The sequence below is a fragment of the Rhinopithecus roxellana genome, chromosome 7 (genome assembly GCF_007565055.1).
Source record: "Rhinopithecus roxellana isolate Shanxi Qingling chromosome 7, ASM756505v1, whole genome shotgun sequence".
Lineage (NCBI taxonomy): Eukaryota > Metazoa > Chordata > Mammalia > Primates > Cercopithecidae > Rhinopithecus > Rhinopithecus roxellana.
In genome coordinates, this window is record NC_044555.1 from 130,247,586 (window position 1) to 130,384,882 (window position 137,297).

Genomic DNA, 137,297 nt, shown 5'->3' on the forward strand with positions numbered 1-137,297 from the left:
CTCCACATGGATATTTTACTTTTGTCAAATTTTAATTCTCAAGTAGCAGCACTGTCTGTAACATATAATGTATAGCAGCTGTCGCATCAATCAAAAAGCACAATCAAAAGCTACTTGGATCTAGGAATTACTTTTTCTTTGTTACATATGAGACCTTGAGCATTCTTTTTTGAAAAATGTAATCCTGGGTTTTATAATCTGTAAGGTGATGATAACAACATCTAAAATTACAGATATATTATAAGATGAATAATATGATAGAATGCTAAAACAATAATTCTACAAAGGTAAGAGATTACTAAAATCTCTCTTACTCTTTCCACATATATTTATGATTTAAATGTGTTGTCTTAAAATTTTAAGGAATATTTTACGAAGATTTTATTTTAATTATATCTTAAATGATTTTCTTACATCTAAATAACCACTAGTACCTAAAAGCAGAATCACATTCTGCACTCTTTCATATTTAACATAACTTTTAAATAAACACATTTTTGAATGCTATAATAGAGAATATTGAGATTTGCATATTTTTAACATATACTGTGGATAATTCATTCATGTGCTACAGTTCCATGCAGCTAATACTCTGTTTTACAGAAACAATTGTATAGTTGTACAACAATATGTACATATTTTAAGGTGATAATAAATGGGAATCATTTTGCCACAGCAGTGTTAAAACCTGTGGCCTTCAGTAATGACAGTAAATGAACACGTGATTGAATAACCATTCTTCTTTCTACACAACATGGTGTATAGAAGAATATTTAGCATCAGTCAAATGTCAAGAGAAATCTGTCTTGTCCTCTTAAAAATAATAACCTGGATATAAGTTGTAAAAAATTGTTAAAAACAATCAACAGAATGAAACAACAGCCTACAGACTGGGAATGAGCTGGAAGAGAATAAAATCTAATATTTCAGCCTATTGGTATAGTAATAGAAAAATGTATCACTGCTGAGCAGTATTCAGGAGCAACACTGTAACTTAAATGTAAAACTAAAAAGAAAAAACCAATCTGGAGAATATATTTAAGCTATATACACACAATGTTGCAAACAAATAAGAAATGATATGTATTGAAAATCACATGGACCTTAAATATATTTAAGCTATATACACACAATGTTGCAAACAAATAAGAAATGATATGTATTGAAAATCACATGGACCTTAAATGCTGCTTCATTTTTATGGTAACTCAGAGAGGCGAAATCAAGCGAAAAAGCACTTAGTCTCCACAGTTGCTTGTGCTCATCCAGTAAAGCTGTGGATCCTACTTCAGAAGACTGTGCTTTCAGCAATAAAACCCCCTTTCCATAACAAAAAGTTCGATCATTTGATCTTTTATAATTATGACATAAAATATTACTGTATATACTACAGGTTTAATATGAAATTAGCAATTCCATTCAGAAGAATTGTTTCATAATAACATGAAAACATGTTGAAAGAACAATTAGGTGAAATTTGGAAAACTAGAGAGATTTTTAGGAAGCATAACTGTGTGACATGTGATAGGATCTCTTCTTGTCTCCCCCAAATTTTAGTTAATATCTCTATTTCTCTTCAAAGTTTGATTTAAAAAGTTTATGTTGTCATACATTTTCATACACTGCCACATGTAAATTCACAAAGTCCAGAAAAGAATCTACCAAAGGCAATGCAAAATTAGTCATACAACATAATAATCATCTAAATGTTTCAATCTGAGGAATTACTATTTAGTAGCATTTATTAAATAAATTGCAAACATCCAGTAGTTGTAAATTTTCTAATAACATTTTCATCCATTTCAGGTAACTTAAAGATTAATGGTGACATAATAGCATATTATTTAAGAACACAGACTTCATTTTATTTCTTTTTTATTAACATATAATAATTATATTTATTTATGGGATATATATGATATTTTGATACATGCATACAATGTTTAATGATCAAATTAGATGATATAGTTTGGATGTGTTTCCCCACTCAAATCTCAAGTAAAATTGTATCGTTAATGTTAGAGATGCGGCTGGTGGGAGGTGATGGGATCATGGGGTGGATTTCTCATGAGTGGTTTAGTACTCTCCCCTTGGTACTGTCCTCATGATTGTGAGTGAGTTCTTGTGAGACCTGGTCATTTAAATTTTAAATTTATTTGTAGTTTGTCTTTCAACAATAGGGAATATAAGATGCTTATATAAGAATTGTACTTTCTAATATTGTATATCTACTCCCCTCCCCTTATTCAACAATATCTTGAATACTACTTTGCTAAAACCTGATAAGTACTTGGTGAATATAAAAAAGAGCACATTGTTTGGAGATTTCCAGTCCAATTGAGACTAAATACATGATAGGACTGAAACCCTCACAAATTTGTTTATTTTAAACATATAGGTGGGCAACGGCCAAGCCCTGCCTGGCCTGCATAATCCTTATGTGGAAAATTAATAACAGAATTATATATATTCTATTAATAAAAGTATATATTAATATGTTTATATATGTATATATATCAGGCAAGAGAAATCAAGGCAAGAGAAATCAGGCAAGAGAAAGAAATGTATATATACATATATACACATTATGCCATCTATACATAATGCCATCTATACACAATATTTTGGATGACTATTCCACTGGTTGTATAGATGGCATTGTTTTGAAATGGGGTCTTGCTAGGCTCTCTAGGCTCCTCTCAAATTCCTCAAATTCCTGGGTTCAAAATTCCTGGGCTCAAGCAATCCTTCTGCCTCAGACTCCCAAGTATGCAGCATGTCATTTTAAAATATGTCACTTACAGAAGTATAACACTGAATTAACATTATGAGGTTATGAAGGAGTTAGAAGAAACAAATATGACAGACAGGATTAAGGAAACATAGCAAACCACCAGCTTCAGTCAAGGGTTACAGAGGTTACAACTGTAACAGGTTAGAGAAGGAAGAAACATCATGGAAGAAGAGGAATAACATAGTAGAGGAAGCTGGTTTATACAGTATGCTATTTAAAAGATTGATTCTGCCACATCTTGTCATATCATTTATGTTTTAAGACAAGTATTCAGCCACTGCCTTAAAGGAAATAAATACACTATTGTAATCTATTTAATCCATGATTAATCCACTCGGTTTGTGTGGAGTGAATTTTTTTTGTCTTTATAGCTTTGTGTCTGTGCATGACTTCTAGACTTTTCGTTCAATTAAAACTAAGATTAAATTTTTCTATATACAATTATTACAAATTAGGGGACAGAATACCCCACCAATTTTATTTCTTTCTTTTGTAAAGGAATAGACAACAGAATGTATTCAGAGATGATTTCCTATTTATGTATTATAACCCTTCTTTCCTAGCTCTTACAGATAAATGAATTATTTTTATTCCACAATAATGGCATATTCATGTTTACTTCATTTAAAAAGACTGCGCACACTTCCTTTTACAAAAAGCAGGCAGTAGACTGGGTTTGGCCCATATGCTCTAATTTGCGGATGACTGGTTTAAGCCACACTGCAGGTTTAGCCAATTGCCCTCAAGGGCATTTGACTTTACAGGACTTATCAATGCCCATTCCATTCAGATGCCCCTTCCTTCAGAGGGACTACTGTAAGGGTTTCAGCTATATTTATATCTGATTAACAACAAATATTTTTAGTAATTTGCATTAGAATGAATTTTTGTGGGTGAAATTATTAGTTTCTTTATCATAACACATGTTAGAAATCAATAATGAGTTTCAACTGGTGGTATTTGGGGTCAGATGTTACACATTTGGGGGTACTGTTCATCCCAAAATGACCACACGGTCCAAAGCAAAATACAGATACAAAATAACAATGCCATTTTTTCACAGATACAGAAAAATCAATCCTAAAATTTTCATATGGAACATTAAAAAGCCAGAATATCCAAAACAATCCTGAGCAGAAAGAACAAAGCTGGAGGAATCACACTACCTGACCTCAAAATATATTACAAGGCAATAGCAACCAAGACAGCATGGTATTAATATGAAAATAGACACATACGGGAGGCTGAGGCGAGAGAATGGCGTAAACCCGGGAGGCGGAGCTTGCAGTGAGCTGAGATCCGGCCACTGCACTCCAGCCCGGGCGACAGAGCAAGACTCCGTCTCAAAAAAAAAAAAAAAAAGAAAATAGACACATAGGCCAATGGAACAGAATAGAGAGCCCAGAAAGCCAACTTATTTTCAGCAAAGGACCCAAGAACACACACCGAGGAAAGGACACCCTCTTCAATAAATGGTGCTGGGAAAACTGTCTATGCATGTATAGAAGAAAAAAACTAGACCCCTATCTCTCACTGTATAAAAAACCAACTTGAGATGGATGAAAGACTTAAAGCTAAAACCCAAAACTATAAAACTACTAGAAGAAAACACAGATAAAATACTTCAGGACATTGGTCTAGACAAAGATTTTATGGCTAAGGACTCAAAAGCACAGACAACTAAAACAAAAAAGAGACAAATGAGACTATGTTACACTAAAAACTTCTGTACAGCAAAGGAAACGAATGAGTGAAGAGACAGCCTGTTTTGTGGGGGAAAATATGCGCAAACTATTCATTTGATAAGGAACTAATATTCAGAATATGTAAGGAAATCAAACTAATCAAGAATAAAAAAGTAACCCCATTAAAAAGTGGTCAAAGGACGTGAGTGGCCAATTCTGAAAAGAATACATACAAGTGGCCAACAGGCACGTGAAAAAATGCTCAACATCACTGATCATCAGGGAAATGCAAATAAAAACCACAATGAGAAACCATCTTACTCCGGGTCGAATGGCTATTACTAAAAAGACAAAAAAACCACAGATGCTGGCAAGGAAGTGGACGAATAGAACCTCTCCCACATTTTTGGTGGAAATGTAAACAAATGCAATGACTATGGAAAACAGTATGAAGATTTCTCAAAAAACTATAAATGGAACTACCATACAATCCTGCAATCCCACTGTATTCAAAAGAAAAGAAATTAGTATATCAAAGCGATACCCACACTCACTTACTTATTACAGCACTATTAACAATAGCAAAGATATGGAATCAAACTAAGTGTCCATCAATGGATGAATGGATAAAGAAAATATGGCACATTGGCATATAATTCAGTCATAAAAGCAAATGAAGCAGTTTCATTTGCAAAAACATGGATGAACATGGAGGTCATTATGTTATGTAAAATAAGCTAGCACGGAGAAACAAATATTGCATATACTCACTTATATGTGGGAGCTATAAAAGTTGATCTCATAGAGGTTAAGAATAGCATGATAGATAATGGAGCCTGGGAACAGTGTTTGGCTGGGAAGAGGGGATAAAAAGAGGTTGGTTAACAGGGTACAACATAGAGGTAGATAAAAGGAATACATTCTAATGTTCTATGGCAAAATAGGGTGACCTATTGTTAACAACAATGTACCGTGTGTTTCAAAATAGCCAGGACAGAGGACTTGATATGTTCCCAACAGATACAAATGATAAACACTCTAGGTGACAGACACCCCAGATACCCTGAGTTGATCATTACATAGTCCATGCATGCAATAAAATATCACATGTATCCCATAAACATGTACAAAATTATATATCAATAAAAAATCAAGCCATGTCCTGAATGGACAGGGAGGACATTCTGCTAAGTGAAATGAGCCAGACACAGAAAGGCAAATACCATGCGATCTCACTTCTATGTACAGTCTAAAAAAGTTTAACTCATAGAAGCAGAGAAGAGTATGGTGGTTACCAGGGCTTGGAGTAGGAAGAGGGTTGGGGAGATGTTTGTCAAAGGATACAAAATTTCAGTTAGGCAGGAGGAATAAGTTCAAGATCTCTATTATTTAACTTGGTAACTACAGCTGGTAACTACATTGTATTCTTGAAAATTGCTAGGAGGGTAGACTTTAAGTGTTCTCATCACACACACACAAATGGTAAGTATGTGAGGTAATGAGTATGTTAATTAGCTTGATTTAGCCATTTCACAAGGTATACACATTTCAAAACCTAATGTTGTATATGATATAGAAAATCTTTATTTGTCAATGAAAAATGAATTAAGATATCAGGCTATTTTCCACCATGTCTGAGAGTCTATCCCTAACTCTCCTTCTTTCTGACTGCACTGGGATTATATATAATCCCAAAGCACTGGGATTATAGGCATGAGCCACCGTGCCTGGCCCTGCCTTACTGCTGTCAATTGCTGAGTGCACCCTCACAGTCTCAGTCTTCTTCACCATACTTTGCTGGCTTATTCCTCTTCTCAGTTCATTCACTCTCCTTGGCGATTTCGTCTGCTGCTGTGTATCGCAAGGCCTGAAATTCCATGTGTTGCCTTGACATCATTGAGCTCCACAGGGCCCCAAAGGCCTAGCCAGGAATTCCCCTGCTGTCATCAGATATGCTCCTTACACATTGGGAAAGTCTCCTCATTCAGCTTGTTCCCACGTCAGCCAGATCAGCTGCACTTCCTCTGGTCCTCAACCAAATGAGATTCAGTTCTTTGCCAGACTGAAGCGATTAAAAACAAAACAAAACAACAACAAGAAAACAATTACATCTTTCCGTAGGAACAAGAAGGTAGGCATGCCATCACCAGGTGACTAAAAAGTGTACCTCCCATAGGACTTGCTGGTTCACTTTGCTCCTAAGTACAACCCAGTTGTGGTCTTGTGTGTTGTGCCATGTCCTCCTCCCAGGGTGGTGAGTATATGAGACCAACAAACTGCTGCCAATCTGATCTCTCCAGTGATGGGTAGCATGTGTTCAGCCATCTGAAGTTATCTAGAGTACGGAATCCTTCTTTCAACAATGGGGTGAATAGGAGGTGATCAGAACATGCTGTGACTCCCATTTTGTCTTTTGTGCAAGGATGCTGAGATCATTATATCCAACATTCATCTTTGCAGAGTCACTAGCTTTGCAAGACGTTAATAGAAGTCACTTCTGGTTCAGGAGACTAGGAAGAGAGGGCATTGGCTTACTTTCACTCATTTCTAGAAATCTGCAAATGAGAGGCACTATTTTAATACCTCCTTAATATTTATCAAACACCCATTATGTGTCTAGCATGCATTCATCATGAATGGCTTTTTAAATTTCCCACAAAAGAGTACACATACATTCACGACATAGATTTGCCTTCATGCATATTAGTCATGCTATGAGAGCGACAATTCTCGGGCTTACGAACAAGCTCCCTAATACCATTGTTTCTTTAAAACATCACTTTTGTCCAGTAACTGTTTTTATGGCAACTGAAGATGGTTCATGAGCTCAGGTCTGTGAAATCTACCAGTCTTACCATCACCCAGAAACACCTGGCCTCATACAGTGCTAGAGCGGCCTGGTGAAAACTCAGTTGTAGCATTACAGAGGAAACAGAAGCCTGCAATGTTGGAGGGTTGCTCTATAAGATATAACTCAAGTTCTATACTCACAAGAAACCTATGGTGCCATTCTGCAAAGCCAGGATGGGATAGAGAGTGACCCCTCCCACTCTTATACCCAAAAAATGATTCACAGATTTTCTCTATTCCTTCTCCCCAAAATAGGAATTGGATGGTCTGGAGGTTAAAATATTTGAGGCCAGATGCCTCTCCCATGGAACATATTCACAGTTCCATTATCTTGGAAACCGACACTTACTCCTTGTCCCCTGCCCATTTTCAGGTCTTTGGGTAACAAGAGTGGGAGTTGAGAAGGATTGTTTGTGATTGCCTTCTTTACCAGGCCTCCATTGTTAGGCAACTCTTTGCAAGATGGGAAATAGTTGGTACCAGTTGTTTTGGGGGCATTAGCCAAGTCGGAAACTGGACAGAGTTCCACTTGAATGTGCTGCTGCTCTAGTTTGGGTAACTTTACTGTCTATGTATATATCCAAGTACTGCTTGGCACAGTTGAGTTTCTCTTTGGTATATAATTCTGTGTTACTTGTTTTCTCACTCAGTATGATGGTGAAATTGATCCACTTGTAACTCTGTATCCCAAATTCTGTCTCTTCTGTTATGTGGCCATGGAGTGTAGGAGGTTGGCTGCTGTCGGCCTCTGCTCCTGTGGGTTTCGCTCCTTCTTGCCCTACCTGCTGTTCTTTCAGCCTCCATTCCCCACCTATTCTCCACCTCACAGCCACTGTATGATGCTGGACTGCAGGTAAATAGTCACCGACATAGCAGTGTCCAGGCAGCGTTCCTCCCAACAGTGCACCCAGGAAGCCCCTCTACCTGGCAGCCTCTAACCTCTCCTCTCCATCCTACAGCCAGCTGCATCCTCTGAGGAGAGGCTGGTGGCTCCTTTTTGGCAATGCTGCATCAGTGCAGGGACAGAGAAGGTGACAGAGACAAAGAGGATGGTGAAAAGGATATAGAGCAGTTTAATTTTCTACCATATAAAAAATCTGGAAGAGACCTGGCTAAGGGGAGAGAGAGTAACAGCCCCTTAGACGTGGTGGGGGAGGGGACACAGGAAGGGGCTGTGGGGAATGCTGGACAGATTGTGAGAACACAGGGAATTAGGGAGGAGAGAAAGAGGGGACAGAGGACTGCTTGCAGGCTTATTTTGCATCTCATGTGAAAGGACTAGAGAAATGCCTGGAATTTGTGATGGCTTTAATGGTTCAACTTATGGAAATTTCATCTTACTCCTCACTTAGGCTTGCCCATGTTCACCATGGCTCTGACCTCTTTGCTCTCCCTGTCCCCTCTTCAGCTTTTTTTTTTTTTTTTTTTTTTTTTTTTTTTTTTTTTTTTTTGAGACGGAGTCTTGCTCTGTCACCCAGGCTGGAGTGCAGTGGCCGGATCTCAGCTCACTGCAAGCTCCGCCTCCCGGGTTCACGCCATTCTCCTGCCTCAGCCTCCCGAGTAGCTGGGACTACACCCTCTTCAGCTTTAACTCTCACTTGTCAGTGACCAATTGCCCACATAGTTCCCATTTCAGGTTTCTCAGAATGAGTATATGACTTGCTCAGCACATTGCTTGGGGACACAGCTTCTTCAACGGAAGCCATCTCATGTGTGTTGTTGTCCTATGGTGGCTTCACTTCAGTCAAATGAATTCTATTTGGCTGTAGCCTGAGAAGGTTTGTTTGACATGCCACAAAAAAAGCGACCAGAGCATTCTATACTTTCCTGGGGAGAAAGAGCAGAGCGGTTGCCTCTGGAAGACTCTGTGGATATGATATTGGCAGTATTAAAACATATCCCAAAGCCCCAGCCCAACTCTTGGTCTGCTCTTAAACAATGTCTTTTCACTAGGGCAAGCATTGGGTTTTAGAGGGCAACACCAAGCCTGTCTCTCCAAAATGGCTAGGGATTAGAGTCTTTGGTCCTTGAGTGCCAAGTACTACATCACTACGACTTTGCAGTGTTTTTCAGATGGATGGTGGGAGAGATCTGGTGTGCAGCATGATCTCACCCTCTCTCCTGTGTCTGAGCACCTCTGCACAGCGTGTTAGGATTAAGAGAAGCCCCTTCCAGTGTAACCCAAGAACACCCTGTCAGCAAACACACACCCAACCTAAAGGAGTGAAATGACAGACTCTGTTTTAATGGCTCAAACATGGGAGGAGAGTTTATTGTTATAATTATATTTAATTTCTCAAAATTCTGGGCAGGCCTCAGCACATAAGCCACATGACCTTTTGTCCAAGGCCATGTCCACCTTGGAGTTGCTTTATGACAGCATCCACAGCCACCTTGACAGGTCGATGTCACTTCTGTGCCTGCCCAGTTGTCTGTTGATTAAAAAGACCAGCACATTTTTGGTGGGCTTCTTGTGTTTGAAGGATTTGTCTGATTTCTTGATGTTCAGTGTGGTCTCTCTGGGGCTCCCTTTGGGGAGTTCTTTATCCATGACTAGTTGACTCCACACAACCTCAGTAAAACAGCACAACCGAGGAAGCCTGAAAAAAATGATGCATTCTAGGTAATCAAGTGGACCCGACAACCTCTTCCTCACTGGCACAAAACCACACACACACACACACAGCTACCAGCAGTAGTCATGGGAAGCACCAACCATATTGTTTCTTCAATCTGTCTTATACATGGGTTTGTGCATCAGCCTGATGGGACCCAGGACATTAAGGGCACACTGTTGCATCACTCTGATCATTCCCTGTCACACACAGGCTTGTTAGATTGTACACCAAACACTACCTTATAGCTCAAATGTCATTGTAATTCTTATATCCACACTAATGTTAACTGGATTTTATGTTGCTTTTTTTCAGAGCTGTCTTCTTCTCACTTCTGAGTTTTCCCTGTACCTGGAATATGGGCTTTCTTCTGAACTACATTATTCATGTTGTACAGAGTAATTCTCTTTAGTAAATCTATCCATAACAGAGTTCAGTGCTTTACATTTGCATTTCTTCATTCTACAACTTGCAGGCTGCTATAATTTGTTTCATCATTCCAAATCTCTTTACGTGACTTTAGGCAAATAGGATTTGCCTCCTTTGAAAATCACTGGTGAAGCAGGTATGAATCTTACTCCAAACCCTGTGTAGGAAATACACTGGACATTCTCAAGTGCTACCTAGTTTCTGTTTCTAAGGTCCATCCTGCTAATTTTCCATCCTGGGAACGTAATCACAGTGGCTTAAAGATTGTACTCACCTCTGATGCCTGGCCCTGACTCATCCCCCAAAACCCTGTTCTGCATTTCATTTGAATCTAGCACAGATTCAAAAGAGTGTTCTCTATTTTGACCTCTCAAGAGAGATTAAAAACCTTGCCCAAGTGACAGAGAGGTGAGACTGGAACTGAGAAAGCCTGTATCTGAAGCCTCTACTTTTACCCACTGCTCTATAGTGTCTCTGTATCAATTTGAACAAATGACTCTCTAATAAACTCCCCCCATTACCAAACAGGGTTGGGGTTTATCAGGTAGGTTAGTTAGTTAATGGCACAAAAGGATGCTCTATGATCTTGGTATATCAGGATATTTTACCTGTGAGACCACTCAGGTTTTTCTTTTGAAGAAAAGATCTGGACCAGAGGGTAAACAGCAAGAGCTTGGCACTCTCTCTCTTTCCTTGAGTCCCAGGGCCTGATTGGTTCAGTACCAAGTGAAGTCATAGTTACTGTGGTGACTCACAATTGCCCTCAGAACCTAGTGCAGATTCAAACACTGGCCATCATCCCTGGCTTTCTTCTGGTTCAAGCCTGAATAAGGTGAGTGGAAGTTGCTGGGAGAGGAGGTGAGTATATCCTGTGGCTGGGTGCCATCGGCATGTCTCCTTCCTAGACAGAACTTGCCTCAACTATCCTGGCCTCAGAGCTTGTCCCTGGCTTGTATAAAATCCATTAAAATTTCTCATTTGTGTAAATAAACAGCACCCATTGCATCTTGCCTTGTCCCCTGGGTAGTGATCAGCAACTTTGTCCGCCATGTTCCAATCCAGGAATTAGTTCCAGGTCAAATTTCCTACTTGCTTCTCAATCTTGCATCCATCCTTGGTCATGACTCTGCAAGTACTCCTTCTATAATACGCAATTTATGTAAATGGAATGTTTAGTTGCAGAAATTGAACACTTCAGTTAAACATTGCTGTGTCTCCCACACTTATCTAAACCCTCTCAAAGCTCAGTGCAGTGGAGCTTCACACCTTTATTCTGTGGATCTGGGATGCAGGCGGGCTTTTAATGCTTTGGAAAATCTTATTCTAAAACTGGACCAGTTCCTTGAGACATATTCCCTTCCAAGTCTCTGATCTAGAATAACTACATTGTTACCATTAAAGTGTGACCCACGTGGGTATTGTCTAGATGCAGGACATGGATTTTCCAGGCTGTCAGAGGGATAACGGTGAGGACAGCGCTTTGTGTTTTTTGCAGTGTGGTTCCCATGAGGAACTAAAATGACTATTATGAGATATGGCTTGCCTCCTCACTGGCTGCCCAGTCAGTCTTATGTAAGAACTAAGGAAATTGATGTTACTGTAAAGTGACCCAGGTCACACACTCCCTTCCTTGAGTGGCAGGGAAGGAAGGCTCACTCCTCCAGGTTTTCTCCCAGCCCCCATAGAGCCATGTAAAGACCCTGAGGCCATGTTCAGTGTTCTAAACAATTTGGAGAGGGAAGATAACTTATTGGTGTAGTTTATTAACAAAGAAAGTGGAAAACTCTTTCTTTTAAGGAACTGACATCCTAGAAATCCAAGTCAATCACCTAGGAAATAGACCAGGAGAGGCTGATTGACAGAACTTAAATGCATAAAAACTTTGCATACTAGGTCAGGCACAGTGGCTCTCACCTGTAATCCCAGCACTTTGGAAGGCTGAGGGGAGTGGATTGCATGAGCCCAGGAGTTCAAGACCTTCAGTTGGCCTTGGGTCATATCCAGCACGCTCCAACTGTAAGACAAAAAGCCCCTAAGGCAGACAGTCATGGCGATTGCCATAAGCAGCCCTGTAGATGCAAAGATGAGATGTAGCTCTGCAGGGCCAGAGTCTAAACATGTAAGTCAATGTCAGAATCTTTTTGGCACTGTCTGTTCCTTAAATAGGTCAATACTCACCGTTTATGAAAATTTTCATCGAACTGGAGCTACATTTCTTTTCTATAGATAGCATATTTTTAATTTTTGTTTTTAAAGCGACCCAGGTCACACACACCCTTTCTTGAGTGGCAGGTAAGGCAGGCTCGGTCCTCCAGGTTTTCTCCTGGCCACATAGAACCATGTAAAGACCCTGAGGCCATATTCATTGTCTTGAACAATTTGGAGAGGGAAGATAACTTATTGGCATATTTTATTAACAAAGAAAGTGGAAAACTATCTTTCTCTTAAGGAACTTTGACATCCTAAAAATCTAAGGCAATCACCTAGGAAATAGGCAAGGAGAGGCTGATTGATAGAAGTTAAATGCATAAACACTTTGCACACTAGGTCAGACACAGTGGCTCTTGCCTTTATAGGCACTTTGGAAGGCTGAGGGGAGTGGAGTGCTTGAGCCCAGGAGTTCAAGACCAGCCTGGGCTACATAAGGAGACCCTATCTCTACAATAAAAATAAATGAATACATAAATATGTTAAAAATTTGCAGTCTTCCAATAAATAGGGAATATCATAGATTTAAGCTATCCTATTTACATTGGTTGCAAATATTATTAAATACCTGGAAAAATAATGAAATATAAGGAAAACACACTTGCCACTTTTTATGAGCCTTCAGTTTGAATATACACATAATATTTTAAAATACTACATTTTTCTTAAGAAGAAGATCAATTTTTGCAATGGCATCAATTCGCCTCTAATAAAATCAATATATCCAGTACAATCCTAATCATAGTTTGTAGCAGAATTTTGAGTGTGTATGTAACTGGAAGATCAGATGAAATTATATTGCAAAAAAATGTGAAGGATTATGCAACAGGGGTAGCTTGTCATTCTGGACTCAAAACTTACTCTGTAGTACTAGTGAATGAAGCAGGCATTGGTAGACATGTCCATGGACCAACAAAGAGATTCTAGAAATATACTCATGCATATGTGGAACTCAAAGAAATTATATACCTGGCATTTAAAAATCACAAGTTGCCACAAAGCTGACTTTTATGATCGTGTGTGTTAGAGAGGAGAAGTGCAGAGAGGCTTTGGGGGCTACTTGATGCTTCTCCTTCAGGTAATTCTAGATTCCATCAACTTTCACAGGTCTCTCTTCTGTGCTATCTTCCTGAAGCCATCTGTGGAGTCAAGCAGTCATGGCTCAGGCACATTCTGAAGTTGGTCCCAGCACATCTGCACAGAGCATCAGGAGAAAGGCGGACGAATACTTGAGACCCAGCCTGGCCTCTAAATCTGTGCTGAGCGTTTTACTCAGTAGACAGCTTGGGAATCATAGAAACGATGTGGATCTGACAGAGTGGCTGTGGACACTGACACAAACCACACCAGGGTGGACCTGGCCTTTGCCAACACGCCATACAATCAACCCACCTTTGCACCCTGGGGAGGATGGAAAATCCAAGAAAATGGTGTGGATCAATAAATCCTTCCCCTGATGCAACCATTACAAATGGATGTTGTGTTCTCGCTGCTTTTGGCTGTATATGGTCTTTGATCACCTAGTTTCTTGACTTCTGACCAGTCTCTGTGTTACCCGAGGCCACAGCAGATGAACTTTACCTACTGCCCCCTGAGAAGGTGTTTACTAACGTTGTAGACTCTGGGGGTGTTGGAGCCACGAGGGGCCCTGTTTCGAGAAGGTGGAAGGGCAGCTGAGTGGACACGTGGAGAGGCCCTGCAACCCTAAATTTCTAGGGGGAGGGGCCTTTAAGGAGCCCGCTTGGAAGTCTTGGTTTGTCTCCCTTGAAGTTTGGGGGAGAGCGTGGGTAAAAATTGAAATCAAATAAATTTAAAATGAGAGTGGCTTGCAGAGTGGGGAGAGAATTCTCGCAAGAGATATCCTTCTTAAATTGAGAAAAAAAGAAAGGGAGCTAAAGAGGCAATCAAAAATGCTCAGGAAATAAAGAATGGTCTTTCAAGTGTTGATGCAAAATAACTTTGAACCTACAATTCTACTTCTAGCCAGACATTCAAGTGTGAGGATAAATTAGCATACAAGGTGTTCAAGTGTGTGTTCCCTGGAAATAGACCCTGAGGCACACTTGTGAGTAGAAAGCACCAACTTTGGAGAGAGTCCCAGACAGCACAGGTAAGGGTGCAGGGAGGTGAGACATACAAGGAATGCAGCCAATTTAAATGGGAGGAATAAGCTAACAGGTTTCCACTGTGGGCAATTGGAGCTAATTCCCGGGGGAGCCTTATGGGAGACTTTGTAGAACACACATCTCACATTCATCCCAAGTGCTGGATGAGATGGCTTGGGGGTATTTAGCCACCAAAGTCGCAACCATACTTATTAAAGTACTTCCCCCATGGGAGATATAAATCCCTGTCACCTTCAGTAGGCCTTGGGTCATATCCAGCATGCTCTAAGGGTGAGACAAAAAGCCCCTAAGGCAGACAGTCATGGCGATTGCCATAAGCAGCCCTATAGATGGAAAGGTGAGAGCTAGCTCTGCAGGGCCAGTGTCTAAATACATAAGTCAGTGTCAGAATCTTTTTGGCACTGTCTGTTCCTTAAATAGGTCAATACTCACCGTTTGTGAAAATTTTCATTGAACTGGAGCTACATTTCCTCTCTATAGATAGCATTTTTTTTTTTAATTATCAAATACCTTTATTCTCTTAAATAACAAGAAGTCTGGAGCAGGTGTGTTGGGGTTGGTTTATGGCTCAACCTTGAAATTTTTCTTTTTTCTTTTTTTTTTTATTATACTTTAAGTTCTAGGGTGCATGTGTATAACGTGCAGGTTTGTTACATATGTATACTTGTGCCATGTTGGTGTGCTGCACCCATCAACTCGTCAGCACCCATCAACTCGTCAGCACCCATCAACTCATCATTTACATCAGGTATAACTCCCAATGCAATCCCTCCCCCCTCCCCCCTCCCCGTGATAGGCCCCGGTGTGTGATGTTCCCCTTCCCAAGTCCAAGTGATCTCATTGTTCAGTTCCCACCTATGAGTGAGAACATGCAGTGTTTGGTTTTCTGTTCTTGCGATAGTTTGCTGAGAATGATGGTTTCATGTTTTAAATGTTTTGTCAATTATCAATTTTAATTGGAAACTGATTGCAGGACCTCTGTCCCAGAGAGTTGCGAGATACGTGTTTAGCCATCGAACGAGCATTGTAGACATCAAAATATTCCCCCTGGGGAAAAGAAAGCAAGATTTTTGTAGTGTGTCCTGCCTGCAGATGTGCCATGCTGGGTGTTAGGCACAGGTCTCTCCCTGGGATTTCATGGAGATCTTGGGCTGGCTGCTTTATCAGAAACTCTATTCTTGCAATTCAGCCTAGGGGAATCCAAGCTGCAGTGTCTCACCTCTTGCTGAGGGGTTCCTCAGCATGTGGAATTCAAAGAACCTCCTTCTCTCCAGGTCTCCCATAGTAGCTGGAACTTTATTCATGTCCCTATCATTACTTTCTCTATGGAACGGGATGAGTTGCTGGTTAGCTTGCTCCCACCCACCTATGCCCATCCAGGGCCACGCTCAGTACACTGTCCCCATACTGGGTGCCCCTATTCCCAGGGATTCTTGGAAATGCTGTTCTGGATGGTGACTCCATTTCAGCACTGACATAGCCACCAGCAGCCACAGATGGCCTTCTCAAGCTTGTGTTGGGAGTCTAGTAATGAGTCCTTTTTGTCACAGTTCAGATGGAACTCGCAATGCCCAGCTCCACTGGTGTTGCTTTTCACCTTTCTTCTGTCTCCAATACTCTTCCCTTTCTTTGCAAGCCTCTCAATACTTCGCCATTTTGTTCCAGTGTCACTGCATACAGTTATGCATACAGGTGTGTGTGTGTCTGTCTGGGTAGAAGCTTCTGGAAGAGCCCAGTGGTTGATTTGGGATGGTTATGGGAGCTACAGACACCAGGCGCTCTGGGGCTGGCCAGGGGCTTGGGTGGGGAAGTGCAGTTATGGGAGTGAGGCTGGGGTCAAGCAGGTGTAAAACCCTGCAAAGCAGCTCTTGGTGAGTCTGTCAGGGGAATGGGATAGGCATCTAGAGGGAAGGAGTGGGATGAGAGTAAGGGCAGCATCTATAGTGCTGAACTTTCCAGGAAGAAAGAATGAAATTCTCTATGCATGCAAAATATTTCAAAATTTAAAAGTTGAAGGGTAACTTAAAAATAAAAATAAAAGCCCAGGATTAGGCCAAAGTCAAAACATTGTGATGAGGCTTGTAAGTTCTCCTGGGAGTCTATAGATGAACATTTCTAAGATTGCTTGAACGGGTCCTGGGTTAGACAAATAAGTTAATGGATGTGTGATGGTAGAAGCCACATTTCTCACTCTTGCTGAGGAAAGTTAGTTGAGTAAATGAGACAGCTACAATGACTCATGTGATAAGAGATTAGAGTTGGAGAGATTGGTATGAACTCATGCTTACGTTAATATAGATAAAGAAGGGTAGATGTAGAAATGTTTATAGGTATGTGTGTACACAAGATGTATTAGTGTCCTATTGCTGCTGTAACAAATTTCCACAAATGTAGTGGCTTTAAACAAACAAAAATTTCTTTTAGAGTCTGGAGGTCAGAGGTCTAACATCCGGTTGCTGGTTAGGGCTATGTTCCTTCTGGAGACTTCAGGGCAGAGTTCAATTCCTTGCTTTTTTCAGCTTCTAGGACCGGCCTGGCTTCCTTGTTTCATTATTCCTTCCTGGTATCACTCCAACTTCTTTCCATAGTAATGTCTCCTACTATGCACTCTGATCCCTCTGCCTCCCTCTTAAAAGTCTCTGTGGTTCATGTATTTGGGGATCGAAGAAGGAAGAGAAGGGACCGTGAAAGACAGTGGTACAGAAGCTATACTGGGACCGTGCTTGGACAGGGTTGTATGACAGGCAAAGTCTCTGCAAGACACCTTCCAGGGACAGCAGCATGGGGCCACCACCCAGAATAGTATGAGGGCAAGGGAATTTCTGAGAAAGAGGAGGAAACCAGAGAAGGGGCTTACATGAGTAGGTGATGTCATCAGCAGCAAGGTGGGGAGTTCTCTGGGTCACAGAGCTTTGAAGGGTAGCAGTGGTTTGGGGGTCTTTTATAGCTATTGAGTTTGTCTTCTCTATGGTTAGTGGATATGGGGAGCAGTTTTGTGAGAAATGGAAAATAGGTACGTTCTAAAGGACTTAAAAATACGTTTTCAGATTATATTTAAAGAGACTGAATATATGAGAATGTGAGTTTGGGACCAGTGGGCTTTGAGGCAATAGTCCTAGCTTGCTGTGAAGAAGTAAACAACATGGGGATCATTTTAGGCCAATAGACAGGGTGCATTTCTGGCTCATTTGTAGAACATGACTCTTGTGATTATATGAGGCCCACTCCCATAATCTGGGATAATCTCCTCATGTCACGATCTTTAACTTAATCATATTTGAAACGTTCCTTTTTCGTGTAAGGTAACATATTCACAGGTTATGGGGATTGTGAAGTAGACATCATTGGGGGATCACTATTTACCTACCACACATGAGTCAACTTGCACACACATGATTTCTTCCTCTGTCGGCTGAGAGAGCCAAGAAGCAATGACAACCAAGTAGTAATGAGCACACCTAGAGCCCAAACCTTGGTTTCTAATGTCATCCAACAATAAAAGGAACCAGGACTCTTTGGCTAAATGACTGATTCCAAGGCTGAGCCTGGGATTGTACAACATGAGCCTGGAGAATCTTGTAATGTCAGTAAGCACACACACAAACACACACACAATGATGGGAGTATGGCAAAGAGACACAGGAGCCTGCTGAAAGTGCTCCCAATTGCTAAAGCTGGAGCAAGCTGAGCAACAGAACAGATACAGTGCTTTTGGATTATAACTTGAAATATAAAGTAAATATCCATGAGTCCATACTGATATAAATAAATAGGGAGAAGAGACAAATCTCCTTTGCAGAATAATTCCAATTTTTTACAGATATTTTACCCAAGATAAGGTAGAAAAGAACTCTCCCCTCCTTAATCATATGCTGTCCATAGTAACCTCCCTCCAAAGAGTAGAATATGGTAAGGCAGAAAAACATACCTTTACTGCTGAGAAAGCTGATACACTCTACCTCAGCCAGGTGACCAAAGTTGAACTTAACTGTCATGTCATGTGGATTGTATGCTCTCTTAATAAGGGGTGATGAGAATGGTACTTTCTTTTTTTTTTTTTTTTGAGACAGAGTCTCGCTCTGTCGCCCAGGCTGGAGTGCAGTGGCCGGATCTCAGCTCACTGCAAGCTCCGCCTCCCGCGTTTACGTCATTCTCCTGCCTCAGCCTCCCGAGTAGCTGGGACTACAGGTGCCCGCCACCTCGCCCGGCTAGATTTTTTTTGTATTTTTTAGTAGAGACGGGGTTTCACCATGTTAGCCAGGATGGTCTCGATCTCCTGACCTCGTGATCCACCCGTCTCGGCCTCCCAAAGTGCTGGGATTACTGGCTTGAGCCACCGCGCCGGGCTGAGAAAGATACTTTCTTTCTTGGTCTTCCTCTCAAAAACCTGTAACCCCAGTGTCATCATGAGAAAATCACCTGGCAAATCCCAGTTGAAAGATATTCTACAAAATACCTGGCCAGTAGTCCTCAAAGTTGTCAAGAGTCATCAGAAACAAGGGAAGTCTGAGAAACTATCACAACCAAGAGCACCCTAAGATGGCATGATTATTAAATATAATGTAGCATCCTGGATGTGAAGTTGAAACAGAAAAAGGACATTTGATTAAAATGGTGGAAATGTGAATAAAGTGAGGACTTTGGGTCATAATAATGTATTAGGATCGGTTAACTAACTAACAAATGTACCACTTTAGTGCAAGATGCATAGGGGAAACTGGGTGAGGGATATGAGGGACCTCTCTGTACTATCTTCATAACTTTTGTATAAATATAAATCTCTTTTAAGGTAAAATGTCTAGATAAAACAAGCAACAGCAACAAGGCCACTGCCAAATCTAGTCTGAAGACAACAAAACAAGAACATTACCCAAGTCACAAAAGGCACCAAACACCTGCCATCCTGGCTGATGTGAGTGACTGCTCCTTCTGTGCCAACAATAGCTTTTTTCAAATCTTCATTTCTCTAGGATAAGGTTTACAAATATACCCAGTCACAAAATTACCCCCCACTTCCTGACAGCATCCAATCCAGAGCCAAACCCTACTTTAGGAAACCCTCCTCTAAATCACCTAGCTGAAGCCCAGATCTTATGTTTCTTCTAATACTCTCTTCCTGAGAGTCCCCAGGGTTCCCTCACGTCTTGCAGTCTCCTTTTGTTCTTTGAGTAATGAACTCAACTTGTTCATCAAGCAATAAACTGCACTCAGAAAGTTGAGCTTGTTTAACTACAGGTGTGTTCCTGGTGACCTTTGACTGCAGAGAGGTGACAAGATTAAGAAAATGCTTCTAGGGTGGTTTCAAGATGGCCAAATAGGAACAGCTCCAGTCTACAGCCCCCAATGTGAGCAATGCAGAAGACAGGTGATTTCTTCATTTCCAACTGAGGTACTGGGTTCATCTCACTGGGGCATGTCAGACAGTGGGTGCAGGACAGTGGGAGCAGCCCAGTGAGCGAGAGCCAAAGCAGGGTGAGGCATCGCCTCACACAGGAAGTACAAGGGGTCAGGGAATTCCCTTTCTTGGCCAAGAGAAGCTGTGACAGACAGCACCTGGAAAATCGGTCACTCCCACCCCAATACTGCACTTTTCCAAGGGTCTTAGCAAATGGCATACCAGGAGATTATATCCCATGCCTGGCTCCAAGGGTCGCATGCCCACGGAGCCTTGCTCATTGCTAGCACAGCAGTCTGAGATCGAATTGCAGGGCGGCAGCAAGGCTTGGGGAGGGGTGCCCTCCATTGCTGAGGCTTGAGTAGGTAAACAAAGTGGCCGGGAAGCTCGAACTGGGTGGAGCCCACCACAGCTCAAAGAGGCTTGCCTACCTCTGTAGACTCCACCTCTGGGGGCAGGGCATAGCCAAACAAATGGCAGCAGAAACCTCTGCAGATGTAAATGTCCCTGTCTGACAGCTTTGAAGAGAGTAGTGGTTCTCCCAGCACGGAGTTTGAGATCTGAGAACGGACAGACTGCCTGCTCAAGTGGGTCCCTGACCCCTGAGTAGTCTAACTGGGAGGCACACCCCAGTAGGGCAGACTGACACCTCACACAGCCGGGTACCCCTCTGAGACGAAGCTTCCAGAGGAATGATCAGGCAGCAACATTTGCTGTTCAGCAATATTTGCTGTTCTGCAGTCTCTGCTGCTGATACCCAGGCAAACAGGGTCTGGTGTAGACCTCCAGCAAACTCCAGCAGACCTGCAGCTGAGGGTCCTGACTGTTAGAAAGAAAACTAACAAATACTATCCACACCAAAACCCCATCTGTATGTCACCATCATCAAAGACCAAAGGTAGATTAAAACCACAAAGATGGGGAAACAACAGAGCAGAAAAGCTGAAAATTCTAAAAATCAGAGCGCCTCAAAATTCTAAAATTCAGAGTGCCTCTCCCCCTCCAAACAAACGCAGCTCCTTGCCAGCAGTGGAACAAAGCTGGATGGAGAATGACTTTGACGAGTTGAGAGAAGAAGGCTTCAGACGATCAAACTTCTCTGAGCTAAAGGAGGAAGTTTGAACCCATTGCAAAGAAGCTAAAAACCTTGAAAAATGATTAGATGAATGGTTAACTAGAATAACCAGTGTAGAGAGGTCCTTAAATGACCTGATGGAGCTGAAAATCATAGCATGAGAACTACGTGACGAATGCCAACTGGAAGAAAGGGTGGCAGTGACCCAAGATCAAATGAATGAAATGAAGCAAGAAGAAAAGAAGTTTAGAGAAAAAAGAGCAAAAAGAAATGAACAAAGTCTCCAAGAAATATGGGACTATGTGAAAAGACCAAATCTACATCTGATTGGTGTACCTGAAAGTGACAGGGAGAATGGAACTAAGTTGGAAAACACTCTTCAGGATATTATTCAGGAGAATTTCCCCAACCTAGCAAGGCAGGCCAACATTCAAATTCATGAAATACAGAGAATGCCACAAAGATACTCCTCGAGAAGAGCAACTCCAAGACACATAACTGTCAGATTCACCAAAGTTGAAATGAAGGAAAGAATCTTAAGGGCAGCCAGAGAGAAAGGTCGGGTTACCCACAAAGGGAAGCCCATCAGACTAACAGCAGATCTCTCGGCAGAAACTCTACAAGCCAGAAGAGAGTGGGGGCCAATATTCGACATTCTTAAAGAAAAGAATTTTTAACCCAGAATTTCATATCCAGCCAAACTAAGCTTCATAAGTGAAGGATAAATAAAATCCTTTACAGATAAGCAAATGCTGAGAGATTTTATCACCACCAGGCCTGCCCTACAAGAGCTTCTGAAGGAAGCACTAAACATGGAAAGGAACAACCGGTACCAGTCACTGCAAAAACATGCCAAAATGTAAAGGCCATCGATGTTAGGAAGAAACTGTGTCAACTAACAAGCAAAATAACCAGCTAACATCATAATGACAGGATCAAATTCACACATAACAATATTAACCTTAAATATAAATGGGCTAAATGCTCCAATTAAAAGACACAGACTGGCAAATTGGATAAAGAGTCAAGACCCATCAGTTTGCTGTATCCAGGAGACCCATCTCACATGCAGAGACACACATAGGCTCAAAATAAAGGGATGGAGGAAGATCTACCAAGCAAATGGAAAACAAAAAGAGGGAGGGGTTGCAATCCTAGTCCCTGATAAAACAGACTTTAAACCAACAAAGATCAAAAGAGACAAAGAAGGCCATTACATAATGGTAAAGGGATCAATTCAACAGGAAGAGCTAGCTATCCTAAATATATATGCACCCAATACAGGAGCACCCAGATTCATAAAGCAAATCCTTAGAGACTTACAAAGAGACTTAGAATCCCATACAATAATAATGGGAGACTTTAACATCCCACTGTCAACATTAGACAGATCAACGAGACAGAAAGTTAACAAGGATATTCAGGAATTGAACTCAGCTTTGCACCAAGGGGACCTAATAGACATCTACAGCACTCTCCACCCCAAATCAACAGAATATACATTCTTCTCAGTGCCACATCACACTTATTCCAAAATTGATCACATAGTTGGAAGTAAAGCATGCCTCAGCAAATGTAAAATAACATAAATTATAACAAACTGTCTCTCAGACCACAGTGCAATCAAACTAGAACTCAGGACCAAGAAACTCACTCAAACAGCTCAACTACAAGGAAACTCAACAACCTGCTCCTGAATGACTACTGGGTAAATAACAAAATGAAGGCAGAAATAAAGAAGTTCTTTGAAATCAATGAGAACAAAGACACAATATACCAGAATCTCTGGGACACATTTAAAGCATTGTGTAGAGGGGAATTTATAGCACTAAATGCCCACAAGAGAAAGCAGGAAAGATCTAAAATTGACACCCTAACATCACAGAAGAACTAGAGAAGCAAGAGCAAACACATTCAAAAGCTAGCAGAAGGCAAGAAATAACTAAGATCAGAGCAGATCTGAAGGAGATAGAGACACAAAAAACCCTTCAAAAAATCCCAGGTCGAGTTCAGACTGCTGTGCTGGCAGCGAGAATTTCAAGCCAGTGGGCCATAGCTTGCTGGGCTCCATGGAGTTGGGATCCACTGAGCTAGACCACTTGGCTCCCTGGCTTCAGCCCACTTTCCAGGGGAGTGAATGGTTCTGTCTCATTGGCTTTCCAGGTGCCACTGGGATATGAAAAAAAAAAATCCCACTGCTAGCTTGGTGTCTGCCCAAAATGGCAGCCCAGTTGTGTGCTTGAAACCCAGGGCCCTCGTGGTGAAGGCACCTGAGTGAATCTCCTGGTCTGTGGGTTGCAAAGACCATGGGAAAAGCGTAATATCTGGGCCAGAATGCACTATCCCTTAGGGCACAGTCCCTCAGGGCTTCCCTTGGCTGGGAGAGGGAGTTGCCCGACCCCTTGTGCTTCCCAGGTGAGGCGACACCCCACCCTGCTCCCGCTTGCCCTCCATGGGCTGCACCTACTGTCTAAGCAGTCCCAATGAGATGAGTTGGGTACCTCAGTTGGAAATGCAGAAATCACCTGCCTTCTGTGTTGACCTTACTGGGAGTTGCAGACCAGAGCTGTTCCTATTCACCCATCTTTCCAGCCACCAGAAATACAAATTTTAATATTATCCTCCAGCTTGGCCATTTCTGCCACTATTTCTGACAAATAGTCCGAGGTCCCCTATTTATAAACCTTCATGGCCTTGAGGGAAAACCTAGGAAAATTCTTTGATGACCCCATCAATGGCTTCCAAAAATTGATATTTGCATTTAGATAAACTTGGAAGGATATAATTATCCTCATGGGACAAGCCCTATCACAAGAGGAAAGACAAACCATCTATGAGGCAGCATTCCACTGAGAGGATGACTACACCTGACAGATGTCAACTACCCTGTAGGAGTTACAGCTGTTCCCTAGCAGGATCCCAAGTGGTACTACAATACCCAGGCAGGAATATGGGCCAGGAACCATATGCTCCTGTGTCTAATGGAGGGAGTGAAAAGGAATAAGATCAAGCCTATAAACTATAATAAACTAGCCACCATAGACCAGGGGCCAAATGAAAATCCCATAGACTCTCTCAAAAGGCTCCAAAAAAATCAGTATTAAGCACACTAACTTAGACCTGGGATCCCCAGAGGGACAACTAGTCCTAAAGGACCATCCCTTTGTCCAAGTTGCCCCAGACATTAGAAAAAAAAAATTACAAAAGTCAGCCTTAGGACACAGTGCCCCTTTGCTAGACATCCTCAAATTAGCCTCCTCAGTCTTTTATAACCAAGAGCAAAATGAGAAGGACAGGGCTAAGAAGAGGGAGAAATGCAGGGGCAAGAGGCAGACTGAACTATTGGCTGCTTTGCAAGTCTGCCAGTCCCCTCCAGGTTGCCCTGACAACGCTCTTCCAAGTAACTGCCGTCACTGCAGGAAGCCAGGACACCGGAAGGCAAAATTCCCTGATGGGCCAAATTAGAGGAAGCCCCTCACAGCCTGTCCCCTCTATCACAATCTCAGCCACTGGAAAAGGGCCTGTCCCAAGAGCCAAAAGTCCCCTGGCCCAGATCCCAATGCAGTAATGGCTTTGAGCTGAAAGGGCCCTCTGCTGTGTCTGGCTCACATATCTGACATCATCATTGAAGAGAGCGAGTCAATGGAAAGTCTGGAAGTGGCAGGTAAGAAAATAAATTTCCCTTTTGGATTCAAGAGCCACCTACTTCATGCTAACCTCCTTCTCCAGGCAACTGTGTTCCCAATTCTGTTGAGTGATGGGGGCAAATGGTACACTTTCCCTCAAAAGATTCACACCCCCTTTATATTGCTTATGGGACCAATTACTCTTCTCCCTTCACTCCCTGGTAATGTCTAAATGCCCCATACCCATTTTGAGTAGGATTATATTTTCCAAGATGGGTACCTGCTTAATGTTTACCCTACTTTCAGATTCATATTTTCCCCTAATAGCACTATTTCTTCTGGGAAGGTCACCTAAATCTTTAACCAATGACTTCAACCTGGACAGTCCTACCCCAGAGTTTTACAAACGACCCACACTTGTTCAGACAAGCTGTAGCAAGAAATTTAACCAAGCAATCTCTTGAAAGGTAGAACTTCTACAGTATATAAATAACCTATGTATTTGCTCGCCCTTCACAGAACTCACACAACAACATGCAGTACAAACCTTAACTTCCTAACAAAAGGAAAGTAATTTTTGTCTAATCCAAAGGTTATTTAAAGGTTACATATAAAACAAAGTAAAAGGAACCAGAAAATAAGAGACATCTAAAGAAGGTTATAAATGTAAAGAGATATTTTTGGTAAGAAAAGCTAAACAAAAGACAATTTTGCATGAGAAAGAATCTTGTGGGGTCCGAGCTCTGTGCTGGTACATGTGAGGATGCATGTGGCAGCACCACAAGCTTCCTTGATCACACTTGTACTGTTGGCTACTAACAGCAATCCATGAGTGGGACTTCTACAACAAATTGTTATCAGAAGACCATAACTATTCTACAAAATCTGAGAAACAGAAACAACTAATAAGCTTGATAAAAACAAGAATGCAGATAGCTCAGGAGGACTCAACAGTGGATCTTCTAAATCACATTTTCTGTAAAGAAATGGTGTCATCAGACTGAGCAGGAAAATACTCAGTCATATAGTTTAGTCTAGAGCTCCAAAATTGGCAGGACAAAACCGTGATCGACTCTGCTAGGTTGAGGTGAAAAGTATGAAACCAAGTAGCTATGGTCAGGGAACTCAGTCAACAGCAAACACAAAGGTGTGTATGCAGTGGGCAGTTCTCAGAGAAATGATGCCAGCTGGATGGACCAATCAGTGTCCGACCCCTGCTTTTACCCTGAAGGATACAAATACAGCACACTGACATTTTGACATGTCCAGTAAGTAAAACTCAAAAATTAGTTCTTTAAGTAGAAATGCACATGTAACACACAATGAAGACAACTGAAAGACAAAGACACACCCAAAGTCACAGCATTCCCAAAGGTAAACCCTGTCAAAACCATGAAGAGCTAATGTCATGGGACCACGCTTTGATTCAGAGTCCTCCAGGTGAATTTTCCCACTGCTGTAGGACTGCTGTAATATGTTGAGAGTCAGAAAACTACGGGCTAATGTTTGCATGTTAAGACTGCCATTGCAAAATATTACATGCAATTTTAAGAATTGAGGAAAAGCAATTACCAGGCATACCTCTGACCTGTTGCATTTTTGGGTCTTCACCACTGCAATAAAGCAGGCCACACAAATATTTTGGTTTACCGTGCATATAAAAGTTTCATTTACCCTATAAAGAAACCTATTTAGTCAGCGATAGCATTATGTCTACAAAACAATATGCAAACTTGTTAATTAAAAAATACTTGATTGCTAAAAATGGCTAATGATGGTCAGAGCACCCAGCAAGTCATCATCTTCTTGCTGGTGGAGGGTCTGGTCTTGATGTTGATGGCTGCTGGCTGAGCAGCGTGGTGGTTGCTGGAGGGTGGGGTGGCTTTGGAAATTCCTTAAGAGAAGACAATGATGAAGCTGGTCACAATCATCGACTCTTCCTTTCATGAAAGATTTCTCTGTGGCATGCAATGCTGTTTGATAGCATTTTACCCAGAGTAAAACTTGCTTTAATATTGGATCCAATCCTCTCTCAACACACACACACCCCTGCTTTGTCAACTGCATTAATGTAATATTTTAAATCCTATGTTGTCATTCTAACAACATTCACATCTTCTGCACCGGGAGTCTATTCCATCTGAAGAGAACACTTTCTTTATTCATCCATAAGAAGCAACTCATCCATTCGAGTTTTATCAATTCACTCACATCTTGAGGCTCCACTTCTAATTCCAATTCTCTTTGTATTTCCAATACATCTGCAGTAACTTTTTCCACTCAAGTCTTTCATCATCAGTGTCAGCCAGAGGGTTGGAATCAACATCTTCCACACTCTTGTTGACATTCATGTTTTGACCTCCTCCCACGAACCATGAATGTTCCTAATGGAATCTAGAATGGTGAATCTTTTCCAGAAAGTTTTCCATTTACTTTGTCCAGCTCCATCAGAGGAATCACACCCTATGGCAACCTATGGTAGCCTTATCAATTGTATTTCTTAAATAAGACTTGACAGTCAGTCAAAATTACTGCTTGATCTATGGGCTACAGAATGGATGCTGTGTTAGCAGGCATGGAAACAACATTCATCTTCTTGTAGATTTCCATCAGAGCTCCTGGGTGACCACTGCATTGTCAATGAGCAATAATATTTTGAGAGGAATCTTTCTTTCTTTTTTCTTCCTGAGCAGTAGGTCTCAACAGTGGGCTTAAAATACTCAGCAAACCATGTTGTAAACAGGTGTGCTGTCGTCCAGGCTTTGTTGCTCCATTTATAGAGCATGGGTAGAGCTGATTTAGCATAGTGCTTCAGGGCCTTAGCATATTTGGAATGATAAATGAGCATTGGCTTCAACTGAAAATCATTAGATGAATTAGCCCCTAACATGAAAGTCAGCCTGTCTTTTGAAGGTTTGAAGGCAGGGATTGACTTCCCCTCCCTAGCTATGAAAATCCTACATAGCATCTTCTTCCAATAGAAGATAGTCTAATTCACACTGAAAATCTGTTGTTCAGTGTAGCCACCCTCATCATCTTTTTAAGCTAGATCTTCTGGATAACTTGCTGCAGCCTCAACTTCTGCATTTGATGCTTCATCTTGCACTTTGAAAATATTTTCTTTTCAATTTTTTAGAGGCAGCATCTCACTCTTTTACCCAGGCCAGAGTACAGTGGCATGATCACAGCTCACTGAAGCCTCGAACTCCTGGACTCAAGTGATCCCCCACCCACCATAGCCTCCTGAGTAGCTGAGACTACAGGTGTGCACCACCACCCTGGCTTATTTTAATTTTTTTTGTAGAGAGAGAGTCTCACTATGTTGCCCAGGCTGATCTCAAACTCTCAGCCTCATGCAATCTTCCCAACTTGGCCTCTCAAACTGTTAGGATTACAGGCGTGAGCCACCCTGCCTGGCTGCGTATTGCACTTTTATGTTATGGAAACGGTTTAATCTGCTAGCTTACTTTTGCAGTTTCATTACCTCTTGTAGTCTTCACAGAACTGAAGAGAGTTAGGCCTTGTTCTGGATTAGGTTTTGGCTCAAGGGAATGTTGGGGCTGGATTGACCTTCTCTCCGGACCACTAAAATTCTTCACACTGCTATCAGATTGGTTCTCTCTTTCTTATCATTGGTGTGCTCACTGGAGTAGCACTTTTGATTTCCCTCAAGAACTTTTCCTCTTTGCATTCACAACTTGGGTGATTGGTACAAGGGACCTAGCTTTCAGCGTATCTTGGCTTTTGACATGCCTTCTTCATGAACCTTAATCATTTCTAGCTTTTGATTTAAAGTGAGAGACTTGTGAGTCTTCCTGTCACTTGAACATTTAGAGGCTATTCTGGGGTTATTGCTTGGCCTAATTTCCATATTGTTGTGTCTCAGGGAATAAGATATCCTGAGGAGAAGGAGCGAGATGGGGAACAGCTTATCGGTGGAGTCATCAGAACACACACAACATTCGTTTAGTTCGCTGTTGTCTGATATGGGTGTGGTTTGTGGTGCCCCAACAGAATGACAATAGTAACATCAGAGATCACTGATCACAGATTACCATAACAGCTATCACGGGAATGAAAAAGTTGGAAATAAGAGTTACCGAAATGTGACACAGGAACACAAAGTGAGCACATGCTGTTGGATAAATGGCACCAATAGACTTGCTTGACATAGGGTTTCCACAAACCTTCAGTTTCTAAGAAACACAATAGCTGCAAAGTGCAATGAAGAGAAGCACAGTAAGATGAGGTATACCTGAACATAGAAGCCGTAAATGGCACCATTACTAATTTTCCCTGCTAGGAGAATTCTCCCCATTGGATCTACAATCTAAAAATGTTGAGGGGAGGGGCACACACCTGTAATCATGACAGATTCCATGCTCATGTCTAAATGCAAGTTCCCAGAGCAGCGTTTTCTGGGCTACAGAGGAGAGGTAAAGATGTCTCGCTTCTGATATAAAGTGCATTCCACGTGTGTCGGCTCGGCACTCTAACAGAAAAACTTGTAGACACCAAGTTGACACTAGAATGGAGTCTACAGCAGACCTTTCCAGAATTCTGTAGGACAGGCTGTGTCTGACGGATGGGGAGACTGAGAAAGTCATAGCAATTCACTAGACACAGCCCACTGCTGTTCTTGGCCAAGTGGATCAGAAGCAGTACAGCAGGTCTGCATACGAATAAGAAGAGGTGAGGGGAGCTCAGAACACCAATCCAAATCCACAACATTAGGAGGCCAGCTAGGATGGCAGTCAGTCTTCCTTATTTTGGGATATCATAGTAAGTACAACAGGCTGAGAGGGCAAATGCCAGTGCATAGAAACATAGGGGAGATTATCAAAATTACACGTGTGTGTGTGTGTGTGTTTATTCTCTGGACATATTTTGAGAGCCTTGCCTATTAAAATATCTCCAATGCAGAATCTGGTCCTTACTTGGCGCCAACTATTCTTTCAGCTTCTGTGTATCAAAAGTACTAAAGATCAGGCATAACTCCCTGTGAAGACATGGTTTTGAATAAAGCATAAGAAGGGGAGAGGTGTGAGCAAATTACTCATCATTCCTGCTTGTGCCTTCAGGTCTCATTTGCACAAGATGCACTCGATGGAGTTGTCTGAAAATGCGTCGCTTTGCCCAGGACTCTGGAATATACAGTTGTGGATGGCAATTGGTGATATGACATCATTGTGAGATGTTCCCAACGATTCTGTGCTCACCTCCAAACTCAAGTTCCAAGACCAGTCTTTTCTGGACTATGGAGAAGTACAGACATTTACTTTCTGGTGTCAATCCAAGTGAAGTTAATGAAAAGGAGAAGGGAGCATGGTCTCTCTCTAGAACACCACTGTACGTTGGCAAGAACCTCCTCTTGTGGCTTGTCGTGATCTACATAACATGCCTTGATATGCTGCATAAACACCCTCATGCACTGCCCCTTACTGCCTGCTACGGTTGCTTGCAGCTCAGCCTGAATCCCCTGGAGAGATTTCTTCCCCTGTTTTAATTTAGGATATTTAAGGTAAAGAGCACCCCTCCAATGATTAGCAGAGACACAAGATGGAAATAGGCATTTTATCACTTGCAGATCCTGGAGGTTACATGGCACACCTGGAGGGCATACATGTGGGGCAGGGAGCCCAGGCAGGGAGACAGAAAGGGACCCATGGGCCAATAACTTTATGCGCGTCCCAGGGGTTATCCAAACAGGTTTCCTGTGGGGAATTTTAATTGGTGGGCTTAAAGCAGGCAGACATATGTTTCAGGAGGTCACACTATGACTGGGCAGTGGTCATTGTGGCCTATCTGCGCAGACTGTGCAGGGTATCAGGGTCAGTGGGGCTGGCCAAGTAGGCTGTATGTACATCTTCATATGTACAGACATGAAACATCTCATGATGTTTCTTAAAAAGAGGAGGTGGCTTACATGGAACACAAATGATCATAGGTTGATAATGAAGACACATAATATACATGTATGTATGTGTGTGTATATGCATGTATGTACATATTAACATATATGTTATATACACACACAACTTCTCCTGTTTCATTTACGTTTCCAACATAAACTCTTAGGAGTGGAATTTCCTGTTCAAAGCTTTCTGATGAAGATTCAATCCATTGAGATTTTTTGTTTTTGTTTTTGTTTTTGAGACAGAGTCTCACTCTGTGGCCCAGGCTGGAGTGCAGTGGCGTGATCTTGGCTCACTGCAAGCTCCACCTCCCGGGTTTACACCATTCTCCTGCCTCAGCCTCCTGAGTAGCTGGGACTACAGGCGCCTGCCACCACACCTGGCTAATTTTTTGTATTTTTAGTAGAGACAGGGTTTCACTGTGGTCTCGATCTCCTGACCTTGTGATCCGCCCGCCTCGGCCTCCCAAAGTGCTGGGATTACAGGCGTGAGCCACCGCACCCAGCCCTGAAGATTCAATCCATTGAGTTTTAAATCACTTTTCATGTTTCTTATTTGAATAGCCTAGTTCATAGCCCATACCACTTCACAATTAGTGTCTTTACAACCGTCCATACCAATGTTGTGGTATTTACCCTGCATTTGCTTTCACTGAGGTCTTGTGCACCAAGCTGTTGTGTCTCTCTATACCACTACTTGTGTCACTCTTCTAGTGGATGACCCATAAGACACTCCGGCCTCTCTGCTCCCCGACTCTGCTCATCCTCACAGTCAAACCTCAGGCTTCCCCTCAAGTTTCATTTCCCATCCCCAACCCTCCCTTCTCTGCTTCTTCTCCCTTGCAAACACCATCACCTGTCAAACTTCATTCACTTTGTCATTCTCCGCTGGCAAAACTAGAGTCTAGTAAGGCCCAGCTATCCAACTATTCTCCCACACTCAACTAACAGAACTCTGTTGCATAAATTATGGCACCAGATGCAGCTATATAGACCCATACCAAAATAGGGACACACATTTCACAGGGGCCACTCGATACTACCCAATGATCCTACTGTATTACCCCCAGTAAGTATGATTTTCCACAATCTAAGGTTATCTACACCTCTAAATGTAACACAACTGTGTTAATTTCCCAGGGAGGCCAAAACACATTACCGCAACTGGGTGGCTTAAAATGACAGAAATTTATTCTCTGGCAGTTCTGCAGGCTACCAGTCTGAAATCAAGGTGTCAGCGAGGTTGGTTCCTTCTGGCAAGCTCTGGGGAAGAGTCTATTACAAGTTTCTGCAGGTTGCCAGTAGTCATTGATGGCTTTTGTTAGGTTGTAGATATATCACTCCAATCACTTCCTCCTTCATCCGATGGTACTCTTACTGTGTGTCCGATATTCCTCTTCTTATAATGACACCATTCACTGGATTAGTGGTGTATGACTAATCCTAATGCTGTGGGACCTCATCTTAACCTGACTTTTTGTTTTTTATTTTATGTTTTTGCAAAGACCCTATTTCCAAATAAAGTCACATTCACAGGTACTGGGGCTCAGAACTTGAGCATATCTTTAGGGGCGAAACTGAACCCACAACAACTGCTCTTGTACATTTTGATTACTCCAATATTCTACAATTTTCAATGAAAAATTAGGACACACAGATAAGCAGACATGTCCTCTTATTTCTCTGAGAAAACAAAGGCCATAGCTGGGCGCCATGGCTCTCACTTGTAATCCCAGCACTTTGGGAGGCTGAGGCAGGTGGATCACCTGAGGTCAGGAGTTCGAAACCGGTCTGACCAACATGGTGAAACCCTGTCTCTACTAAAAATACAAAAATTTAGCTGGGCACGGTGTGTGCCTGTAATCCCAGCTACTCAGGAAGCTGAGGCAGGAGAATTGCTAGAACCCAGGAGGCAGAGGTTGCAGTGAGCGAAGATCGCACCATTGCACTCCAGCCTGGGGGACAGAGCGAGACTCCAATTCAAATAATAATTTTAAAAATGTAAAAAAAGAAAACAAGGGCAGTGAGACAGGAGCTTCTCTGCGAACCACCTGACACCCATTCCGGTTTTCTCTTCCTTCTCTCTTGTAACAGTGAAAGGACATATCAGCCCCTTCCCAGGGCTGACCCTCCACTGAGCAGATGGAACCATTCTCTTGAAACATTTTCTCTGAGGATGTTGCTTCCACTGCTGTTGCCTCTCTTCATCCTGCATTGACAACCATTTTTTTAAAAAAAATCTTTACTTCTAATGGAATAACATACAAACATGCACAAGAATTACCCATCTGAAAAACGTCACAGACAAGGAACTCCCATCTTAAAAAATGTACATAGACAAATAAGCTTCCTTGGCCTCATTTCCCCTTCAGTCCCATTCTTGTGCATCCTGCCCCCACAGCAAATGCTATTTCAAGAATCACCTCTGCTCACTTCCTGAGCTCCCATTCCCTCCTTATTCCTCTGGCATCAGGCTTTTATCCCCAGCATGCCCCTAATTTGCTCTTAAAATGACAGGAAACCTCCACGTCACCAAATCCAGTGATCAATATGCTAAGCTCTTATCACTCAACCTCTTAGTGTTTGACGCAGCTGAGGACTCCCCATTTCTTGCAATAAGGTCTTCGGTCTTCTGTGTGACCACCCTCTCCTAGAAAGGCTCCTTCTTGGCTTCTTTTGTGAGATCTTCTTCCTATCAGGATCCCACAAGAGTGCTCCAGGGCCCAGGCCCTGAATGGCTTCTCTATCCATATTCCAGCCCCATGGCATCTACATTCAGGTAACTCCCAATCCCATATATATACTGAGACACACACAGGGTTGTCCCATAGACATCTCAAGGGTAAAGTGTCCAAAATTTCACATGTCCTGAGCTTCCTTCAACCCCTGCACTTCCTTAAATCTTCTCCATCTCAGACGATGCCAGCTCAGTTCACACAGTGTGTTGACATCATGTCCCCACCATAACCGTTAGTTCTAATAGTGGGTTAACATCATATCCCTTCCAAAACCCTTAGTTTTCTCCATTTTCTTTACACACTCCATGCCATCCATCAGCAAAAACTATCAATCCTTTGAAAGCATACCTGGAGTCCCACCACCTCTAAAGAATGATTGAAAAAAAATCACTGGGTCAAATTTGTTAGGTTCCATCATGGCACAGAAAAAAGTAGAAAGAACCAAAGACACAGCAGCCATTCAGACATATGAAAACATGCCCAAAATCCTTCCATGTGTCCCTGCTGGCACAAATAGAGCTAATAATGGATGCTGCAGCAAGAGATTGGTGCTAAGAAATAGCCTTAGAAAAAGGTAAGAAATAGCCTTCTCTGGCAAACTTCACTAAGTAAGACTCAGCCTCCTCTGCAGGGGTGAAACTCTGCTGGCAGAGAAGCTACAGGTAGATTCCAGCACCAGGAAGACAGGTCCCTGCTGAGAGAATACTGCAGAACAAAGAAGGGGCTCTTCTCTACCACCCTGCTGCAAACATTGTGAATGATCTCTTGTGGTGGGAGGTGGCTCCAGAGGCTGGGAACACATCAGATAAGAAATGGCTGCTGGGCCTGAATGTCAGGGGATGAATTCCACTGGGCCACAGAGCAGCTGTGTGCCCTCTCTTTCCTGTTTGCGTCCATGACTTGGCTATAGAATGGACACAACGCTACTAGGACTTCTTTCATAAGATTCTTTGTGAGGATTAAATGACGTGTGTGTCCCAAGGCCCTTAGTCCAGTGCTTGGCATATACAAGGGCTGGACACAAAGTAGATTAACAGCAATTCTGAACAAGGATGCCATGCACCCCATTAAACCCTCTCACGTTTTAACTTCTCCCATGAGCAAAATGCACACCTTCACAAGTATCCATGAAGCAAGCATTCAGTGCCAGATTCCAGCAAAGATATAATCATGTGATTTGCCTTCTTGGCTTCTAATGACCTGCATGTTTCACCCTCAAATCAGGGAGACTGAGTCCGACTGAAAATATTGAAAACAATCTGTCCGTGGTTATGGCCATCAAAAACCTCTTATCACAAACACATGCTTACTTTTCTTTATGTCACTAATTGCTAGACAGAAATTCTTACTTATTCATATGCTTATCAGAGTGTTGTCTGTCTCTTCACCCTTGTATGTCAGCTTCATGACCAGAGCTTTTGTTCGTTGTCACTTTTTTGTCTGCTGGGCCCTCAGCATCTAGAACAGTGCTGGGCACATGGTAGGTTCTCAATAAATACCCCAGCAATTAATTGAATCAGAAAAGGGTAACATCCTGAACTGTTCCAGGCAACCTGAGAAAGGATCTGGTTTTAAGGCAATTCACACCTAATCTGAATACTTCGCTTTCCTATGTGCATCTGTCTAAACAGTATTTGGCCTCATTCAGGATAATGTTACAGCCAGCTGTAAACATAAGAACTGTAGCTCTGAAGACACTAGATCTCAGCTCAACTCAGCTTTTTCCTGGTTTTGCAACCTGTCCCCAGGAGTCTGACCACAGCAGAAACTTATAATGATTATAGACTAATATGTTGGGTTCTCTTGCATATCAATGACTCAGTCTCCCTTGTGTACATGAGCTGTGCCATGGAGTAAAATGTTACTCCTTCCATTACAAAAGCTACACTGGAAATAAGTATGGACTAGTGTTTAGACAAATATTTCTATAAAAATAAAGTGACAAGGTTTAGATGACATGTACCAATATCTATGTTATTCATTATGATTTAATGGATGGGGACAATTCTCATCCATGGGAATTTTGGGATCCTCATGGGATGGGAGTTTTCCTAATCCATACCTTTGTTTTTCAAAGCACAATAAGTGTATGGATTGCTTTTATTTGTTACAGAATGTCAATATCTGCTCTCTGTTGTCTTAGCTTGGTCTGCTATTACACAGTACCACGGACATTTATATTGCACAGTTCTGGAGAATGGGAGGTCCAAGAAGAAAGTGCTGATTGATTGGGTTCTGGGCAAGGGCTCTCTTTCTGGCTCGAAGATTGTCAACTTCTGGCTGTTTCCTCCCGTGGAGGAGTGGGAGCAAATGCTGGCTTCTCTTCCTCTTCTTCTAAGGATACTAATCCCATTATGGGGCTCTACTTTCATGACCCTATCTAAGCCTAATAGCCTCCCAAAGGCCCCACTTCCATCTACGATCACATTGGGGATTACAGCTTCAACCAAGGAATTTTTGGGAAACACGGATGTTCAGTCCCCCTAACCACTGTGAGGTATGTTCTTTTTTGCTGTCAAAATAACTTGTACCTTTCCTTTTGTTTCCTTTTTATTTATTTATTTATTTTTGTGATAGAGTCTCCTTGTGTCACCCAGGCTGGAGTGCAGTGGAGTGATTTTGGCTCACTGCTACAACCTCGGCCTCCTGGATTCAAAGGATTCTCCTGCTTCAGCCTCCCCGAGTAGCTAGGACTACAGGCACATGCCACCACACCCACGTACATTTTCTTGTATTTTTAGTAGAGACGAGGTTTCACCATGTTGGCCAGGCTGGTCTAAAACTCTTGACCTCAGGTGATCTGCCCACCTTGGCCTCCCAAAATGCTGGGATTACAAGCATGAGCCATGTACCTAGCCACCTTTTGTTTTCCTTCAAGGGAACTTCAACAATGGTGAAATTGCGAATCACAGGACTCAGGGTAAGTTCACAATGACACTCAAGCTATGCCCAAAGGTCTGAATATATCCCTTTCCCTAGGTCACAGCTGCCTGGCTAAATGTTCTATTAGACGAAAGCATGAAGTTTCATGGGGTGTACTTGTGGGATTTTAGTATAACCCTTCCCAGTGGGTAAGAAGGGACTTACCTCGAGGGACTCTGTGTTTGTACGTTTCTTCATGACTTCAACTATTCTGCACCTCTGCAACAAAGTGGCTCACAGAGGCTCATGTACAGCAGAGTCAGCTTTCTATTGTTGTTTGTGTTGTTTAAAAATCAACAGAGGTCTTAATGCATTGCTCAACAATTTTATTTCTAAGGAGCCAGTGATGAATGAACCACAGCTAAACATCGTTGCTGGCCCAATCATTCAGTCATTGAACTTAACATTCTATCTGCCCCTTGAGTCTTCCAGGCACTCTTCTAAGTGCTTGGTGATGCTTTAATGAAAACAGAAAAAACAAACAAACAAACAAACAAAGAAAAAAATACAAAAAACAAACAAACAAAAAACAGACCAGAAGACATCCTGCCATTGTGGAGTTTACATTCTAGTATGGGGAGGAAGGAACAAGGGAAACAATAAACATCGCAAGTTATGAGGGTGACAGAAGATGAAAGAGGCTATGGAACAATACAGATTGTACAGACAGCATAACGGGGCTCAAAACTGAAGTCAAATTGTAACTTTAAATCATGCCTTTAACATGCTGTCCCTGCTGTCTTTTCAGTTAAACGCTTTGGCTCCGACGTTCCCTTTTGGGTTGTCCCAGGCCTCCGTCATCCTGGAATCTGCTGCTCCTAATGAGAGACATAAAATTCAAATTTAATGGCAGGGTTCATTTTAACTAAGAACTCCTTTCCTTCAGTGACTAGCAAGCTAATTTAGTATGCTTTTTAATTGATAAGTTATTTCCCTAAGCTGGGTTCATGGTCCAATTGAACTAGCCGGTATCTCAATTAGATTTGCCAGGAAAGTCATATATAAAATACTGTTTAGGCTTACTAAGCTAACCTTTTCAGTTAAACCAACCCCTTTACTGCTCATAAAGGAAAGATAAACAGATTAAAATGCTTTGTCATTACAATTTTTGCACTGGGGTGATAGAAACCGCTCTCCAATTACAGCAGAACTGAATGTTCTCCACCATGACCACATTGACGATATCGTCTACTTGAGGTATGTATCCATCAGGGATTTTCACAGACTCCAAGGTGAAAAAGATAGTATAATCTATCATCCCATTTCTTCCATGTACGCTAGTAATGCGGACCTGTGAGTATAAATAATGGAAATGATTATGAAAAAGTCTGATAATCACTGTAACCTGCTGTGCACCTCCTCCATTCTGGATCCTGCATGAGTGCAGGTGACTTTGATGCAAATCAATGATTCCCAACCTGGTTGGCTCATTGCTAACACCAGGGGTACTTTGTAAGAATACCCATGCCCATGCTCCACCTCAGACCAATTAAATCAGATTCTCCAGGGATGAGACCAGGGTCTCTGATGAGAAATCCTGCTCTAAATACTACCAAAATATGTCCATTACCCTCTATTGCCCTGAATTGCCTGCTCATATTCAGACTCCAATAACCAAATCGCTCTCAGCATTTACTGGTAAGCTCAAGTCCCACAACATACTCCGTTCATTCTTTCCCTACAATTTTTCTGGCACAAAGATTGTTTTTCTTCCTCCTGTTGTTGGAAGATTCTAATAACATTTGGGTATCAAGTAAAATGCACAATTTAGAACTTAATCATGTGCTTGGTCCACATAATTTTCTAATTATTTCCTTCGGGAAGTCCTGCCTTTTCAATAAGAAAAGTGGCTCCTTCGTTGGCAAATAATGTATTTCTTCATATTTTCTGGAAATCCCATTACACCCAACAGAATCCTGGGCACAAAAATTACCACCAAAGGAAGTGTTATCAGAAACTGATGACGGGAGGAACCGGAAAGAAATTACCTCTTCCACATGAATACAACGGGTGGGCTTCACAGAGCTTGCCTTGATGTTTGAGATGCCTGGCTCAGTGGCATATTCAACTTCTAACAAGTCACCCTTATAAGGCACAAAATCTAAAACAGTCATGGAGAAATATGAGTGTCATGATCTCTTAACTAGGTCACGTTTAATTTCACACGTTATTTGATAGTGTACTACTTTAAAGTCAGTTCTGCTAGAACTAAAGTCCATTTTGCACATATTTAAACAGATGCACTGTAAATCTCTAAGTCCGAAAAGATGTTTATAAGTCTTAGGCATTGATTCTCCTCTACTGATTTAACAAAGTCAAATGAAGGAAAGTGTGAACTATGAATCACAGTTAATCTAAGGGAGCAGCACAGGATTTACTAAACAAACAAGTTGTTCCTGTTCACAACTCCTTAGTGAGAGGCAGTCAAAAGTATACGTAAGAGCACAAGTTTGAACCTGGCTACGTGGCTTCGAATCTTGACACTGCCACTCACTCAGTTGGCAACCTTAGCCAAGGTGCTTAATCTGTCTGTGCCTCATTTTCTTCATCTATAAAATGAGAAGCACGATAAGTAGCCTTCATGATACACAGCTGCTGTGAGAATTAGTTGATATGTGTGATACACACAGAATCATCGCTGGCACATAGTAACCACCAAATAACTGTTGATTGGTAGTAGTGGTTGCAGTACCACTAGGAAATACTACTTTCAGAATCAATGAATTTCCCCTGATGTTGGGTTCAGGTGATGAACTCTTAAGTCTGTGCCTTACGGGTTATAGTTAAGACCACGGAGTTTCAAACAGAAGTTTGCAGTAAGTTAAAAGTGAGTCACAGGATAACAAAGGTACATGAAAGAATGTGGAGCAAATGAAAATCCCAACTGCAAGTGAGATAGTAAATTGCCACAATGACTCCAGAAAGCTAGCGACATCAACAAAGTGAAACATTTCTTCACCTTAGGACCTAACACTGTAGAATGACACAAGACACAGTATTAGACCTCTTCTCTCTCTGTCTCTCTCTCTCTGTTAATTTACATACATTTCTTTAGTGTGTGTGTGTACCATATATCTATGGGCCAATGACTCTAAAATGTATATGCCTCCAACTCTAACCAACCTCAGGTTCAATTCTCCATATGCTTACACCAATCTAAGGTGTGTAAAGCTGAGCTGTTGGTATTCTCAGTATTCACCAACTTTTGTTTGCCTCAGTTGTCTACGTCACAAACTGGCCACTCCACCCTCACCACTGCTCAAACAAAAGACTTTGGAGGTACCTTGGACTCATCTTTCCTCCACATCAAAGATCTAATCCATTACCTCCTGGGTTCTTCTCTAACTTCAAAATATATCCAAAGTCAACTCAATCCTTAGGTCCTCCACTTCTCCACTTTCATTCACATCTCCATCACCTCTCACCAGGAATATTACAACATTATCCTGACTGATTTCCTGACTCCACTCTTCACCTCATAGTCTCTTCTTGACGAAGCAGACAGAGTCAAGATCTTAAAACAAAATTCAGGTCAGAGTCCTGCTTTTGCACCCAAGAAAACAAACTAGCAAGCTGCCTGGGGAAGCAGAACTATTCTCCCCCTTTTTACCCAAGCTATATGACAGCTGCAATAGACAAAAGTAACAAAAAAAAAGTATATCTTTGGGTATAAGCTAAATATTAGAACACATCTGCTGATTACAAAGAGAATTCAACAACACACACACACACACACACACACACAGCCACAAGGCACTATCTCCAATTCTGTTTAAAGCATTTGAAGTGCATTCTTTTAAAATTTGGTAGTCTACTCTGCCACAGAAATTTCTCTAGTAACCAACTACAGAAATGATCCCTGCAAGTATAGTCTCTGAAGGGTATTAAAAATAGTGTCTCTATGTACTTATAGGATTGTTTTCTTGATTAGAAATTAAATTATCATGTGAATGAAAAATATATCCAGGCATTACTGAGGGAATCGAACAAATGAACACACAATAGATGACAGCAGACATTTTAAAATACTGCCTATTTGCCCCTATATTGTACATAATTTCAACTGGAAAGGTTTACCTCTAATATTGAAGAGCCATTGACTGAAGCCAAGTACACTGTAAAGGTTGTTCTAGGACTAAAATCCTCTCAAAAAATTAAGAATTACATCATATATCTCAAAATCTAAATCATACCTTCAGCAGCAATGTCTGTGGAGCAATAAATGCTGTCACTAACATAAATAGTATCTTCACTTATAGAAGTAACATATGCAATTAAAAGTCTGGTTCCTGAGTCTGAGGGTCCAGCACCGTAAAGACAGTGAGGCACAACATCCACCTGTAAGATTTACGAAAGAGTTACTTCAAAAATAATACAAATTTAAGCATGAGAACTTACATGATTAAAACACTGGTATCCAAAAATATTTTCAACAGCCATCCTAAACACTGGTGAATATAGTTCATGTAGTAAATGGACCACAGACTTGAGATGATGGCAAAAATCATGTGTGTGCTTCATGAATTGTGAAATGTATTCCAAAATATTAATTGCATACCCAAGTTTAATGCCATCGAACCACTAGATTCTCAGATTTAAAAAATACCATCCTTTACCTGCAGGAATTTGCAGTGAAATGACAGTAAAGTGGAAAGATACCTAGTCATAAGCAAGTTGCGATGAAGGATATAAAACTAGCTCAAAGACGGTTTCTGTGAATTATCTAGAGGGAGAACATTTCAGACAGGGAGAAAATAGCGGCATTGCTTGGGGGAAGTCAGATTTGTGCTGGGTTGTGAAAGAAGACAGAGGTGTAACCTTGTAAACAGGGGTAGAGGAGCAGGGAGACAGAGAAGAAAAACAACACAATTTAGGAGCCTAGGGAGCAAAACCCTAACATTCGAGATCCAGGCCTAGGAGACAGAAGCACAAGATAAAGTTGGAACAATACCCTCAACTGGGAGAGGTTCAATAAGCCAGGTCAAATTAGGGCTTTACTTTATCTAAAATAGAGAGGCATACAAACCTTTTTCCTTATTGGAAGTGTAACAGTCCTTATTTTATTTTATTTTATTTTATTTTATTTTATTTTATTTATTTATTTTTTGATACAGAGTATCTCTCTGTCGCCCAGGCTGGAGTGCAGTGGCCGGATCTCAGTTCACTGCAAGCTCCGCCTCCCGGGTTTACGGCCATTCTCCTGCCTCAGCCTCCCGAGTGAAGCTGGGACTACAGGCGCCCGCCACCTCGCCTGGCTAGTTTTTTTTTTGTATTTTTTAGTAGAGACGGGGTTTCACCATGTTAGCCAGGATGGTCTCGATCTCTTGACCTCGTGATCCGCCCGTCTCGGCCTCCCAAAGTGCTGGGATTACAGGCTTGAGCCACCGCGCCCGGCCTATAGTCCTTATTTTATAATCCTTAAAACTTACAGAAATAATGCAAGTTCATTATACTAGAAGTAGAAAAAAAAGCAGATAAGCAGACAGCAAAAAGCAGTTACCCCATAATCCATATTCCATTACCAAGAGACCACCAGGGACTACATTTTGGCAGTAACACTCATCCTTATGTTTTCACCTGTGCACAAATACACATATACCAGTTTTTAAAGCAAATTAGCCCTGTATTCGGTATTAAAATATCACCTAAAATGAACACAAAAGTTTTCAAATAACACGAGAAGGGAAGGAGTCATAGGAAATCCCAATTAATGGATGTGCTGTAATTTACTAACCCAATTCCACATAATTAGACATTTTGCTTGTGTCCTAACATTTGGACTACTTGTCTGACTTAACTATGGGATAAACTCCTAGGGTTGGAATTTTTTGTTCAAAGACTTCTGATGGAAACTTGAGCCACTGAGTCGTAATTGATTTTCATGGTTTTAAAAATACTCTAGTTTGCTGCTATTCACATTTCTTAACTGGTGTCTTTCCAGCTGTCAATACCAATCTGATGTTTATTTCTCCCTCACTGTCATGAGGAATGAGGCATTAGCTTCCCATCCACTATCTACCACCACTTCCATTGGTATCCCAGTGGATGACCCACAGCACCCTTGGAGCTCTCTGTTCTTTGACTCCACACCAACTCACAGACGTACTGCAGGCTAAAGCTTTGCCCATGTTTCGTGGCTCCCAATACTGTTTCTTATGCCTTGGAAATACCACCAACACAACAGCAGGTACACACAGATACAAATGTTTGTGATAATGCGTTGTATGACATAAGTGGCATTTCAATATGATAGGGGCAAAGTGGATTATCCAATTAATGTTGAGGGCAACTGAATAGCCAGTAGTGAAACAAGACTCGAATCCTTCTCTCAGTCGTATACACGGAAAACAAACCCAGGCTGACTGTATGTTTAGATATAAATAAATTAATGACTTTCAGAAGAAAAGCTAAGTGAATACTCGTGTAAATTATGTGTTAGAATTAGTCTAAGGATACTTCCTGAACGCAGAAGTCACATGGACAAGATGGACATATTTATAGTATGTAAAAATTAAACAGATGGAGGAGGAGGGGAGCAAGATGGAGAAAAGGGACTGTCCAGTGATCGTCCTCCTGCAGAAACATCAATGCGAAAAACTATCCTTGTATGAAAATACCATCACTTGAGAGAAGGAAACCAGGTGAGAGGCCATGGTACCCGGTTATAGCATGAAAATAAGAAAAGATGCATTGAAGAGGGTAGTAAAGACAGTTTTACATTACCCACATCACCCCTTCCCCAACCTTCAACAGCACAGCATGGAGACAGATACCATTCACCTGTAGGAAAGAGACTAGCAAGCATAGAACATTGCCTTGGAACCCAATAGCAGGCCTTTCACACTATATGCCACCACTTGACAGACGCCCATGTCCCCTGACTCCAAGATGGTACTTGTGGACCAAATCTCTAGACTCACCCTGGCACCAGACAGGAAGCCACAGCCACAGTAAAACAAACTCAATACCTGGCCCACATCTCTGCCAGTGATTCCACTGGCCTTATGCTCAGAATATTCTACCACAACAGGGAGTTGTCAGTGAATGGAGCCTTGGATTCCAGTCTTGCAAGGCACCAGGCTCAATAGCTAAGGGAGTGCATGCCATTGCAGCATCTGTCGCTGTGTCCCTGGGATTAGGAAGCCCCCAGTGCTTCAATAGCTGCAGTGTTCACAAGCATAAGGACCAAAAGAGACCTATATAGAGTTTCCGGACAGGCTTACTGCTAAAGGATGTCCCCTAAAAGCTAGACTGCAAAGACTGAAATGAATACCTACTTCTTCAATACACAGATACAAACACATGACCACAAAGATCAAGAACAATAAGGAAAACATGACATCACCAAACTGACAAAACAAGGTGCCAGCAATTGACCCTGGGGAGATAGGAATGCATGAGTTATTTAACAAATAATTCAAAATATCTATTTTCGGAATGCTCTGTGAACCTCAAAAACAATTACGGAGAAATGATTGAGAATTTACCAGAGTAATTTGAGAGAAAGATTGAAGGAACTTAAAAAACCAAACAAATCCTGAAATCGAAAAATACAACGAAGGAAGTAGAGAACATCCACAGGAAAATTGATCGAGCAAAATAAAGAATCTGTAAACTTGGAGACAGCTTCATTGAAAATATACGGTGAAGGAGACAAAAGAAAAAGGAGGGACACAAAAGGAAAAAAAAATTATTGGATTTTTGGACAATATCAACAGGGCAATAGTATGAGTCATTCACATTCAAGAGGAAGGAGAGGTTGAAACAGGGGTAGAAAGATGATTTAAAAAATAATAATGGAGAGTCATCCAAACCCAGAGAAAGTTACAAACGTCTAGGTACTGGAAGACCAAAGTTCTGCAGTAAGATACGATCCAAATTGATTACTTCATGACATACTAAAATCAAAGTGTCAAACATGAAAGAGAAAGAGAGGATCCCGAGAGCTGAAAGAGGAAAGACGTGAATCACATATGAGGCAGTTCCAATATGCCTACCAGAACACTTCGCAGCAGAAGCGTAACAGTCCAGGAGAGAGTGGGATGATATATTCAAAGAGCTGAAGGAAAAAAAAAAAAATCTCTAACCAAGAATACTGTACCAAGAAGTGAAGGGGAGATAAAGACTTTTACAGAGAAATCACAGCTGAGAAACTTCCTCACCACCACAACTGTCTTACAAGAAATCCTATGGAGAGTTCTTCCAACTGACATAAGGGATGCTAATGAGTAATGCAAAAACATCTGGAGGTATAAAACTCACTAGTGAAAGTAACCACACCAATTCAGAATACTCTAATATGGTAACAATGGTGTCCAGATCTCTTATATCTTTCACATAATGGTTAAAGAACGGAACTAGTAAAAATAAAATAAGTACAATAATTTGTTAAGGGATATAAAACATAAACAGGTGTAAAGTATAAAACAGAAAACTCAAAATCCGGGGGTGGAGTTAAATGGCAGAGTGTTTTTATTTTGTGATCAAACTTATGTTATCAATAAAATCAACTGTCGTGATTATGTTTTTGTAAGCGTCATGCTAACCACAAAGAAAAAAATCATGTAATAGACACATTTTAAAATATCAAGTAAACAAAACATACTAATAGAGAAAAATCTCTTATCCATCAAGACAGACAGTAAAAGAGGAAGAAGAAAGGCAGAATTTACCTACAAAATAAGTAGAAAAAAATTGTCTAAATGATAACAGTAAATCCTTACCTATCAATAATTACCTTGATAGAAATGGATGACATTCTCCAACTAAAATACACAGAGTAGCTGAATGGATTAAAAACAACAATAACCAAACCTATGAGAGACCCACTTCTCCTTAAAGGACATTCGTAAACTGAAAGTGAAGACGTGAAAAAAGACATTCTTCCATGTAAAGGGAAACTGAAAGAGAGCAGGAGCAGCTAAACTGATTTCAAATAAAATAGGCTTTAAATCGCAAACTGTAAAAAGAGACCAAGAAGATCATTATATAATGATGAAGGGGTCAATTCATCAAGAGGATATAATGATTTTCAAAAATATGCACCCAACATAGCAGCACCTAAATATATGAAGCAAATATTAAGGTCTAAATGGTGAGATAGAGTGCAATGCAATAATAGTAGGTGACTTCAATATCCAACTTGCAACAATGAATAGATTGTCCAGACAGAACATTGACTCCACAAAAAGTGAGATTTATCTGCACTCCGGAGCAAATGAACCTAACAGTCATTTACAGAATATTCCATCCAAATACTCCAAAACACATATTATTTCCAACTGCATGTGGAACATTCTGGAGGATAGATTATGGGGCAGGCCACAAAACAGGTACTAGCAAATTAACGGAGTTTGAAATAAGATCAAATCACTTCTCTAACCACAATGGTAAAACACTAGGAATCAGTAAAAGAAGGAACTTTGGAAACTTTAAAAGTGGATGGAAATTAAACAACATGCTCCTAAATAACCAATGGGTCAATGAGGAAATTTAAAGAAAAGTGTAAAACATTTCTTGAGATAAAGCACAATGAAGGCACAACACATGAAAACCCATGAAATACAGCAGAAGCAATTCTAAAAGTGAAGTTTACATCAATAAAGCCTACCTCAGAAGAAAAGATACATCTTAAATAAACAACCTCACACTGCACCTTGAGGAATAAGAAAAAAATATAATCCAAAAGTAGTAGGACATAAATCATAAAGGTCACAGCAGAAATAAATGAAATAGTCATGAGAAGAACAATACAAATATCAATGAAACTATGAGTTGGTTTCTTGAAGAGGTAAAGCAAATCAACAAAACTTTAGCTAGACTAAGGAAAAAAGAGAGAATATTCAAATAAATAAAATCAAAGATGAAAAAGGATATAGTACAACTGACATCACCAAAATAAAATCGATCATAAGAACTATTGTCAACAATCATCAGCCTACAAATAGGACAAGCCAGAAGAAATGGATACATTCCTGGACACATACAACCTATCAAGATGTAATGGTGAAGAAATGGAAACTCTGAACAATTAACGAGTGAGGAAAGTGATTCAGTAATAAAAAATCCCCCATCAATTAAGAGTCTAAGACAGAATTACTTCCCTTCTTAATACTACCAAATTTATAAATAAAGAAGAATTAATAGCTCTACTTTTAAAACTATTCCAAAAACAAAAACATAAACCAAACAAGAAAGGAATACTACCAAATGCATTCTATCACACCTGCGTTACCCCGGTAGAAAACCCAGACAAGGAAACAGAAAGAAGAGAAAACAAGAAAACTACATGCCAAAATTCCTGATGAACACAGTTGCAAAAACCTTTAAGAAAGTATTAGTAAACCAAATTCAACAGCACATTAAAAACATCATTCATCGTGTTCTAGAGGGATTCATCCTGGGATGTAAGGAAGTTTCAACATACACAAAACAATAAATGTGACATATCACATGAATGAAGCACAAAAGCCATAGGATCATTCCAATTTCAGCAGGAAAAGCATTTGACCGAATTCCACATCCCTTCGTGATAAAAACTCCACAAACTTGATATAGGAGGAGTGCACCTCAACACAATAAAGGTCATATATGGTAAACCCACAGTTAACGTAATACTGAATGGGGAAATATTGCAGGCTTTTCCTCTAAGACCTAAAGCAAGACAGAAATGTCCACTTTTGCCCATTCTATCACACATAGTTCTGGAAGTACTAGCCAGGGAAATTAGGCAAGAAGAAACAAAAGGCATCTAAATTTAAAAGGAAGAATTTAGATTGGCCCTGTTTGCAGATGGGAAGCTCTTACATATAAATAACCCTGAAGACACCACCGAAAAGCTTCTAGGTCTAATAAACAAATTCAGGAAAGTGGCACAACACACAAATAACATGCAAGAATCAGTAGCATTTCTATACACCAATACTGAACTATCAGAAAAAGATATCAAGAAACAATCCCATTTAGAACAACTTCAAAAAAAAAATAAAATAGGAATAAATTTAACCATGGACGTGAAGGATTGCAACACCGAAAACTATATATAAACCATTGACGATGGAAATTGAATGAGGCAGAAGTGAATGGAAATGTATCATGTGTTCATGGACAGGAAGAATAAATATTGTTAAAATGCCTGTATCTTAAAGAAATCTACAGATTCAATGCAACTGCTATGAAAATACCAATGACATTCTTCTTGGAAATAGAAGAAACACTCCTAAAATTTGTATGGAACCACAAAAGATTCCAGATAGCCGAAGCAGTCTGAAATACAAAGAACAAAGCTGGAGGCATCACACTACTTGATGTCAAAACATATGACAAAGCTATAGTAAGCATAATAGCATAGTACCAGTATAAAAACAGATACATCAACGAGTGGAGCAGAATACACAGACTGGAATGAAATTCGTGCATTTACAGTCAACTGATTTTCGACAAAAGGCCCGAGAACACACGATGTTGAGAAAGTACAGTCTCTTCAATTAATGATGTTGAAAATAACTGAATATTCATCTGAGAAAAATGAACTTCCACCCTTATCTCTCAGCATGTACATAAATCAACTCAAAATGACTTAAAGCTTTAAAAGGAAGACACAAACCTATGAAACTACAAGAATGAGACATAGGGGGAAAGCTCCATGACACTGTTCTGGGCAATGATATTTCAAAAATAGGACCTCAAAAGCAAAGGCAGCAAAAGAAAAAACAGACTAATGGGAGGTTACATCGAACTAAAAAGCTTTGATACCACAAAGGAAACCATCAAAGAGTGGAGAGATAATCTATAGGACAGGAGAAAACATTGGCAATCTATACATCTAGTAAGGGGTCAGTTTCCAAAATGTATGAATAACTTCAACAACTCAAGAAATCAAATAATCCTATTAAAAATGAGCAAAAGACCTGAATAGACATTTCTCAAAAGGAGACATACAAATGGCCAACAGGCATATGAAAAAACGCTCACCTTCTTTAACATTGGGATAATGCAAATCAAAACCATAGATGTAGCACCTCACGCATGTTAAAATGGCTAACACTAAAAAGAAAAGAGATAACAAGTGGTGGCAAGGATGTGAAGACATTGGAACTTTTATGCATGGTTTGTGGGATATAAATTGTTACAGCCATTATGGAAAACAGTATGGAGGTTCCCCAAAATTTTAACAATGGAACTATCACACTATCCATGAATCCCACTACTGAGCATGTATTCAAAGAGAGTGTCATCAGTGTGTCAAAGAGATGTCATCACTTCCATGTATATTGCAACCCTATTCACAATAGGCAAGAAACAAAAGCAAACTAAGTGTCTATATACGGATGAGTGGATAAAGGAAATGTGGTATAAATATACAATGGAATACCATTCAGCCATAAAACACAACTAAACCTTGCCATTTGGGATAAGATCGATGAATCTGAAGAATGATATGTAAGTGAAATACACCAGTCACACAAAGACAAATACTGCATAGTCACATTAAATTGAGGATTATAAAGAAGTTGCTCTTATAGCAGTGTAGAGTAGAATAGTGATTACCAGATGCTTGGTTTGTTAGGGTGGATGGAGGAATGAGGAGATGTTGTTGAAAGAAGATATAATTACAGTTATATAGAAGGAACCTTTTTTTTAATCTAAACCAACTTTCCAATTTATTAAAAATTGAAGGAACCTTTTTTAACTGTTCATAATGGGCAAATATATACAAACAGAAACTGGATAAGTGATTGCCTGGGACTGGATATTACGGGGAGGAGGGGACAGTTGGGGGAGCATGAAGGAATGGAAAAAGACTACGAACGGTTATAGAGTTTCCTTTTTGAGTGATGAAAATGTTCTAAGATTGTTTGTGGTGATGGTTGCCTAACTCTGTGACCAAATTAAAACTACTGTATTGTACCCTTTAAATGAGTGAATTGCATGGTCTCGTGACTTATATCTCAATAAATGCTGTAAAAGAATGAAAGACTTAAAGCAAAGGAAAAAGATGGTATCGGACGAAATACTACAAGGGCTTCTAATACAAACTTTCCTGTTAAAAATCTAATTTTCCTACCACAGAGATAGCCGTAAATATCCCTAATGTATAAGTAGGTCCAAGAAAGGAAACTTGCTGTAATCTCATTAAGATCCTTAATAATTCCAAATGAGCAATGTGACTGCTTTGCCCTTCTCACATTTGCAAAGATTTCAGATTGATAGTCTTGTTGTCCTTGTCTATATGGGCAGATGGGCAGTCTCACCGCCTATTGCTGAGAGAATCAGTTAGTACAGTAGAGCTAAAGAATAATTTCGTAATAGCCACTGAATGGGTAAATATCTGGACTCAGGTGCTGTTCTCAGGACTCCGTAAATCTGCCAAATATTATTGAATTGTACCCTTAAGAGAGTTCTGTGGTTTGTGAACTATACCTCCATGAAGCTCTTTTTAAAATGTTTTACAAGGCACGTGGTTTCACATAGTAATTCCACTGCTATGGATGCATAGCACAGAAAACGTTTTTTTTTTACCTGATAAGGGAAGTTGCAGGATTATATAGAGTTCAATAATTATTATTGTTACCCATATTGTTTAAAGATTAGAAGAATAGATAAGTAATTTTTATGTTTTAAAGCAGAAATCACTACAAATATTAGAACAGAAGAACCTACAGCTTCAGAGGGGTGGGGCTTCAAATTGCAGTCTACATTCACTCTATGGATCACAGCAGAGATGTTGGATTAATACAAGAAAAGAAAGATGCAGAAAGAAAACCCACTGGCATAAGACACAATTCCCAAACTCATGCACATCTCACCTTGATTGCTTTCAATGCATAAAGTGTTTTATTTTCTTCCACAACCACATTAACTTTTTGTCCAACTTTTAGAGGAACGTTGCCAGTCACAACATCACTACTGAAGTAGATCGACTCATCAATAATGCCATGATCACCACAGAAACTTGTGACAACTCCCTGCACAGTTTTCAACTGGGTGTCACCTACAAGGAAAAGAAACAAAAGTTACATTATTAGCTTCAAATGCAAACATCTACTACAAATATGTCTTACACTCACCATCTGCATAAACCTGGGCAGAGAAGTTTTTTTAATGTCTCTGATCTTGTTTTCATCTGTCAATCCACAGCAATCACAATTTTGCCTAATAGGGTTGTTGTAGATTTTTAAAAATTTATTAAAATTTTAATTTTTAAATTTACAATTAATTTTTAATTTTTTCAGCAGAGTCTGGCTCCATTGCCCAGGCTGGAGAGCAATGGTGCAATCTGGGCTCGTGGCAACCTCTGCCTCCTGGGTTCAAGCAGTTCTCATGTCTCAGCCTCCCTACTAGCTGGGACTAGAGGTGCGTGCAGCCACGCCCGGCTAATTTTTGAATTGTTGGTAGAGACAGGGTTTTGCCATGTTGCACAGCCTGGTCCCCAACTCCTGGCCTCAAATGATCCACCCACCTGGAACTCCCAAAGAGCTGGGATTACAGGTGTGAGCCACTGTGCCCAGTTTGTGAATATTAACTGACACATGCACATCAACTGTCTAGAGTTGTGAGTGCCTTGCACAAGAGAGTTATCACCATATCTACATATGAGAGTCTTTAAGCTTCTGCTCCTATTATATGCCTTCATCATTATCAACAACATGAAGAATAGCACCTTCTATAGATACTTAACCATCTCAGCAGACAAAACACTAAAAGATATCTGGAGATTGAAGGCTAGCCCAAAATAAAGTCTGAATGTTTTCTTTCTTTTGTCTTCTACATATTACTATTATTTATTTTTATTTATTTTTTAAAATTCTACACAAGCCTAGCTGATAAGCAACATTTAGGAATCTGACTTCAGCAGTCTGCCCACACAACGGGTTCTCTGCCCTCCTATGGGATCAGATAAGTATGAGGCGTCCAATTGACTTCAAATTACATTCCCGTTTGGGATACAAGCCTAAATTCACTCGCAAATTAGGGAGTTTCTCGCCTACTGGAAATATAAATAGGCATGTGCTGCACAACCACGTGGGGGAAAAGCACAGGTGGTACAGTCTCCAAGGTCTTCTCTGTCAACACCTTCTCACTTTAGATGGACAGGAGAGTTTGGGGGTTGGTTCTTAGGAACCTGCTGGGACTCCGGACACCTCCCCATGCACACACAGAAGATGGAGCCGCCGTCATGTGCTGTACCAGCCCGAGTCACCACAGCCTCATGCCAGGGGTGACAGAGTCCCTATTGGGAGGCTTCTGAGGTCGGGGACTAGGGGACACACAGAGGAATACCTTGTGGGAGCCCCTGCTGCTGTGGGCCCTGCCGCTCTGTGGGGTCAACCATCCTCCAGAAAAAGGCCCAAGCAAGTCTCAGAAGCCAGAGCATCGTCCCAGTTGTCACCACCGGCCTGGACACCGCTTGTGACAGATGAAGCACAAGACCTCCTCAGTAAGGGAAGCCCTCAGGTCACAGCGTCTCCTCAGGGACTCGCCTCCTGCTTCTCCTCCTCAGCCTCTGTGGGATGGGACCCAGACGTAAGTGAGCCCCCCTCAGGAAAGCCAGGGAAACCGCAGCCACCAAAGGAGCTCACAAGTATCCCTCTGGCTTTTCCCTCTGAGCATGGGCTCGTCAGGGCCCACCCTCAACCACTGTCCAGCCAATGCGCGTGCAGTGGGTGGGTGGGCAGGTTCCTGTGGCTATTAAAAGGTGATGGGCGGGAACATTGTGGCTCCTCCCATCAAGGCTGAGGGCACCATTAAGACGGCCTGGGGAAAATGGCTTGGGGGCTTGGGTGTTCTGCGTGTACTCAGGGGATATGGGGTCTTCTATTGGGTTCCCTGGGAGGATGGGTGCCTGAAACACCGGCTGTGTAACCAAAAATCCTATTCTTGCCCTTGTATTCGTGGTGCTTAGCATAAGGACTTACCACTCAGTGAGTGGCCAATAGTTACTCCTCACCAGGAGTAACTATTTTGTGAAGAGAAGGCACCATGTGGGTAGTCAATGTTTTAGTGATGGCAAGTACGTGTCTTTTGTACTAGGACTCCCATTTTGAGTCCAGTAATAATTTATAATAGAATCATTTTATGATCATTGCTACCATGTACACATCGCTTACCTATTTATACTTACATTACTCTGCTGTACACATTACCCTTATTCATTCATTCGGCAAAATTTGTGAAGTGCTGTGAGCCAGACACTGTTCTGTGTTCTTAAAGTTTGTTAGTGAATGAAAGAATCAAGAATCTTCGCCCTGTGAGGGTAGATTTTTCACAGGATACAAAAGGGAGACACTAAACATCACATAATAAAATATATAATATGTTGGAAGGCAAAAATGCCGTGGAAAAATATAGCAGGACAAGGGGAATCCACAGTACTGGGAATCGTGGGTTGGATTGCAGTTTATAATAGCATGGTCAGAGTAGCCCTCATTGGAAAGCAGTAGTTGAGAAAGATGTTGGAGTTAGCCAGGCAGCTGTATTTGGGGAAGTCATTTAGATGGAATGACTCAGTTTGTGCAAAGACCATACAGCAAGACTGTGCCTGATGTGTTCAAGGAAAGCCAAGTGGTTGGAGCAGAGGCAGTGAGAGCTAGAAGAGTAGGAAGTATGGTAAGAGAGGTAATAGAGGTTCAGGCTGTATGTGGGACAGTGGGACACTGGACGTTCTTTGGCTTTTATTGCCCATGATGTGTAAAGTCCCTGAAAGGTTTGGAGCCTCCCAGGGATCACTCCAGATGCTTGGTTGTGAACAGGCTGGAAGAGGTCACAGCATGAAGCAAGCGGAACAGTTCAGATGATTCTGCTGCAATTCATGGGCACTGTGGATGAAAGCTGTTTGTCTTTCCTCTCCTGCAGTGAGAACAGGTAAAAGCATTGCCAAAGATGATCATCTAGTTAATGGGATCGGTTGAGGGTTATCTATGTCTCAAAATATAACACAGCTGTGTGAATTTCCTAAGGAGGCCAAAAAACATTACTACACCTTTGTGGCTTAAAACAACAAAAATTTATTCTCCGGCAGTTCTGCAGGCTATGAGTCTGAAATCAAGGTGTCAGCGAGGTTGGTTCCTTCTGGCGAGCTCTGAGGGAGAGTCTATTACAAGTTTCTGGAGGTTGCCAGTAGTCATTGGTGGCTTTCCTTGGGTTGTAGATACATCACTCCAATCACTTCCTCCTTCATTCCATGGTGTTCTTCTCCATGTGTCTGTGTGTCCAATATCCCTCTTCTTATAAGGACACCACTCACTGGATTAGGAGTTTATGACTAATCCTAATGCTGTAGGACCACATCTTAACTTGATTTTTTTTTTTTTTGCAAAGATCCTATTTCCAAATAAAGTCACATTCACAGTTATTGGGGCTCACAAATTGAGTATATGTCTTTACGGGCAAAATTCAACCAACAACTGCTTTGTACATTTTGATTACTCCAATATTCTACGATTGTCTGAAAAGTAGAACACACAGATAAGCAGACATTTCCTCTTATTTCTCAGAGAAAACAAAGGCCATGAGACAGGAGCTCCTCTGTGAACCTCCTGGCACCCATCCTGGCTTTCTCTTCCTTCTGTCTTGTAACAATGGAAAGCCATCGCAGCCCCTGGCCAGAGCAGACACTCCACTGAGCACATGGAACCATTCTCTTGACACATTTTCTCTGAGGATGTTGCTTCTATTACGACTGCCTCTCTTCCTCCTGCATCAACAATCTTTTTTTAATCTTTGCCTCTAATGGAATAACATACACACATAGACAAGAATCACTCATCTTAAAAACTTCATAGACAAACAACTCCCTTCTATAAAATGTACATGGATAAATAAGCTTCCTTGGCCTCCCTTCCCCTTCAGTCCCATTCCTGTTCATCCTGCCCCCCACAGCAAATGCTATTTCAAGAATCACCTCTGCTCACTTCCTGAGCTCCCATTCCCTCCTTATTCCTCTGGCATCAGGCTTTTATCCCCAGCATGCCCCTAATTTGCTCTTAAAATGACAGGAAACCTCCAGGTCGCCAAATCCAGTGGTCAATATACTAGACTCTCATCACTCAACCTTACTGTTTGACCCCGTTAGGGACTCCCCGTTTCTTGAGATAAGTTCTTCAGTCTTTTGCGTGACCACCCTATCCTGGAAAGACTCCTTCTCAGCCTCTTTGTCGAGATCTTCCTCCTATCAGGATCCCACAAGAGTGCTCCAGGTCTCAGGTCCTGAATGGCTTCTCTATCCACATGCCAGTCCCATGGCATCTAAATGCAGGTAACTCCCAATCCCATGTATATACTGAGTCACACACTTGGTGGTCCCATAGACATCTCAAGGGTAAGGTGTCCAAAATTTCACGTCCCGAGCTTCCATCAACCCTCATAGCTCCTTAAATCTTCTCCATCTCAGACGATGTCAGCTTAGTTCACAGTGGGTTAGCATCATATCCCTGCCAAAATCCTTAGTTTTCTCCATTTTTTTTTACACGCTCCATGCCATCCATCAGCGAAAACGATCAATCTTTGAAAACATACTTGTAGTCCCACCACCTCTAAAGAGTAATTGAAAAACAATCATTGGGTCAAATTTGTTAGTTTCTATCATGACACAGAAGAAAGCAGCCAGAATCAAAGAGAGATCAGCCACTCAGACACATGAAAAGATGCCCAAAACTCTTCTGTGTCCCTGCTGACAAAAACAGAGTTAATATTGGATGCTGCAGCAAGAGATTGGTGCTAAGAAATAGCCTTAGAAAAAGGTAAGAAATAGCCTTCTCCGACAAACTTCATTAAGTAAGACTCAGCTTCCTCTGCAGGGGTCAAACTTGCTGGCAGAGAAGCTACAGGTAGATTCCAGCACCAGGAAGACAGGTCTCCGCTGAGAGAATACTGCAGAACAAAGAAGGGGCTCTTCTCTACCACCCTGCTGAAAACATTGTGAATGATCTGTTGTGGTGGCAGGTGGCTCCAGAGGCTGGGAACCCATCAGATAAGAAATGTCTGCTGGGCTTGAGTGTCAGGGGATAAATTCAGCTGGGCCACAGAGCAGCTGTGTGACCTCTCTTTCCTGTTTGTGTCTCTGACTTGGCTGTAGAATGTTTCACCCTCAAATTAGGGAGACTGACTCACACTGAAAATATTGAAAACAATGTGTCCGTGGTCACTGCTATCAAAAACCTCTTATCACAAACACCTGCTTACTTTTCTTTATGTCACTAATTGCTAGACAGAAATTCTTACTTATTCATATGCTTATCAGAGTGTTGTCTGTCTCTTCACCCTTGTATGTCAGCTTCATGACTGCAGAGCTTTTGTTCGTTGTTGCTTTTTCTGTCTGCTGGGGCCTCAGCATCTGGAACAGTGCTGGGCACATGGTACGTTCTCAATAAATACCGCAGCAAATAATCAAATCAGAAAAGGGTAACATCCTGAACCGTTCCAGGCAACCTGTGAGAGGATCTGGTTTTAAGTCAAATCACACCAAATCTGAATACTTTGCTTTCAATTCTGCATCTATGTAAACAGTATTTGGCCTCATTCAGGGTAATGTTACAGCTGGCTGTAAACGTAAGAGCTGTAGTTCGAAAGACATTAGATCCCGGCTCAACTCAGCTTTTTCCTGGCTTTGCAACCTCTCCTCAGAAGTCTGACCACAGCAACACTTGTAAGTAAAATCGGCCAATAAATTGGGTTTTCTTGCATGTCAGTGATTTAGCCTCCCTTGTGTACATGAGTTGTGCCATGGAATAAAATGTTACTCCTTCCGTTACAAAAGCTACACTGGAAATAAGTTTTGGATTAGTGTTTAGAAACATTTCTTTAAGAATCGTGTGACAAGGCTTTAGACAACATGTACCAATACATACATTATTCATTATGATTTAATGGATGGGGGCAATTCCCACCCATGAAAATTTTGGGATACTCATGCGATGGCAGTTTTCCCAATTCATACCTTTGTTTTTCAAAACACAATGAGTGTATGGATTGCTTTTATTTGTCACATAATGTCAATGTCAGCTCTCTGTTGTCTTAGCTTGGTCTGCTGTAACACAACACCACAGACATTTATATCGCACAGTTCTGGAGGATGTGAGGTCCAAGAAGAAGGTGCTTACTGATTTGGTTCTGGGCAAGGGCCCTCTTTGTGGCTCAAAGATGGTCACCTTCTCGCTGTTTCCTTCCATGGAGGAGTTGGAGCAAGTGCTGACTTCTTTTCCTCTTCTTCTAAGGATTCAAATCCCATTATGGGGCTCTACTCTCATGACCCCATCTAAGCCTAATCGCCTCCCAAAGGTCCCACCTGCATATATGATTACATTGGGGCTTATGGCTTCAACAAAGGAATTTTGGGGGAACACAGATGTTTAGTCCCCCTAACTACTGTGAGGTATGTTCTTTATGCTGTCAAAATTACTTGTACCATTTGTTTTCTTTTCTTTTCCTTTTTTTTTTTTTTTTTTTTTTTTTTTTTTTTGAGATGGAGTCTTCCTATGTCACCCAGGCTGGAGTGCAGCAGAGCGATCACATCCAGCTAAATTTTCTTGTATTTTTACTAGAAATGAGGTTTCACCATGTTGGCCAGACTGGTCTCAAACTCTTGACCTCAGGTGATTCCCCCTGCCTTGGCTTCCCAAAACGCTGGGATTACAGGCATGAGCCATCGTGCCTGGCCACATTTTGCTTCCTTTCAATGGAACTTCAACAACAAGGTTATGCTTTTCACCCTTTGTATAGACAGTAGGCCTTCAACTATTCAGAGGATTTGGGGAATGAAGTTTCTAATCCACATCATTTAGGGTTAACTGGGGCAATGGTCTTAGGAAAGTGAAACAGCTGTAAGATGAGGTGAACTAACTTCCTCCCACTTATGAGACCAATACGAGTGCTAACTGATCAGAGTCCTCGGTTGTGGATGTTTAGACCGATAGCCCTTAACCAACCCCAAGACTTCACTCTTCTGGCCAGGCCAGCAGATCTGGAAAGAAACTCATGAAGCACTTAACCCAGGCTGTCCTGGGTGACTATTACCATGAAATGGTGATTAAAAGCCAGCTCTGTGAGGCGTTCCAAAGGCAATAGAGAACCTTTTTCTCTAGCCCTCCCTTCCCTGGAAACCAGGGTACGTAAGCTTAGGAAGGCAGGCAGTGAACCTGCCAATAAATGGTTCCAAGGAAGCCTCCTGTAAGCCAGGGTCCATGAGAAGAGGGAGTTAGAGAATAGATGGAAGGGTACCCAATGTAGGAGAGCATATATGGCAGGATTGTGCAAAGAAGTAAATACACAGAGGTTAATGGAAGGTAGGGCTCTCCAAAGCTGAGAAGGAAACAATACACATGGAAATGTGGAAAGAGAGGAAAACTGAATAAACGCTGTATTTCTGGTCTGTCACTGGAGGTTTACGTGCAACCTCAAGTTCACCAAAAGATGTAAGAGGTTCAATTCGAAACACCGTATTCTCCAACACCAAGGGCACAGGGATCCTTGTAAATATGGCTGATTAAGTAGAATTTGAAATTTTGACAAAACAGAGAACTACATACTAAGCATAACGAAGAGGAGTTGTTTACATTCACAGAGCATATCCCTTTGGCAGATGTACAGTTAAAAATGTATGCATCTCACAAGAGGAGTGAAATGATGAACCAGAACCTCTGAAAGCTACAAGTGGTTAGAGGATGAAACCGCGATCATGATTAGAGACTTCAAGGTGCCTCTTTGATTAACAGTATGCATAACCATGACAACGAGAACACCGGGTTCAATCTATTGGGACCCGATTAAGTTCTGGGTACCTAAACAGAACTTTAGGTTTTGAGATTCATTGCAGGCATCAGGCCAGAATTGGCAGAAGGGCCAGAGCTTGCCAAACCCGGCTAAAGATCATTATCTTATTTCGTTTTCTTCATTGCATGTATCTCTAAATGAGCGGAGAAGCATCTGATATCAGCACATCTGCAACACCTTCACGGTATGCCAGTTGGAAGCTCCGTGGCAGAACACTGGAGCCCCAGAAACTCGTGGTGACAGGTCCCTGTATTTTCAAGCCAATTCCTTCGCATGTGAGAAAAGCACATTTCTGACAGAGTCCACTATTTCCTACTCCCTGGGTCCTTCTGTCCTTGTGCCATGAGGGCATCCATTTAGGGACACAGATGTGATGAGGGTGAGATGATCAAACACAATTCATTCTCACTTGTGGGAAAGAACCTTGGAGTTAACTCATCTCTGAGGCAAAATATTCAAAATGCACCGCCGCTTGGTCGGCCTTATGAAAGCAAAGCAGTTCTGGGCTTTGCTATTTGAAAGTGGAGGAAATGTACCCAGTCCCCACCCCCCTGCCCAGCTGAACTGCTGCCTCCCAGGTGATCCTCAGTCCGGTGAGGAAGTTTGTGAAACAGTGGCTGTGACTGAATCACCAGCTGATTTGGCTTCTCATAATGCATTATAACTCCCAGAGATCATTCTTCCACATCAACCAAACTGCAGAATTAAATGGGAGGTAGTGAAGGTCATGGCCCTTGCATCTCTCAAGTCTAACGTGGACTGCTCTGTAATTCCACAGGGTGTGGGGCTGCTTTTGAGTGACGACATTCACAGGCACCTGGTGTTGCCACAGCTCCCACTTGCCCCTTTCAATCATAGGAGCTACTGCTGCATGGGTCAGGAAGCCAAGGATGGTTAGGGGGTGGGGGCATTGAAAGAACACAAGTTCCATTAGGGCCTGGAATTTTGTCCTTTTGGTTAAGGGTATAACTCTAGAGCCCCAACAGTGCCTGGCACATCAAAGAGAGTCAGTAGGATTTTGTAGAGTGAACCAATGAGTGAAAAAGGGAACTCTACGAGACCTTCACCATTCCTATCAAGCGGGAAACAAATCCCTGGATGATTGGGAGGTCTCACTGGATCTGTAGTGGAAAGTTAAAACACAACTCTGTTTATTTAAGGACCAGGGGTAATGGTGGAATTATGAATCACAGGAGTCAGGGTAAGTTCACAACCACATTCAAGCTATGCCCATGGGTCTGAATACATCCCTTCCCCTAGGTCACAGCTACCTGGTTAACTGTTCTGTTAGATGAAAGCATGAAATTTCATGGGATGTATTTGTTGCATTTTAGTATAACCCTTCCCAGTGGGTAAGCAGGTTGTCCTTCCTTCAAAAGCTCTGTGTTTGTATTTTTCTTCATGACTGCACATGAGCTGCACTCCTGCAACAAAGTGGCTTACAGAGGCTCATTTGCAGCAGAGTCTGTTTTCTATGGTTGTTGGTGTTGTTAAAAAGTCAACAGAGGTCTTAATGCATTTCTCAACAATTTTATTACTAAGGAACCAGTGATGAATGAAACACAGCTAAATATCATTGCTGGCCCAATCATTCACTCATTGAAGTTAATAACATTTTATCTGCTCCTTGAGTCTGTGACACCTTCTTCTAAGTGTTGGTGATGCTTTAATGAAAGAAAAAAGAAAAAGAAAGAAAGAAAAAACAGACCAAAACACATCCTGCCATTGTGGAGTTTACATTCTAGCATGGGGAAGAAGGAACATAAGGAAACAATAAACATTGCAAATTACGTGAATGACAGAAGATGAAAGAGGCTATGGAACAATACAGATTGTACAGACAGCATAAGGGGGACTCAAAACTGAAGTTAAATTGTAACTTTAAATCATGCCTTTAACATGCTGTCCCTGCTGCCGTTTCAGTTAAATGCTTTGGCTCCGACGTTCCCTTTAGGGCCGCCCCAGGCCTCGTCATCCTGGAATCTGCTGCTGCTAATGGGAAACATGGAATTCAAATTTAATGGCAGTGTTCATTTTAATTAAGAACTCCTTTCCTCCAGTGCCTAGCAAGCTAATCTAGCATGCTCTTTAATTTGTAAGTTATTTCCCTAAGCTGGCTTCATGGTCCAATTGAACTAGCCAGTATCTCAATTAGATTTGCTGGAAAAGCCATATGTAAAATACTATTTAGGCTTACTAAGCTAACCTTTTCAGTTAAACCAGCCCCTTTACTGCTCATAGAAGGAAAGATTAACAGAATAAAAAAAGCTTTGTCATTACGATTTTTGTGCTGGGGTGATAGAAACCGCTCTCCACTTAAAGCAGAACTGAGTGCTCTCCACCATAACCACATTGACGATATCATCTACTTTAGGTACATATCCATCAGGAAGTTTCACAGAATCCAAGGTGAAAAAGATATTACTACTTATCACCCCATTTCTTCCACGTATGTGAGTAATGCGGACCTGTGAGTGTAAATAATGGAAATGATTATGAGAAAGCCCAATAATCACTGTAACCAGCTGTTCACCTCCACACTCTGGGTCCTGCATGTCACTTCGATGCAAATCAATAATTCCCAACCTGGTTGACCCGTTGCTAACACCAGGGGTGCTTTGTAAGGATCCCCACGTCCACGCTCCACCACAGACCAATTAAATCAGGCTCTCCAGGGATGAGGCCTGGGTCTCTGATGAGAATTCCTGCTCTAAATATTACCAAAATATGTCCATTACCCTCTATTGCCCTGAATTTCCTGGTCATATTCCGACTCCAATACCCAAATCATTCTCAGCATTTACTGGTAAGCTCAAGTCCCACAACACACTTCGTTCATTCTTTGCCTACAATTTTCTGGCACAAAGATTGTTTTTCTTCCTCCTGTTATTGGAAGATTCTAATAACATTTGGGTATCGAGTAAAATGCACAATTTAGAACTCAATCGATTAATGTGCTTGTTCTACATAATTTTCAAATTATTTCCTTTGGGAAGTCCTGCCTTTTCAATAAGGAAAGTGGCTCCTTTGTTGGCAAAGAATATATTTCTTCATTTTTTCTGGAATTCTCATTACACCAAACAGAATCTTGGGCACGAAAATTATCATGAAAGGAAGGGTTCGCAGAAACCGATGATGGGAGCAACAGGAAAGAAATTACCTTTTCCGCATGAGTACAACGGGTGGGCTTCACAGAGCTTGCCTTGAAGTTTGAGAAGCCTGGTTCAGTGGAATATTCAACTTTTAACCAGTCACCCTTATAAGGCACAAAATCTAAAACAGCCATGGAGAAATGTGAGTGTCATGATCTCTTAACTAGGTCATTTGGATTTCACACGTTATTTGATAGTGTACTACTTTAAAGTCAGTTCTGCAATATCTAAAGTCATTTTTGCACACATTTAAACAGACACACTGTAAATCTCTAAGTCCAAAAAGAAGTTTATAATCCTTAGGCACTGATTCTCCTCTGCTGACTTAACAAAGTCAAATGGAGGAAAGTGTGAACTGTGCATCACAGCCAATCTAAGGGAGCAGCACAGGATTTACTAAACAACTGTTCATGTTCACGATTGCTTAGTGAGAGGCAGTCAAACATGTAGGTACGAGCACAAGTTTAAACCTGGTTACGTGGCTTCGAATCTTGACACTGCCACTCACTCAGTTTGCAACCTTAGCCAAGATGTTTAATCTCTCTGTGCCTCATTTTCTTCATCTATAAAATGAGAAGCACGGTAAGTAGCCTTCAAGATACTGAGCTGCTGTGACACTTAATAGATATTGTTGATACACACAGAATCATCACTGGTGCATAGTAACCACCAAATAACTGTTGATTGGTAGTAGTGGTAGCAGTACCACTAGGAAATGTTGTTACTTTCAGAATGAATCCATTTCCCCTAGTGTTGTGTTCCGCTGATGAACTCTTAAGTCTGTGCCTTAAGGGTTACTGTTAAGACCATCGAGGTTGAAACACAAGTTTACAATAAGTTAAAACTGACTCACAGGATAACAAAGGTCCGTGAAAGAATCTGGAGCAAATGGAAATCCCAACTGCAACTGAGACAGTAAATTGCCACAATGACTCCAGAAAACTAGCAATATCAACAAAGTGAAACATTTCTTCACCTTAGGATCCAGCATTGTAGTATGACACAAGACACCATGTTAGACCTCTTCTCTCTCTCTCTGTATCTGTTAATTTACATACATTTATTGGCCAATAACTCCAAAATGTATATGCCTCCAGCTCTAACCAACCTCAGGATCAGTTATCCTTATGCTTACACCAATCTAACATGTGTAAAGCTGAGTTGTTGGTATTCTCCGTATTCACCAACTTTTGTCTGCCTCAGTCGTCTACATCGCAAACTGGCAACTCCACCCTCACCACTGCTCAAACAAGAAACTTTGGAGGTACCTTGGACTCATCTTTCCTCCACATCAAAGATCTAATCCATTACCTCCTGGGTTCTTCTCTAACTTCAAAATATATCCAGAGTCAACTCAATCCTCAGGTCCTCCACTTCTCCACTTTCATTCACATCGCCATCATTTCTCACCAGGAATATAACAATGGTTTCCTGACTCCACCCTCTCCCTCATAGTCTCTTCTCGACAAAGCAGACAGAGTCAACATCTTAAAACAAAATTCAGGTCAGAGTCCTGCTTTTGCCCCCAAGAAAACAAACGAGCCAGCTGCCTGTGGAAATGGAGCTAATCTCCCCTTTTATACCCAAGCTATACAACTGTTGCAACGGACAAAAATAGCAAAAAAAAAAAAAAAAAAAAAAGTGTATCTTTGGTTATAAGCAAAATATTAGAACATAGCTGCTGATTACAAAGAGAATTCAACACACACACACACACGCACACACACACAGCCACAAAAGCACTATCTCCAATCCTAACTTTGAAGCATTTGAAGTGTATTCTTGTAAAATTTGGTACTCCACCCTGTCACAGAAACTTCTCAAGTAACCAACTATAGAAATGATCCCTGCAAGTATAGTCTCTGAAGGGTATTAAAAATAGCGTCTCTGGATACTTGTAGGATTGTTTCCATGATTAGAAATTAAGTTCTTATGTGAATGAAAAATATATCCAGGCATTACTGAGGGCATTGAACAAATGAACACACAATAGATGACAGCAGACATTTTAAAATACTGCCTATTTGCCCCTATATTGTACATAATTTTAATTGGAAAGGTCTACCTCGAATATTGAAGAGCCATTGACTGAAGCCAAGTACACTGTTAAATTTGTTCTAGGACTAAAATCCTCTCAAAAAATTAAGAATTACATCATATATCACAAAATGCAAATCATACCTTCAGAAACAGTGTCCATAGGGAAATAAATGATGTTACTAATATAAATAGTATCTTCACTTATAGAAGTAACACATCCATTTAAAACTCTGATTTTTGAGTCTGAGGGTCCATTACCGTTAAGAGGGTGAGGCACAACATCCACCTGTAAGATTTAGGAAAGAGTTACTTCGAAAATAAAACAAATTTAAACACAGGAACTTATGGTTAAAACACTGGTATTCCAAAATGTTTTCAAAAACCATCCTAAACATTGGTGAATATAGTTCATGTGCTAAATGGCCATAGACTGCAGATGATGGTAAAAATCATGTGTGTGCCTTATGAATTGTGAAATGTATCCCAAAACATTAAATGCATACCCAAGTTTAACACCCTTGTACCATTAGATTCCCAGATTTAAAAATTACTGTCGTTCACCTACAGAAATTCACAGTGAAATGACGGTAAAGTGGAAAGATACGTAGTCATAAGCAGGTTGCGATGAAGGATGTGAAACTTGTTCAAAGATGGTTTCTGTGACTTATCTAAAGGGAGAACATTTCAGACAGGAAGAAAATAGCGGCATTGCTTGGGGGAAGTCAGATTTGTGTTGGGTTGTGAAAGAAGACAGAGGTGTAACCTTGTAAACAGGGGTAGAGGAGCAGGGAGGCAGAGAGGAGATGCAACACAATTAAGGAGCCTAGGGAGCAAAACCCTAACATTCGAGATCCAGGTCTAGGAGACAGAAGCACAAGATAAAGTTGGAACAATAACCTCAACTGGGGGAGGTTGAATAAACCAAGCCAAATTAGGGCTTTACTTTATCTACAATAGAGGGGCATACAAACTTTTTCCTTATTGGAAGTGTAATAGTCCTTATTTTATAATTTTTTAAACTTACAGAAATAATCCAAGTTCATTGTACTAAAAATAGGAAAAAACAAACCAGATATGCAGACAGCAAAACGCGGTTACCCCATAATCCATATTCCATTACCAAGAGACCACCAGGGACTACATTTTGGCAGTAACACTCATCCTGATGTTTTTGTCTATACACAAATATATATACATATGTAAATGCCTGTTTTAAAAGCAAATTAGCATGGCATTCAGTATTAAAGTATCACATTAAATTAACACAAAGGTTTTTAAATAACAAGAAAGGACAGAAAGAGTCATAGGGAATCCCGATTAATGGATGTGCCGTAATTTATTAACCCAATTCCACGTAATTAGACATTTATTTCACTTGTGTCCTAGCATTTGGACTACTTGCCTGACTGAACTATAGGATAAACTCCTAGGGTTGGAATTTGCTGATCAAAGACTTCTGATGGAAACTTGAGCCACTGAGTTGTAAATAATTTTCCATGGTTTTAAAGATAGCTTAGTTTGCTGCTATTCCCATTTCTTAACTGGTGGCCTTCCAGCTGTCAGTACCAATCTGATGTTTATTTTCCCCTCACTTCCTGTCATGAGGGAATGAGGCATTAGCCTCCCGTCCACGTATCTACCACCACTTCCGTCAGTATCCAGTGGATGATCCACGCACCCTCGGACCTCTTTGTTCCTTGACTCCACACCAACTCACAGACATACTGCAGACTAAAGCTTTGCCCATGTTTCATGGCTCCCAACTCTGTTTCTTATGCCTTGCAAATACCACCAACACAACAGCAGGTATAAACAGATGGAAATGTTTGCAATAATGCATTGTATGTCATAAGTGGCATTTCAATAAAATAGGGTCAAAGTGGATTATCCTATTAATGTTGAGAGACAATTGAGTAGCCAGTAGGGAAACAAGACACGGATCCTTCTCTCAGTCCTGAACACGGAAAGCAAACCCAGGCTGACTGTATGTTTAGATATCAATAAATTAATGATTTTCAGAAGAAAAGCTAAGTGAATACTCGTGTAAATTATGTGTTAGAATTAGCCTAAGGAAACTTCCTGAACACAGAAGTCACATGGACAAGATGGACATATTTATAGTATGTAAAAATTAAACAGATGGAGGAGGAAGGGAGCAAGATGGAGAAATGGAACTGTCCAGTGATCATCCTCCTGCAGAAACATCAATGTGAAAAACTATCCTTGTATGAAAATACCATCACTTGAGAGAAGGAAACCAGGTAAGAGGCCATGGTACCTGGTTATAGCATGAAAATAAGAAAAGATGCATTGAAGACGGTAGCAAAGACAGTTTTACATTACCCACGTCACCCCTTCCCCAACCTTCAACAGCACAGCATGGAGACAGATACCATCCACCTGGAGGACAGAGAGAGTGGCAAGCATAGGACATGGCCTGAGAACCCAATATCAGGCCTTCCACACTATATGCCACCACTTGACAAATGCCCATGGCACGTGGCCCCAGATTCTGAGATGGTACTTGTGGACCAAGTCTCTAGACTCACCCTGGCACCAGACAGGAAGCCACAGCCACAGTAAAACAAACTCAATACCTGGCCCACATCTCTGCCAGTGATTCCACTGGCCTTATGCTCAGAATATTCTACCACAACAGGGAGTCCTCTGAATGGAGCCTTGGATTCCAGACTCTCAAGGCACCAGCCTCAATAGCTAAGGGACTGCATGCCATTGCAGCATCTGTCGCTGTGTCCCTGGGATTAGGAAGCCCCCAAGTGCTTCAATACCTGCAGTGTTCACAAACATAAGGACCAAAAGAGACCTATATAGAGTTTCCGGACAGGCTTACTGCTAAAGGATGTCCCCTAAAAGCTAGACTGTAAAGACTGAAATGAATACCTACTTCTTCAATACACAGACACAAACACATGACCACAAAGATCAAGAACATTAAGGAAATCATGACATCACCAAACTGACAAAACAAGGTGCCAGTGATTGACCCGAGAGATAGGAATGTATGAGTTGTTTAACAAATAATTCAGAATATCTATTTTCCACATGCTATGTGAACCTTGAAAATAATTACAGAGAAATGATTCAGAATTTATCAGAGTAATTTGAAAGAAAGATTGAAAGAATTGTAAAGAAACAAACAAATCCAAAAGTCGAAAAATACAATGAAAGAAGCACACAATAGAGAACATCCACAGGAAAATTGATCGAACAGAATAAAGAATCTGTAAACTTGGAGACAGCTTCATTAAAAATATACAGTCACAGGGGACAAAATTAAAAGGAAGGACACGGAATGAAAAAAACTTACTGAATTTCTGGGGCAATTATCAGCAGAGCAATAGTATGAGTCATTCATATTCTAGAGGGAGGAATGAAAAAGAGGTAGAAAGGTTATTTAAAAAATAATAATGGGGAGCCATCCAAACCCAGAGAAAGTTACAAACATCTAAGTACTGGACGATCAAAGTTCTGCATTCAGATACAATCCAAATAAGATTACCCCATGACATATTAAAATCAAGCTCTCAAAGATGAAAAATAAAGAAAAAACCCTGAGAGCAGCAAGAGGAAAGAAGCAAATCACATATAAGGCAGTTCCAATATGCCTACCAGAAGACTTCTCAGCAGAAGCATAACAGCCTGGGAGAGAGTGTGATGATATATTCAAGGAGATCAAGGAAAAAGTGTCTAACCAAGAATAATGTACCAAGGAGTAAAGGGGAGATAAAGACTTTTACAGAGAAATCACAGCTGAGAAACTTCCTCACCACCACAACTGTCTTACAAGAAATCCTATGGAGAGTTCTTCCAACTGACATAAGGGATGCTAATGAGTAATGCAAAAGTATCTGAAGGTATAAAACTCACTATTAAAAGTAACCACACACATTCACAATATTCTATTAAGGTAATGGTGGTGTCCAGATCACGTATATCTTCCATGTAACGGTTAAAAATGGAACTAGTAAAAATAAAATACGTACAATAATCCGTTAAGGGATATAAAATATAAAAAGTTGTAAAGTGTAAAATAGAGAACTCAAAATCTGGGCATGGAGTTAAATGGTAGAGTGTTTTTATTTTGTGATCAAAGTTATATTATCAATAAATAAACTGTTGTGATTATGTTTTTGTATGCCTCATGTTAACCACAAAGAAAAAATCATGTAATAGACACATTTTAAAATATCAAGGAAACAAAACCTACTAATAGAGAAAAATCTCTTATCCATCAAGACAGACAGTAAAAGAGAAAGAAAGGAAGAAATTAACCTACAAAATAAGTAGAAAAAAATTATCTAAATGACAACAGTAAATCCTTACCTATCAATAATTCACTTGATAGAAATGGATGACATTCTTCAACTAAAATACACAGAGTAGCTGAATGGATTTAAGCAACAACAACAACAACAACAGCAACAACAACAACAGCCAAGCCTAGGAGAGACCCACTTCTCCTTAAAGGACATTCGTAAACTGAAAGTGAAGACATGAAAAAAGACATTCTTCATTTTAAGGGAAACCAAAATAGAGCAGGAGCAGCTAACCTAATTTCAAATAAAATAGGCTTTAAATCACAAACTGTAAAAAGAGACCAAGAAGATCATTATATAATGATGAAGGGGTCAATTCATCAACAGGATATAATGATTTCCAAAAATATGCACCCAACATAGCAGCACCTAAATACATGAAGCAAATATTAAGGTCCAAATGTTGAGATAGAGTGCAATGCAATAATAGCAGGGGACTTCAACACCCAACTTGCAGCAATGAACAGATTGTCCCGACAGATCACTGGCCCCCAAAAAGTCGGATTTATCTGCACTCCAGGCCAAATGGACCTAACAGTCATTTACAGAACATTCCATCCAAATACTCCAAAACACATATTCTTCCAACTGCATGTGGAACATTCTGGAGGATAGATTATGAGTCAGGCCATAAAAGGTCTTAGCAAATTAAAGGAGTTTGAAACAATATCAAATCACTTCTCTAACTGCAATGGTAAAATACTAGAAATGAATAAAAGTAGGAACTTTGGAAACTTTAGAAGTGGACGGAAATTAAACAACATGTCCTAAATAACGAATGGGTCAATGAAGAAATTAAAAGCAAAGTGTAAACGTTTCTTGGGATACAGCAAAATGAAGGCACAACATAAGAAAACCCATGAAATATAGCAAAAGCAATTCTAAAAGTGAAGTTTACATCAATAAAGCCTACCTCAAAAGAAAAGATATATCTTCAATAAACAACCTCACACCGCACCTTGAGGAACTAGAAAAAAAATGCAATCCGAAAGTAGGAGGACAGAAATCATAAAGGACAGAGCAGAAATAAATCAAATAGATATGAGAAGAACAATAAAAATATCAATGAAACAATCAGTTGGTTTCTTGAAGAGGTAAACCAAATCAACATAACTTTAGACAGACTAAGGAAAAAAGAAGATTCAAATAAATAAAAGCAAAGATGGAAAAGGAGACAGCAAAACTGACATCACCAAAATAAAATGCATCATAAGGACTATTATGAACAATCATCAGTCTACAGTAGGACAAGCCAGAAGAAATGGATATATTCCTGGAATATATCCAGAAGTAATGGTGAAGAAATGGAAATTCTGAACAGACCATTAACAAGTAAGGAAAGTGAGTCCGTAATAAAAAAATCCCCCATCAATGAAGAGTCTAAGACAGAATGGTTTCCCTTCCTAATACTACCAAAATTTATATATAGAGAAGAAGAAGTAATAGCTATACTTTTAATACTATTCCAAAAAAAAAAAAAACCGACAAGAAAGGAACACTTCCAAACGCATTCTATCACACCCGCATTACCCTGGTAGAAAACCCAGACAAGGAAACACAAAGAAGAGAAAAGCAAAGAAAACTACATGCCAAAATTCCTGACGAACACAGTTGCAAAAATCGTTAAGAAGGTGTTAGTAAACCAAATTGCGCAGCTCATTAAAAACACCATTCATCATGTTCTAGAGGGATTCATCCCTGGGATACAAGAAAGTTTCAACATACACAAATCAATAAATGTGCTATATCACATGAACAGAATGAAGCACAAAAGCCATAGGATCATTCCAATTTAAGCAGAAAAAGCATTTAACCGAATTCCACAACCCTTCATGATAAAAACTCCACAAATTAGATATAGGAGGAGTGCACCTCAATACAGTAAAGGTCATATATGATAAAACCACATGTAACATCATTTTCTGAATGGGGAAATGTTGCAGGCTTTTCCTCTAAGACCTTAAACAGACAGAAATGCCCACTTTTGCCCTTTCTATTGCACATAGTTCTGGAAGTACTAGTCAGAGAAATTAGGGAAGAAGAAACAAAAGGCATCTAAATTTAAAAGGAAGAATTTAGATTGGCCCTGTTTGCAGATGGGAAGCTCTTACATATAAATAACCCTGAAGACACCACCAAAAACCTACAAGGTCTAATAAACATATTCAGGAAAGTGGCACGATACACAACCAACATATAAGAATCAGTAGCATTTCTATACACCAATAGAGAACTATTAGAAAAAGATATCAAGAAACAATCCCATTTAAAACACCTTCAAAAAAATAAAACAGGAATAAATTTCACAAAGGAGGTGAAGGATTGCAATGTAAAAAACTATAAACCATTGACGAAGCCTTAGGTTTTGCCTAAGAGTTAGCTTGTCTGCTTCTTGTGCTAACAGGGCCGTTGCTGCCAGGGACCTTAGACATGGGCGCCAGCCTTTGGAAACCCCGTCTAGTTGTTTTGAGAGATAGGCCACTGGCCTTGGCCAGGGCCCTACAGTCTGGGTTAAAACTCCAACTGCCTTTTTTTTTTTTTTTTGACACACACAGTGTAAAAAGTTTTGTCAGGTCAGGTAGCCCCAGGGCTGGAGCCGACCTGAGTTTTTCTTCTAACTCATGAAAAGCTTGTTGCTGTTGGTTGTAATAGAGGCAGTTTATCTAATTTATATTTTTATTAACTGTCATCTGTCAAAATCTTGACTTAAATCCTGTAACTATTTGATTTCAAGCTTTAAATTGATCTGGTATTCCTTGCGGGGCTCCAATTGCGTCTAAATAAATGTGAGAATTGAAAGACCTATAAGGGGCTTCTCTCGCTTTAAGATGTCTTATTTTTTTTTTTTTTTCCTCCGGTTGATGAAATGCCAGGGTGAAAGGGATAGCCGAATGGACTAAAGCACAAGTGCCACTCTAGTGCCCAGTAAAGGTCCACCACAATACCACCACACATCCACTTGGGGATGAACAAGGGCTGACTGATAAGCTCTTGAAAATTCTTAAGCTCATCGCATCCCTTCAGGTCTCCAGGGAATGCTAAGTTTCCTCCCTGTTGTGAGAGACACGAAGTGAACTTAGTGTTGGGAGACGGAGGCTGGAAGGCCCTTGGGGGCTGACCCGCAGGGTGCTGGACTTTGGGATATAGCAGAGAGAGCTTGGCAAGACTTGTTACTCCAGGCTGTAGAATCCTGGAAAAGAGCTACCATGCAGCCCACGCCTGGTCGACTGGAGGACCACCTTAGTGGAAGGGGGACAATCTTGGCCTCTGGCCTGCCATGTGCACAAGCATAATAATTGCTTTTGTTTAACGTGTGGATGGAATATTTCATCCATTCCAACCAGGCATTTGCATCTTGGTATGCTGTTTTAATTGCCAAAGTTTGTTTTAAGTCTTCAACTTCTATGATCCCCTAGTAAAATGAATGTTTCCTTTAGCACTTATTAGTTTTTAGACCAAAAAAAGCTAAACACCATTTTATATTTAATAATGCTTCTTGTATGATTTTTATACCAGATAAGCTAAATTTTACCTTTATATTAGTGTTATTAATGTTAAACTTAATTTTAATAAAACCTCGTAGACATATTCAGCTAATTTTTCATGTTTGACCACAAGGTAAGATTGTATAGACTCTTTTTAACCTTTTATAATCTTTGTTGAAGAGCAGGTTAGTGCTTTAAGAAAAAACTGTTGCGTTCTTACTTTAATGTCCAGTTCACAGGAAAACTGGACGATACCTTTTTAACTTTAGCTAATATGTTTACACACAGAATTTTCTTTACAATTAACGTTTTAAAACTTGTTTAAACTTTCAAAACAATAATTTTTTTAACCTTTTAATGTAGGTAAAAATCCACATTCTTATGCCTCTTTATAATCCCTTTACCAAAGGCATATTTTACTTTTCTTATATACCTTGCACATAAACTCTTTCTTCAATAGTACTCAGGAGGCTTTATTACTTTTAAATTATACAACATTTTTTGCATAAATTTTTTATAACATTTTTGCTTTCACAGTTTTCGCAGACAATTCTTTGACATGTCTCAACTTTCTGACTTATTACAAACTTTTTTTCTTTAAACAACCAGTTAATTTATTTCAGGACAAGAATTTACCATATAATACTCTTTTTACATAAATTTTGCCTCCCCCCTTTTTTCTATTTTTTTTTTTTTTTTGAAGATAACCATTCTTTTTTTTTTTTTTTTTTAAGCAAACTTTTTTTTTATGTCTGTGGACTAGACTGTCTAAGGCCACAAGATTAGAAGTTACTATAATACTTGTTACACTGTTAACTTTTAGCAAACTTTACTTCCGTTGAAAATACTTCCGTTGAAAACCTTGTGAGTTTGGGATTTCAATTATCCTTCGCTATTAATAAGACTTTGTTTAGTCTAAATTAACTTAAAATTGGTATAGATGGCCCACCCCCGCCCCCCCGCCTTTGTTTTTCAGATACTTCTGAACTGGTGAGGCCTGCTTACAATGAGGTTTCTTTTAAGTTATTTTTTAATTGTTTTTTCTGTTAGCAAAGCAGCTGCCGTTACAGATTGAATGCATCTGGGCCATCCGCGGGTTACTGGGTTAAGAATTTTTGATAGAAAGGCCTCAGTACTCTCCGGATATGCCCTTGTTTACACTGACAACAAAGTGGTAATAGAGTGTTACAGGGTTAATTATCAATTGCAGCGGTTTTAAATTTACCTTGGCTTTTAAAGGAATAGGGTATACTGTTTTTTTCTTAACTGCTTGTATATTTCTCTCTTTCTCTTTTTCTTGACTCCTTTGTCTCTCTGTCTCTTCCTCTCTGTCTTTTCCTCTCTCTCTTTGGCTCTTTTTCTCTCTCTTTCCTCTCTTTTTTTTCTGCTGGTCTTTCCTTTCCTCTGCCAGCTGCTTATGCTGCTGTTCTCTTAACTACCGTGGGGGGAAGGGGGTCTAAAACCAGCTGTAACTGTCTATGTACTGAAACTGGTCTGCGTGCCCTGGCTTACAGGTTACCTTGTGCCATATGTTTGAAACAAGGGACCTGTCCAGGCTTCCTTCTGATGGCCAACCTACCTCTAATGCTGGCCTGTCTATTTCACACAAAGTTCTAAGTTTTCCTGGTGTCATAGTAACACCGTAATCTCCCTTAAATCCTTTCTTGAAATTTTTCAACATAGTTCCTAGTGGGATGGGCTTACTTTGTGCCTGACCCATGTCTCCTCGAAACAAAACACCACACTCACACCACATGCACACTACAAAACAAAGAACGGTAAAAGGGCACACACACACTTTTATCGTTTACGACAAACCAAAATCAAAACCAAAATCAGAGTATCAAGAAATCCAAGCCAGGTCAAAACCAAAACCAAAGTATCAAGCAATCCAAGTCAAGTCAAAAACAAAAATCAAAGTGCTGGTACACGCACGTCGTGGGTGATCAGGCCACGCTTCCACTCAAATGGAGTAGGCAAGTTCCCAAGACCAGTCCTGTCAAGCAATTCAAACCAAGTCAAAACCAAAACCAAAGTGCCAATAAAGGCATGGCGTGGGTGATCAGGCCACGCTTCCACTCAAATGGAGTGGGCAAGTTCCAAAGACTAGTCTTACCAAGTTTTAGATAGCTGGACTCCAAGTGCCAGTTCCTTCCCGGTGTTCAGCCACTGCGTTGATCCTCCACAGGGGCCTGCCACACACTGCTCTGGCGAGGCATCCCACTGGGACAAATGCCTAGCCGGGAGCGCTCTCAGGATCTGCGTTGCTCCGGCTGGTTGGAGTCCCCCTCAGGGATGTTCCACAGTGCAGGCTAAAGCCGCCTAAGGAGCTGCCTTGACTGTCCATTAATCACCTCGCTTCCTGGTCAGGGAACCAAGAAATGTAGTAGGATGAGCCACGGACAAAACCCCTCCGTCACTGAGATAGTGAAGGGAGTGGCTTTAATCAGCTGGAAGCATTGGCCCGCGAGCGTCTTAAAATCCAAGCTTATCAGGTGCTCAACTTCTGTCCCTTTTAAGGGCTCACAACTCTAAGGGGGGTCCATGTGAGAGGGTCGTGATCGATTGAGCAAGCCAGGGGGTACGTGACAGCGGCTGCAAGCATCAGTGGTCAGAGTGAAACAGAACAGAACGGGAGGTTTCACAGTGTCCTTTCACACAATGTCTGGAACCTGTAGATAACATCAGTTGCTAGGTCAGGAGTCGAATTTTAACTACCAGGCTTAGGTCAGGCAGGCACAGGTCTGGTTCCTTGGTTTCGAGTCTGGTTCCTAGGGGCCAGACTACCTGACTTTAGTTTCACTTCTCTTTCCTTTTCTGAGCATAAAACAACATAAAACAATATGAGAGGGTCTCTCTCTTCCCTCACGTTGGCAATCTATACATCTAGTAAGGGGTCAGTTTCCAAAATGTATGAGTAACTCCAACGACTCATAGCACGAAAACAAATAATCCTGTTAAAAATGAGCAAATGACCTGAATAGCCATATCTCAAAAGGAGACATACAAATGGCCAACAGGCATATGAAAAAACAAAACAAAACCAAAAAAACGCTCACGTTTTCTAATTATCAGGACAATGCAAATCAAAACCACAGAGATACCACCTGACACATGTTAGAATGGCTAACATTAAAAAGAAAAGTGATAACAAGTATTGGCAAGGATGTGGAGAAATTGGAACCTTTATGCACGGTTGGTGGGATGTAAGTTGTTACAGCCATTATGGAAAACAGTATGGAAGTTCTCCAAAATGTTAACAGTGGAACTATCAAATGAACCCATGAATCACGTGAATCCATGAACTACTGAGCATGTATCCAAAGAAAGTGTCATCAATGTGTCAAAGAGATGTCATCACTTCCATGCTTATTGCAGCCCTATTCACAATAGCCAAGAAACGAAAGCAATCTAAGTGTCTATCTATGGATGAGTGGATAAAGGAAATGTGGTATAAATACACAATGGAATACTATTCAGCCATAAAACAGAACAACATCTTGCCATTTGGGACAACATGGATGAACCTGAAGAACGTAAGTGAAATAAGCCCGTCACACAAACACAAATAACTGCATGGGCTCATTCACATGCAGAATATAAAAATTTGACCTAATAGCAGTGTAGAGTAGAATGGTGGTTGCTAGATGCTTGGGTTGTTAGGGTTGATGGAGGAATAAGGAGATGTTGGTGAAAGGACATATCATTACCGTTATATAGAAGGAACCTTTTTTACTGTCCAGAATGGGTGAATATATACAAACAGAAAATGGATAAGTGATTTCCTGGGGCTGGATGTTGCGGGGGGAGAGGACAGTTGGGAGAGCAGGCAGAAATGGGAAAAGACTATGAATGGTTATGGAGCTACCTTTTCGAGTGATGAAAATGTTCTAAAATTGTTTGTGGTGATGGTTGCCTAACCCTGTGAACAAACTAAAAACCACTGAATTGTACCCTGTAGATGGGTGAATTGCATGGTGAATCACGTGACTTATATCTCAATAAAGCTGTAAAAGAATGAAAGACATAAAGTAAAGACAAAAGATGGTATCGGAGGAAATACTACAAGGGCTTCATATACAAACTTTCCTATTACAAATCTAATTTTCCTACCATAGAGATAGCTGTAAATGTCCCTATTGTATAAGTAGGTCCAAGAAAGGAAACTTGCTGTAATCTCATTAAGATCCTTAATAATTCCAAATGAGCAATGTGACTGCTTTGCCCTTCTCACATTTGCAAAGATTTCAGATTGATAGTCTTGTTGTCCTTGTCTATATGGGCAGATGGGCAGTCTCACCGCCTATTGCTGAGAGAATCAGTTAGTACAGTAGAGCTAAAGAATAATTTCGTAATAGCCACTGAATGGGTAAATATCTGGACTCAGGTGCTGTCCTCAGGACTCCGTAAATCTGCCAAATATTATTGAATTGTACCCTTAAGAGAGTTCTGTGGTTTGTGAACTATACCTCCATGAAGCTCTTTTTAAAAGGTTTACAAGGCACGTGGTTTCACATAGTAATTCCACTGCTATGGATGCATAGCACAGAAAACGTTTTTTTACCTGATAAGGGAAGTTGCAGGATTATATAGAGTTCAACAATTATTATTGTTACCCATATTGTTTAAAGATTAGAAGAATAGATAAGTAATTTTTATGTTTTAAAGCAGAAATCACTACAAATATTAGAACAGAAGAACCTACAGCTTCAGAGGGGTGGGGCTTCAAATTGCAGTTGACATCCACTCTATGGATCACAGCAGAGATGTTGGATTAATGCAATAGAAAGATGGAGAAAGAAAACCCATTGGGATAAGACACAATTCCCAAACTCATGCACATCTCACCTTGATTGCTCTCAATCCGTAAAGTGGTTCATCTTCCACAACCACATTAACTTTCTGTCCAACTTTTAGAGGCACGTCGCCAGTCACAATATCACTACTGAAGTAGATTGACTCATCAATCATGCCATAATCATCACAGAAACTTGTGACAACTCCCTGCACAGTTGTCAACTCAGTGTCACCTAAAAGATAAAGAAACAAAAGTCACATTATTAGCCTCAAATACAAGCACCTACTACAAATAAGTCTTACACTCACCATCTGCATAAACCTGGGCAGAGAAGTTTTTTAACGTCTCTGATCTTGTTTTCATCTGTCAATCCACAACAATCAAAATTGCGCCTAATAGGGTTGTTGTAGTTTTCTTTTTTTAATTTAAAAAAATTTCTAGGCCGGGCGCGGTGGCTCAAGCCTGTAATCCCAGCACTTTGGGAGGCCGAGACGGTCGGATCACGAGGTCAGGAGATCGAGACCATCCTGGCTAACACGGTGAAACCCCGTCTCTACTAAAAAATACAAAAATCTAGCCGGGCGAGGTGGCGGGTGCCTGTAGTCCCAGCTACTCGGGAGGCTGAGGCAGGAGAATGGCGTAAACCCGGGAGGCGGAGCTTGCAGTGAGCTGAGATCTGACCGCTGCACTCCAGCCCGGGCGACAAAGCCAGACTCCGTCTCAAAAAAAAAAAAAAAAAAAAAAAAATTCTAGCCGGGCGCGGTGGCTCAAGCCTGTAATCCCAGCACTTTGGGAGGCCGAGACGGGCGGATCACGAGGTCAGGAGATTGAGACCATCCTGGCTAACCCGGTGAAACCCCGTCTCTACTAAAAAATACAAAAAACCAGCCGGTCGAGGTGGCAGGTGCCTGTAGTCCCAGCTCCTCGGGAGGCTGAGGCAGGAGAATGGCGTGAAACCAGGAGGCGGAGCTTGCAGTGAGCTGAGATCCGGCCACTGCACTCCAGCCTGGGCGACAGAGCCAGACTCCATCTCAAAAAAAAAAAAAAAAAAAAAAAAAAAAATTCTAACATTTTTAATTTTTAAATTTTAAATTAATTTTTATTTTTTTCAGCAGAGTCTGGCTCTGTCACCCAGGCTGGAGTGCAGTGGCGCAATCTCGGCTCTCAGCAACCTGGGCCTCCTAGGTTCAAGTGGTTCTCATGTCTCAGCCTCCCAAGTAGCTGGGACTACAGGTGCGTGCCACCACACTGGGCTAATTTTTGTGTTTTAGTAGAGACAGGATTTTGCCATGTTATCTCAGGCTGGTCTCAAACTCCTGGACTCAAGTGATTCACCAGCCTGGAACTCCCAAGGAGCTGGGAATAGAGGCATGAGCCACCCCGCCCGCCTTGTATTAACTGACACATGCACATCAACTGTTGAGAGCTGTGGCGTGCCTTGCACAAGAGAGTGTAAATGTTACCTGTTATCACCATATATACATACGAGAGTCTTTAAGCTTCTGTTCCTATTATATCCCTTCATCATTATCACCAACATAATGAGTAGCATCTTGTATAGATACTTAACCATCTCAGCAGACAAAGCACTAAAAGGTATCTGGAGATTGATGGCCAGCCTAAAACGGCATCCAAAAGGTCTCCTTCTCCTTCTCCTCCTTCTCCTCCTTCTCCTCCTCCTCCTCCTCCTCCTCCTCCTCCTCCTCCCTTTTCTTTCTCTTTCTTTCTTTTTCTTTCTCTCTCTCTTTCTTTCTTCTCTCTCTCTTTCTTTCTTTTTTTTATTCTACACAAGCCTAGCTGACTAGCAATATTTAGGGATCTGACCTCAGCAGCCCGCCCGCACAATGGGTTCTCTGCTCTCCTACAGGATCAGATATGTATGAGGCACCCACTTGGCTTCAAATTAAATTTCCGCTTGGGATATAAGCCTAAATTCACTCGCAATTAGGGAGTTTCTCGCCTACTGGAAATATAAACAGGCATGTGCTGCACAACCACGTTGGGGGAAACCACAGGCTGTATTGTCTCCAAGGTGGTCTCTGACAGCGCCTTCCCACTTTAGATGGACAGGAGACTTTGGGAGTTGGTTCTCAGGGACTTGTTGGGGACACAGGACGCCTACCCATGCACGCACAGAAGATGGCGCCGCCGTCACGTGCTGTACCCGCCAGAGCCACCGGATCCTCATACCGGGGGTGAGGAGAGACCCTATTGGGAAGCTTCTGGGGTGGGGGACAAGGGAGCACACAGAGCAATACCTTCTGGGAGCTCCTGCTGCTGTGGGCCCTGCTGCTGTGGACCCTGCTCCTGTGGGTCCTGCTGCTGTGGACCCTGCTCCTGTGGGTCCTGCTGCTGTGGACCCTGCTGCTGTGGGCCCTGCTGCTGTGGTCGCTGCTGTTCTGTGGGGTCAGCTGTACTCCCGAAAAAGGCCAAAGCACTTCTCAGAAGCCTGAGCATCCTCCCCGTTGTCACCACCGGCCTGGGCACCACTTGTGACAGATGAAGCACGAGGTCTCCTCAGTAAGGGAATCCCTCAGGTCACGGCGTCTCCTCAGGGACTCGACTCCTGCTTCTCCTCCTCAGCCTCCGTGGGATGAGACCCAGCCGTTAGTGAGCCCCCCTCAGGAAAGCCAGGGAAACCACAGCCACCCGAGGAGCTGGCAGGTGCCTCTGGCTCCTCCCTCTGCGCATGCGCCCCTCAGGGTCTGCCTCTACCACTGTCCAGCCAATGGGCATGCAGTGGGTGGGCGGGCAGGTTCCTGTCGCCACTAAGAGGTGATGGGGATGAACATCATGGCTTCTCCCATCAAGGCTGAGGGCGCTATTAGGATGGCCTGGGGGAAATGGCTTGGGGGCTTGGGTTCTGCGTGTACTCAGGGCATATGGGGCCCTTCTCTTGGGTTCCCTGGGAGGATGGGTGCCTGAAACACTGGCTGTGCAACCAAAAATCCTGCTCCTGCCCTTGTATTCATGGTGCTTAGCATAAGGACTGACCACTCAGTGGGTGGTCAATCGTTACTGCTCAGTAGGGATCAATTTTGTGGAGAGAAGGCATCATGTGGGTAATCAATGTTTTAGTGATGGCAAGTATGTGTTTTTTGTACTAGGACTCCCATTTTGAGTCCAGTGATAATTTATAGTAGAATCCTTTTATAATCACTGCTACCATGTACTCATTGTTTACCTAATTATACCTACATTATCCTGCTATATACATTACCCTTATTCATTCATTCAGCAAAAATTTATAGAGCACTAACTGTGAGCCAGACACTGTTCTGTGTTCTTAAAATTTGTTAGTGAATGAAAGAGTCAGGAATCTTGGCCCTGTGAGGGTAGTTTTTTCACAGGATGACAAAAGGGCGACACTAAACGTCACATAATAAAATATATGATATGTTGGAAGGCAATAAATGCCATGGGAAAATACGGCAAGACAAGAGAGATCCACAGTGCTGGGCATGGGGGGTTGGATTGCACTTTACAATAGCATGGTCAGAGTAGCCCTCATTGGAAAGCAATAGTTGAGAAAGATGTTGGAGTTAGTCAGGCAGCTATTTTGGGGAGAGTCATTCAGACGGAGGGCTTAGTTTGTCCAAAGACCATACAGCAAGACTGTGCCTGATGTGTTCAAGGAAAAGCCAAGTGGTTGGAGCAGAGGCAGTGAGAGCTAGAAGAGTAGGAATTATAGTCGGACAGGTAATAGTGGTTCAGGCTGCGCATGGCCTTGTGGGGCACTGGAATATCTCTGGCTTTTATTGTCCATGATGTGTAAAGTCCCTGAAGAGTTTGGAGCCTTCCAGGGATCACTCCAAGTGCTTGGTTGTGAACAGGCTGGAAGAGGTCACAGCATGAAGCAAGGCAAACAGTTAGGGGCAAGCAGGAGCTGTGGCAGCAGTAGGTCCCTGTGAATGTCGTCATTCAAAAGCAGTCCCACACCCTGTGGAATTACAGAGCAGTCCACATTAGGCTTGAGAGATGCAAGGGCCATGACTTCCACTACCTCCCATTTAATTCTGCAGTTTGGTTGATGTGGAAGAATGATCTCTGGGAGTTAAAATGCATTGTGATAAGCCCAATCAGCTGGTGATTCAGTCACAGCCGCTGTTTCACAAACTTCCTCACCGGACTGAGGATCACCTGGGAGGCAGCAGTTCAGCTGGGTGGTGAGGCAGGGATTTGTTGCGGGAAGTCAGGGACCCCGAACGGAGGGACCGGCTGAAGCCGCAGCAGAAGAACATAAATTGTGAAGATTTCATGGACATTTATTAGTTCCCCAAATTAATACTTTTATAATTTCCTATGCCTGTCTTTACTTTAATCTCTTAATCCGGTCATCTTCATAAACTGAGGAGGATGAATGTCGCCTCAGGACCCTGTGATTGCATTAACTGCACCAATTGTTTGTAGAGCATGTGTGTTTGAACAATATGAAATCTGGGCATCTTGAAAAAAGAACAGGATAATAGCGATGTTCAGGGAACAAGAGAGGTAACTTTGAATTGGCCACCGGTAAGCCAGATGGAACAGAGCTATATTTCTCCTCTTTCAAAAGCAAATAGGAGAAATATCGCTGAATTCTTTTTCTCAGCAAGGAACATCCCTGAGAAAGAGAATGAGCCCTGAAGGTAGGCTTATAGACGACCCCTTTAAGGCATGCCGTCTTTTCTGGTTGAAGCCGAAGGGGTGAAATAAGCCCGATCTCCTGTACTGCTCCCAGGCATATTAGGAGGAGGAAATTCCTGCCCAATAAATTTTGGTCAGACAGGTTGTCTGCTCTCAAACTCTGTTTCCTGATAAGATGCTATCAAGGACAATGCATGCCCGAAACTTCATTAGCAATTTTAATTTCACCTCATCTGGTGGTCCTGTGATCTCACCCTGCCTCCATTTGCTTTGTGATATTTTATTACCTTGTGAAGTATGTGATCTCTGTGGCCCACACCCTATTGTTGCACTCCCTCCCCTTTTGAAAATCGCTAATAAAAACTTGCTGGTTTTACGGCTCCGGGAACATCACGGATGCTACCGACATGTGATGTCTCCCCCGGATACCCAGCTTTAAATTTCTCTCTCTTGTGCTCTTTCCGTTTATTTCTTAAACCAGTTGAGACACCTAGGAAATAGAAAAGAACCCACGATAAACATCGGGAGCGGGTTCTCCCGATAGAGATTGGATACATTTCCTCTATCTTCTTTCACATAGCAAATAGCAAAGCCCAGAACCGCTTTGCTTTCATAAGGCAGACCAAGGGGCAGTACATTTTGAATATGTTGCCTCAGGGATGTGTAAACGCCAAGGCTCTTTACCACAATTGAGGATGAATGGTCCTTGATCATCTCACCCTCATCACAGCTGTGTCCCTAAATGGATGACCTCACAGCACAAGGACAGAAGGACCCAGGGAGTAGGAAATAGTGGACCCTGTCGGAAATGTGCTTTCCCCACGTGTGAAATAATTGGTTTGAAAATACAGGGACCTGTGACCATGAGTTTCTGGGGCTCCAGTGTTCTGCCACAGAGCTTCCAACTGGCACACCGTGAAAGTGTTGCAGATGTGCTGATATCAGATGCTTCTCCGCTCATTTAGGGATACACGCAATAAAGAAAATGAAATAAGATAATGATCTTTAGCCGGGTTTGGCAAACTATGGCCCTTCTGCCAATTCTGGCCTGATGCCTGCAATGATTCTCAAAACATAAAGTTCTATTTAGGTACCCGGAGCCTAATCATGGCCCAATAGATTGAACCTAGTGTTCTTGCCGTCATCATTATGCATACTGTTAATCAAAGGGGCACCTTGAAGTCTCTCATCATGATCGTGGGTTCATCCTCTAACCACTTGTAGCTTTCTAGAGGTTCTGGTTCATCATTCCACTCCTCTTGTGAGATGCATAAATCTTTAACTGTACATCTGCAGAAGAGATATGCTCTGTGAACGTAAACAGCTCCTCTTTGTTATGCTTAGTGTGTAGTTCTCTGTTTTGTCAAAATTTCAAATTCTGCTTAATCAGCCATATTTACAAGGATCCCTGCTTCTTTCGTGTTGGAGAATATGGTGTTTCAAATTGACGTTCTTATTTCTATTGGCAAATTGAGGTTGCACGTACACCTCTAATACCATCCCAGGAATACAGAGTTTATTCTATGTTTTCCTTTCTTTCCATCTTTCCACATGTATTGTTTCCTTCTCAGCTTTGGAGAACCCTACCTTCCATTATCCTTTGTGTATTTACTTCTTTGTGCAATCCTGCCATATATACTCTCCTACTCTGGGCAACCTTCTATCTGTACTCTAACTCCCTGTTCTCATGGACCCTGGCTTGCACGAGGCCTCCTTGGAACCATTTTTTGGCAGACTCCCTGCCTGCCTTCCTAAACTTGGGTGCCCTGCTCTACAGAGATGGGAGGGCTAGAGAAAAAGGCTCTCCATTGCCTTTGGAACTCCTCACAGAACTGGCTTTTAGTCACCACATCATTGTAATAGTCACCTAGGACCGCCTGGGTTAAGTGTTTCATGAGTTTCTTTCCAAAGCTGATGGCCTGGCCAGAGGAGCGAAGTCTTGAGGTTGGTTAAGGGCTATCGGTCTAAACATCCACAACTGAGGACTCAGATTAGTTAGCACTCTTATTGGTCTCATAAGGGGGAGGAAGAGAGTTCACCCTTCTGGGGCAGCTTCATCCTACAGTGGTTTTACTTCCTAAGAGCATTGCCCCAGTTAACCCTAAATGATGTGGATTAGAAACTTCATTCCCCAAATCCTGTGGATAGTTGAAGGCCTATTGTATATACTAAAGATGAAAAACAAAACCTTGTTGTTGAAGTTCCTTTGAAAGGAAACAAAAGGTGGTTGGGCATGGTGGCTCACACCTGTAATCTCAGCATTGTGGGATGCCAAGGCTGACTGAGCTCAGGCATTTGAGACCAGCCTGGCCAACATGATGAAACCTAATCTCTACTAAAAATCCAAAAAAATTTAGCTGGGCCTGGTGTTGGGTGCCTGTAGTCCCAGCTACTTGGGGTGGCTGAGGCAGGAGATTCCTTTAAACCCAGGAGGCCGAGGTTGCAGTGAGCCAAGATCATGCCAATGCAGTCTAGCCTGGGCGACGGAGGGAGACTCCATCTCAAAAAAAAAAAAAAAAAAGAAAGAAAAAGAAAGGAAACAAAAGGTGCAATTTATTTTGACAGCATAAAGAACTTACCTCACAGTGGTTAGGGGGACTGAACATCTGTGTTCCCCTAAAACTCCTTTGTTGAAACCGCAATCCCCAATGTGATCTATATGGAGATGGGGACTTTGGGATGCTATTAGGCTTAGATGGGGTTATGAGAGTAGAGTCCCATAATGGGATTAGTATCCTTAGAAGAAGAGGAGAAGCCAGCGTTTGCTCCCGCTCCTCCATGGGTGGAAATAGCCAGAAGTTGACAATCTTCTAGCCAGAAAGAGGGCTCTTGCCCCAAATCAAATCAGTCAGCACCTCATTCTTGGACCTGCCAGCCTCCAGAATTGTGCGATATAAATGTCTATGGTATTGTGTTATAGCCGACAAAGCTAAGACAACAGAGAGCTGACATTGACATTCTGTAACAAATAAAAGCAATCCAAACACTCATTGTGTTTTGCAAAACAAAGATATGAATTGGAAAAACTCCCATCACATAAGAATTCCAAATTTCCCATGGATGGGAATTGTCCCCATCCATTAAATCATAATGAATAATATACTTATTGATACATGTCTTCTAAAGTCTTGTCACTCTATTCTTACAGAAATATTTGTCTAAACACTAGTCCAATACTTATTTCCAGTGTAGCTTTTGTAATGGAAGGAGTAACATTTTACTCCATGGTGCAACTCATGTACACAAGGGAGGCTGAATCACTGATACGCAAGAAAACCCAATTTATTGGCTAATTTTACTTACAAGGTGCTGCTGTGGTCAGACCCTGAGGACAAGTTGCAAAGCCAGGAAAAAGCTGAGTTGAGCCGGGATCTAATGTCTTCCGAACTACAGCTCTTACATTTACAGCCAGCTGTAACATTACCCTGAATGAGGCCAAATACTGTTTAGATAGATGCATGTAGGAAAGCAAAGTATTCAGATTTGGTGTGAATTGCCTTAAAACCAGATTTTTTCTCAGGTTGCCTGGAATGGTTCAGGATATTACCCTTTTGTGATTCAATTAATTGCTGTGGTATTTATTGAAAACCTACCACGGGCCCAGCACTGTTCTAGATGCTTAACGCCCAGCAGATGGAAAAAGCAACAACAAACAAAAGCTCTGCAGTCATGAAGCTGACATACAAGTGGGAAGAAATAGACAACACTTTGATAAGCATATGAATAAGTAAGAATTTCTGTCTAGCAGTTAGTGACATAAAGAAAAGTAAGCAGGTGTTTGTGATAAGAGGTTTTTGAGGGCCATAACCACGGACAGATTGTTTCCAATATTTTCAGTCGGACTCAGTCTCCCTGATTTGAGGGTGAAACATGCAGGTCATTAGAAGCCAAGAAGGCAAATCACATGATTATATCTTTGCTGGAATCTGGCACTGAATGGTTGCTTCATGGATACTTATGAAGGTGTGCATTTTGTTCATAGGAGACAGTTAAAATGTGCAAGGGTTTAATGGGGTGCATGGCATCCCTGTTCAGAATTGCTGTTAATCTACTTTGTGTCGAGCATCTGTATATGGCATGCACTGGGCTAAGGCCTTGGGACACACACGTCATTTAATCCTCACAAAGAATCCTATGAAGGAAGTCCCAGTAGCGTCGTGTCCATTCTACAGCCAAGGCAGGGACACAAACAGGCAAGATGGGGCACACAGCTGCTCTGTGGCCCAGTGGAATTCATCCCCTGACATTCAGGCCCAGCAGCCATTTCTTATCTGATGTGTTCCCAGCCTCTGGAGCCACCTCCCACCACAAGAGATCATTTACAATGTTTGCAGCAGGGTGGTAGAGAAGAGCCCCTTCTTTGTTCTGCAGTATTCTCTCAGCAGGGACCTGTCTTCCTGGTGCTGGAATCTACCTGTAGCTTCTCTGCCAGCAGAGTTTGATCCCTGCAGAGGAGACTGAGACTTACTTAGTGAAGTTTGCCAGAGAAGGCTATTTCTTACCTCTTTCTAAGGCTATTTCTTAGCACCAATCTCTTGCTGCAGCATCCATTATTAGCTCTATTTGTGCCAGCAGGGACACATGGAAGGATTTTGGGCATGTTTTCATATGTCTGAATGGCTGCTGTGTCTTTGGTTCTTTCTGCTTTCTTCTGTGCCATGACTGAAACTAACAAATTTAACCCATTGATATTTTTCAATCATTCTTTAGAGGTGGTGAGACTCCAGGTATGTCTTCAAAGGATTGATAGTTTTTGCTGATGGATGGCATGGAGTGTGTAAAGAAAATGGAGAAAACTAACGGTTATGGCGGGGACATGATGTCAACACACTGTGTGAACTGAGCTGGCATCGTCTGAGATGGAGAAGATTTAAGGAAGTGCAGGGGTTGAAGGAAGCTCAGGACATGTGAAATTTTGGACACTTTATCCTTGAGATGTCTATGGGACAACCATGTGTGTAACTCAGTATATATATGGGATTGGGAGTACCTGAATGTAGATGCCATGGGACTGGCATGTGGAGAGAGAAGCCATTCAGGGGCTGAGTTCTGGAGCACTCTTGTGGGATCCTGATAGGAGGAACATCTCACAAAAGAGGCTGAGAAGGAGTCTTTCTAGGAGAGGGTGGTCACACAGAAGACTGAAGAACTTGTTGCAAGAAATGGGGAGTCCTCAACTGCGTCAAACACTAAGAGGTTGAGTGATGAGAGCTTAGCATATTGACCACTGGATTTGGTGACCTGGAGGTTTCCTGTCATCTTAAGAGCAAATTAGGGGCATGATGGGGATAAAAGCCTAATGCTGGAGGAATAAAGAGGGAATGAGAGCTCAGGAAGTGAGCAGAGGTGATTCTTGACATAGCATTTGCTGCAGGGGACAGGATACAGAAGAATGGGTCTGAAGGGGAAATGAGGTCAAGGAAGCTTATTTATCTATGTACACTTTTAAGATGGGAGTTATTTTTGAAGTTTTTAAGATGGGTGATTCTTGTGTATTTTTGTATGTTATTCTTTTACAGGCAAAGATTAAAAAAAAAAGATTGTTGATGCAGAATGAAGAGAGGCAATAGCAATAGAAACAACATTCTCAGAGAAAATGTGTCAAGAGAATGGTTCCATGTGCTCAGTGGAGTGTCAGCCCTGGCCAGGGGCTGCGATGTCCTTCCACTGTTACAAGAGAGAAGGAAGAGAAAACCAGGATGGGTGTCAGGAGGTTCACAGAGGGGCTCCTGTTTCGCAGCCTGTGTTTTCTCAGAGAAATGAGAGGAAATGTCTGTGCACGTGTGTGTCCTAATTTTTCATTGATAATCGTAGAATATTGGAGTAATCAAAATGTACAAGAGCAGTTGTTGTGGGTTGAATTTTGCCCTGAAAGAGATATGCTCAAGTTCTGAGCCCCAGTACCTATGAATGTGACTATTTGGAAATAGGGTCTTTGCACAAAAAAAAAAAAAAAAAAAAAAAAAAAATCAAGTTAAGATGAGGTCCTACAGCATTGGGATTAGTCATACATCCCTAATCCAATGAGCGGTGTCCTTATAAGAAGAGGTACATTGGACATACAGACATATGGGGAAGAGCACCATGGGATGAAGGAGGAAGAGACTGGAGTGATGCATCTACAACCGAAGGAAAGCCAACCAATTACTACTGGCAACCTACAGAATCTTGGAATAAACTCTCCCTCAGAGCTTGCCAGAAGGAACCAACCTCACTGAAACCTTGATTTCAGACTCATAGCCTGCAGAACTGCCAGAGAATAAATTTCTGTTGTTTAAAGCCACGCAGTTGTAGTAATGTGCTGTGGCCTCCCTAGGAAATTAACACAGCTCTGTTACATCTTGAGCCATAGCTAACCCTCAACCGATCCTGTTAACCAGATGCTAAACTTTGGCAAGTCTCTTACTTGTTCTCATAGTAGGAGAGGAAAGACAAACAGCTTTCATGCACAGTGCCCATGGGTTGCAGCAGAATCATCCAAACTGTTCTCCTTGCTTCCTGCTCTGACCTCTTCCAGCCTGTTCACAACCAAGCACCTGTGATCCCTGGAAGGCTCCAAATCCTTCAGGGACTTTACACATCATGGACAATAAAAGTGAAAGGACTTCCAGTGTCCCACTATCCCACATCCAGCCTGAACCTCTATTACCTCTCTTACCATACTTCCTACTCTTCTAGCTATTCACTGCCTCTTCTCTAATCACTTGGCTTTTCCTTGAGTACATCAGGCACAGTCTTGTTGTATGGTCTTTGCACAAACTGTGCCCTCCATCTGAACAGCTCCCACCAAAATAGCTGCCTGGCTAACTCCAACATCTTTCTTAACTATTGCTTTCCAATGAGGGCTACTCTGACCATGCTATTGTAAAGTGCAATTCAACACCCCATGCCCAGCACTGTGGATCTCCCTTGTCCTGCTATATTTTTCCTCGGCATTTATTGCCTTCCAACATATCATATATTTTATTATGTGATGCTTAGTGTCGCCCTTTTGTCATCCTGTGAAAAAACCACCCTCACGGGGTGAAGATTCTTGACTCTTTCATTCACTAACAAATTTTAAGAACACAGAACAGTGTCTGGCTCACAGTTGGTGCCCTATGAGTTTTGCTGAATGAATGAATAAGGGTAATGTGTATAGCAGAGTAATGTAAGTATAACCAGGTAAGCGATGAGTCCTTGGTAGCAATGATCATAAGAGGATTCTATTATAAACTATCACTGAACTCAAAATGGGAGTACTCGTACAAAAGACTACGTACTTGCCATCACTAAAACATTGCCTACCCACATGATGCCCTCTCTCCACAAAATTGATCCCTGGTGAGGAGTAACTATTGACTGCCCACTGAGTGGTGACTCCTTATGCTAAGCACCATGAAAACAGGGGCAAGAGAAGGATTTTTGGTTGCACAGATGGTGTTTTAGGCACCCATCCTCCCAGGGAACCCAAGAGAAGAGCCCCGTATCTCCTTAGTATATGCAGAACCCAAGCTCCCAAGCCATTTTCCCCAGGCCATCCTAATGGCACCCTCAGCCTTGGTGGGAGAGGCGACGATGTACCCACCCATCACCTTTTAATAGCCACAGGAACCTGCCCGCCCACCCACTGCACGCCCATTGGCTAGACAGTGGTAGAGGCGAGCTCTGATGAGCGCATGCTCAGAGGGAAAAGTCAGAGGGGAGCCTGGGAGCTCCTTTGGAGGCTGCGGTGCCCCTGACTCTCCCGAGGGGGGCTCACTATCGGCTGGGTCCCATGCCACAGAGGCTGAGGAGGAGAAGCAGGAGGTGAGTCCCTGAGGAGACGCCGTGACCTGAGGGCTTCCCTTACTGAGGAGACCTCGTGCTTCATCTGTCACAAGCGGTGCCCAGGCTGGTGGTGACAACTGGGACGATGCTCAGGCTTCTGAGACTTGCTTTGGCCTTCTACGGGAGTACGGCCGACCCTGCAGAGCAACAGGGCCCACAGCAGCAGGGGCTCCTACAAGGTATTCCTCTGTGTGTCCACTTTTCCCCCACCCCAGAAGCCTCCCAGTAGGGGTTCTCCTCACCCCTGGAATGAGGCTGTGGTAACTCGGGCGGGTACAGCACGTGACGGCGGCTCTATCTTGTGTGTGCATGGGGAGGCAACCCTAGTCTTCAACAAGTCCCTGAGAACCAACTCCCAAACTCTCCTGTCCATCTAAAGCGGGAAAGGTGTTGACAGAGAAGACCTTGGGGGCTGTACCTCTTGTGCTTTCCCCCAACGTGGTCGTGCAGCACATGCCTATTTATATTTCCAGAAGGCGAGAAACTCCCTAATTTGCGAGTGAATTTAGGCTTGTATCCCAAACGGGAATGTAATTTGAAGCCAAGTTGATGCCTTATACTTATCCGATCCCGAAGGCAGAGAACTCCTGTGGGGCAACTGCTGAGGTTTGATCCCTAAGTATTGCTGATCAGCTAGGCTTGTGCAGAATAAAATAAAATAAAATAAAATAAAATAAAATAAAATAAAATAAAATAAAATAAAATAAATAAATAAAAAGAAGAAGAAGAAAAAATAAAGAAAACCATTCAGATGCCGTTTTGGGCTAGCCTTCAATCTCCAGATATCTTTTAGTCTGCTGAGACAGTTACGTATCTATAGAAGGTGCTACTGATCATAATTGGTGATAATGATGAAGGAATATAATAGGAGCAGAAGCTTGACTCATATATAGACATGGTGCTAACAGGTAACATTTACACACTCTTGTGCAAGGCACTCACAGCTCTCGACAGTTGATGTGTATGTGTCAGTTAATATTCACAAGCTGGGCTCGGTGGCTCACACCTGTAATCCCAGCTCTTTGGGAGTTCCAGGTAGGTGGATCACTTGAGGCCAGGAGTTGGAGACCAGCCTGGGCAACATGGCTAAACCCCATCTCTACTAACAATTCAAAAATTAGCTGGGTGTGGGGGCACACACCTGTAGTCCCGGTTGCTTGGGAGGCTGAGACATGAGAACCACTTGAACCTGGGAGGCGGAGGTTGCCGCTAGCCCAGATTGCGCCACTGCACTGCAGCCTTGGTGACAAAGCCAGACTCTGCTCAAAAAATTAAAAAATAATTTAAATTTTTAACATTTAAATTTTGATAAATTTAAAAAAATATTTTAAAAACCTACAACAACCCTATTAGTCGAAATTGTGATTGTTGTGGATTGACAGATGAAAACGAGGTCAGAGATGTTATAAAACTTCTCTGTCTAGGGTTATGCAGATGGTGAGTGTAAGACTTATTTGTAGTAGGTGTTTGCATTTGAGGCCAATAATATGACCTAGTTTCTTTATCTTGTAGGTGACACCCAGTTGAAAACTGTGCAGGGAGTTGTCACAAGTTTCTGTGGTGATTATGGCATGATTGATGAGTCGATCTACTTCAGTAGTGATGTTGTGAGTGGCAACGTGCCTCTAAAAGTTGGACAAAAAGTAAATGTGGTTGTGGAAAATCATAAACCGCTTTATGGATTCAGAGCAATCAAGGTGAGATGTGCATGAGTTTGGGAATTGTGTCTTATCCCAGTGGGTTTTCTTTCTGCATCTTTTTTTCTTGTATTAATCCAACATCTCTCTGCTGTGATCCGTAGAGGGGATGTAGACTGCAATTTGAAGCCCCACCCCTCTGAATCTGTGGGTTCTTCTGTTCTTTTTTTTTTTTTTTTTTTTTTTTTTTTTGAGACGGAGTCTCACTCTGTCGCCCAGGCTGGAGTGCAGTGGCCGGATCTCAGCTCACTGCAAGCTCCGCCTCCCGGGTTTATGCCATTCTCCTGCCTCAGCCTCCCGAGTAGCTGGGACTACAGGCGCCCGCCACCTCGCCCGGCTAGTTTTTTGTATTTTTTAGTAGAGACGGGGTTTCACCGTGTTAGCCAAGATGGTCTCAATCTCCTGACCTCGTGATCCGCCCGTCTCGGCCTCCCAAAGTGCTGGGATTACAGGCTTGAGCCACCGCGCCCGGCCCTTCTGTTCCAATATTTGTAGTAATTTGTGCTGTAAAACATAAAAATTACTTATCTATTATTCTAATCTTTAAACAATATGGGTAACAATAATAATTATTGAACTCTATATAATCCTGCAACTTCCCTTATCAGGTAAAAAAACATTTTCTGTAGTGCGCATTCATAGCAGTGGAATTTCTATGTCAAACCATGTGCGTTGTAAATATTTTAAAAAGAGCTTCATGGAATTATAATTCTATGAAGAATGTCATTTGTATTTTCATAGGAGTTGCATTGAATCTGTAGATTGCTTTAGGTTACGGACATTTAACAATATTTATTCTTCCTGTCCATGAACACATGATGTATTTCCATTCACTCCTGCCTCCTTCAATTTCCTTTGTCAATGGTTTATAGTTTTCAGTGTTGCAATCCTTCACCTCCTTGGTTAAATTTATTCCTATTTTAATTTTTTTGAAGGTGTTGTAAATGGGATTGTTTCTTGATATCTTTCTCAGATAGTTCCCTATTGTTATATAGAAATGCTACTGATTCTTGCATGTTGTTTGTGTGTCGTGCCACTTTCCTGAATTTGTTTATTAGACCTAGTAGCTTTTTGGTGATGTTTTCAGGGTTATTTATATGTAAGAGCTTCCCGTCTGCAAACAGGGTCAATCTAAATTCTTCCTTTTGAATTTAGATGCCTTTTGTTTCTTCTTGCCTAATTTTTCTGGCTAGCACTTCCAGAAGTATGTGCGATAGAATGGGCAAAAGCGGGCATTTCTGTCCTGTTCCAGGTCTTAGATAAAAAGCCTGGAACATTTCCCCATTCAGTATGATGTTACCTGTGGGTTTATCATGTATGACCTTTATTGTCTTGAGGTGCACTCCTCCTATATCTAATTTGTGGAGTTTTTAATCACGAAGGAGTGTGGAATTCGATCAAATGCTTATCCTGCTCAAATTGGAATGATCCTATGACTTTTGTCCTTTATTCTGTTCATGTGATATAGCACATTTATTGATTTGTGTATGTAGAAACTTCCTTGCTTCTCAGGGATGAATCCCTCTAGAACATGGTGAATGATTTTTTTAATGTGCCGTGGAATTTGCTTTACTAATACTTTGTTAAAGATTTTGCAACTGTGTTGATCAGGAATTTTGGCATGTAGTTTTCTTCGGTTTTCTCTTCTTTGTGTTTCCTTGTCTGGGGTTTCTACCAGGGTAATGCGTTGTGACAGAATGAGTTTGGAAGTGTTCCTCTCTTGCTCGTTTTTTTTTTTTTTTTTTTTTTTTTTTGGAATAGGTTTAAAAGTATAGCTATTAATTATTCTTCTTTATACATAAATTTGGTAGTATTAGGAAGGGAAGTCATTCTGTCTTAGACTCTTCACTGATGGGGGATTTTTTATTACTGAATCACTTTCCTTACTCATTAATGATCTGTTCAGATTTTCTATTTATTCACCATTACATCTCGGCAGGTTGTATGTGTCCAGGAATGTATCCATTTCTTCTAACTTGTCCTATTTGTAGACAGATGATTGTTCATAATCTTCGTTATGATACTTTTTGTTTTGGTGATGTCAGTTGTACTGTCTCCTTTTTCATCTTTGATTTTAGTTATTTGAATCTTCTCTCTTTTTTCCTTAGTCTAGCTAAAGTTTTGTTGATTTGCTTTACCTCTTCAAGAAACCAAGTCATTGTTTCATTGATATTTGTATTGTTCTTCTCATTTCTATTTCATTTATTTCTGCTCTGATCTTTATGATTTATGCCCTAATTTTGCATTGCAATTTTTTCTTGTTTGTCTAGTTCCTCAAGGTGCAGTGTGAGGTTGTTTATTGAAGATGTATATTTTCTTTTGTGGTAGGCTTTATTGATGTAAACTTCACTTTTAGAATTGCTTTTCTTGTATTTCATGGGTTTTCATATGTTGTGCCTTCATTTTGCTTCAGCTCAAGAAATGTTTACACTTTGCTTCTAATTTCTTCATTGACCCATTGGTTATTTAGGAGCATGTTGTTTAATTTCCATCCACTTCTAAAGTTTCCACAGTTCCTACTTTTATTGATTTCTAATACTTTACCATTGTGGTTAGAGAACTGATTTGATCTTATTTCAAACTCCTTTAATTTGCTAGTACCTGTTTTATGGCCTGCCCCATAATCTATCCTCGAGAATGTTCCACATGCAGTTGGAAAGAATATGTGTTTTGGAGTATTTGGATGGAATGTTCTGTAAATGACTGTCAGGTCCATTTGGTCCAGAGTGCAGATAAATTCCACTTTTTGTGGAGTCAGTGTTCTGTTGGGGCAATCTGTTCATTGCTGCAAGTTGGGTGTTGAAGTTCTTTACTATTATTGCATTGCACTCTACCTCACCATTTAGACCTTAATATTTGCTTCATATATTTAGGTGCTACTATGTTGGGTCCATATTTTTGGAAATCATTATATCTTCTTGATGAATTGACTCCTTCATCATTGTATAATGGTCTTGGTCTCTTTTTACAGTTTGTGATATGAATCCTATTTTATTTGAAATCAGTTTGGCACCTCCTGCGCTGTTTTGGTTTCCCTTTACATGGAAGAATATCTTTTTTCATGCCTTCATTTTCAGTTTACAAATGTCTTTTAAGGAGAAGTGTGTCTCTCATAGGTTTGGTTGTTGCTGTTGTTGCTTTTTAAATTTATTCAGCTACTCTGTGCATTTTAGTTGGAGGATGTCATCCATTACTATCAAGGTAATTATTGATAGGTAAAGATTTACTGTTGTCACTTTAGAGACTTGTTTCTACCTATTTTGTAGGGAATTTCTTCCTTTCTTCCTCTTTTATTGTTTTCCTTGATGGATAAGAGATTTTTCTCTATTAGTATGTTTTGCTTTTTTATTTGTTTTAGTGTGTCTATTACAGGATTTTTTTCTTTGTGGATAGCATGAGGCTTACAGAAACATAATCACAGCAGTTTATTTTACTGATAACATAACTTTGATCACAAAATGCAAACATTCTACCGTTTAACTCCACCCCCGGATTTTGAGTTTTCTGTTTCACACTTTACCACAATTTTTTATATTTTATATCCCTTAATTAATTATTGTACTTATTTTATTTTTACTAGTTCAGTTCTTTAACCTTTACATGAAAGATATAAGTGATCTGGAAACCACCATTACCTTATTAGAATATTCTGAATTTGTGTAGTTACGTTTACTGGTGAGTTTTATGCCTTCAGATGTTTTTGCATTACTCATTAGCGTCCCTTATGCCAGTTGGAAGAATTCTCCCTAGCATTTCTTGTAAGACAGTTGTGGTGGTGAGGAAGTTCCTCAGCTGTGATTTCTCTGTAAAAGTCTTTATCTCCCCTTCACTTCTGGGTACATTATTCTTGGTTAGAGATTTTTTTCCTTGCGTTCCTAAAATAGACTATCCCACTCTTTCTGGCCTTTTATGCTTCTGCTGAGAAGTCTTCTGGTAGGCATATTGGAAGAGCCTTATATATGATTTGCTTCGTTCCTCTTGCTGCTCTCGGGATTCTTTATTTTTCATCTTTGACAGTTTGATTTTAACATGTCATGGGGTAATCTTATTTGGATTGTATCTGAATGCAGAACTTTGATCGTCCAGTACCTAGATGTTTGTAACTTTCTCTGAGTTTGGATGGCTCCCCATTATTATTTGAGATTGGATGGCTCTCCATTATTATTTTTCAAATGATCTTTTTACTCCTCCCTCTTGAATGTGAATGACTCATACTATTGCTCTTCTGATATTGTCCCAGAAATCCAGTAAGTTTTTTTTCTTTCCGTGTCCTTCCTTTTAATTTTGTCTCCTCTGACTGTATATTTTCAATGAAGCTGTCTCCAAGTTTCCAGATTCTTTATTTTGCTCGATCAATTGTTCTTTGGATGTTCTCTATTGTATACTTCCTTCATTGTATTTTTCAACTTCTGGATTTGCTTGGTTTTTTAAAAATTCTTTCAATCTTTCTTTCAAATTACTCTGATACATTCCGAATCATTTCTGTGTAATTGTTTTCAAGGTTCACATAGCATGTGGAAAATAAATATTTTGAATTATTTGTTAAACAACTCATACATTCCTATCACTCTAGGGTCAATCCCTGGCACCTTGTTTTGTCAGTTTGGTGATGTCATGATTTCCTTATTGTTCTTGATCTTTGTGGTCATGTGTTTGTGTCTGTGTACTGAAGAAGTAGGTATTCATTTCAGTCTTTACAGTCTAGCTTTTAGGGGACATCCTTTAGCAGTAAGCCTGTCCGGAAACTCTGTATAGGTCTCTTTTGGTCCTTATGTTTGTGAACACTACAGCTATTGAAGTCCTAGGGGGCTGCCTATTCCCGGGGACACAACGACAGATGCTACAATGGCTGGAATTCCCTTAGCTATGGAGGCTGGTCCCTTGTGAGACTGGAATCCAAACCTGCATTCACTGAGAACTCCCTGTTGCTGTAGAATATTCTGAGCATAAGGCCACTGGAATCACTCGACAGAGATGTAGACCAGGTATTGAGTTTGTTTTGCGGTGGTTGTGGCTTTCTGTCTGGTGCCAGGGTGGGTCTAGAGACTCTGTCTTCAAGTACCATCTGAGAGTCAGGGACCATGGGCATCTGTCAAGTGGTGACCTGATATTGGGTTCCCAGGCAATGCCGTATGCTTGCTACTGTCTCTCTCCTCTGGGTGGATGGTATCTCTCTCTATGCTGTGCTGTTGAAGGTCAGGGAAGGGGTGATATGGGTAATGTAAAACTGTTCTTACTACCCTCTTCAATGCATCTTTTCTGATTTTCATGCTATAACCGGGTACCATGGTCTCTCATCTGGTTTCCTTATGTCAAGTGAGAGTATTTTCATACAAGGATGGTTTTTCACATTGATGTTTCTGCAGGAGGACAATCACTGGAGAGTCCCATTTTTCCCTCTTGCTCCCCGCCTCCTCCATCTATTTAATTTTTACATACTATAAATATGTCCATCTTGTCCATGTGGCTTCTGTGTTCAGGAAGTATCCTTAGGCTAATTCTAAGACATAATTTACAGGAGTATTCACTTAGCTTTTCTTCTGAAAGTCATTCATTTATTTATATCTAAACATACAGCCAGTCTGGGTTTGCTTTTCATGTGCAGGACTGAGAGAAGGATCCGCATCTTGTTTCACTACTGGCTACTCAGTTGTCCCTCAACATTATCTGCTTGTACCTGCTGTTGTGTTGGTGGTATTTGCAAGGCATAAGAAAGAGAGTTGGGAGCCATGAGACATGGGCAAAGTTTTAGTCTGCAGTATGTCTGTGAGTTGGCGTGGAGTCAAGGCTCAGAGAGGTCCAAGGGTCCTGTGGATCACCCACTTGGATACTGTCGAAAGTGGGGATAGATACGTGGGCGGGAGACTGGTGCCTCATTCCTTCATGACAGTAGGTGAGGGGAAAATAAACATCAGATTGGTATTGACAGTTGGAAAGGCACCAGTTAAGAAATGGGAATAGCAGCAAACTGGGCTATTTTTAAAACCATGAAAAATTACTTACAACTCAGTGGCTCAAGTTTCCATCAGAAGTCTTTGATCAGCAAATTCCAACCCTAGGAGTTTATCCTATAGTTCAGTCAGGCAAGTAGTCCAAATGCTAGGACACAAGTGAAATGTCTAATTATGTGGAATTGGGTTAGTAAATTACGGCACATCCATTAATTGGGATTCCCTATGACTCTTTCTGTCCTTTCTTGTTATTTAAAAACCTTTGTGCTAATTTAATGTGATACTTTAATACTGAATACCATGCTAATTTGCTTTTAAAACAGGCATTTACATATGTATATATATATTTGTGCACAGACAAAAACATCAGGATGAGTGTTACTGCCAAAATGTAGTCCCTTGTGGTCTCTTGGTAATGGAATATGGATTATGGGGTAACCGCCTTTTGCTGTCTACATATCTGTTTTGTTTTTTTTTTTTCCTATTTTTAGTACAATGAACTTGCATTATTTCGGTAAGTTTTAAGGATTATAAAATAAGGACTATTACACTTTCAATAAGGAAAAAGGTTTGTATGCCTCTTTATTGTAGATCAAGTAAAGCCCTAATTTGGCTTGGTTTTTCGAACCTCCCCCAGTTGAGGTTATTGCTCCAACTTTGTCTCGTGCTTCTCTCTCCTAGGCCTGGATCTCGAATGTTAGGATTTTGCTCCCTAGGCTCCTAACTTGTTTTTTCTCTCTGCCTCCCTGCTCCTCTACCCCTGTTTACAAGGTTACACCTCTGTCTTCTTTCACAACCCAGCACAAATCTGACTTCCCCCAAGCAATGCCCCTATTTTCTCCCTGTCTGAAATGTTCTCCCTCGAGATAATTCACAGAAACCGTCTTTGAGCTAGTTTTATATCCTTCATCGCAACCTGCTTATGACTACATACCTTTCCACTTTACCGTCATTTCATTGTGAATTTCTGCAGGCGAAGGACGGTATTTTTTGAATCTTGGAATCTAATGGTACAAGAGCATTAAACTCAGGTAGGCAATTAATGTTTTGGGATACATTTCACAATTCTTGAAGCACACACATGACTTTTACCATCTTCTCAAGTCAATGGTCCATTTGCCAAGTGAACTATATTCACCAGTGTTTAGGATGGCTGTTAAAAATATTTTTGAATACAAGTGTTTTAATCATGTAATTTCCATGTTTAAATTTGTATTATTTTTGAAGTAACTCTTTCCTAAATCTTACAGGTGGATGTTGTGCCTCACCGCCTTTACGGTGCTGGACCCTCAGACTCAGGAACCAGAGTTTTAATTGGATGTGTTACTTCTATAAGTGAAGATACTATTTATATTAGTAACAGCATTTATTTTTCCATAGACATTTTTTCTGAAGGTATGATTTACATTTTGAGATATACAATGTAATTCTTACATTTTTGAGAGGATTTTAGTCCTGGAACAACTTTTACAGTGTACTTGGCTTCAGTCAATGGCTCTTCAATGTTAGAAGTAGACCGTTCCAATTAAAATTAGGTACAATATAGGAGTAAATAGACAGTATTATAAATTGTGTGCTGTCGGCTATTGTGTGTTCATTTGTTCAATGCCCTCAGTAATGCCTGGATATATTTTTCATTCACATAAGAATTTAATTTCTAATCATGGAAACAATCCTACAAGTACATAGAGACACTATTTTTAATACCCTTCAGATACTATACTTGCAGGGATCATTTCTGTAGCTGGTTACTAGAGAAGTTTCAGTGACAGGGTAGACTACCAAATTTTAAAAGAATATACTTCAAATGCTTCAAATTTAGGACTGGAGATAGCGCCTTGTGACTGTGTGTGTGTGTGTGTGTTGTTGTTGTTGTTGTTGTTGAATTCTCTTTGTAATCAGCAGATATATTCTAATATTTAGCTTCTACCCAACGATATTTTTTTTGTCTGTTTTGTTTACGGCTGCTGTCGTATAGCTTGGGTATAAATGGGGACATTAGCTCTGCTTCCCCAGGCAGCTTACTAGTTTGTTTTCTTAGGTGCAAAAGCAGGACTCTGACCTGAATTTTGTTTTAAGATGTTGACACTGTCTGCTTTGTTGAGAAGAGACTATGAGGGAAAGGGTGGAGTCAGGAAATCAGTCAGGAAAATGTTGTAATATTCCTGGTGAGAGATGATGGAGATGTGAATGAAAATGGAGAAGTGGAGGACCTGAGGATTGAGTTGACTCTGGATATATTTTGAAGTTAGAGAAGAACCCAGGAGGTAATGGATTAGATCTTTGATGTGGAGGAAAAATGAGTCTAAGGTACCTCCAAAGTTTTTGGTTTGAGCAGTGGTGAGAGTGGAGTTGCCAGTTTGTGATGTAGATGACTGAAGTAAACAAAAGTTGGTGAGTATGGAGAATACCAGCAACTCAGCTTTACACATGTTAGATTGGTGTAAGCATAAGGATAATTGATCCTGAGGTTGGTTAGAGCTGGAGGTATATACATTTTGGAGTTATAAGTATATAGATATATGTTAAACCCACACAAAATAAATGTATGTAAATTATCAGAGAGAGAGAGAGAGAGACAGAGAGAGAAGAGGTCTAATACTGTGTCTTGTGTCATTCTACAGTGTTAGGTCCTAAGGTGAAGAAATGTTTCACTTTGTTGATGTCGCTAGCTTTCTGGAGTCATTGTGGCAATTTACTATCTCACTTGCAGTTGGGATTTCCATTTGCTCCAGATTCTTTCATGTAACTTTGTTATCCTGTGACTCACTTTTAACTTACTGCAAACTTCTGTTTGAAACTCAGTGGTCTTAACTGTAACCTGTGAGGCAGATACTTAAGAGTTCATCAGCCGAACACAACACCAGGAGAAATTCATTCATTCTGAAAGTAACAACATTTCCTTGTGGTACTGCTACCACTACTACCAATCAACAGTTATTTGGTGGTTACTATGCACCAGGAATGATTCTGTGTGTATCGCACATATCAACTAATTCTCACAGCAGCTGTGTATCATGAAGGCTACATACTGTGCTTCTTCGCACATATCAACTAATTCTCACAGCAGCTGTGTATCATGAAGCCTACTTACTGTGCTTCTCATTTTATAGATGAAGAAAACGAGGCACAGACAGTTTAACCACCTTGCTTAAGGTTGCAAACTGAGTGAGTGGCAGTGTCAAGATTCGAAGCCATGTAGCCAGGGTCAAACTTGTGCTCTTACCTACATGTTTGACTGCCTCTCACTAAGCAATTGTGAACATGAACAGTTGTTTAGTAAATCCTGTGCTGCTCCCTCAGATTGGCTGTGATGCACAATTGACACTTTCCTCCATTTAAATTTGTTAAATCAGTAGAGGAGAATCAATGCCTAAGGATTATAAATTTCTTTTTGGACTTAGAGATTTGCAGTGTCTGTTTAAATATGCACAAAATGGACTTTAGATGTTGCAGAACTGACTTTAAAGTAGTACACTATCAAATAACGTGTGAAATTAAACGTGACCTAGTTAAGAGATCATGACACTCATATTTCTCCATGGCTGTTTTAGATTTTGTGCCTTATAAGGGTGACTTGTTAGAAGTTGAATATGCCACTGAGCCAGGCATCTCAAACATCAAGGCAACTTCTGTGAAGCCCACCCGTTGTATTCATACGAAAGAGGTAATTTCTTTCCGGTTGCTCCCGTCATCAGTTTCTGATAACCCTTCCTTTGGTGATAATTTACGTGACCAGGATTCTGTTGGGTGTAATGGGAATAATAGAAAATATGAAGAAATACATTCTTTGCCAACAAAGGAGCCACTTTTCTTATTGAAAAGGCAGGATTTTCCAAAGGAAATCATTAGAAAATTATGTAGAACAAGCACATGATTAAGTTCTAAATTGTGCATTTTACTCAATATCCAAGTGTTATTAGAATCATCCAATGACAGGAGGAAGAAAAACAATCTTTGTGCCAGAAAATTTTAGGGAAAGAATGAACGGAATGTGTTGTGGGACTTGAGCTTACCAGTAAATGCTGAGGATGATTTGGGTATTAAAGCCTGAATATGCACAGGCAATTCAAGGCAACAGAGGGTAATGGACATATTTTGGTAATATTTAGAGCTGAATTTCTCATTTGAGACCCAGGCCTCATTCCCGGAGAGTCTGATTTAATTGTTCTGAGGTGGAGTGTGGACATGGGTATTCTTACAAAGCACCCCTCGTGTTAGCAACGGGCCAACCAGTTTGGAAATCAATGATTTGCATCAAAGTGACCTGGACTCATGCAGGACCCAGAGTGAGGAGGTGCAAAGCTGGTTACAGTGATTATTGGGTTTTTTCATAATCAGTTGCATTATTTATACTCACAGGTCTGCATTACTAGCGTACACGGAAGAAATGGGGTGATAGATTATACTATCTTTTTCACCTTGGAGTCTGTGAAACTTCCTGATGGATACATACCTCAAGTGTATGATATCGTCAATGTGGTCATGGTGGAGAGCATTCAGTTCTGCTATATTTGGAGAGCGGTTTCTGTCACCCCAGCTCAAAAATCGTAATGACAAAGCATTTTTATTCTGTTTATCTTTCCTTTTATGAGCAGTAAAGGGGCTGGTTTAACTGAAAAGGTTAGCTTAATAAGCCTAAATAGTATTTTACATATGGTTTTTCTGGTAAATGTAATTGAGATACTGGCTAGTTCAATTGGACCATGAACCCAGCTTAGGGAAGTGCCTTATCAATTAAAAACCACGCGAAAATAGCTCGCTAGTCACTGGAGGAAAGGAGTTCTTAATTAAAATGAACACTGCCATTAAATTTGAATTCCATATTTCCCATTAGCAGCAGCGGATTCCAGGATGATGGAGGCCTGGGGTGGCCCAAAAAGGAACGTCGGAGCCAAAGCATTTAACTGAAAATGCATCAGGGACAGCATGTTAAAGGCATGATTTAAAGTTACAATTTGACTTCAGTTTTGAGGCCCCTTTATGCTGTCTGTACAATCTGTATTGCTCCATAGCCTCTTTCATCTTCTTTCACCCACATAACTCGCGCTGTTTATTGTTTCAATATGTTCCTTCTTCCCCATGCTAGAATGTAAACTCCACAATGGCAGGATGTCTTTTGATCTGTTCTTTTGTTGTTGTTGTTGTTGTTGTCGTTCTTTTTTTTTTCTGTTGTCATTAAAGCATCTCCAAGCACTTAGAAGAGTGCCTAACATAAAATGTGATTAAGCTCTATGACTGAATGATTGGGCCATCTATGATATTTAGCTGTGGTTCATTCGGAATAAAATTGTTGAGCAACGCATTAAGACCTCTGTCGATTTTTAAATAACACCAACAACCATAGAAAGCCGACTCTGCTGTACGTGAACCTCTGTGAGCCACTTTGCTGCAGGGGTGCAGCTCATGTGGTCACGAAGAAACGTACAAACACAGAGCCCGTCGAAGGAAGGATAAGCTACTTACCCACTGGGAAAGGTTATACTAAAATCCCACAAGTAAACCCCATGAAACTTCATGCTTTCGTCTAATAGAACATTTAACTAGGTAGCTGTGACCTAGGGGAACAGATGTATTCAGACCTTTGGGCATAGCTTGAGTGTCGTTGTGAACTTACCCTGAGTCCTGTGATTCATAATTTCACCACTACCACCGGTCCTTGAATAAACAGAGTTGTGTTTTAACTTTCCACTACAGATCCAGTGAGATGTCTCAGTCGTCCGGGGATTTGTTTCCCACTTGATAGGGACAGTGAAGGTCTTGTAAAATTCCCATTTTCACTCATTGGTTCACTCCACAAAAGTCCTACTGACTCTCTTTGATGTGCCAGGCACTGTTGGGGCTCTAGAGTTATACCCTTAACCAAAAGGACAAAATTCCAGGCCCTAATGGAACTTGTGTTCTTTCAATGCCCCCACCCCCTAACCGTCCTTGGCTTCCTGACCCATGCAGCAGTAGCTCCTATGATTGAAAGGGGCAAGTGGGAGCTGTGGCAACACCAGGTGCCTGTGAATGTCATCATTCAAAAGCAGCCCCACACCCTGTGGAATTACAGAGCAGTCCACGTTAGACTTGAGAGATGCAAGGGCCATGACCTTCACTACCTCCCGTTTAATTCTGCAGTTTGGTTGATGTGGAAGAATGATCTCTGGGAGTTATAATGCATTATGATAAGCCCAGTCAGCTGGTGATTCAGTCACAGCCGCTGTTTCACAAACTTCCTCACCGGACTGAGGATCACCTGGGAGGCAGCAGTTCAGCTGGGCAGTGGGGTGGGGATTGGATACATTTCCTCTTCTTTCAAATAGCAAAGCCCAGAACTGCTTTGCTTTCGTAAGGCTGACCAAGCAGGGGTGCATTTTGAATATTTTGCCTCAGGGATGAGTTAACTCCAAGGTTCTTTCCCACAAGTGAGAATGAATTGTGTTTGATCATGTCACCCTCATCACATCTGTGTCCCTAAATGGATGACCTCATGGCACAAGGACAGATGGACCCAGGGAGTAGGAAATAGTGGACTCTGTCAGAAATGTGCTTTCCCCAGGTACAAAAGAATTGGATTGAAAACACAGGGACCTGTCACCACGAATTTCTGGGGCTCCAATATTCTGCCACGGAGCTTCCAACTGGCACACCATGAAGGTGTTGCAGATGTACTGATATCAGATGCTTCTCAGCTCATTTAGGGATACGTGCAATGAAGAAAATGAAATAAGATAATGATCTTCAGCCGGGTTTGGCAAACTATGGCCCTTCTGCCAATTCTGGCCTGATGCCTGCAACGATTCTCAAAACATAAAGTTCTATTTAGGTACCCGGAGCCTAATCATGGCCCAATAGATTGAACCTAGTGTTCTTGCCGTCATGATTATGCATACTGTTAATCAAAGGGGCACCTTGAAATTTCTCATCGTGATCGCGGTTTCATCCTCTAACTACCTGTAGCTTTCAGAGGTTCTGGTTCATCATTTCACTCCTCTTGTGAGATGCATAAATCTTTAACTGTACATCTGCCAAAGGGATATGCTCTGTGAATGTAAACAACTCCTCTTTGTTATGCTTAGTGTGTAGTTCTCTGTTTTGTCAAAATTTCAAATTCTACTTAATCAGCCATATTTACAAGGATCCCTCTTCCCTTGGTGTTGGAGAATACGGTATTTTGAATTGAAGCTCTTATTTCTATTGGCAAACTTGAGGTTGCACATAGACCTCCAATACCAGCCCAGGAATATGGAGTTTATTCTATGTTTTCCTCTCTTTCCACCTTTCCACCTGTATTGCTTCCTTCTCAGCTTTGGAGAACCCTAACTTCCATTATCCTCTGTGTATTTACTTCTTTGCACAATCCTGCCATATATGCTCTCCTACTCTGGGCAACCTTCCATCTGTACTCTAACTCCCTGTTCTCATGGACCCTGGCTTGCAGGAGGCCTCCTTGGAACCACTTTTTGGCAGGCTCCCTGCCTGCCTTCAAAAACTTGGGTGCCCTCCTCTACAGGGAAGGGAGGGCTAGAGGAAAAGTCTCTCTGTTGTCTTTGGAACTCCTCACAGAACTGGCTTTTAGTCACCACTTCATTGTAATAGTCACCCAGGACAGCCTGGGTTAAGTGCTTCATGAGCTTTCCAGAACTGCTGGCCTGGCCAGAAGAGTGAAGTCTTGGGGTTGGTTAAGGGCTATCAGTCTAAAATCCATAACTAAGGACTCAGATCAGTCAGCACTCTTGTTGGTCTCATAAGTGGGAAGAAGTGAGTTCACCCTGCTGGGGCAAACCCATCCTACAGTGGTTTCACTTCCTAAGAGCATTGCCCCAGTTACCCCTAAATGATGTGGATTAGAAACTTCATTCCCCAAATGCTCTGGATAGTTGAAGCCTTACAATATATACAAAGGGTGAAAAGCATAACCTTATCAGACAACTTCATTGAGTGGATCTTGTGCAAATGAGACCTGAAGGCACAAGCAGGAATGATGAGTAATTTGCTCACACCTCTCCCCTTCTTATGCTTTTTTCAAAACTATGTCTTCACCGGGAGTTATGCCTGATCTTTAGTACTTCTGAAACATGGTGTTATAAACCTACCAATTAAAAGACAGAGACAGAGTGGATAAAAGAAACAAAACAAACAAACAAAACACTAAGACTCTGTATTTTCTACCGGAAACCCACGTCAGTTGTAAAAACGGAGTTCAACAAAAGTAAAGGGACGGAGAAGGATAGCTCATCCTAACACTCAATCAAATAAAGTAAAGCCACTGTAGCTATATTAGTTCTAAACAAAGCAGATTTCTGGACAAAGGAAACTATCAAGTGTTACAGAGACATTACATAATGGTCAAGGGGTCAGTTCTCCCAGAAGTCATCACAATGCTTACTGTGTATTCTCCTAACAACAAAAGAGTGCAGTAAAGAGGGAAAAACTAATTGAACTGCTAGGAAAAATAGACCAGCCAACAATTCGTGAGACAAGATCATAAGGAAAAGCTTAATACAACTGCAAGAAGAAACAGAGACATCGATTATAACAGTTTGATACTTCAACCCCACTCTATCCGCAATTAACAGATTCAGCAGGCAGAATACCAGTAAGGATAGAAGTGAACTGAACAGGACAATCAACCAACTATATCTAATAGATATATTTAGAAGAGTCCCTTCAGGAACAAGCAGAATGCACATTCTTCTGAAATTCACATAGAACATTCAGCAAAATGGCCCACCCGCTGGGCCATAAAACACACTTCAACAAATTCAAAACAATAGAAATCATACAAAGTATGCTTTCACACTACAATGGAATTAAGCTGGAAATTAATAACAAAAGGATAGGAGGAAAACCCCCCAAACACTTGGAGATTAAATTCAACACTTCTAAATAACACATGAGTCAAAAGAAGAAGCTTAAGAGACATTAAATATATTTTGAACTAATGGCAAATAAAAATATATCTCATCAAAATGTGTGGGATGTAGCAAAAGTAGTGCTTAGAGAGAAACTCGTAAGATTGAGTGTAGATGTTAGAAAAGAGAAGAAGAGATCTCTAAAATCAGTTATGTAAGCTTCCAACGTAGGAAACTAAGAAAAGAAAGGCAAATTAAAACCAAAATGTGTGAAAGTAAAGCAATTTTCTTAGACCACAAGGCAATGGAATTGAGAACAGAAAAGCAACAGATGTAAATCCTTGTGCCATACAGACACATGCACACACATGTTCACTGCAGCACTATTCACAATAGCAAATACATGGAATCCACGTAAATGGCCGTCAATGGTAGACTGAATAAAGAATATCTGGTGTATCTCTACCATGGAATACTATACAGTCAGCAAAAAGAATGAGATTGTGTCCTTTGCAGCAATGTGGTGGGGCTGGAGGCCATTATCCTAAATGAATAAATGCAGGAACAGAAAACTTAGTACTATGTTTTCTCACTTACAAGTGTGAGGCAAACCTTGAGTATACATGGACACAAACAATAGACAAATAGACACCTGGGCCTATGTGATGGTGGGGGGTGGGAGGAGGGTGAGGGTAGAAAAACTACGTGATGGGTACTATGTTTATTTTCTGTGTGATGAACTAATTTGTATATGAAGCCCCCATGACATGCCATTTTCCATATAACAAACTTGTGCGTGTACCCCCTGAACCTGAAATAAAAGTTGGAAAAAATTTTTAAAAGGTGGCTCTTTGACAAGATCAATACAATTTTGAACCTCTAGCTAGGCTAAGTTAAAAAGAGACAGAGAGAGAGAGAACACAAATACTGATATCAGAAGTGAAACAGGGGCCACCACCAATGATCCCATGTACATTAAATGAATAATAAACAACTCCCACAGATTCCATAACCTAGATGAAATAAAACAATTCTGAAAAGGCACAATCTATCAAAACACACAGAAGAAGAGGCAGATAGTTTCAATAAGACTATGTCTATCAAGAAAATTGAATCAATAATTAATATCTTCTAAAAGAGAAATCAGGAAACCCGGCTGGGTTTACTGGGAAATTCTACCAAACATTTAAGTTTTAAATTATACGAATTGTCTACAATCTCTTCAAAAGTTTGAATCAAAGAGAATTCTTCCTAACTCACTCCTTGAGGCCAGTATTACCCTAATACCAAAATCAGATAAAGATGTTATAAGGAAGGAAAACTATAGGCTAATATCTCTCATGAATACCAATGTAAATATTCCCAATAATACATTATCAAATTGAATCCAATAATGTATATAAAGAAATATACACCATGACCAAGTGTGATTGATTATGTTTGTCAAAGCCCATAGACTATGCAACACAATGAGTGAGCCCCACATAAATTACCAGCTTTAGTTAATAATAATGTATCAATACTGGCTCTTTGGTGGTAACAAATGTCCCACACTAGTGCAAGATGTGAATCATAGGGGAGACGGTGGTGGTGGGCATATGTGCACTGTCAGTACTTTCCACTCGATTTTTCTTTTAAACAAAAATAGTATATTAGCCTAAAAATCTTGAGTATGTAGATTAAGCGAACAGTTGAGAAATAATCTAGCACTGCTATTACAATCTAACAAGTCTATGTGTGTCAGGTGATGAATGGATTTGTCTAACAACGTGTCCATAACGTCCTGGGTCCCATCACGCTCTTACTCGGTAGATGCTGTGGGGTCCCTGCTGCTTCCCACACACTGGTCAGACTGCATTCTTTAACTCAGAGCAGTAGAGCCTCACATTTTTATTTTGGGGACGTGGGATACAGGTGGGCTTTCTATGCCTTGGAAAATCTGAGGCTGAAAGTGGACCTGTTCCTTCCTAAAATCTCCTGAACTACAACCTGTCTGGTACAATTCAGAGACCCCCAGAAGCGCAGTCATGGAGCCCCAGTGAGGGATCCCTATCACCTCCTTCTGTGTGAAGCAAATCCCTCCCCTGTGTTTCTAAATGGCCACAGATACATGCCAAGCCTTGTCCTGATCTGTCAACCACCCCCTCTCTCCAGGGTCTTTACCTCTCCCTGGGGAGTGTTTCTTGAATGAAGGGAGGAAGAGAGAAGCAGAAGAATGGGTGTCTGCACTCAGCAGGTAACTGGCCTCAGGCTGCTGAGTCAAACACTATGCTTATGGGCACTGATGACAGAGCCAGGCTGCTTGGACCCAAATCCCAATTCTCCCAGGCTTGGGGCCTTTAGGCAAGTTGTTCAACTTCCTTAGGCATTTGGTTCCTCATCTACAAAAAAAGCAATGATAATAATCCCTGCCTTGCAGAGCTTTGAGGATTAAATTAGTTGTCACACATAATGGACACAAAACTGTGTCCAGCATAGATTACATACTCTATGAGTCTTTGCAATTACAAGTACCATAAAGAAGGAGTCTGCCTTCACCTTTCTTCCCCTCTCTTATGTTTTTCATGCTGAGACTTGATGAAAGGACAGGCCACGCACTCTATGCTCCTTTCATGACCCATTATCACCCCAATTCATTCCCATGACTCTCAGTAATCCTCTACGTTCAGTGAACCCTTCCAGCCCGCTGCACTGGGGACTCCTGTCCTCCACCCTGTAGACCTCTCTTGATGCCCCAGCACTGTTTCCACTTGGTTCTTAAGACCCTCACGTTCCCCCCTCCCTCAGTGTGATCATCTTTTGCAGTGATCATGCCTGTTTTCTCTACAGGAGATGAAAGACAAACAGATTACATTCACAGTGTCGAGGAATTACAGAAGACCCATCCTAACTGGTCACCCTGCTTCATGTTTTGGCTCCTTCCAGCCTGTTCACAACCACACAGCCTGAGGGATCACTGGAAAGCTCTAAACCTTTCAGGGATTTCAAATATCATGTACAGTAACGTCCAAAACACTTTCAGTGCCCTACAAGGCCCCACAGAGACCAAAACTTTATTACCTCTCATGACATTTCTCTCTATATTTTGCAAATTTAATATCATGTCATTTTTTAATAGAGATGGCTTTTAACCTTCCACTTCAAAAACTCCTTCTTTCTTTTCTTTTTTTTCTGTATTGACTTGGCTCGAACGTCCAGTGCAATACTGAATAGACATAGTAAAGCTGGCATCCTGATCTTGTTCCTGATCTCAGGGAAAAAGCTTTCAGTCTTACCAAACTCTATGCTCCTACAAGAGACTCACCTCACATTAAAGAAGCACGTAGACTGAAAGTGAAGGGATTGAAAAATATATTCTATGAAAACAGAAACCAAAAAGACAGTACCTTTACCCATATCAGATGAAATAACTGTAAAACAAAAGAGAGAAAAGGAGACAAAGAAAGTCATTCTATAATAATAAAGACATCCATTACTCAAGATAATTTAACAGTTATAAGTACACTCAATATGAGACCACCAGCATGCATAAAGGAAATATTAGTAGATCTGAAAGGAAAGATGAACCACAATACAATAATAGTAGGGAAGTTTAAATACCCACTTTCTTTTTTTTTTTTTTTTTTTTTTGAGGCGGAGTCTCACTCTGTTGCCCGGACTGGAGTGCACTGGCCGGATCTCAGCTCACTGCAAGCTCCACCTCTCAGGTTTACGCCATTCTCCTGCCTCAGCCTCCCGAGTAGCTGGGACTACAGGCGCCCGCCACCTCGCCCGGCTAGTTTTTGTATTTTTAGTAGAGACGGGGTTTCACTGTGTTAGTCAGGATGGTCTCGATCTCCTGACCTCGTGATCCGCCCGTCTCGGCCTCCCAAAGTGCTGGGATTACAGGCTTGAGCCACTGCGCCCGGCCTAAATACCCACTTTCAATAATAGAAAGATCATCCAGACAAAAGGAACACTGAACTTAAACTACACTTCAGACCAAATGGACCTAACAGACTTCTACAGAACATTCCATCGGAGAGTAACAGAAATACACGTTTTTCTCCAGTGCACACAGAACGTTCTCCAGGATAGATTGGTCCTATGTTTGGCCACGAGACAAGTCAAAACAATTGATTGTGAGGACTGAAATCATATCAAGTATGTTTTCTGATCACAATGGTATGAATCTAGAAACCTATAATTGGGGCAATCAGGAAATTCATAAACATGTGGAAATTGATGCACAAGCCACCGAACAATAAACGGGCCAAGGAGGAACGCAAAAGTGAGATAAAAAATACCTCGATACAAACAAAAATGGAAATACAATATACCAAAATGTATGGGATGAAGTAAAAGCCTTTCCAAGTGAGAAATTCATAGCAGCAAATGCCTGTATCAAGAAAGCAAAAATATCTTAAATAAAAAAGCTAACATTAAACCTCAAGGAACTAGAGAAAGACAAGCACACTAAGAACAAATTAGCACAGGGGAGAACATAACAAAAATCAGAGCAAAAATACATGAAAAAGAGACTATAAAAGGAATAGAAAACGCAATTAAATAAAGAGTTGGATTTTTGAAAAGATAAACAAATTCGTCTTAGCTAGACTAAGAAAAACAGAAAGAAGACAACATAAAGAAAACCAGAAATAAAAGAGGGGACATTACAATTGGTACCACAGAAATACAAAGGATCGTAAGAGATTACTATCAAAAATTATATGCCAACGAATTGGAAGACCTAGAAACAATGGGAAAATTCCTAGATACGTATAAGCTACCAACAGAGAATCAAGAATAAATAGAAACTGGAGGACATTATGTTAAGGGAAATAAACTTGGCACAGGAAGACACATTTTGACACATTTTGCCTCTTCTCACTCCTTAGTGAGAGCTAAAAATTAAAACAATTGAACTCTGAGAACAAAGAGGAGGTTTCTCTACAGGACTCTTGCTTGTGGGTTCTGGGCTTGAGAGGCACCTCTGGGTTTGAGCTCTTCAGTGTCTCTGCTAGACAGGGATTCTGACAGTCCACAGACTGTTGTGTCACCCAGTAGCTGCTCTTGGGGGGTGGGGAGGGGCCGGGGGGCGGAGGGGGGGCGGTGATGCTCAGGCTGTTCACAGTCTTTTTGTAAATTGCGACCATGAAGTCCATTCCTGTCTAAAGGGACAAAAATGAATACATGCTCGCCAGTTTTTGTTTTCTGCTCTGACATATTTTCTTCATTTTTCTCTGTCAATATCAAACCCAAGAGAAGAGATAGGAATTGTAGATATCACCCTGCTCCAAGGAGAACGGAGAGATGGGGAAGAAGAAGAGCCATCCTCGATGCCTAGTGGAAAGGTAGAAGCTCCCAAGCGACATCCTAAACCTCTTTACCGTGATTAAGGCTGCATTTTTCTTTTCTTTCTTCCTGGGTGTTCAGTGAACACTTGCCCACCTCCCTTGGGATCAGGTAACTGAATCACGCCCTTTGAATCCTGCAGTTCTCAGTGCAGACAATGTTTTGCTTGAGAAAAGCTACTTTCTAGGCACCTCAACATTCATTCAAGAGAGCTGCCTCAAAAGTGCCCTGAATGCGGGAAAGGATTCATTCCCTCGTAGGTCCAAACATTATCGGCACCAGCCAGTTCACGTGTGGGAGACCCCTGTGAATGCACTGTGCATAACAAACAAATAATAAGTCGCACCTCACAGCACCAGTGAAGACGTTGTGATAAGGAAACGTATGAGTGCCTTGAGTACAATAAAAGTGTTTCTCCTAGATCAAGTCTGACATGACATCCGAATGCTTTCACAGGTGAAAACCTCAAGGTTATCACAGTTGTGGGAAAAGCTTTAGTCAGTCGACAGCTCTTTCTTTGCACCTGAGAACACACGCTAAGGGGATACCATTTATATGTGATACTTGCGGAACAAGCTACAGACAGAAATCAAGTCTTGTGATTCACTTAAGAATCTATACATGGCAGAAGCCATACAAGTGTAGGCATTGCTCTAAAAGCTTCACAAAGAGAGCACACCATATGATGCAACAAGCTGCACACTTTTGAGAGTTTTCTAAGAATATCTTGAGGGAAACAGGTCCTACAGAAATGAACAGTTACTCATAAAGGCCTTTGCTTGCAGTAGGCTGTCTTGGAAGTAGAGTTTTCATTGACCTTATTTAAGAGAATAGCTTTGCATTTTGCTATTTTAAAAACCCATCTTCCAAGGCATCTAAATGTTCACCTACCCTTGCCACTCCTCTAGATTGCATATTTTTCTGCCTAGGCAGATCTTGCTTCATCATTTCGATAAAAATGTCTTTGTCCCAAGCCAACCACATCATAGGGGTAAGGAGTATGTAAGCAGTGGCATTCCTTTCAGAAGTCAGGACCATATGGCAGGAAGCATGAGATACTCGATTGATCTTTATCTGCACAATATTTTAATCAAGTGGACAGGCATATATTCTTCCTGTGTCAGTCTCATTACCACATTGTCTGAGCAATTGAGGTTGGAGGTGCCTCTTGGAGATGCTTCCCTGAAAGGTGGCGAAAAGTATCTCTCTTGACTCCTGCACCCAGCACATGCCAGGATCACTTTCTTCGGTACAACCACAGTGTTCTGTTTGTGCATCCTTTGAGGCTTCAACATGGTCCACCTTTGAAGTATGGACTATTTCAAAGACATAAGGGCAGCTCATAAGCACAACGAGGGACAGTAAACACTGGCCAACACATACATACCAGGAAGATGAAATATTTGTGTGCAGGTGCTATTCACAGTGAGCTTTCCAAAACTATCAGCCTATTGTACATTCCTTCTGTGTTGTTTGAAACAATAAATGCATTTAAGGCTGTGAATTGTACTTTACGTCTAGCTTTGGTCACATTCCCTAAGTTATACACAATGTTCTTACTTCTGATTTTGCACGTTTCTTTTTTCAGTTTCTGTTTCATTTCCTCCTTGCCTCAAGAACTGGACAATGTGGACATGTACCAGTCAATTTGTTGTTATATTGCACTTCGATTAATAATTGAGGTTCTTTCCATTTCTCCTTTGAAGCTTACTTAGATGTTCTTGAAGGCTTATATCCTAAAGACCATAGAAAATAAGGATTTGATGTGTAGAGCGCACTTGTAGCATGCAGTCTGGGGACTCACAATTGCTTTTGTTTCATCAGGACACAGAGTAGATGGCCTTGCTCCCTATTCTGAATGCCTGCATTGTTGTCTCTCCATTCCTTCTTAAGAGTTTGCTGTTATAGAGCAATTTGTAATCTTTTGTCATGGAGCGATTTTGCTATAGAGAAGTTCTCTGTTAAGGAGTAAGCCTTAACAGTAGCCTAGGTATGAAGGTAGCAATAGAAACGGGAGGTTAAATTGACAACCTAGGAAAGACCTAGCCTCTCTAAATCAGGCTCACAACAGTCTCCTCCAGAATCCCTTACTTGTCTTCCCTCCTGAACATAGAGAGAACCTGTAGGGGTCCCTCTAAGGTTTTTGCAACCTTGACCCCCACTTCCTGCCTCCTGCCCTGGAGTCAGCAGGGATGGTTTCATAGTGTGCCAAGTATGTTGTCTAGGCTAAAATCCAGGAAAGTAGGGAATACACAGGGTAATCAGCCCCCAGGTTGCTCAGCATCAGGTAAGGGAGGAGAGATATTACACTTTGTGCACTTGCACCTGCAGCACACAGGCCATCCCAAGCAGAAACAGTCATGGGCACCTCCAGGAAATTGCACGGGCTTTCTTCCTGCAACAATTTCTCATTTCTAGCCCAGTGATATGGGTTGAATACTGCCATATATAAACAAAGCTCATCCTTAAACTGGGGCTGGCCCTCTAATTCTTGCTCTCCAGTCCTCTGTAACAGATGTGAAGTAGAATGCATCCAGAGCTCATCCCTCCAGCTCTCTTTTGCATTTATACTAAGCTCACTCAGCCCCCACTTCTTGGTTGTTAATAATTGGGTTTGGGGGGTTGGTGGATTCCTTTCTCCCATCCAGTTGTTTACAGTTTGCATTTTCAGACAGGACTTCTCAGAGGCCTAGCAAGTGTTGGTTTCACATTGTTAAGGATCTTGAGTATTAAAATGTTGCAAACATATTGATATATTTTAGATAATTACTTTAAATTGGCATCTCTAATACTGAACACAAGAATAAGAATGTATAAATTATTGAAGATGACTTCAAGAACTAAAATGTGAGGCCTTTCAAAAAAAGTCAGACGATCTCTGTGAGGTCTGAGAGTGTTCTCTTGAGTCTTATCAGCATTGCATTTTACAAAAATTCTGCTTCAGACATCTCTTCCCAGCTAGATTCCCTCAAAAAGAAGGAGAAAGTCTGAAAGGTAAGCAGTGAAAGACAGGAGGTCTCTCATCCTAGTCTGCAGTATGACAGGCAAGACCTCCACTGCTCTACCTGCTGACCCTCTTTGGTCTATCGTGGGCAGGGTGAAGTACCTCCTCCCAAGATGTTACTCTCAGGGCAATTTCCCTCATGCTAAAGAGCACTCCAATGCACCAAGGCAGGAAAGAAGGGTGAAGGACATCTGTGGTTCTTGCTACAATTCTTCCCCTTCATTACGAGAGATGACATAATTAGCACTGAGAAATCTCCCACATGTTTACCAAATGAAGCCCCTTGACAAGTCTCCAGGCCTTTGTTACTTTCTTGGTTGTGGTTGTGCTAAAGATGGCTGTAAATGATGTCCTAACAATCTATGGCAGGCAGAAAAAAATGCCCTTCAAGATGTCCAAGACCTATTTCCCAGAACAGATTAATACGGTACTTTCCATCACAAAAGGAAGTGTGAATATGTGATCATGTCAAGGGTCTTCAGTTAGGGACATTACACAGTATTCTCCAGGTCAATCCAACCTAATTACAAGAGACCTTGCAAGAGCGGGGCAGGAGGGTCAGAGTGCATACTAGGACATATGAGGACAGGAGCTAGAGTTTGGAGTGATGCCAGGAAGGGACCCTGAGCCAAGCAATGTAGGTGTCCTCTGGAAGCTGAAAAAGGCGAGGAAATAGTTTGTCCAGAAAAGCCTCCAGAAGGAACTCGGCCCAGCTGGCACCTTGATTTTAGACTTCTGGCTTCCAGAACTGTACTAAAATAAACTTGTGCTGTTTTAAGCCACTAAATTTGTGGTAATTTGTTACACAGCAATAGGAAGCTCCTACACCTATCATCAAGAAGCAGCCGGGGGGTCTATGCCCCCTGCCCTTGCATCTTGACAGGTTGAGCTAGCTTTAACAGAGTACAGCACAAGTGAAGCTGTGTGGATTCTGAGGCGAGGTCCTAGAAGACAGCACTGCTTTCATTTTGTTCTCTAGGGGTAAAGGGGACAGACGTTGAGCACCAGTTAAAGGTCTATGTCTATGTTAGTTTGATGCTTGCCCTGTGTATGCATGTGTGTAAACATTTATGCTTCCTTTGAAGAGAATGCTGTGCTGTGTTTACTTCCATATTGGCTAAAGGTTCCTCATTTGCCTTGTGTCATTAACACGTCCAGTTGGAAAACCTCACAGATTTGTTTCTCTATGAGCACAATCTGCTTTTAAAAAATCACTTTCTGAATCCTCTGTACTTGAGTGAAACGAACACCTCACAGCAAGAGATTTTACCACTTTCTAGCTGTACGTGTTATGGAGGAAAACATCAAAGGCCCCTTTCACGCTAAATTTGCTGCATTTTCTGTTTTACCATATTGCTTTACGCGGAAAGTATACATTTACAGAATATATTTGTTGCAACAAAACATGTTTAAATGCTTATTGAAAAATATCAAAATACAGGGCACTGAATGAAAAGCACAACTTCTCTCTTGTCCAGTTCCAAAGTCTAGAGGCAGTCATGATACTTTCGTGATTCCTTTCAGGTATTTTGCTATAGAAGTTTTCTCTGGCATTGTGAAAATAATTTCATATTACATACATTGTCCTGTAAACTTACTTTCTTCGTTTTAGAATGTACACGGGCTTCATTGCACATTACACACAAAAATCCATCACATTGCTTTCAATGAATGTTGTGTCATCCACGGAACAGAATCAACCAGACTTCATTCAGACAGGCCCCTGTTGATAGACATGTGAGTTGATCCCAACTGATAACCCCCTGGCAAGGGGGACAGGCAGATGAATGTGGCAAGGCGATGACAAGGATCCGAGTACAAAATTGCTACTTCACACGGTCATGGATCCATTGTCGAACACAGTCTGGATACATGTTGACCTGCGGAAAGCAAACAGGATGAGCATCTTGATGGATAACCCCCTTACAAATGAAATGTTCAAAGTGGAAATACAGATAGATATATCACTTGGTTGGTGGGATTTTAACAACTTTTGTTTATACCAGTTATGAGGAAAAAGATCAAAGGCCCCCTCTAACCCTTAGCTTTCATATTTTCTGTTGTTCCATATAATTTTACCCTGGACTCTACGCATAGATAATATGTAACATGACAGGAAGCATTTCAGTGCTCATAGAAAACCAATCAAATGTATAGCCCCCAGAGGAAAAAATCACATTGTCTCTCTCTCCAGTTACACTCCATTGTGGTCACATGTTATTTAACCATCCAAATATTTAAACACTAAAAAAGCTTACCAATGTTTGTAGAAATGGGGTCACAGGGTGTGCAATGTATGTACTTCTAACACGCTTGCTTTCTTCTTGTAATGATGTATGTGGCCAAAACATTACCATACAGAAATTCAACACATGTTTTTAATGGCTACAAGGTAATCCACTGAATGGATTCACCACAATCTATTCAGACAAACACCTCCTGATAGACATTTAAGGTGTTCATATTTTATAAGTAATTGCCCAGTGCGGCCTGAAGGTAAATGATCTAGGAAGATGGCAGGGAGGTAAATGGCAGGGATCTGAGTAACAACAACAACAAAAAAAGTCACTTGTGAGTGCCAAGAAACTAGTTAAAAAAGAGATGGTGAACACACTCTCATGTTTTACTTGAAGAAGTAAACAGAGAAAGTGTCTTAAAGGTGAAGTTTGTACAAATGTTATGTTGAAAGTGGTAATCCAGAGAGACCATCTAACTGGTTGTTTCCAAACTATTTTCTGGAAAGGTCGGGTCGCCCCTTTCCTCAGTCAAAGATGACGATTCTTTAGCCTAAAAATCTAATGGAATCTGCCCTGCCAGATTTTAGATTTGCTTGGGACCCATCACCACTTTCTGCCTTCTGATTTCTCCCTTTTGAAATGGGAATGTGTATCCTAAGCTTGTCCCGCTCATATAATTTGGAAGCAGATAGCTTGTCTTATTATATGGGTTCGCAGGTGGAGAGGAATTTTGCCTAAGGGTGAATCATACCTCAATCTCACCTACACTTCATTTAGATGAGATTTTGGACTTAGGGTTGATGACAGAAGGGTTAAGACTTTTAATGCTGCTGGAATGGAGTGAAGGTATTTTGCATGGAAGAATGACATGAACTTTGGGGGGCCAGAAGGCAGAGTGTTATGGGCTCAATTGTGCCCCCACCCCATTCAGATATTGAAGTCGTAATCCCCAGTACCTCAGAATGTGTTTGTGTTTGGAGACAGGGTCTTCAAACAGGTAATTTCATTAAAAATGTCCCCATGGTGGGCTGTAATTCAATATAACTGATGCCTTTGTAAGAAGGGGAGACTAAGACACAGACACAAAGGCACAGAAAGAAAGGCCACGTGAAGACAGAGGGAGAAGATGGCCTACCACAATCCAAGGAGAAAGGCCTCAGAGGAAGGCAACTCTGACTACGTCTTGATCTCAGACACAGTTCAGAACTGTGAGAAAATAAATCTCTGTTGTTTAAACTACCAATTCTGTGCCACTTTGTTATGGCAGCCCTAGTGAGCTAGTGCATATGAGCTTTTCAAGACACTGCCGATTCTCTTCAGGATGCACCCTGGCCCACCTCCTCTTTGATTCTAGACCTATAACTAGACTCAGCAGGCCCCTCACTGTGAGCTACAAAGTGTGACCCATGAGGAGGTATATTATGTTTCACCCCGAGAGAGATACGTGATTGTTTCTACTTACACAGTTATCTAGAAAATACGTGTGGAAATGGATATTAAGTGTGTAGGATAATAATGGTGGAAGGGATATAAAGTTGGAACACGCTGAATTTATTGATATGGGCTGACGAATCAGAGATGGTGGTTTACCTGCAGCTCCAGGGGTTAGAAGGGGCTTCAGCAGTTTGGTTGCTTCACTGAAACGTGGACCTAAAAGATGGCCCACAGTAAATAATCTTGACATGCCAGACCTGCCCTGGTATTGTGTAGAGGGAAGAAAGGCCTAGGGAGATTGGAATGTTAGACTAGATTTGTCATTTATGACCTGCTCACCCACCCTGGAAGGGTCCAGAGGACACACCTTTCATTACAGCCATGAGAAATCAATTTTTGAACTGAGCTCAATCGTGTTAAATATATTCACGTTATTGTGCAACCAATCTCCAGAACTTTTCCATCCTGCACATGAAAGAGCAACTCTCTATTTACTCTCTCCCCAAACCCCATCCACATTATGGAGGGCAATCTGCTTTACACAAAGTCCACCAATTTAGATGTTAATCTCATCCAAAACACTCACAGAATCATCCGGGATACTGTTTCACCAAATACCTGGCTACCATGGCCAAGCTAAGTTAATACATAAAATTAATCGTCGCAAGCCCCCCCATTATCCACTTGGTACCCATGTGCATCTCCTCAAACCGTATTTAATCATCAGATAAACACAGTAGCCAAGTCAATATTCCACCCGATATAATACAAAGATTGTGTGTACAACCAAATGCTCACTTTCTTCCGAAGAGGATGCAAGGGCTTTGAGTGATGTGTCGTCTTCTTGATATCTTGTAACTTAAGTACTATACTGTAAAGTTAACAATGTTCAAGTACTATGATACAAAGTCAATATTTCTTATGTTACAAGATAAGTGAATAAGAGAGGTAAGAAAACAAAGATGTTTGCCATATACACACACACAAGCATTTTCATGACAAAATGAGGAAATACTCATGACAGCTTCAGTCCTCATTTCTGTAACTGGTCACATGGCAGAAGCTGGTATTTGTAACTACAGCTTCTTCCCTACCCACTCTGCATTCCCCTTGCCTTCAGCAAGCATCTCTACTGGTCCTGGTTCTTTATCTGGTGTGGTGACTCGAATCTTCATTCCTGAAGGGTGTGGGCTATTAGCGGTCCTGCCTGGATTGGGCTGTTGGAGTTTTTCATTGACCTTAATCACAGAGCGTGGTAGTATTAAAAAGTGCACCAAGGCTTCTCAGGTATTTCTGACACACTCTTTCTGACATCCATTGTGGAGTAGTAATCCAACGTTCACCTGGTATCAGAACCAGTCACCCAGCCAACACTGTAACTCCCTTTTCTGCCTGTTGATTGAGAGGCATGGGGATTTCTAGTGACTGGATGGCAGTCTTAGCTTCCAGTTCAATGGAATCATCCTTGTGTCTCCTGATGGAGGTAGCATTCCTCCCTCTGGGTCAAGGCATCTAGGCCAGTAGAGCATAAAGTCGTGGGAACAGAAAGCTGAAATTTTGCTAGTGGGTCACTGGAGGCAATAGTGAGTAGTGCCACTCCCATTTCCACCCAGTGAGTCCTGGACCCGTGATTCCTGGCTATGGGAGAAAGAGCACCATATATTGGACACCGAGTCAGAGCATGGACAGTATTCTGGAGAACCTTTCCCCAGCCCTGCAAGGTACTGTCACTTAGCCTGTTCTGTAACTGAGCCTTCAAATGGCCATGGTATCTCTCTGTCAAGCCAGCTGCTTCAGGATGGTGAGTAACATGCTGAGACGAGTGATTTCCATGTGTGTGGGTTCACTGCCACACTTCTTTTGCTGTGCAGTGAGTTTGCAGTGTAAGGGCTAGTGGGAGAGAATTTCCTTGGACAAAGTAGTGGTGTGCTGGGTGTTTCCCTCCCCATTCCCTTGACTTGCTTATTCCCTGCCACCCCCAACCTTGTGAGAAGACTACTGAGAGAGTTTTACACCTGGTCCATGTCATTTGAGAAACAAAGAACTGGTATTTGACCTATGCTATGAAAAGTAAAGGCCAAAGGCAATAGCTGAGCTGCCTATCTGGCAGCAAAGGGACCAGCCTTGCTTTTGCTGCTGATAGGGGAGTAATATTTTGTGGAATAAGAGAGGACCATGCAAGAGTGGGGAGCCTTCTTGGGGTCATTTACGAGGAAATTCTGTCCCGGAGAGCATCTGGCCAGGGAGAAGACGATCTCAGCAGGAAGAGGCAGTGGGATGCCATCAGCTACAGAAACCAGGGTGCTTGAGTCGGGGAACTGGGGACAGCATGGCCCTACCTGTGGCTCTATGGCTGGATGTTCTCAGTGAGGAATTCTCTGGGAATCCCACAGAGACCTCAAGTGAGCAAAATAGTCTTTGACTCTCTGCCAGCTGCCAGAGCACCTGAGCCAGTACACTGCAAGTCGCAGCCCACAAGACTTTTCCTTCCCGTCCCCTCTCCTCACCAAACTTCCCATCTCAGCATAGCTCCAAGCCTGAAGGTGTGGAAAAGAAACTGCAGCTAAAGGGTGCTGCAGAAGGAAGCAGTATTGGAAAAAAGAGAAGCATATGGCAGGACAAATGGAACAATCAACCACACTTCCACAGGTTTCCCCATTACTGAACCAGAAGAGGGGATAACTTTGCCTTTTAAGGAAGTTGGAGTTTGGTTACCCAACCAAAACTCCAGCTGTGGCCTAAAGTGACCACAACACGCTTCATCAAAGAGCAGCCGAGTACATTCTTTCCCAGATTCCATCCAGTAGTGCAAGGAAGAAATCGCCTTATGAACAGGATTGAAGAGCCGTATGAGAGGAATCAAGAGGGGTGGTTGTTATTGTTTTAGCTTTTTGTTTTGCTATGTTTTCTGTTTGCAAATTTGCAATATAGTTCTCTCAACATGTGGCTAGGTCAGAATGTGTCGTGCACATTAACAATCCTATGAATTTCGTGCTATTCCTGTTCACATTTACAAATTATTGATGTGACATTTAGTAAGCACCCTCTATGCATGAGCTGTTCTATTGTGACGGGGATACAGTGACAAAGATGGACCTAAAGATGAGACTTAGAGATGGTCAAAGCCTGGCCCACCGTCACACAGCCAGTGAGTTACAAAGCCTTGGCTGTGCACTGCCCGTCCCTGGCTTGTCCCTTGGTTCTGGTCTCTACTCCAATATCCCCCAAGAGATGCCTTCCTTGATAACCCTAGTATTGACTCCCTCACCGGGCACACTGCACACCTTACCTTGTTCATGGTTTCTCAAAGTACTTACTCCCACTGAAATTTCATATTCTTACAGATTTGGTTGGTTATTGACAGTGTCCCCCACCCAGAATGTAAGCTGTGAAGCTGTGGGAAGGGGGATTTTGTCTTGGTCACAGGTCTGACCCTAGCCCCCAGCAGCACAGTCTGGCATATGGGTGGCATTTATTGGAAGGATGGGTCCTTAGAATCTCGGCATAGACTGCAATTCCCCTGACCCAGTTCCTGCTCTCAGTTTGGCCTCGATTTCTCTGTGCTCCTACAACAATCAGCACTACTTCTGCCCTAACATTAATTCCACTCCCTTGTATCTATTTGCTCATGTGTCTGGCCCACTAGAGAGTAAGGACCCCACATCTGTCTCATTTATCCATTATAGCCCAGCATGCAGCACAGACCTGGGCACACAGTGCAGGCATAGAAAATATATATTGGATTAAGTGGTTGAATGAGAATATACTTGGAGATGTGTGGAAGATCAAGAAGTGTTAGTAATTAGGGAATCGTGCTTTTTATGTAGAAGGTTAATTGTAAACTTTTGTTGAATTGACTTGGATTTCAGCGTAATGTTTAATATAATCAGAATACTTTTGATAAATGTTACGTCCCTTTCATGCCCCTCCTCAGTCCCATTGACCTCCTTCTTTCCCTAGAAGCAATCATTGTCATGATGTCATTGCCAGTCATAATCTCTTATTTCATGAAATGTTAGCCATAAATGACAGGCCAATGTTGAGTGTTGAACCTGGGGTAACGGTGCCACAGGAATACTACTGCCTCCATGATGGTCCTCAGCAGCAGAAACAACAGACACACAGCCACTGCCTCTGCCTCTCACTACCCCTCGCCCTCCTGTGGGTGAACCTGACTCCTGTTTCCACCCCAGTCCCTTTGGATATGCATTTCTGGTCATAGCAATTTACTTTTGGCCATGGAGTGTGGTTGTGTGTAGCTTCAGCTCCATTTTTACTCTGTTCTTTGCATCCCCTTTTGGTCCATGGAGATGGTTATCTCACTTTTATGCAGGGATATATCTTTTTTACCTCTTTACAAAATATACTCCTCTATCATTGTTGTGGACTTGGAGAAGATGGAGGATTTTTTTCCCTATGAAAGGTTACTATTTTGCTCTCCATTGAACATTTCTCCCGAGTGTAGCATATCTGAAATCAAGATGTGTATTATATTCTATGACCTTTTAGATTTGATGAAATGTGAGAGTGAATTATACAATGATATTGCACATTTCTCAATATCTGGTTCACACTATTATATATAAAAATAAATGGCCAGATTTGTAACATGCTATCTGTAATCGCTTTTGGTGGTGCCTGTTTTAAATGCAGAGAGAATCAGGATACTTTTGAGAAGTATTGATCTGATGATATAAATGTTGAATTGTTACTGAGAAGTGCAGACTCCTCTGTCTTTTATGTTTCTGGGAGAATGAATTTGGCCAAGAGACAATTGAGCCACAAAGGAGAAATTATTGAAGGAAAATAGCAGAGAGTTTATTTAGAGAGACAATACATCCTCAATGATGAGGCAGAGCAGGCTGCTGTAAGAGAACAAGCCAACAGCAGTGAGATTTCTGTGTTGCCATTTTATTTATGCCGTTTTCTTATGAAGTCCCCGCCTCTGTCTTAAGCCTCTGTCTTTTTCTTTGTCTAGTTTTCCCAAGTCCCTGCCTTTTTCTTGCCTAGTTCCCACCCCAGGGTTGTGGGATTCTCCCTTACTGTCAGTTGATGCACATGTGTTGGCCCAATGTTAGATATGAATTCTACCTAATGGGGTGCATTGCTTATTATCACCGCCCCAGGAATGTTGTAGAGTGGTTAAATCTGTATGTATTGCACCAGCATATCTCTTAAGAATTTCTCCTTTGCCCTCTTTCTTTTTTACTTCTTTACAAAATATAGCTCCTCTATCTGGAGCTATATTTTGTAGCTAGCTACATTCTGACAGATTAACTGCAGAGTGAGCAATTACTGGGCATCTTAAGGGCCATTTATTTGTGCATAGGTATTTCCCCTCTTCTCTGGTCATATCTACCATATGTGTTTTGGGTGGTCTCCGGGGTGTCAGATTTTCCAGACCTCATTTTTATCAAAGGCTCCTCCTCCTCCTCATGTCATGCCCCTCCTCAGTCCCATTGACCTCCTTTCCTCCCTAGAAGCAACCATTGTCATGATGTCCTTTCAGGTCATAATCACTTACTTCTATTCCATAAAAAGTTAGCCATAAATGATAGGCCAATGTTGAGTGTTGAACCTGGGGTAATGGTGCCACAGGAAAACGACTGCCTACATGATGGTTCTCAGCAGCAGAAACAACAGACACACAGCCACTGCCTCTGCCTCTCATTACCCCTCGCCATCCTGTGGGTAAACCTGACTCCTGTCCCCACCCCACCTCCACCAAGACCCTTTGGATATGAATTTATGGCCATAGCAATTTACTTTTGCTCATGAAGCCAAACAGGCTGTAACTTCAGCTCCATTTTTCCTCTGTTCTTTGCATCCCATATTGGTCCATGGAGATGATTATCTCACTTTTACTCAGGGATATTTTTTTTTGCCTCTTTACAAAACATAGTTCCTCTATCATTGTTGTGGACTTAGAGAAGATGGAGGATTTTTTCCCTATGAAAGGTTACTATTCTGCTATCCATTGAATGTTTCTCCCTAGTGTGGCATATCTAAAATCAGGATGTGTACTATATTCAATGATCTTTTAGATTTGATGATATCTGATAGAGAATTGTACAATGATATTATGCATTTCTTAGTACCTAGTTCACACTATTAAAAATAAAAATAAATGGCCGGATTTGTAACATTCTCCCTGTAATCTCTTTTGGTAGTGTCTGTTTTAAATGCAGAGAAAATCAGGATTCATTTGCAAAGTATTGATCTGATGATATAAAAGTTGAATTGTTACTAGGAAGTGCAGAGTCCTCAGTCCTTTGTCTTTCTTGGGAGAATGAATTTGGGCATAAGATATTTGAGCCAAAAAAAAAGAAAATTTATTGAAGGAAAATAACAGAGAGTTTATTTAGAGAGACAGAACATCCTGAAAGATGAGGCAGTGCGGGCTGCCGAAAGAGAATGAGCCAACAGCAGTGAGAGTTCTGTATTGCGGGCTTTATTAGGCCAGGTTTTTTTCTTGATGTTCCTGCCTCTGTCTTAAGTTTCTGCCTTTTTGGCTAGTTTTTCTGCCCCTACCTTAAGTCTCTCATCTAGTTCACTTCCCAGGGTTGTGGGATTCTTCCTAACTGTCAGTTGATGTACATGAGCAGGCCTGTGTACTGTATGAATTCTACCTAGTGGCTGCATTGCTTATTACCACCACATCCAGAATGCTGTATAAAACTAAATCTGTACTTACTGCACCTGCATATCTCTTAAGAATTTCTCCTTTTCCCTTTCTCTTCTTACCAGCATGTAACTAGCTACATTTTGACTTGCTAACTTCAGAGTGAGTGATTACTGGGTGTCTTAAGGGGCATTAATTCCTGCATAGGTATTTCCCCTCTTCTCTGCTCATATCTAGCATGTCGGTTTCTGGTGGTCTCTAGGGTGTGAGATTTTCCAGATTTCCTTTTTATCTCAGGGTTTCCCCCTCCTACTCATGTCCAGCTATCTGCCTACTCTAACAGAATCAGTAGAGGAGTTTCAAGGACAAGAACATGTAGATATCATAATTTCAACTGTATGCAACCATGTTTTTAGTGCGGGAAAACACTGTGTGTTGAAGTCATTTGAGTTTTATTAGTTGTGTTTTCATTACTTTCAAATATACAAAGCAGAGACTGAGCAGTAACCCAGAACAGCATTTTAGGCTTATCTCAGTTGTGGGATGAAAATGTCTCAAGTGTAAATTAGATTTCTTTAAAAATTCAAAGTGCGGAACACAATAAATTTGGGGAAAGAACTCCAGGTAAAGGTAGTAAAAGCACTAGAGAAGTGAGGCAAGAGAATAGGATCTGGAGGAAGAGAACATAAAGCCAATTCATGCTGACTTCCTAGAACTAAATCAAATGGAAACACTTCAGGTATAACAGGAAATATCCTCTCCATTTACATAGGTCGCACACCTAGTAAATGACTTTGTAACTTTACTTTATTCTCTTCATTTATGTAGGGTGTATACCAAGCAACCAATGGAAACCTCTAGAAGGTATTTAAACCCCAGAAAATGTTGTAATCAGGCTCTTAAGCCCCCTATCCTCAGGCCCACTCCCACCCTGTGGAGTGTACTTTCATTTTCAATACATCTCTGCTTTTGATGCTTCATTCTTTCCTTGCTTTGTTTGTGTGTTCTGTCCAATTCTTTGTTCAAGATGCCAAGAACCTGGACACCTTCCATTATGACATATTCTGGTGAGCCAGCCAGGAGGTAAGCCCAAAGTTTGGGATTTATTTTTCACCTTTTCCTTTCTGCTCCATACAGGGGAATATCTCCCTCTCTCTTTTCCTTTCCAACTCAGGACCCTTGATGAGCAGCGCCTAAACGTGGAGGCAACTGCCGGTTGCTGGCTGAGGCCACTCTGAAGGACTCTTTCCTGTCTTTTTTGGTTGTGGTCTCTGATCCCTAATTGTGGAACAGCTCAGGGCAAACTCACAGCTCAGGGCGAACTCATACGTTTCAAGTAACCTAAACCTTCTTTTCTTATGTTAAATTCTTCCCTAATCGTACTCAACTGACTTAGGACAAAAGAAGCCCACCCAGCCTCCATTCCTATTATTATAGTTCATAGTTATCACTCTAGTGGAACAGAAAGCATGGGAAAGCATGGCCTTATCAAATTATAAGGATACTAAAAGTCGGGGATTACAAACAGGAACCAAAGGAAAGCTAATAGTAGGCCATTGCCTCTGGAGGAAAGACATGCAAAGCAGCACCAGTGCCCACCTAAGGTCAAAGACGTCTGACACTCTAAGAGTGGACCCCAAAAAGGGATGCCCCAGGGGATCTTCTGGACCTCAACCTCTCCAAGGGGAATCCCCTCGGCAAAGGCTGTGGGACCTAATACTAAGCCCTCCTTAGAATTTTATCTTGCCGTTGCAATACTGTTGGCCCCCATATTGTTTGGAATCTGGATTTTGCTGTTGAATGGGAAAATGGAATGGAATTGCATGTATCCAGGCTTTGGTGGTGCTGTTCTAAGCAGGGTCAGGTCTAATTAGTATGTGATGTTCTCCTTTGGTGCTGTTTGGCCCCTGTGTTCTTTGGAGTCTGAAGAAGGTTGGCCTTTAAAAATCAAACTGCCACGGTAATTGCTTTACCCAAAATTTTGGTTCACAGCCTTCATTGGATTACCTATTGAGGCAAACAAAATAAAACCGGTGAGCTTGCATTGCTATCTCATGGCTAGGGTTCCAAGGTAAAAGCTATTGAATCTTTGTGTATGTATATGCATGTCTAGGTATGTTTATTTGTATGTACACTTATAGCTATAAGTTGTGTCCACCAAATTGGCTTGTAAGTAAAAGAGCACTCGTAAATTAAGTAATTAAGTCTAAGCAATTTTCAAGTTCACATGACTTAAGTGTAACTTTACCAAACATGCTGGTTTTTAAATTATTGGTAAAATAAAAATCAAAATGCCTTCAGAATTGTCAGCATAGATTTTTGTCTGGATTTTATATTTGTCTCTGCTAGATATTTTGAAGTCTCAGGGTTTGGCAGAGAAGGTAATAAAACTATAAACCCAGTCAAAGCAAAATGTTCTTAGTTTGCATGACTATTTTTGTGAAAAATGAGAGTAATTTAATGTTAGCTAAATCTTCTGAGTTATTGGCAAAAATACCCATGTATTTAACTTTGAGACTCTTACTTAGGTTTACATGAGCACCTAAATGATGCTCACTGTTGATTAAAAATATGGTTAACAAGGAAATAGCTAACTTTAAATGATAGTGTCTAATATCTCAGTATATAGAAGTAATCTAGATAAACTGTTAAAAGTGAAAGAATTGTGTACAGTGAATGGGATAAATGTTTTAGGCAAACTTGTGTGTAAATTAAAATCTTAAAATTATTTCTGATGCACACTTAATATTTGCGTCATTTCCAATAAAGAAAGGGTTGTGATATGGTGAAATATGTTTCTAAAATCATGTATTGTTCTTATCTATAAACGCCCATATCTGATAGTTCAGGGTTTCTTGCTCTTTAGGGTTTCACTACAGTTTTAGGTTACTAAGGATAAGAATTCTAGTTAACACATAATTCTGCATACAAAAAGTGCCAGAAAGTGTTGTGCTAATAGTGAGAAAAAAGTAATTTTGTCTAATTCATAAGTTCCTAAAAGTTAGTTCAAATTACAGATTTGAAAAGGTTATCTATGAAACAATGTAGTAAGGAACCAGTAAATGTGGGGAAAAGATGTAGAAAAAGTTTAGATAATAAAATTTTCTTCAAAATATGATAGAGAAGTGGCTAATTAACATTTTCATAGTTAAAGCTCTTAGTCTTGATTAATGCAAAATAAGTATTGTAAAGAAAGGCATCAGCAGTTTGGCACATTTTTAAAATATAGTTAAGCATGAAGTTGGATTTAGTGTGGAGCCAAATTTATCACATGCATGTTTTCAATTGCTTCATGCCATGTTTAATGTTTTGCCTGTATAGTGCTGGCACTGGAGTACATATTGGTTGTTTGCCCAGAGTAAATCTCTTGATTACACAGGATGTATGAAGATATTGGTGAACTTAAGGTTATTATATTGTGTATCAGGAATAAAGCATTCATTGTGTGGGTTTTTTGGGGCTGTGCGTAACATGCCTCCAAGGTAGATTGAGTAGAAAAAATTTAGGGTTGGTTTCCTGTTTGTTTTTTGTTTCTAATTTTTATTCATTTGCCGTTTATTTTCCTCTGGCTTTGCTTGTGTATGCACATATCAAACCATATTATATATATAAGTTTCTAGTGGAAGGTTTTATTTGGTTCTGTGAATTGATATTTTGTTTCCTATGCATTTCTAGCAAGTCATCGTTTGTTCCATTTATCTGAAATTCCTAGGCTAACTTTGTTGGGACCACAGGAATTGATAGAGCACACCAGCTTTTTAACCTTACACTAACTTTTGGGATTTTAGGCTTCCTGATACTTTATATATGAGTATACTTTTGCAAACAGAATTTGAGTCATATTTCTCTTTCTGCCTGATTTCTCAAAAATTTGTAAGCTATTTGAAAATATTCTTAATTCATGGCAATGGTTTGCATACGGTTAAGCAGGGTCACTAGGGCCGCTCAGGGAGACAGAACCCAAAAATCTGGCAAGACAGCAAAAGGGTAAACATTTCTTACCATTCAGACTCTGGCCTCTCTCTCTCTCTCTCTCTCTCTCTCTCTCTCTCTCTCTCTCTCTCTCTCTCTCTCTCTCTGCAGATTGGTTAAATGAATGGTAAAAGTCACCATTTATCTCCTCTGTAAAGTTTTGATTAATACAAAAGAGAATTCTGAGGCTGGTCTTAAGCTGTAGTGAATCTGGTGTGTTTTGTGTGTCTTTCTGTATTGCTCTGTCATAAAGAGGAGTACCTTAGGATAAAATGCATGCCTAGAAAGAAACTTCCTCAATCTGATAAAGGGTATCTATGAAAAACCTACAGCTAATATCAAATGTAATGGTATAAGACAGAAAGCTTTCCTCTTGAATTCAAGAATAAGACAAATACATCCCCTTTAACCACTTCTATTCAACATTGTACTGGAAGTTCTGGCCAAAGCAGTCAGGAAGGCCGGGCGCGGTGGCTCAAGCCTGTAATCCCAGCACTTTGGGAGGCCGAGACGGGCGGATCACGAGGTCAGGAGATCGAGACCATCCTGGCTAATACGGTGAAACCCTGTCTCTACTTAAAAATACAAAAAACTAGCCGGGCGACGAGGCGGGCGCCTGTAGTCCCAGCTACTCGGGAGGCTGAGGCAGGAGAATGGCGTAAACCCGGGAGGCGGAGCTTGCAGTGAGCTGAGATCCGGCCACTGCACTCCAGCCTGGGTGGCAGAGCAAGACTCCGTCTCAAAAAAAAAAAAAAAAAAAAAAAAAAAAAAAAAAAAAAAGCAGTCAGGAAAAAAATGCATTCAAATTGGAAGAAATAAAACTATCTCTATTCCCAGATGATATGATCTTATCATAGAAAATCCTAAAGAATCCAGAAAAAATAAAACATACCACAACTAATATATAAATTCAGCAAAGTTGTAGAATATAAGATCCACACACAAAATTCAATCATATACCTACATACAAGCAATGACCAATCTGAAAATAAATTAATTCCATTTACATTATCAAAAGATAAAATACAGTGAAATAACTTCAACCAAGGAGGTGCAAGACTTGGACAATATGTACTATTCAATCGTGCTGAAAGAAATTTTAAAAACATCTAAAAATGGAAAGACATTCTGTGTCCATGGACTAAAAGACTTAGTATTCCTGAAATGGCAATACTGCACAAAACAATCTACAAATTCAATACAATCTCTATCAAAATTCCAAAATTTTTTTTTGCAGAAATGGAAAAACCAACACTAAAGTTCACATGGAATTGCAAGACACATCCAATAGCCAAAACCATCTTGAAAAAGAGGAACACTACTGGAGGACTCTCACTTCCTTGTTTTGAAATTACTGCAAAACCTATAATAATTAAAAACAGTGTTGTACTGGCATAAGGGTAGACATATAGACAAATAGAACAAAATTGAGACCCCATAAATAAAATCATACTTTTTTATATACCACATTTTCTTTATTCATCTACTCATGAACACTTAGGTTGATTTCATATCATGCCTATTGAGAACAGTGCAGCAGGAAATATAAGAGTACAGCTACATCTTTGACATATTGATTTCATTTCCTTTGAACAAATACCTAGTAGTGGGACTGCTGGATCATATGATTAGTTATATTTCTTTCTTTTTTTAATTATCCTTTAAGTTCTGGGATACATGTGCAGGTTTGTTACATAGGTATACACATGCCATGGTGGTTTGCTGCACCCATCAACCCATCGTCTACATTACGTATTTCTCCTAATGCTATCCCTTCCCTAGGCCCCCACCCCCAGACAGGCCCTGGTGTGTGATGTTCCCCCGACTCCCGTGTCCATTTGTTCTCATTGTCCAACTTCCACTTATGAGTGAGAACATGCAGTGTTTGGTTTTCTGTTCCTGTGTGTGTTTGCTGAGAATGATGGTTTCCAGCTTCATCCGTGTCTCTGCAAAGGACATGAACTCATCCTTTTTTATGACTGCATAGTATTCCATGGTGTATATGTGCCACATTTTCTTTATCCAGTCTATCATTGATGGGCATTTGGGTTGGTTCCAAGTCTTTACTATTGTGAACAGTGCTGCAATAAACATACATGTGCATGTGTCTTTATAGTAGAATGATTTATAATCCTTCAGGTATATACCCAGTAATGGAATTGCTGGGTCAAATGGTATTTCTGGTTCTAGATCCTTGAGGAATCGCCACACTGTCTTCCACAATGGTTGAACTAATTTACACTCCCACCAACAGTGTAAAAGGGTTCCTATTTCTCCAATCCTCTCTAGCATCTGTGGTTTCCTGTCTTTTTAATGACCACCATTCTAACTTGTATGAGATGATATCTCTTGTTGGTTTTGATTCGCATTTCTTTAATGACCAGTGATGATGAGCTTTTTTTTAAATAGTTTGTTGGCCACATAAATGTCTTCTTTTGAGAAGTGTCTGTTCATGTCTTTCACCCACTTTTTGATGGGGTTGTTTTTTTCTTGTAAATTTGTTTAAGTACATTGTAGATTTGGTATATTAGCCCCTTATCAGATGGATAGATTGCAAAAATTATCTCCCATTCTATAGGATGCTGGTTCACTCTGATGATAGTTTCTTTAGCTGTGCAGAAGCTCTTTAGTTTAATTAGATCACATTTGTCAATTTTGGCTTTTGTTGCCATTGCTTTTGGCATTTTAGCCATGAAGTCTTTTCCCATGCCTATATCCTGAATCATATTGCCTAGGTTTTCTTCTAGGGTTTTTATGGTTTTAGGTCTTACATTTAAGTCTTTAATCCATCTTGAGTTAATTTTTGTATAAGGTGTAAGGAAGGGGTTCAGTTTTGGTTTTCTGCATATGGCTAGCCAGTTTTCCCAACATCATTTATTAAATAGGGAATCCTTTCCCCACTGCTTGTTTTTGTCAGGTTTCTCAAAGATCAGATGGCTGTACATGGGTGGTGTTATTTCTGAGGCCTCTGTTCTGTTCCATTGATCTATATATCTGTTTTGGTACCGATACCGTGCTGTTTTGGTTACTGTTGCCTTGTAGTATAGTTTGAAGTCATGTAGCATGATGTCTCCAGCTTTGTTCTTTTTGCTTAGGATTGTTTGGTTATATGGGCTCTTTTTTTGGTTCCATATAAAATTTAAAGTAGTTTTTTTTTTTTTTTTTTGTAATTCTGTGAAGAAAGTCAGTGGTAACTTGATGAGGATAGCATTGAATCTATAAATTACTTTGGGCAGTATGGCCATTTTCATAATATTGATTTTTCCTATCCATGATCATGGAATGATTTTCCTTTGTTTGTGTCCTCTTTTATTTCCTTGAGCAGTGGTTTGTAGTTCTCTTTGAAGAGGTCCTTCAAATCCCTTGTAAGTTGGATTCCTAGGTATTTTATTCTCTTTGTAGCAATCGTGAATGGGAGTTCACTCATGATTTGGTTCTCCGTTGGTCTATTATTGGTGTATAAGAATGTTTGTGATTTTTGCACATTGATTTTGTATCCTGAGACTTTGCTGAAGTTACTTATCAGCTTAAGGAGATTTTGGGCTGAGATGGTGGGGTTTTCAAAATATACAATCATGTCATCTGCAAACAGAGACAATTTGACTTCCTCTCTTTCTATTTGAATACCCTTTATTTCTTTCTCTTGCCTGATTGCCCTGGCCAGAACTTCCAATACTGTGTTGAATAGGAGTGGTGAGAGAGGGCATCCTTGTCTTTTGGTGGTTTTCAAAGGGAATGCTCCCAGCTTTTGCCCATTCAGTATGATATTGGCTGTGGGTTTGTCATAAATAGCTCTTATTATTTTGAGATACGTTCCATCAATACCTAGTTTATTGAGAGTTTTTAGCATGAAGGAGTGTTGAATTTTATCGAAGGCCTTTTCTGCATCTATTGAGATAATCGTGTGGTTTTTGTCATTGGTACTGTTTAAGTGATGGATTATATTTATTGATTTGCATATGTTGAATCATACTTTCATCCCAGGAATGAAGCTGACTTGAACGTGGTGGATAAGTTTTCTGATGTGCTGCTGGATTTGGTTTGCCAGTATTTTATTGAGGATTTTTTCATTGATATTTATCAGGAATATTGGCCTGAAATCTTCTTTTGTGTGTGTGTGTGTGTGTGTGTCTCTGCCAGGTTTTGGTATCAGGATGATGTTGGCCTCATAAAATGAGTTAGGGAGGAGTCCCTCTTCTTCTATTGTTTGGAATAGTTTCAGAAGGAATGGTACCAGCTCCTCTTTGTACCTCTGGTAGAACTCGGCTGTGAATCTGTCTGATCCTGGGCTTTTTTGGTTGATAGGTTATTAATTACTGCCTAAATTTCAGAACTTATTATTGGTCTATTCAGGGATTCGACTTCTGCCTTGTGTAGTCTTGGGAGGGTGTATGTGTCCAGGAATTTATCCATTTCTTCTAGATTTTGTAGTTTATTTGCATAGAGGTATTTATAGTATTCTCTGATGGTAGTTTGTATTTCTGTGGGATCAGTGGTGATATCCCCTTTATCATTTTTTATTGTATCTATTTGATTTTTCTCTCTTCTTCTTTATTAGCCTGGCTAGCAGTCTATCTATTTTGTTAATCTTTAAAAAAAAAAAAAAAAAAAAAGCTCCTGGATTCATTGATTTTTTGAAAGGTTTTTCGTGTCTCTATCTCCTTCAGTTCTGCTCTGATCTTAGTTATTTCTTATCTTCTGCTAGCTTTTGAATTTGTTTGCTCTTGCTTCTCGAGTTCTTTTAATTGTGATGTTAGGGTGTTGATTTTAGATCTTTCCTGCTTTCTCCTGTGGGTATTTAGTGCTATAAATTTCCTTCTAAACATTGCTTTAGCTGTGTCCCACAGATTCTAGTACGTTGTGTCTTTGTTCTCATTGGTTTCAAAGAACTTATTTATTTCTACCTTAATTTTGCTATTTACTCAGTAGTCATTCAGGAGCAGGTTGTTCAGCTTCCATGTAGTTGTGAGGTTTTGAGTGAGTTTCTTAATCCTGAGTTCTAATTTGATTGCACTGTGGTCTGAGAGATTGTTGGTTATGATTTTCATTATTTTGCATTTGCTGAGGAGTGTTTTACTTCCAATTGTGTCGTCAATTTTAGAATAAGAGTGATGTGGTGCTGAGAAGAATGTATATTCTGTTGGTTTGAGGTGGAGAGTTCTGCAGATGTCTATTAGGTCTGCTTGGTCCACAGCTGAGTTCAAGTCCTGAATATCCTTGTTAATTTTCTGTCTTGTTGATCTGTCTAATATTGACAGTGGGGTGTTAAAGTCTCCCAATATTATTGTGTGGGAGTCTACGTCTCTTTGTAAGTCTCTAAGAACTTGCTTTATGAATCTGGGTGCTCCTGTATTAGGTTCATATATATTTAGGATAGTTAGCTCTTCTTGATGTATTGATCCCTTTACCATTATGTAATGCCCTTCTTTGTCTTTTTTGATCTTTGTTGGTTTAAAGTCTGTTTTATCAGAGACTAGTTTTTTTTTATCAGAAAATTCCTTCTTTTTTTCTTTCTTTTTTTTTTTTTTTTTTTTTTGAGACGGAGTCTCACTCTGTCGCCTGGGCTGGAGTGCAGTGACCGGATCTCAGCTCACTGCAAGCTCCGCCTCCCGGGTTTACGCCATTCTCCTGCCTCAGCCTCCCGAGTAGCTGGGACTACAGGCGCCAGCCACCTCGCCCAGCTAGCTTTTTGTATTTTTTAATGGAGACGGGGTTTCACCGTGTTAGCCAGGATGGTCTCAAACTCCTGACCTCGTGATCCGCCTGTCTCGGCCTCCCAAAGTGCTGGGATTACAGGCTTGAGCCACCGCGCCCGGCCCCTTCTTTTTTTCATTTGTTTGTTTCCATTTGCTTGGTAAATATTTCTCCATCCCTTTATCTTGAGCCTATGTGTGTCTGCATGTGAGATGGGTCTCCTGAATACAGTATAGTGATCAGTCTTGACTCTTTGTCCAATTTGCCAATCTCTGTGTTTTAATTGGGGCATTTAGCCCATTTACATTTAAGGTTAATATTGTTATGTGTGAATTTGATTCTGTCATTATGATGCCAACTTGTTATTTGGCCCATTCCTTGATGCGGTTTCTTCATAGCGTCGATGGTCTTACGATTTTGTATGTTTTTGCAGTGGCTGGTACCAGTTTTTCCTTTCCATATTTAGTGTTTCCTTCAGGAGCTCTTGTAAGGTAGGCCTGGTGGTGACAAAAATCTCTCAGCATTTGCTTGTCTGTAAAGGATTTTATTTCTCCTTCACTTATTAAGCTTGGTTTGTTTGGATATGAAATTCTGGGTTGAAAATTCTTTTAAGAGATCCACTGTTAGTCTGATGAGCTTCCTTTGTGGGTAATCTGACCTTTCTCTCTGGCTGCCATTAACATTTTTTCCTTCATTTCAGCCTTGGTGAATCTGACGATTATGTGTCTTGGGGTTGCTCTTCTCAAGGAGTATCTTTGTGGCGTTCTCTGTATTTCCTGAATTTGAATGTTGGCCTGTCTTGCAAGGTTGGGGAAGTTCTCCTGGATAATATCCTGAAGAGTGTTTACCAACTTGCTTCCATTCTCCTTGTCACTTTCAGGTACACCAGTGAAATGTAGGTTTGGTCTTTTCACATAGTCCCATATTTCTTGGAGTCTTTGTTCCTTTTCATTATTTTTTCTCTAATCTTGTCTTCATGCTTTATTTTATTAAATTGATCTTCAATCTCTGATATCGTTTCTTCCACTTGATCGATTTAGCTATTGATACTTGTGTATACTTCATGAAGTTCTTGTGCTGTGTTTTTCAGTTCCTTCAGGTCATTTGTGTTCTTCTCTAAACTGGTCATTCTAGTTTGCAATTTCTCTCACCTTTTTGCAATGTTCTTAGCTTCCCTGCATTGGGTTAGAACATGCTCCTTTAGCTCAGAGGTGTTTGTTATTACCCACCTTCTGAAGCCTACTTCTGTCAATTTGTCAAACTCATTCTCTGTCCAGTTTTGTTCTCTTGCTGCCAAGGAGTCATGATCCTTTGGAGGAAAAGAGGCATTATGGTTTTTGGAATTTTCAGCCTTTTTGTGCTATTTTTTCCTCATCTTCGTAGATTTATCTACCTTTGGTCTTTGATGTTGGTGATCTTCAGATGGGGTTTTTGTGTGGACGTCCTTTTTGTTGATGTTGATACTATTCCTTTCTGTTTGTTAGTTTTCCTTCTAACAGTCGGGCCCCTCTGCTGCAGGTCTGCTGGAGTTTGCTGGTGGTCCACTCCAGACCCCGTCTGCCTGTGTATCACCAGTAGAGGCTGCAGAACAGCAAAGACTGCTGCCTGTTCCTTCCTCTGGAAGCTTCGTCCCAGAGGGGTACCTGCCAGATGCCAGCTGGAGCTCTCCTTTATGAGGTGTCTGTCCACCCCTGCTGGGAGGTGTCTCCCAGTCATGAGGCACGGGGATCAGGGACCCACTTGAGAAGCAGTCTGTCCCTTAGCAGGGCTCGAGCGCTGTGCTGTGAGATTTGTTGCTCTCTTCAGAGACGGTAGGCAGGAATGTTTAAGTCTGCTGAAGCTGCACCCACAGCTGCCCCTTCCCCCAGGTGCTCTGTCCCAGGGAGTTGGGATTTTTATCTATAAGCCCCTGACTGTGGCTGATGCCTTTCTTTCAGAGATGCCCTGCCCAGAGAGGAGGAATCTAGAGAGGCAGTCTGGCTACAGTGGCTTTGTTGAGCTGTGGTGGGCTCCGCGGAGCTTTAACTTCCTGGTGGCTTTGTTTACACTGTGAGGGGAAAACCGCCTACTCAAGCCTCAATAATGGTGGATGCCCCTCCCCCCACCAAGCTCAAGCATACCAGGTCGACTTCAGACTGCTGTGCTGGCAGCGAGAATTTCAAACCCGTGGATCTTAGCTTGCTGGGTTCCATGGGGGTTGGATCCACTGAGCTAGTCCACTTGGCTCCCTGGCTTCAGCCCCTTTCTAGGGAGTGAAAAGTTCTGTCTTACCGGCTTTCTAGGTGTCACTGGGTTACAACAAAAACTCCTGCAGCTAGCTTGATGTCTGCCCAAACAGCTGCCCAGTTTTGTGGTTGAAACCCAGGGCCCTGGTCATGTAGGCACCCTAGGGAATCTCCTGGTCTGTGGGCTGTGAAGACTGGGAAAAGTGTAGTATCTGGGCCAGAATGCACCATCTCTCAGGGCACAGTCCCGGCTTCCCGTGGCTAGGGGAGGGAGTTCTCCCAACCCCTTGCACTTCCCAGGTAAGGTGACACCTCACCTTGCTTCTGCTCACCCTCCATGAGCTGCACCCACTGTCTAACCAGTCCCAATGAGAAAAGCTGGGTACCTCAGTTAGAAATGCAGAAATCACCCACCTTCTGCATTGATCTCACTGGAAGCTGCAGACCAGAGCTGTTCCTATTCGGCCATCTTGCCAGTCACCAAAATCATACATTTATGGTCAACTAATCATCCCAAGTCTCACACTGAGATACACAGAGCCTAAAGAGGGACAAGGAAAATCTTTCTTGGCATTGCATAAGTCCTCCTCCCTACTTCCTCCCTAACTCCCAGCCCCAGAGCAGAACTGCTTCTCAAAGCTGACCTGGCCTCCTTCCCTCCCTTCTTTCCCTGGTTGTCCAGATCTAAGAGTGATATTGTCCCTCTACTGCCCTCAAACATGGCTCCTGACCTCTCCCTTTATATCTCATGATTGCTGGTCCTTGAGAGTTTCCCTGGCTCCCTGTCCCTTCTTCCCCACCAGTGTCCCATGTATGAACCCACAATGGTAGGAAGGATCAGGCAGCATGGAGGGAGAAGAGGAAGGCAAAGAAAACAAAAATGAGAATGGGAGGGCTTCGCTGTTGAGCCAAGAACAGAAGTTTGTAGGTGACCCCCTTCTTTAATTGAGGAACAGCTTCCTCCCCAACATGGTCATCACCATGCCCACCTACCTGCCATTTAGTTTTTTTCAAGGATTAAAGGGGAGGCAGCAAGTAGAGCCTTTAAATTACTTGACAAAAGACTAGGCCATGATTCCGTTTTGTTTATTCTTCTCTCCCCAACTCTGCCTTTCCACTCTCAGTTATTGTGCCCATTCCTCTGGGAACAGTGGAACACAATAACACTCACTACACCCTGTCTTTGGGTCCCTCCTCTCTTTCCCTGAAAGAATGGAAGTGGCAAAGTGGCAGGAACAGGATTGGCCTGTGGCAGACGGAACAAGGCAATGAAGGAGGAAGAGGTTTTTTGGGAGTGGAGAAGGAGCTAGAAGGAACCCAAAAAGGCCCATGGGCAGAAGCCATGTCATTGTTTGCTGGGAGGGAAAAGGTGGAGACCTGAGTCTGGCATAGGGTAGGCTTGCCCCACTCACAAGCTCTTGTGTCTCATCCACAGCAAGCAATGGCATTCTGCTCCCTGAGTCCCTGACTTCCAATCTCAGTCCTCACAAATGCACACAAGTGGAAAAAGCCTGCTGTCCTCTGCTCTCCCAGACCCTTTCTTATCTTTTTCCGCTCGGGTCATCTTCTCTGGGAGCACAGAGACTGGAAAACGAGTTCACACCCCCTCACACTTGGTTCAGGTCTTCAGTTCCATCTCTGCCTGTGGGATCAAGAGTTGGAGCATTCTGACTCTTCATTCTATCCCATGAATGGATAATCTGTCCATTTCTCTAGTTTCTGAGCTTTTGTATGCTGTCTTTCTCTTGTGTCCTCAGAAAGGCAATGGAGCTCCTGTCTATTAGCCATGTGCTGAGAAGATGGTGGACAGTTAGGCAATAGAACGACATCTCTTCCCTTTATTTCATTCTGCCATTTATTGCCTTACTTCCCATGTCTCCACGGACATACGTTTC

The 137,297-nt window shown here is 41.2% G+C and overlaps 4 protein-coding genes, 1 long non-coding RNA gene and 2 pseudogenes across 5 annotated transcripts; 2 read left to right on the forward strand and 5 right to left on the reverse strand.

The window, feature by feature from the left end:
- Window positions 1–9,571: 9,571 nt before the first annotated feature.
- On the reverse strand, window positions 9,572–10,302 carry ETDB (embryonic testis differentiation homolog B). The gene is made up of 2 exons (XM_030933546.1): window positions 10,277–10,302; window positions 9,572–9,929 (listed from the first exon to the last, which is right to left on the reverse strand). The coding sequence occupies exon 2, from the start codon at window positions 9,878–9,880 to the stop codon at window positions 9,701–9,703; it is 180 nt and encodes a 59-aa protein (XP_030789406.1). The 5' UTR covers window positions 9,881–9,929; window positions 10,277–10,302; the 3' UTR covers window positions 9,572–9,700.
- A 769-nt stretch (window positions 10,303–11,071) lies between these two features.
- On the forward strand, window positions 11,072–14,399 carry LOC104680061. The gene is made up of 2 exons (XR_750394.1): window positions 11,072–11,205; window positions 13,689–14,399. It is a non-coding gene; the product is annotated as an uncharacterized LOC104680061 (long non-coding RNA).
- Window positions 14,400–36,686: 22,287 nt separating this feature from the next.
- LOC104680060 (cancer/testis antigen 55-like) lies at window positions 36,687–51,753 on the reverse strand. Its single transcript, XM_010385859.1, has 6 exons — window positions 51,660–51,753; window positions 50,186–50,370; window positions 40,571–40,715; window positions 38,366–38,478; window positions 37,481–37,668; window positions 36,687–37,195 (listed from the first exon to the last, which is right to left on the reverse strand). Exons 1-6 carry the CDS (start codon window positions 51,751–51,753, stop codon window positions 37,126–37,128), a joined length of 795 nt encoding a protein of 264 aa, XP_010384161.1. The 3' UTR covers window positions 36,687–37,125.
- On the reverse strand, window positions 40,172–40,252 carry LOC115898952 (annotated as a pseudogene).
- Window positions 51,754–60,421: 8,668 nt separating the features above from the next.
- Window positions 60,422–78,414, reverse strand: LOC104680062 (cancer/testis antigen 55-like). Its single transcript, XM_030933523.1, has 5 exons — window positions 78,318–78,414; window positions 76,008–76,189; window positions 63,479–63,623; window positions 61,306–61,418; window positions 60,422–60,613 (listed from the first exon to the last, which is right to left on the reverse strand). The coding sequence occupies exons 1-5, from the start codon at window positions 78,412–78,414 to the stop codon at window positions 60,422–60,424; spliced, it is 729 nt and encodes a 242-aa protein (XP_030789383.1).
- Window positions 63,076–63,160, reverse strand: LOC115898950 (annotated as a pseudogene).
- Window positions 78,415–87,817: 9,403 nt separating the features above from the next.
- On the forward strand, window positions 87,818–101,349 carry LOC104677802 (cancer/testis antigen 55). Its single transcript, XM_010382932.2, has 6 exons — window positions 87,818–88,571; window positions 89,905–90,089; window positions 97,291–97,435; window positions 99,595–99,707; window positions 100,403–100,590; window positions 100,878–101,349. The coding sequence occupies exons 1-6, from the start codon at window positions 88,478–88,480 to the stop codon at window positions 100,945–100,947; spliced, it is 795 nt and encodes a 264-aa protein (XP_010381234.1). The 5' UTR covers window positions 87,818–88,477; the 3' UTR covers window positions 100,948–101,349.
- The last annotated feature ends 35,948 nt before the right edge of the window (window positions 101,350–137,297 follow it).

Bases quoted from the DNA above. Each gene is read 5' to 3' on its own strand.
- LOC104680060 (XM_010385859.1), bottom strand. From the start codon at position 51,753: ATGCTCTGGCTTCTGAGACTTGCTTGGGCCTTTTTCTGGAGGATGGTT. The intron at 50,371-51,659 runs GTATTCCTCTGT...TTTTCCTTGTAG, and splicing joins GCAGCAGGGGCTCCCACAAG to GTGACACCCAGTTGAAAACT. The intron at 40,716-50,185 runs GTGAGATGTGCA...TAAATCTTACAG, and splicing joins ATGCATTGAAAGCAATCAAG to GTGGATGTTGTGCCTCACTG.
- LOC104677802 (XM_010382932.2), top strand. From the start codon at position 88,478: ATGCTCAGGCTTCTGAGACTTGCTTTGGCCTTCTACGGGAGTACGGCC. The intron at 97,436-99,594 runs GTATGATTTACA...TGGCTGTTTTAG, and splicing joins CATAGACATTTTTTCTGAAG to ATTTTGTGCCTTATAAGGGT. The intron at 100,591-100,877 runs GTAATGACAAAG...ATTTCCCATTAG, and splicing joins GTCACCCCAGCTCAAAAATC to CAGCAGCGGATTCCAGGATG.
- ETDB (XM_030933546.1), bottom strand. From the start codon at position 9,880: ATGGATAAAGAACTCCCCAAAGGGAGCCCCAGAGAGACCACACTGAAC.
- LOC104680062 (XM_030933523.1), bottom strand. From the start codon at position 78,414: ATGCTCAGGCTTCTGAGAAGTGCTTTGGCCTTTTTCGGGAGTACAGCT. The intron at 63,624-76,007 runs GTGAGATGTGCA...TAAATCTTACAG, and splicing joins ACGGATTGAGAGCAATCAAG to GTGGATGTTGTGCCTCACCC. The intron at 61,419-63,478 runs GTATGATTTGCA...TGGCTGTTTTAG, and splicing joins TATGGACACTGTTTCTGAAG to ATTTTGTGCCTTATAAGGGT.